At 42.9% G+C, this 125,897-nt stretch overlaps 1 protein-coding gene across 1 annotated transcript; it reads right to left on the bottom strand.

Moving 5' to 3' along the window:
- Window positions 1–15,354: 15,354 nt before the first annotated feature.
- LOC120936656 (mediator of RNA polymerase II transcription subunit 12-like protein) lies at window positions 15,355–111,476 on the bottom strand. The gene is made up of 14 exons (XM_040349163.1): window positions 111,359–111,476; window positions 110,704–110,876; window positions 110,417–110,605; window positions 109,724–109,798; window positions 109,413–109,603; window positions 102,722–102,883; window positions 98,897–99,008; window positions 77,564–77,653; window positions 45,608–45,717; window positions 43,402–43,570; window positions 40,159–40,320; window positions 33,892–34,260; window positions 21,803–21,956; window positions 15,355–15,781 (listed from the first exon to the last, which is right to left on the bottom strand). The coding sequence occupies exons 1-14, from the start codon at window positions 111,363–111,365 to the stop codon at window positions 15,549–15,551; spliced, it is 2,196 nt and encodes a 731-aa protein (XP_040205097.1). The 5' UTR covers window positions 111,366–111,476; the 3' UTR covers window positions 15,355–15,548.
- Window positions 111,477–125,897: the final 14,421 nt, after the last annotated feature.

Raw genomic sequence — 125,897 nt, 5'->3', positions numbered from 1 at the left:
GCATGTGGTTGCACTTGAGAAAACATAGAAGCCTGTTCCACTGTTTGACCCTGTACACAATATATAGAATAGAAATAAAGTACATTTCATGTAGCTAAGAAAGCAGAGGGTTTGAACTTTTAGTCACAGGGTCTTCATATGACTGGGACTATAACTACTGCCATATCACTCTCAGAGCCCAAAGACCACAAGGCAACCTAGGAATGAGTCTTATGCCCCGTACATACGACCGGTTTTCCAGACGGAAAAAAACTTGATGGTTTTCCCAACAGAATTCCTCTCAAGACTGCCTTGCATACACATGGTCACACAAAAGTCTGATGAACTTTTCTCTGCCAAGAACGCGATGACGTAAGAGACTACGATGAGCCGACAAAATGAAGTTCTATGCTTCCGAGCATGCGTCGAATTGTTTCCTGTTTTTCCTGACGACAAAAAAAGGGATTTTGTTCTCTTTTTTTCCCCGGAAGTTTTCCCGTCAGAAAAACTGTGATAGAGCATACACACAGTTGGAATTCCTGGACATAAGCTCTCATCGCAGTTTTTCCGACGTGAAAACCAGTCGTGTGTACCGTGCATAAAGCCATAGTATGTGTCAAAAACAGCCCAGTTACAACTTTTATCCTTCTGCAGTAGGAGGACTAGGTAAAAGCTGTGTGCTTGCCTATTACTTCACAAGCATAGAGGCAGATGTCTGGTGGGACCACCAAATACAGACAATGGAATATGAGTATCTTTGCTGTGCCTTTTGTAATCCCCTTATTATTATCCATTGAAGGGATGGTGGCCACAGCTGCTACTTTGCCTGATACCCCATTTTGCCTATATCTGTCTCTGATCACATCCACGCATAGGACATTGGACCATGCAGCACAGGAAAAATCAAAAAGGTTATTTTGCCTTTTGTGTAGTTGAATAATTTAACCAAAGCAAAAGTGAAATTTTACTAATAATTAGGAAATATTTAGTCAGATAACAGTAAACGCAATCAGTATGTGTTTACATTAGTTGCTAGCACAGCTGAATGTACTGTGATACGATTTCCTTAAAATGACAATGGGGGGGCATGAAGCACTGTATCAGTTATATCCCTTTCATACTAAGTCACGGGCAGCATTAGCGGTAAAGCGCTGCTATATTTAGCAGCGCTTTACCGTCGTTTTAGCGGTGCTATTCTGCCGCTAGCGGGGCACTTTTAACCCCCAATAGCGGCCGAAGAAAGGGTTAAATGCACCCATGTTGCACCGCTGTCGAAGCGCATTGCAGGTGCATTGGCAGTGGTACCCATTCATTTTAATGGGCTCCACCGCCCCAAAGATGCTGCTTGCTAGACTTTTTTTAATGTCCTGCCAGCGCAGAGCCCCAGTGTGAAAGCACTCCGGCTTTTGCATTGGTGTGGCAGGGGAGGCATTTTTAGTGCCTGAAATGGCCTCAGTGTGAAAGGGGTCTTAAAGAGATGAGACAAACCATTTAACACTATCAGGAGTACTTACAATTGTCAGCTTTCATTTATTTATGTAAAAACGTTATCCCAAAAGGAAAAAAAAAACAGTTTGCTGTAATTTCCTAAATATTAGCTGGAGTTTGACTTCAATTTGTTAGTGTATTTAAATCTGCTAGTCCATCTAGTACTCCCCACCCCCCGGACTGACAATGCAGCTGTCCAAAGGTGCCCACCGTGCTCCTTTATACAGAGTGGCGGCACGCTAAAGCCCCGTACACACAGGAAGAATGTCGACATTTGCAAGTTCAAAAAAGAAAAAGCCAAAGTGGTCCCTTTGTCAGAACATAACAGCAGGGTATGCATGAAAAAGATTTGTAGTGTGTACCCGGCTTAATACAGAAGGTGTGTTACTGGGCATATCACCAGGTGAAATCTAAGGCGAAAAAAGTCTTAAGCCTCGTACACACGACTGGTTTTCCTGCCAGGAGAGCTTTTGGTCGGGAAAACTGGCCGTGTGTATATGCTCTCTATTTTCCCGCCGGGATTCCTGGCGGTTTTAAACCCGATGGTTTTCCTATGGGGGGAGCATACACACGGCCGGGATTCCCGGCCAAAGCTCTCCTCACAGTTTTCCAGACGGGAAACCCGGCCGTATGTACACAGGGAAACTTACCGAGCAGGTTCTCGGTTTTCCCACCGGGATTCCGGGTGATGTGTACAGGGCTTAAGAAAAGAAAACGGATGCAGCCATCACATCTAATGACTGGTAAGCTGTAATATATAAAATTTTTGGTTTTAGGTTTAATACAAATTGAAATCTTAGTACTGGTCGTGTTAAATCAACTTCACTGTGTAATCAACAGTACACTTTAGGCACACCATTTGCATTTAATTTGGAAATACATTTCAAACTTTTAAATCCTCCCGGCTAATGCAATAATGTTGTTTTGATAAATGGTCCAGACGTCGCCGATCTCAAAGACACTGACACTGCCCCAAGGGGGGGGCACTGTAATGGGTTTGCTGTGGTGGCCGGACTTGTAGTAATGATTCTGGACTGGGAACGAGGGACACCTATTAGCAAAAGTATGTAGGCATAGGACACACACCCTGCCATGCCCCCTTAAAGAAGAATTATACAAACAAATGATTAGTTAAACCCACAATTTTTTTACCACTACTGTTCTTTTTTACTGGCTTTTGAAATTTACAGATGCAGCAATTTAGAAATTGGATGAAAGGTTTAGCATTGGGAAGAAAGAGGGACAGAGGGACTTTGTTCCAAATCAGAGACAGTTCCACTAAATCAGAGACAGTTCCACTAAATCAGAGACAGTTCCACTAAATCAGAGACAGTTCCACTAAATCAGAGACAGTAGGGGGCTATGGAATTAATAATGTACAAAACTGCCAAAGCTAATAAATGAATATGTTACATCAGGATAACCAACTAATACAAATACAAATGTGGAGAAGCATGAAAGAAGAACCCATGAATTTAAGCCTTTTATCCAGGTCTCCATTCTGTGCTTACATACCATGCAAATTCTCTTAAAAAAGATCCAAAGTTGACTTCTCTATACCATTATTTGTGTTCTGCTTGTTAAATGCTGTGAAGTGAGCTTTGTATATTATCAGTTATATATTTCAGCTCTATAACAGACTGTTGACATACCACTGTGTGAACACTGTCAGCTTCATGGGAACGAAAAACCTTTTGGGGGCTTCTGATCTTAAAATGGGAGGCTGCATGTTGTGCGAGGTTGCATTTTACTGAGGACACATGGTTTGGGAATGCAGACCACAACTGAGATAATACGCTGGACCTGCTGCTTCAATAAGTGGACAAATGACTGCTATGCGTATTTGTCAGCTACGTTGGTGGCTAGTATCCTTTTTACTCACCCTGGTAACACATGCTTGGCTGGACATTCTTGCTGTGAATTTCTCATGTGATCTTTTCTTAAGGACGAAAGTATATGTCCTGCACTGTTATTTCTACTAAAACACCTACTGAGTCTTAAGTAAATAATGGGAGCTGTTTCTACTTTCATACAATCTGACGCATTGTCGTTGTACAAATAAAGTTTGATGTTGAAAACCATCAGCAGAATTTGTATTTCCTGTTAAGGCCATGGCCCCATTTATGATAATATTTTAGAATGACTATTTGGGAAAGAGGATAGTGAATAATTCTATCATTTTTAGCTCACAGAAGACCATGTTGTTGACATAATGAAATGTTTTCATAGTTTCTATTGCTTGTCATGACTTCCGGAATATATGTGCTTGAAAATACCTCGAGTGATGTAGGTTCCTGAGCAATACAAACCTTGTGATTATTATTATTGTTTATCGAGCAGTAAAAGGCAGAGGGGTCAGTTCATGACACACATTCTATATGTTTGCGTAGCAGATCTCCCCTTGTCTATAACCTACAGCTATGGGTGCGAACAGTAATTAGTATGGGGTTGACAGCAGTTGAAAGGTTAGCATTGGTCCCGTAGGACATAAAATTTAACAACTTGAAGCCATTAATTATTTTTATTTCTAATGGAAATATGAAAAAAAAATCCTTTTCAGTTAATTCTAAAACATTTTAAGAGTGAGCCATTGATCTCATAGGGAGTCTGTTGTAAGTATGAATTTAATGTAATGTAAACCAAACCAAATAAACTATAAAATGGAACCTGACAAATGTTGTCTATATTTTTTCCATGTAAAATGTCCATCAAAAAAAAAAAAGTTTTAAACCTCTACAAAATCTCAGCTTCGTCCCCCTTACCCTTTCTGCTACCCAAATATAACCTTCTACCAAATACATATGCAACCTTAAAATAAATCGGACTAATATCTTTTTTTTTTTTCTTTTGCCAGAGATTTTCTTCCTTCTGCTTTTCTTTTCATTCTACCTTTATCTTTTTTTTTTCTTTGGGTTCAAATAGCAATACTTTTGTATACTCTGATTTCATAAAATCATAGACATATGCTCCTAGAAGCTTTATAACAGTGATAATCCCTCATCACTCTTTTCTGATGCATATTTTAGTTTAGTTTTTACTTTTTACTTATCTGAGACTTTATTATATCTTTATTATCCATTTTAGATTCCAGCCTCTATTGACTAAAACTATAAAATATTATCTGTGCCACTAATCCCAAAACAATAGGCTACTCATAGGCAATAAAACGTTGTTTATTATACCTTGACATGTTACTTTCTAGCACTGCTTTTGAACCTATCTTTATGATTTGTTAAACTTTAATTAACAAATTTGACAAGAGAAAGTTGTAGTAATCTAAATCCATGCTGTGTTGCTAATGACTGCACCCAGAAATTCAAACTGCCCGGTACAAATCAGATTTAACTGCTCGGTTTGAACGTGCTGACCCTATTGTGACATCAGAAATGTGCTACCCAGCCTCGCCACTTAAAATATATAATGCCATATAGTTTAGTGCCTGTGTCCCATTGCATTTCAAATAGTGATTAGATTTTTAATTAAGAAGTCACATTCGAAGACTCAAAAGCAGTAGTGCTGGGAAAATGGCCACAAAGCCTCTTTTTTGCCTGTTATTCCTCCTCACAGCCAGAAATATTGCCCCTCTTCCTAATGAGTGGTGGCTTGTGGGCCAGTGGATATGTACATTATGTCAATTAAATACTGGGACATAAAAAGATCAAATCACCCAAATATTGTTTGCATCCAAATTAAATCCTGGAAGCTTCACCTTCATCTTAACCACTTCCAGCCCTAGGCCATCATAGGACATCCTTGACTTTCAGTGGGAATATCTGAATGATGCCTGCAGCTACAGGCATTATTCAGATATCATTATTTTCTGCTGGCGATTCTGTGCACAATCGTCAGTTCTGTCGCTTGATCATTCCTACAGGCGACGGGAGTGGACATCCCACCTCCCGCCACCATCCAGTGCTTCTCTGGGCTCTCCCGTGCCATCGGGGAGCCCGGACAAAGAATCGGCCATCGCCGGATGACGACCATAGAGATTTCTATGACTGTCGGAGGCCCAGGCGCAACGTTATGACGTCACGTCTGGACCATGGATGTAAACAACGCAGCTGCTAAGCATGAGGTCGGTGAATTTTTATTTTCGATCTCACACTTTCCAGCCTGGAGGAGAGATGTGGGGTCTTATTGACCCTGCATCTCTCCATAAAGAGGACCTGTCACTATAGATTCCTATTACAAGAGAGGAGTCAACAGACATGCTTCCATCACTTCCGGTTGGTGAAGCTAGTGTCAGCAATACATGCTTTACTGTTTTTTATCAAATGTGAGTATATTTCCACATTTTTTTAAACGGAATAAAACGTTTAAATAGTATCACACTATTGGGCATCCTTCTCTCCTTTTATATGGTGGACAAATTGGAGAAATAGCAAAACATCCCGGACTGGCCATCTTCCAGGGTGCTACACAGTGGCAAATACTGTGAATGCCATACATCCCAAGCGGGGTAGAAATCTCTGGTGAGTGCAGCCACTATAGGAGCACGGATAAGTCACACATGCTGTGATCACCTTTCGAAGAGGTGTTTGAGATTAAAGAAAGTTTTTTTTACCAGCACAATATTTAAAGACTTTATTGAAACTGTTTATCTGCATTTTTTTTATTACACTAATTGTTTTTTTTTTGGGGTTTGCACATTATTGTAAGTATCTTTTTAAATTGGATCATTCTGTACATCACAATAACAGCTATTCACAAAATATAGGTGCATCAAGACACATATTTTCATAAGAAATTATCATTATTTATATTTAAAAAAAAATTATATGTTTTTTCTTATTTTCCATGTAATGCCGCGTACACACCATCACTTTATGTGATGAAAAAAAATGACGTTTTTAAAAACGTCACTTTAATTGACCGTGTGTGGGGGAAAACGTCGTTTTATGTCTTCTAAAAAACGACCAAAAAAAATTGAAGCATGCTTCAATTTTATGTGTCGTTTTTCAAAACGTCAACTTTTACTTCACAGAAATTGACCGTGTGTAGCAAAAACGTCGTTTAAAACAACGTTTTTTCACCCGCGCATGCCCAGAAGCTACTTATGAAGCAAGCTTCAATGGAAAAACGTGGTGGAACGTAACCTCGCTTTGCTAGAACATTGTGAGAAAAACGATGGTGTGTAGGCAACTTCGTCTTTGAAAACTGAAGTTTCAAAAACGTCATTTTTTACTTCACAGAAAACGTCGTTTTTTTCCATCACATAAAGTGATGGTGTGTACGGGGCATAAGAGTCTAGTAACTTTAATCACCAAATTATATGTTTTTTTCATATTCAATCTAACACGGTTGCTCTTACTAGCACTTTTGTAATTAAGTGAACAGTGCCACATCTACTCCACTCCTTTTACTCTATTATAAGGGATGTTTACATTCCTTGTAATAGGAATAATAGTGATCAAAAAAAAAAAATGTAAAAGAAAGTGTAAAAAAATTAAAAAAATAAAGTAAAAAAATATAAAAAATAAAACTTCCCTGTCCTCGGTTGCTCACGCTCAAAAGCGATCACACACATAACACACACATATGTAAACGCCTTTCAAACCACACATGTGAGGTATCGCCGCATGCGTTAGAGCGCGAGCAACAATTCTAGCACTAGACCCCCTCTGTAATCCCTGTACACACGGCCCAGATTCCTGGCAAGATTCTCTTGCCGGCTAAGTGTACAGACACACCTTTCAGAAGAACCACCATTCTTTTGAATGACACGAACGTGGTGCTGTCATCGACTACGACGAGCATGCGCTCGTCACGTTCGATGCCATCGCCGCCATCATCTTGCTTCACCCTACCTATGCCTTGGAAGCTACCGCGCATGCGTTAAAGTCATTTCGAGCATGTGCGGGTTTCCGTGAAGAGGTAAGTATACACACGCTCGGGTTTCTCGGCAGGAAAACACTGCAGAGAATCTCACGACGAGAAAATAGAGAACAGGTTCTCAATTTTTCTCGTCTAGATTCTGGGCTGTTTTCTTGACGATAAACCTCAAAGCCTCATACACACGCACGGTTTACTTGCTGGTTCTTGCCGAGAAAACCGTGCGTGAGTACGAGGCTTAGCTCTAAACTGGTAACCTGTAAAAAAAAAAAAAAAAAAAAACATTGCCTATGGAGATTTTTAAGTACGGAAGTTTGGCGCCATTCCAAGAGTGTGTGCAATTTTAAAGCGTGACATGTTGGGTATCTATTTACTTGGCGTAACATTATCTTTCACATTATACAAAAAAAATGTGCTAACTTTAGTTCATGAAACTGTTTTTTTTTTTTCAAAAAAATGATTTTGAAAAATTATTGCGCAAATACCGTGCAAGATAAAAAGTTGCAAGGACCGCCATTTTATTCCCTAAATCACATATAATGTTTGATGGTTCTGAGTAATTTTCTAGCAAAAAAATAATGATTTTTACACAAGAGAGGAGTGCCAGAATAGGCCCGGTATGGAAGTGGTTAAAACCTGGTACTGTCAAGGGAAATTGGGGGTCTGTGGTTTATACGGCATATATGCACAGTGAATGGAAATGTTATTGTTGTGTTTTATATAATAACATTATGACGCCTGCTAGGTAATCAAATCTATACACAGAGAATAAAACATACTCTCAATACAGCCTATACTGTGAACAGGAAAAACAGACTGATTTTGTCAATGAGAATATACACATACACTATGATGTCAAAAGTATTGGGACATCTGCCTTTACACGCACATAAGCGTTAATGGCATCCCAGTCTTAGTTGTAGGGTTCAATATTGAGTTGGCCCACCCTTATAACAGCTATAACAGCTTCAACTCTTCTGAGAAGGCTGTCCACAGGGTTTAGGGTTGTGCTAATGGGAATGTTGGATTATTCTGCCAAAATGCATTTGTAAGGTCAGGCACTGATGTTGGACAAGAAGGCCTGTAGTCTCATAGTTTTATGGACCTTGCTTTGTGCACTGGTGTGCAGTCATCGTGGAACAGAAAAGGGCCATCCACAAAGTTAGGAACATGAATTGTCCAAAATGTCTTGGTATGATGGAACTAAGGGGCCAAGCCCAAGCTCTGAAAAACAACCCCACACCATAAGCCCCCCTCCACCAAGTGATTTGGACCAGTGCACAAAGCAAGGTCCATAAAGTCTTCTATGAGCGAGTTTGGGGTGGAGAAACTTGACTGGCCTGTTCTTACCTCAACCCAATAGAATACTTTTGGGATGAATTAGAGTGGAGACTGCGAGCCAGGCCTTCTCATCCACATCAGGGCCTGACCTCACAAATGCGCTTCTGGAAGATTGGTCAAACATTCCCATAGACACACTCCTAAACCTTGTGGACAGCCTTCCCATAAGAGTTGAAGCTATTATAGCTGCAAAGGGAGGGCCAGCGCAATACTGAACCCTACAAGCTAAGACTGGGGTGCCATTAAACTTCATGTACGTGTAAAGGCATGTGTCCCAATACTTTTGACAATATAGTGTATATCCACGACTGGAAAACTTTTATTTTTTTTACTTTGCAACTAATTATTAGCATTCCTTCCTGTACCCTTTTCAGATATTAGGCCAACAACAACATACTGCTACACTTATAATGTAAACAAATTATTCACATATAAATAAATACAATGCATATGTACTGTATGTAATAAAATATAACCATATGTTGCCATATAGAATTCTGCCTTTTAATAAGACACTGATGGCAGACACATGTTCATTTAAAATATGAATAAACTCCTGTCCATTCCATTGAGTATAAACATCATCACTTTATTATTAAGGGAGCTTTAAACAAAAATAAATAATGAATATAAATTATTCATGATGAAATGCTTTTTTGTTTTATTTTCCTACATAATGACATAAGGTGCAAAGATATAAAGCCAAGGTTTACATTTTCAATTTATAAATTTACTCTAGAACCTTTCGTTTTTCAGCTGAAATACTTTTTATATTTTTTACAGTTCTTTACAATAATGTATCCTTCTGACTTGACCACTTTTTTGGCTGGTTTGGCAGTTACTGTTGTACACAGGATTGCCAACAATAATAAAAATAGTAGCTAAAGATCATATAAAAGAGAAGTACGGCCAAAGCTTGTTTGGCCATACTCCTCTTGTAGGTCAGAGTGTACTTACATTTGCTCTTCTGTGACTCAGCTGAGAGTGGGTTATAGCCACTTCAGGCTCTAGAAGGATCCTGACAAGATTGTCTGGATTTATCCAGATGTCTGGACGGGAGCTGGCTCAGCCTCCCAGTGTACCGCTAAGCCAGCTGCTCCCACCCCCTCTTCTGCCTAGTGCTCCAGTGAGTGCAGGAGAAGCAGATCACAAAGCGGGGACTAACAGTCACTGCTCCCAGCCTGACCAGACCAAGAACTGAGTGATCACTGGTCATGTGATCGCTCACTTCTCAGTGTTAGAACTGGCATGGGACAAGCTGCACCATCACATGGATATTAAAGAATGGAGGCGAGTATTTGTGTGTTTGCCTCAAATACTTAATATTTCGTTAAATTAGTCACTTCTGACGTAACCTGAACTCCAGGCAGATAAAAAAACACCAACTCATGCAGGTATATGTTTATTACAAAGTGTATAGTATTGGCTTCTTGTGATCAGCTGTAGAGCAGAGCTCAGACTGGGAGAAAGAGTGGCAGGACTTGAGCTAATCAGTTGTACCGCAGTGCTAATGAGCTAATAAAGATAGGAGGAGAGATCAAAATGAGTAGTAAACATTAGATGTAATCAATCTGTGGTTTCACCCTGACTGTCAAATAGTAGGCTGATGGTGAGGACAAGACCTAGCTGTAATACATAATTGCAGTAGAGCAAAATCAAGTCATTAGACACAAAAATAAAGCAGAGACACAAATCCTTTGGTAGGTAAAAAAACATACACTATATTACCAAAAGTATTGGGACACCTGCCTTTACACACACATGAACTTTAATGGCATTCCAGTCTCAATCCGTAGGGTTCAGTATTGAGTCGGCCCACCCTTTGCAGCTATAACAGCTTCAACTCTTCTGGGAAGGCTGTCCACAAGGATTCGGAGTGTCTGTATGGGACTGTTTGACCATTCTTCCAGAAGCGCATTTGTGAGTTCATGCACTGATGTGGAATGAACGCAATACTGAACCCTATGGACTAAGACTGGGATCCAATTAAAGTAGTTATAAACCCTAAGGAACCACCCCCCCCCAAAAAAAAAAAAAACTACTAGCTTATTATGAATTACTTACCTTACATTGAAGCCCCTGCAGCGGTCCTTGTATCCCCCTCTGGCGGGCGACATTTCTTCTGGAGTTACTTCCGGTTGTGATTGGCCCGGAGCCATGATAATGTTCCCCCCCCTGGAGCCACCGGTAACGGCACACTCACTGAAGTAACGGCACGTACGTGCCATTGCTTTAGTGTGCATCGGCACATGCAAATACAGGGGATATCTCCTAAACCGTGTGCCTTAATGTTTATCTGCAGTCTTCTCTTCTCCATATCCATTTAAAGTCCAGAATTTATACAGATTGTCTGAGCTTTCAGCAAGCAGGGGTGGGGAGATGAAATTACACACTGCAATGCTCAGTGAGGAGCTGATTAAAGGGAAGGGACACACAGCACACAGGAACAGAGCTGAGGCTGTCAATCACAGGCTGTGTGCTGAAGTTTCCTCCCCTGTCACCTTTTTTCTCTTGGTACTAGGAAAACGTATCAGAAGTGACCCACACTGATAGCAGAGGAACAAGGCAGCAAACAGAAACTATACTTAGTGCTCTGGATAAAGACAAGTACACACTATAGAAGGATATGTTTTGTTTATATTTCATGTCTGAGGTTAACAACCACTCTAAAGAAAAAAAGGGATAAATGTACTGGTTTCTATAGGCAACATAAAGTGTGAGGCCTGCCTACATTGAAAAGAGCCTTTCTCAAACTTTTTTTTACATGGAGGAACCCTAAAAATACTACCTCTCAATGTACATTTTTGTGAATAGTAAGTTTATATATAATAATAAATAAAAGAATAAGGCATGCATCACAGTTAGTATATTTAACACCCAACACAATTAGTTTCATTAATAAACAGTAAATTAAAATAATGATGATAATAATAGTACTAAAAACTAGAAAAGACATAGGCAGCACCTCACATTGGTGGTCATCGAAGGAACCCCTCCTTACATAGGTAGACAGTGGAGACAGGCTCTAGGGTTGCCACCTGTCTGGGATTCACCCGAACGGTTCGGGTTTGGAACCATGTGTCCAGGTTTCAAACTGCCTGAAACCCAGACACATTATTCAGACTGGACTATGGCTTCCCAGCAGGGTTGCTGCCTCAGAAAAGGAAAGTGGGGGTGGGAAATTTGATCTTCAGCAGCCTCAGATACATCTGGATGAGAGGTGCTGACTGCCAAGGGGTGAGAGAGCTCACCATTCTTCTCCCCCCTGCCTCTAAGTGAGTACACTAAGGTAAATCAAGGTTCTCAGAGCATCCCTTACATCAGAGTTCAGCTTTACACCAGAAGCCACAGTGTCCCCCCTTCCATCAGAGTTTTCAGTGTTCCCTCTTAAATCAGGGTTCCCAGAGCATCCATTATGTTAAAGTCCCCAGAGTTCTCCCTTCCATCAGAGTCTGCAGAGTCCCCCCTTAAGCCTCGTACACACGACCGAGTTTCTCGGCAAAAACCAGCAAGAAACTTGCTGGGAGATATTTTTTTGCAGAGGAAATCGGTCGTGTGTACATTTCCGTCTAGGAAACTGTCGAGAAACTCGACGAGCCAAAAAGAGAGCATGTTCTCTATTTCCTTGACAGGAATGGAGAAATTGGCTTGTCGAGTTTCGACGGCTTCACAAGGAACTCGACAAGCAAAACGATGTGTTTCGCCCGTCGAGTTTCTCGGTCATGTGTACGAGGCCTGACAGTGTATGGAACCTATTCGTGTTCAGATGTAAAAGGGGAACTATTCGTGTTCAGATGTAAAAGGGGAATTATTCATGTTCAGATGTAAAAGGGGAACTATTGGTGTTCAGATGTAAAAGGGGAACTATTCGAGTACAGATGTAAAAGGGGAACTATTGGTGTTCAGATGTAAAAGGGGAATTATTCATGTTCAGATGTAAAAGGGGAACTATTGGTGTTCAGATGTAAAAGGGGAATTATTCGTGTTCAGATGTAAAAGGGGAACTATTGGTGTTCAGATGTAAAAGGGGAACTATTGGTGTTCAGATGTAAAAGGGGAACTATTGGTGTTCAGATGTAAAAGGGGAACTATTTGTGTTCAGATGTAAAAGGGGAACTATTGGTGTTCAGATGTAAAAGGGGAACTATTCGTGTTCAGATGTAAAAGGGGAATTATTGGTGTTCAGATGTAAAAGGGGAACTATTCGTGTTCAGATGTAAAAGGGGAATTATTCATGTTCAGATGTAAAAGGGGAACTATTGGTGTTCAGATGTAAAAGGGGAACTATTGGTGTTCAGATGTAAAAGGGGAACTATTGGTGTTCAGATGTAAAAGGGGAACTATTGGTGTTCAGATGTAAAAGGGGAACTATTGGTGTTCAGATGTAAAAGGGGAACTATTGGTGTTCAGATGTAAAAGGGGAACTATTGGTGTTCAGATGTAAAAGGGGAACTATTGGTGTTCAGATGTAAAAGGGGAACTATTGGTGTTCAGGTGTAAAAGGGGAACTATTCGAGTTCAGATGTAAAAGGGGAACTATTGGTGTTCAGATGTAAAAGGGGAACTATTGGTGTTCAGATGTAAAAGGGGAACTATTGGTGTTCAGGTGTAAAAGGGGAACTATTGGTGTTCATATGTAAAAGGGGAACTATTGGTGTTCATATGTAAAAGGGGAACTATTGGTGTTCAGTTGTAAAAGGGGAACTATTCGTGTTCACATGTAAAAGGGGAACTATTCGTGTTCACATGTAAAAGGGGAACTATTCGTGTTCAGATGTAAAAGGGGAACTATTCGTGTTCAGATGTGAAAGGGGAACTATTAGTGTTCAGATGTAAAAGGGGAACTATTTGTGTTCAGATGTAAAAGGGGAACTATTAGTGTTCAGATGTAAAAGGGGAACTATTGGTGTTCAGATGTGAAAGGGGAACTATTAGTGTTCAGATGTGAAAGGGGAACTATTAGTGTTCAGATGTAAAAGGGGAACTATTCGTGTTCAGATGTAAAAGGGGAACTATTCGTGTTCAGATGTAAAAGGGGAACTATTCGAGTACAGATGTAAAAGGGGAACTATTGGTGTTCAGATGTAAAAGGGGAACTATTCGTGTTCAGATGTAAAAGGGGAACTATTTGTGTTCAGATGTAAAAGGGGAACTATTTGTGTTCAGATGTAAAAGGGGAACTATTTGTGTTCAGATGTAAAAGGGGAACTATTCGTGTTCAGATGTAATAGGGGAACTATTTGTGTTCAGATGTAATAGGGGAACTATTTGTGTTCAGATGTAAAAGGGGAACTATTCATGTTCAGATGTAAAAGGAGAACTATTCGAGCTCAGATGTAAAAGGAGAACTATTCGAGTTCAGATGTAAAAGGGAAACTCTGCGGATTCAGATGTAATGGGCAACTATGTGGACTCTGATGTAAAGGGGGACTCTTGTGATTAACTTCATATGATTAGAATTGTTATTTAAGTGCAATATATATATATAGTTTATACTATTAAAAAAAAAATTCTGTTCACTGCTAAAATGTTCGGGTTATTTCTTGAAGAAAAGGTGGCAATCCTAACAGGCTCCCTTATATTAGTGGTCAGTGGGAAAAGGACCACTTTATACCTGTGGTCCTTGTTGGCCATTGATGCTCAGAGGAAACAATAGTCTTTTCATTGTGGTTATCAGAAAGAATGCTCCCTACATTGGTGGCCCCTGTTACAGATAACTAAATAGATTATTGGTGTCTGTGGTTACTTATCCGAGAATCAGAAATTGCTAATTACCCAAAGAAATTCTAGAACCTCTAGAGAAATCCTAGGGTTCCATGGAGCCCTGGCTAAGAAAAACTGACCTAAGCTTTGTAGACATGACCGGTTTTCCCAGCAGGAAAACTGCCAGGAGAGCATTTGGCCCGGAACCCCGGCCATGTGTATGCTCCCTAGCAGTTTTCCCATCAGGAAAACAGTCGAGAATCCCAACGGGAAAACGGGAGAACCCTTCTCTTTATTTTCTCATCGAGTTTCCCGGCAGAGTGTTTCCTGACGAGAAAACTGGTCGTCTGTATGCTTACCTGTCCCAGGTAAACCCGCGCATGCTCGACACATGCTCGGTAGCATACAAGTTTAGTCTGGAATGTAGCAGGATGGCGGCGATGGCATCAAATGTGACGAGCGCCAGCTCGTCGTAGTCAATGACATCACTGCTTTCTTGCCAGTCAAAAGAATGGTGGTTCTTTTGAATGGTCGTCTGTATGCAAGAAAAGCTTGCCAGCAATCCCGTCAGGAAAACCAATGTTTTTTTCCTGACAGTATTCCTAGCCATGTGTACAGGGCCCTAGACACCAAAAATGAGGTTCAGCATTCTTTAAACAGTACCTTGTACCCTCATTCTCATAAGACATTCCTTTGCAGAGAACGTTGGAGAGAATGTCCAAAATTGATCCTTAATTTATTGTTTTTGAAACTGACAGACGGCTTTCATATAGAATATTCAGACACGTCATGGCTTCTAAACATATGAGGAATTCATTAAAAACACAGAGGTCAATGCTATTAACTGAAAGAGAAAGTAAAAGAAAGCACAGGACATATGTTAGCTGCATAGGAACTCAGCACAGATGGATGGAACCCCTTTCCGACATATGAAAGAGATTAGGAGACAACAGTATATAACTTCATAGAAGCCTTAATAGCTCATTGGTTAAAGCTCTTCACATTGACATGTTTATAAACATGATTGGCATTCTCGGCTGTGCCTGTAATTTGTCACTTACAAAGAAAGCACAAACATAAGAAGGCATGTCTCATATCATCCACATGTGGCCTGACCTCTCCATGGTAGAGGTCAGCCTGGCCACCGTACATCACTAAATGATGAATACAGCAAAGGCTAATATTATGAGACGTTGTGCTTAAACTCACACACATACCTGCTGAAGTGTCCTGGCCTGGATGTGTTGTCTGAGGAGCCTTTGCTGCTGCTGCTGTTGCTGCTGCAATAGTTTCAGCTGTAGCAGTTGTTGCTGGGAGGTGATTGCATGTAAGGAAGGGGACTGCATCACTGTGCCTGAGCGTTTCTGCAACATGTTGGACAAAGCTTGTTTTGTATTTGAAGGAACAAATGTGCCCATTGGATCCAATCTGGTGCCGCCTAAGGAAGTATATGTATTGAATATGGTGAACAAACAAAGAGGTATTTATAGATGTAAAATATTAGTGCAACAAGTAAAGGAGGAGAGTAGTATAAGGCTACATTAACACCAATTGATTGCGGTATTACACACAAAGACATAGGTAAACATTAAATTGTACCAAAATTTGCTGCCATATATGGGGCGTGGCCATATATATTCGGCTATTTCCCTTTGTTATTTAATCTTATTATTTTTTGCATCACCATTCCAGGATCCTATTATGGCTATGTGATGTCTGATATCATGTTTGCGCAAGCATGATTGTGGGTTGCACAGACACCGTCTGTTCCCACCATCCACAGCCATTGATAGTATCCTGGCTGAGCAGTATAGGACCTTGATCATGTGACGCCGGAAGTCAACACGTCACGACGTCACATGGTTTCTTTCCCCCTCCCTCCTCCACTTCAAAACTGGATTTTCACACGGCTGATCTGTCAGTGTGTTGGATGGCTGAGACGCATCACATTCTGCATGAGATTTACTTGGTTATCCTAAAGGTATGTTTGACATAAGGAGGCAGTTTTTAGGGGGCCTTTTGTTCCTCTTTGTCTCTCTTTTTTCCCCATAATCAGAGACATGTCATGTTCACCTTATGTGTGATAAATGACTAGGTGCCTGATGGGCGATCCATACTTACCTGATTTATTTATCTTTATATAAAGTTTACAAGACCACTGGATCTGGAGGAATGAGCCATTTGGTTGTTAAGCTTTCTGATTCCATTGTATAATCTTGAGAGTCTGTTGGTTGCTATAAGAATTAGGTATGTTATACTCTTATTACTTTGCTCCATTTCTTAAATGGATATGTATCCTAAAGGGATATATATTGTGATATGTATTGTCCCATATAATCTTAGGCCCAGTACACACGACCAAACATGTCTGATGAAACTGGTCTGCGGGCCAGTTTCAGCAGACATGTTCGGTCGTGTGTAGGCCCGAGCGTGCAGGATTCCAGCAAACATTTGCCCGCCGGGCCTTTTCCCAGCGGACAAATATTCCTGGACTTGTTTTAAAACAGTCCGCTGGAATCCTGCCCGCTCGGACATGTTCGGTCGTCTGTACAGACCTACCGTACATGTCCGAGCGCCCCGCCATCCCTCGCATGCGTCGAATGACTTCGACGCATGCGTGGAAGCATTTAACTGGCAGGCCCGCCGACGTTGCCGCGTCATTGTCGCGGCGACACCGCAGACACGCCCCGCGTATTGTTTACGCGCGGATTTCTGTACGATGGTTAGTACAGCCATCGTACAGAAATCCCCGGGCAGACTTGTACGGTGAAAACGGTCCGGCGGACCGGTTTCATCGTACATGTTTGCCCGTGTGTACACGGCCTTAGTTTATATGTATGTTGTTCTTTAATTAGAACTTGAAGCATCATGGCTGTGTTCGTGTTCTGGTGGTGCTTTGGATCTGTTGGGGTTGCTGGGGATCCACCTCACTTTTGTGTCCTTCTGACGCAGGAGGCGCATCTGTGCCCCTGGGGGCTCGCCAGTCTAACCATGAGTTTCCATAATGATGTGATTGTGTATGTTTTCTTGCACTGTGATTGCTATGCTTCTGCTGCCCCCTTTTTTTTGTACAGACAACTAAGGTTGAAATGTATGTGTGTATGGTTTTGTTAAACTTATTTTATTTATTTATATTGAACGGTGTGATCCCACAGGATACTAGCCCCTGACAAAGGGACGGACAGCGTCCCGAAACGCGTTGGGCTTTCTGGACCTCTTCTTGGGATTTCTCACACTATCGTATCATCCGTGATTTTAATGTTGAAATTGTGTATATTTTTGTATATTTGTTAATAAAATTACTATTTATATATTTTTTGTTGTTGCCCTTAAAGTCCCATCTTGGGGGGTTCTTCCTCTTTCGTGGTAACACACACAGTGTTGTGCATTTAAAGTGTGTTGAGTTAAGCAGCTCATTCATTTATTTTATTTTTTTATCGCCTGTAAAAACTCTGCAATGAACTAAAATAAGACTTGGCGCATATGTTTCCAACACGGCACACCACAATTGCCTAAAACCTAATACAATTATTATAGCTAATTAGTGTTCGATCTGTTACTTTGTACTAACAGGTTAATTGAGGCCTTAATAATGCAGACCGAAAAGCAGAACATACTTGGGTAAACAAAAGCATAACAATAAACAGTTCATCCCTTAGGAAATTGTATAATTGATTACATATTGAGATGAACATGTGGCGTTCTTGTCTAACCCTGAACAGTAGAAAATGTAACCTTTGTTTGACACTAGGAGAAAAAAGGAAATACACAAAAGGTGTGCACTGAAAGAACCTTTACCTTCTGTTAAAAATAGAAATGCAAGGCAAAAAATTTCAACATTTGTATATGTATACTGTATATGCAGAATCTCACAAAAAGTAGATTCATCTTCCCAATGAAGAGCTGTGCAGGGGAGCGTGTTAGCACAAGCCTGACCACTGTAGTAAAGACAGACTGCACTCCCAAGTTGAATGCAAAGTAGAAAACTGACCATGCTGGAATGGATGTGCTTCCATGTCTAGTGTGGTCAGTTTGAAATAGGAAGGCATGGAGACTGGCAGGTTTACCAGGTATTTCATACACAGGAAGCAATGCAAAGAGAAGCAAACAAGGCCAGCAGACCATTGGCATGCATTAAAAAATATATTTACTCAAGAGTTAAAGGGGTTGTAAAGGTTTGTGTTTTTTCACCTTCATGCATCCTATGCATGAAGGTGAAAAAACACCCAGCAATGACGGTACCCCCAGGCTTCCCGTTTTACTTACCTGAGCCCGTTCACCTTCTATGAGCATCCCCGGCGTCCTCTTCTCTTCTACACGGAGAATGGCTTTTGATTGGCTAAATTGGATAGATGGATAGCAGCGCAGCCATTGACTTGCGCTGCTGTCAATCACATCCAATGATGCAAGCCGCTGGCTGTATCACGGGAGCGCACCCACAAGCTAACCCCCTTGGGAGAGCGCTTCCCATGAAGGAGGTTAGCTCTTGCTGGGAGAAGCCGAGACAGCTGCCGAGGGACCCCAGAAGACGAGGATTGGGGCCACTCTGTGCAAAACGAACTGCACAGTGGAGGTAAGTATAACATGTTTGTTATTTTAAAAAAACAAAAACAAAGCCATACAACCACTTTAAGGCTATAATTGTACCACAATACAAAACTCTGGTTAGGCCACATCTCGAGTATGCTGTCCAGTTCTGGTCACCAGTCTTCAGGAAGAAAGCAATTAAGCAGATTGGAGGACCTCGGTTATGAGAAACGCCCACAAACATTAAACGTATTTCCCCTGAAGAAAAGACTCTTAGGACGAGATGTGATCACAATATACAAATATCTAAATGGTGATTCTAGCATAGGGATAAAGATATTCAAGGCAACTCAATAAGGTTGGACGAGAAGAAGTTTATACTTAAAATGTGTATGGGGTTCTTTACTGTTGGAGCATAAGGATGCAGAACTCCCTTCTATAAGTGGTGGTGTCAGCGGGGAGTATTGATAAGTTCAAAAAACATTTAGATGGGCACATTAGTGAATGCAATATACAGAGATATGGGAAATGGTAGTGACAGAAATACATACAATGCAATACTCCCAATGCACACGTTCATGCAGAAACGACTGCATCTTAGATTGGGTGCTAAAATGACCAACGGCTGGAACCGACTGCAATCATAAGGAAGTGTCACCAGCACACCAGGATCTCCAAATTTGGGTCCAAAACTTTAATCACAATCAGCCAGATTCAGGTAGCTTGGCGTATCTTTGTGCCAGCGTAGCGCATCTCATACGCGCTACGCCGACGTAACTCTGAGAGGCAAGAACAGTATTCACAAAGCACTCGCTCCCTACGTTGTGCCAGCGTAACGTAAATTGGCCGGCGTAAGCCCGTCTAATTCAAAGTAGGAAGGTAGTGGGCGTGATACATTTAAATTAACCGTGACCCCATGTAAATGAAGGGCCGAACGAACGGCGCATGCGCGCGCATGCTCAGAATCACGTCGCATATACTCCCTAAGATACGACGGCTCAATGCGTATGACTTGAACGTAACCTACGCCCAGCCCCATTCACGTACGACTTACATAAACAACGTAATATACGACGGCTGTTCCCTGGTCCATACCCTAACATGACTTACACCTGCTTTATGTGGAATAACTTTACGCCAGATGTACGCCTTACGTAAACGGCGTAGATTACAGCGACGGGCGCAAGTACGTACGTGAATCGGCGTATCTCGTTCATTTGCATATTCAACGCGTAAATCAATGGAAGCGCCCCTTGCGGCCAGCGTAAATATGCGCCCAAGATACGACATCATAGGAGACTTATGTTGGTCGGATGGAGCCAAAATTCAGGCGTATCTTATTGCAAGAATCAGGCGCATAGATACGACGGTGTAAGTGCTTTCTGAATCCGGCTAATAGTATCAAAAAGGACCCTTCACATGCCTGATGAAGGGGTCCTGCGTGGCTCCGAAACGTTGCTTGTATTTTTTGATACTATGTGATTAAAGTTTTGGACCCAATTTTGGAAATCCTGGTGTACTGGACACACTTCCTTCTCAGAAATACATACACACACAAGCTGAACTGGATGGACTTTATTCAACCTTACCTACTATGTAACTATTGGGATGATTTACTAAAGGCAAACAGAGTGTTTGCTTTGCAAGTAAAGTTGCACTCGGCAAGGGCATTTGCTACAGAGCTTAGTAAATGAGGAAAATCTCTGCTGACTCATTCAATTATGTGCAAGCAAAAAAAAAAACATTTTTTTTCCATGTATGTGATTGGGTATTCTTTGAAAGTAAAGCTTAACCTAATTTACTAAGCTCTGAAGCAAATGCCCTTGCAGAGTGTGAGTGTAGTTGCAAAGTGGACAGTCTATTTGCTTTTAGTGAATCAACCCCTATGTAAAAGGATCGTTCTTCATATAAGTACATGGTACCACAGACACTTATCAGGAATATAAAAAGTTGGGGGTAACATACACTTCAGATACAAGCAAAACATGCAGAACAAATAATACAGCAGTGTATTGACAAACACGATGATGAAAGACTAAAATGAAAAGCACATCTTTGCCACAAAAGCTCCACAAAAATGGAAAATCCCTTTTTGTTTTTGTTCTCCATGTATTAGTAGGAAGGATGGCTCCTTCTTATCCAGTCCTTGTCTTGAGCTAAAACTTTACAAGCATCACCACCTGCTGGTAGGATCTGGCATTTCACTGGTGTCACAAAAGAAAGCAATTTTGCAGCAGAAACGCAGCAAAACAAGAGCTATTTACAGAGGTATAATGAAAAGTCCTACTTTGCATAACTACAGAAGGGTTTCTAAAGGAATATACATTTCTTTTCACAATACTCCATCACTTAAAGCAGGAGTTCACCCTAAAAAAATGTTTTAACCTTAGATTGATGCTCATTTTGTCTAGGGGAATCGGCTAGTTTTTTTAAAATCGAAGCTGTACTTACCGTTTTAGAGAGCGATCTTCTCCGCCGCTTCCGGGTATGGTCTTCGGGACTGGGCGTTCCTTCTTGATTGACAGTCTTCCGACAGGCTTCCGACGGTCGCATCCATCGCGTCACGAGTAGCCGAAAGAAGCCGAACGTTGGTGCGGCTCTATACGGCGCCTGCGCACCGATGTTCGGCTACTTTCGGAAAATCGTGACGCGATAGATGCGACCGTCGGAAGCCTGTCGGAAGACTGTCAATCAAATAGGAATGCCCAGTCCCGCAGCCCATACCCAGAAGCGGCGGAAAAGATCGCTCTCTAAAACGGTAAGTACAGCTTCGATTTAAAAAAAAATACCTGATTCCCCTTGACAAAATGAGCATCAATCTAATGTTAAAAGATGTCATTTCCGGGTGAACCTCCACTTTAAGAGAACTGTACTATGAATTAGTAAATACAATTTTCAGGCGATGGCGCTGTATTATGAATACAATCCATACCTGTTGTGAGCACTTGATTCTGCAAATAGAAGTTTGGCTGTTGTTGTCCCACAATGTTGTAACTCCAGGTAGTAGTAGGGTTGTGGTTTATCATTTGAGATGATAAAGGAGAATAATTAGGCGGCACTCGATATACAGTATTCTGAGTATATTCCTACGAGAGAGAAATTATATTATTAAGAGAATCTCATGCCAACATGCAGAAAATGCAGTTACAGAAAGATCAAGTATTTTGAATATTTATCAGATTTTTTTCCTTTCCAAAACGTACTTTAAATTTACATACAATGTGCCTGAAAGAATATTGTAAAGAGACCCCCTAAATATATTATTGCTTTTGGTAATTTATATTACTATTATTGAAGTTAGAAGTAGGACAGATTTTTAAATCAAGTCTTGTTTTAGTTTTGTGTTCACCACAAAACTAGCAAATGGGTTAAAGTGATGTGATAGCAAGTGTATTGTTATCAAAGCAGTTATAAAAACTGAACATTGACAAGCGAGAAATACTATGAATAACTGTATGTACATGAGGGACGTGATTAGCCTAGTTTGGATTAGTAATGATCCATGGGTGGGTTATATCTTGATGTATACTATAAATATGTGGTACCTGGACCAATAAATTAAACAGTGTGTAGATCTGATCTCTGTTGGGTCATTATTATATATACATTGTTCCCTGAACAGAATCTTGGTGTGGCAGAATAGAGGAATTCCGGCAAATTCCGGCAAATATGGTAAGGTAATGTGGACAGTAATAAGGTGATAGCTAGGAATAGAGGTATAGGATAGAGGAGTACTCTATCAGTGTCTTTGAATTTGCTCTTTTCTTATGGGAATGTCTAATTACTGTCTCTGCTGGCCAAGCTCCTTCAACCCTGCCTTCACACGCCTGCATCTTTATGTAGCAGCCTAGGGAGAAATGTAGGGGAATACTATAATGCAGGGCTCAAAATTTCAAGTCCTAAGCTACTAGCCAGGCCTTAAGAGTTGCTCCCACCAGTCGCCCCACCCAACACCTATTCTGCCTTGCCCCAAAACACGCCCTCGTAAATTATCTCATAAAAAGATACTGTTAAATGTTTTATGTAGAATTAAGTTACAAAAAATAAATATTAACAACAACTTTATCAGTGCATCATCATCGGTGCCCATCAATGCAGCCTCATCAGTGTCCATCAATGCACCCTCATCGGTGTCCATCAATGCAGCCTCATAGGAGCCGATTCTCCTCCCAGAAATCGGCCAGGAAACTTTGGGGAAGGGAGAGGAAGAGGAAATCCAGCCAGATCACACAGAGAGGAGAATTCTGCTGTCAAAGTCCCACCTCCTGGACCAGCTCTTATGGTAGACATCACACTACTTCAGTTTCCTGGTATTGGACAAGTATGCTGTCTATCATAGGAGAGCCTGTCCAGGAGGCTGGAAATTTCTTTTAACAGCGGAGTTTCCCCTCTCTGTGTAATCCGGCCAGCTTTCCTCTTCCTCTCCTCTACCTTTCCCACAGTTTCCTGGCCGATCGATGGGAGGAGAATTGGCTCGCCAACCCCCCTCCCCTCCGATGTGGCTCCACACTCGCCCTCAGCTATTTCCACTCGCCAAATGCTGGGGCTGCTGACATGCAAGATGGTAGCTCCCAGGAGTAGTCTCTGGACTTTGGAAGTCTACAGACTTTTGCAGATAAATATCATACATTAACATAGCTCCCAACTGTCCCAGATTTTGAGGGACTGTCCCTGTTTTGGAGCAATGCCCCTCTGTCCCTCATTCCTCCTTATTTCTCTCTTATTTTGGTCAGATCTATATAGATGTCTATAAAATGCACTTTTTATCTATCAAAAACTGTTTTCCAGCCCTAAACCTTTCATCCGATCTCTAAATTGCTGCATTTGTAAATTCCAAACGGCAATATAAAGAAATAGTAGTGGTAAAAAAAAAGCACTTGTAGGTTTAACCAATCTTGTTTTTTGCACAATTTTCCTTTAAGGGGGAGTGGCAAGGGGTGTGTCCTATGCCTGCATACTTTTGCTGATAGATGTCCCTTATTTCCATCTCAAAAAGTTGGGAGGTGTGCATTAAGTATGTTAAATGTACATATACTCCTATGAGAATATGTTTAAATAGTCTGACTAACCTCTTGCCGCCTGTGTAACACATATGTGCAAAAGCACAGGCTGTAGCGCTCGTGTGCATATGCGTCGCTGGACAGCTGTTGTTTCTGTACTGAGCTGTAAAAGATACCTCTTGGTCTCCGTAATGATCATTAGGTAGCGGGACCAGATCCTGTTAATGTGACTACTGTGTAAACACGTTTCCCCTAACCTACATGTCTTATTGAGTTAACCATTAAAGCAAGTATTGTTAGAGGGTTCTACAATAGGGTTTTCCCTATTGTAGAAATAGAACTAGTAAAAACACGGTGGTGTAATCCCGTGACTAACTACTTTTTAATGCATGTTATCCCCTACGTTACCTGTAGTTTATGATGTCTGGAGAGAAACCTCTATCTGTTTCCTATTTAAACTGCTTGATTTAATTATTAGCCAAGGGAAAAACATTTGTGGGCTTTTTCATTCCTTTCTGATCTCCACTTTCACCTCTAGCCTGAGGAATAAGAGAAGTCTGTGTGGTTATATGGCGGGGAGAGACAGTGGAAGGAGATGTAATTTAATACACGTGTCAGTTTTAGATCTTACAGTATATTTGGCATCTGACTGATTCTCACCAAATGCACATGTATGAACATTACAAAAAATGTACTCAGCTATTTCACAACTGTTTTTCATTTTAATGTTCTGCAACTTCAGCACTGTTAGCATGAAGCACACAGTAAATGAACACGCCATTTATGTGTTGCTAAAACTACATCAACTAATACATTTTCAACCACGCCAAAAGAACTAAATATGAGTTATTGTAGATTTCCATGTTCATAGAGCATCCATCTGTATAACAGTGTCTAAAACAGACTGTCCTAATTGATTTTTTACAGGGCTTATTAAAGTAACAGTACAAGGAGCAAATTGCTAATTTGTTCAGTACGGCAGTAACAACCATTTAGAATACAGCTTGTACTGGTCTAAACTAAAAGGTCCTCCTAATCTCATGGGTCAGTTCTCCCAATTATAATATATTTTATGAGTAGATGCTAGTAAATGGAACCACCTATAGCCTCCTCCTCATGATGGCATTTTGCTTTTGGATGTCCTATTCTGACACTACTACAGCACTGGAGTCTTTAAGTGTATTCTCACTTTTGTAGTAAAACTTGAGAAATCGTTTAACACCGTTATTTGCGAAAGGCAAATCCACTTTGCACTACAAGTGCACTGAAAGTGCATTCACTGTAGATCTGAGGGGAAGATCTGAAATGAGGGGAAGCTCTGCTGATTTTATCATTTAATCATGTGCAAGATAAAAAAAAACAGTTTTTTATTTTCCTTGCATGCCCCCCTCAGGTCTACAGCGAATGCACTTCCAAGTGCACATTCAGTGCACTTTTAAGCGCACTTGCAGTGTGCACTTGTAGTGCAAAGTGGATTTGCGTTTCGTAAATAACCCCCTAAGTGTTTCTTATGTGTTTCATTCACACAGCATACCTCTTTAATGGTTCGAGTAATTGGCCAATACCAGGGTGGCTTTGGCCAATTATGTCTCAGGGGGTTTGGTACACGCCCCACACTATATAAGGCCACCTGCGTGGCGGCCTTGTGTAGCATGTTGCAGCAGTGGTTACAGACAGACAGAGAGAGAGAGACAGTGTCATTTAATTTGAGTTAGATAGAGCAGGCAAGCGAGTCAGTTAGCTTCAGTTACAGTGTGTAGAGGATATATGTGCATCCCGGGTGTTGTAAATATATTTATACACTGTATTCAGTTTAGCTATTCGTTCCTGTATTCTCTTCCTAATATACTGACAGACAGGCAGGTGATAGCTGCAGTATTTTCACTTAGTGTACTGTGTCCTTTGCACAGTGTGCACCTAAAGCTTACCTGAATACAATTGCTGGTGTTCTCATACAAATTAAGGCAGGGACCTGCAGTATTTTGATGTAGCGTCCTTTGTACAGTGTGCACCCAAAGCTTACTTGAATACAATTGCTGGTGTTCTCATACAAATTAAGGCAGGGACCTGCAGTATTTTGATTTAGTGTCCTTTGTACAGTGTGCACCTAAAGATTACCTGAATACAATTGCTGGTGTTCTCATGCAAATACAGGCAGGGACCTGCAGTATTTTGATTTAGTGTCCTTTGCACGGTGTGCACCTAAAGCTTACCTGAATACAATTGCTGGTGTTCTCATACAAATTAAGGCAGGGACTTGCAGTATTTTGATTTAGTGTCCTTTGTACAGTGTGCACCTAAAGCTTACATTAATACAATTGCTGGTGTTCTCATACAAATTAAGGCAAGGACCTGCAGTATTTTGATGTAGCGTCCTTTGTACAGTGTGCACCTAAAGCTTACCTGAATACAATTGCTGGTGTTCTCATACTAATACCACAGACAGGGAGCTGTAGTATTTTCAGTTAGTGTACTGTGTCCTCTGCACAGTGTGCAACTAAAGCTAACTGAAGACAATTGCTGCTGTTCTCATACTAATAATACTACAGGCAGACAGTTGATTCTGCTAGCTACAGTATAATTATATATATATATATATATATATATATATATATATATATATATATATATATATATATATATATATATATATATATATACGGTATACATTCCAGCTTTGTGCAGCTACATCTCCCTGCAGGACATTAGTATGTCTGGAAGGACAACAAGGAGAGGCAGACAGTCATGAGCCAATAAAAGAGGGCAAGCAGGCTCTGTGTCTAGAGGCAACAGTGCTGGTCGTGGACACGGTGCATCCTCATCAGCACGTGGCCGTGGGACACCCGTGTTGAGCCGCAACATGCCGAAGACTTTGTAGAGTGGATGACCAAGCCGTCCTCATCCTCCTCATTCTCTCTCACCCAGGCTCAGGGTACTTTGTCTGGCAAAGCAGCTGCTCAATGGAATCAGTCACTCCTTCCCTAGCCCCACCATGTCCTCCTGAGGAGTCCCCCGAACTGTTTGACCACAGTGTTGGGTACATGCTGCAGGAGGATGCGCAGCGTCTTGAAGGCTCCGATGATAGTACCCAGCTAGAGGAAGGCAGTAGCGTGAGCCCAGAGAGAGGGGGTGCCCAAGAAGGACAGCAATCTGGCAGTCATGTTCCATCAGCTGCAGCATACTGCCAGGTTTGCTCCAGTGATGAGGAGGGATGGGATGATGAGGTCACTGACTCTACTTGGGTGCCTCATAGGAGATAGGGAGAGGAGGAGGAGAAGGAGAAGGTGGAGGCACATCTTCAACAAGGAAGGATGCCCACCAGGGGCCAGCTTAAGGGCAGCACACCAACTGCATTACATCGCAGAGCTCCGCATGTGCAGGGCACTGCTGTCTCTCCGCGTTATTCCAAAAGTTCTTTGGTGTGGGCCTTTTTTGAGAAGGTCATTAGATTGCAACACTGCTATTTGCAACATATGTCTCAAGCGTATCTTGCATGGCCAAAACATCACCCACTTGGGCACCACATGCTTGACCAGACATATGTCGACCTGCCATGCAGTTCATTGGCAAGCATACCTAAAAGACCCACACCAAAGAAAAAAGTGGACCTCTCCTTGCTCCTTATCAGCTGGGTTCTCCAACCCCACTATACCTTCAGTCCTCTCTGAAACCTGCACTGAGAGGAATGAAGGTGTAGAATTAGGTGTGTCACAGCCAAGTACTTTTGGGCAAGATTGTCAGATTGTATCAGGCAAATTTCCCTGCTCCAGCTGCTGCAGCACCGAAAGAAGTTCCCTCCCAGCCATCCACAGCCCTGCTTGTGATTGCTAGCTTGGCTAAATTGCTAGCACTTGAACTGCTGCCTTTTCAGTTGGTAGAATCTGCCATGTGAGTTTGTGGAATGTGTGGTTCCTCAGTGGCAGGAACCACACATTCCGGCTCTCTACCGGCATGTGGAAGGCAATGTCTTGGCCTCGCTGTATTGGGCAGTCAGCGGTAAGGTGCATATTACCGCTGACTCATGGTCCAGCAGGCATGTACAGGGACGTTACCTATCTTTCATGGCACATTGGATGACTGCTGGCAGCTGGGAAGGATGCAGGACAAGGTGCAGTAGTGTTGGAGGTTGTTCTGCCAATGCTACTACTGGTGATTCTGATACACCTCTCTCCTCCATCCCCTCCTCTTTTTCTTCCTCCATGGCCTCTTTCTGTGCTTTGTCCTCGGAACCAGTGGTGCTCCGTAGGCGTTCAAGGGGCTATGCAAGTACGCAGGCAAAGAGATGCCATGCAGTGCTTGAGCTGGTGTGCTTGGGGGACAGGAGCCACACTGGGGCAGAGATTCTGTCAGCTCTGAAAGGGCAGGCTCAGAGGTGGTTGACTCCACACCAGCTTAAGCCAGGAAAGGTGGTTTGCGACAATGGCACCAACCTCCTCTGCGCCCTCCAACAGGGACAACTAACCTATGTTCATTGTTTGGCTCTCATCCTTAACTTGGTGGTGCAGTGGTTCTTGGGCAGGTACCTGGGCTTACAGGAGGTCCTGAGGCAGGCCAGGAAACTCTGTGTGCATTTCCGCCGGTCATATAATGCCAGTGCTCGGCTGGCTGACTTTCAAAAAAAATACAACCTGCCCAAGAACCACCTAATCTGTGACATGCCCACCAGGTGGAACTCTATGTTGGCCATGCTGCAGCGGCTGCACACGCAGCAGAGGGCCATTAATGATTATCTGTGCCAATATGGCACCAGGACAGGGTCAGGGGAGTTTTTTTTCCCCCCACACCAGTGGGCCATGATCAGGGATGCATGCACTGTCCTGTCACCATTTGAGGAGGCCACGAGGATGGTGAGCAGTGACAGTGCATGCATCAGTGACACTGTCCCTTTTGTCCACCTGTTGGAGCACACGCTGTGTGGAATAATTGACAGGGCACTTGAGGCAAAACAGAGGGAGGAAGGGGAGGACTTTCTTACCTCTCAAGGCCCCCTTTATCCAGACAGTGTTCCTGCTAGCCCACCTATCACACATGAAGAGGACGAGGACGAGGAGGAGGAGGTGGAGGAGAAGGATTGGGTCAGCATGGCGGTGGAGCCTAGCACTCAGCTTTAGCAGCAGTCTTCAAGGGATCAATTATAGTCCCAAGAAACACATGGACTTGTACGTGCCTGGGAGGAGGTAGCCGCGGATACTGTCGCCCTCAGTTACCCAGAGGACTCTGCACCAAATGCCTCAGCAAACCACGCTGCATGGCCTCCCTGATCCTGCAAAGCCTGCGGAAGGATCCTCGTATTCGTGCTATCAAGGAGAGGGATCATTACTGACTGGCAACCCTTCTTGATCCACGTTACAAGGGTAAGGTTGCGGACCTTATTTTGCGCAGAGGGAGCAGAGGATGAAACATCTTCAGGAAGCCTTGCAGAAAGGTCTGTGCAATGCGTTCCCAGAGACTGGGAGGTTACAAAATCCTGGTCCTGGACAACGTGTTGCTGAGGCTTCGGTCAGTCAAAGAAGGAGCGGTGGAGAATGTGGTCGTCTGACCGATGCGTTCAGACAATTTTTTAGTCCACAGCCCCAAGGTATGATCGGTTCAAGCAACCATCGCCAGCGCCTTTGCAGGAATACCTACGGGCAAGATCAGACTTGGACACCTTTCCCACCAAAAATCCTCTGGGTTACTGGGTCTTGAGGATGGATCACTGGCCAGAGCTTGCACAGTATGCAATTGAGCTACTGGCCTGTCCTGCATCCAGCGTTCTTATGGAACACACATTCAGTGCTGCTGGAGGCTTTGTAACTGATCACAGAGTGCGCCTGTCCACCGACTCGGCCAATCGACTGACCTTCATAAAAATGAATCAGTCTTGAATCACCACCAGCTACCAAGCACCTGATGCTGATGTAACCGAATATTTTTTTTTTAAATGTCAGATCCCTTCAAGACTGCCTATGCTGATGCTGAGTGACTATCCTGTTATGCTGAGTGACTATCCTCTTCCTCCTCAATGATCATGCTGATAGCTTGTAAGAACATTTTTGCTTCTGGGCACCGCCACCAGTGGCTAAGGCCCATTTGTCTGCCCCTGTTTAACAGGGGGTGTAATTACAATTTTTCATGCAATAATTTGCAGCAGGGCTCATTCCTGTGCTCCAACTAGAGTATCTGTGAGGGGTTGCAGTGTTGTGGCACCAGCATCAGTGCCCAAGGCCCAATTGTTCTGCCCCTGTTTAACAGGGGCGTGTAATTACAATTTTTGATGCAATACTTTGCAGAAGGGCTCATTCCTGCGCTCCAACTAGAGTATCTGTGAGGGGTTGCTGTGTTGTGGAACCAGTGCCTAAGGCCCAATTTTTCTGCCCCTGTTCAATAGAGGCATGTAATTACAATTCTTGATCTAATATTTCACAGCAGGGCCCATTCCTGCGCCCACCAAGAGTAACTGTGAGGGCTTACAGTGTTGTGGCAACACCACCACCACCAAAGGCCCAATTTTTCTGTCCCTGTTCAACAGGTGCATGTAATTACAATATTTGAGCTAATATTTCACAGCAGGGCCCATTCTTGCACCCACCAAGAGTAACTGTGAGGACTTAAAGTCTTGTGGCACCAGCACCACCACCAAAGGCCCAATTTTTCTACCACTGTTCAACAATGGCATGTAATTACAATTCTTAAAATAATAGTTCACAGCAGGGCGTTCCAGCGACCACCAAGTATAACTGTGAGGGCTTACAGTGTTGTGGCAACACCAACACCTAAGGCCCACATTTCTGCAGAGTATATACGGCAGGACCCTACTTTCAAACATCCAACTTACAAACGACTCCTAATTTCAAATGGAAGGAGACAACAGGAAGTGAGAGGAAATCTACCCCTAGGAAGGGAAATTCTCTCCTGTAAAAGTTAATATGGGAAAAGGGTGTCTCCTCTCCACTGATGCTTTATCACCATTCCTTGTTTCACTAAAAAACCCACATTTTCAAAAAAATATTTGTCATTGGGACAGAAAGTGAGGTGAAATCTTCTGAACAGGTGCACAGACATCAAAACAAATGTTACAGGGGTAATAACCCTTCCCTATGTTTTCCAAAAAGCTTAAAAATAGCTTTTTTTGGCTGGAGCTACACTTTAAAAATGTACCAGTTCAAAATTACAAACAGATTCTACTTAACAAATCTACAGTCTCTGTCTTGTTGCACCGCCTTTATACTGCTGTTCAGAGTATATAGGGCCTGGGGGTCCCACGCCTTTCCTTTTTTTAATTTGGGTGCGGGGTTCCCCTTAATGTTCATACAAGACCCAAAGTGGTTGTTAATGGCCTGGGGGGGGGGGGACCCATGCAATTTTTCTCAATGATTTTCATCCATATTGCCGGGACCAGACATTACATTAAAGCCGCAAGCAGTTTTAAATGACAATTTTTCCTATAGAAATGTAATTTCGTGCAGGGACAGTTCTAAACACGGGAAACACGTGCCACTTCACAGGCATACTATAGACACCCAGCAGGTATGATATTTAAAGGAATATTTCACTTTTTTTTTCACTTTAAGCATCATTAAAATCACTGCTCCCGGAAAAACTGACGTTTTTAAATCTTTTTTTGCATTGATACATGTTCCCTGGGGCAGGACCCGGGTCCCCAAACCCTTTTTAGGACAATAACTTGCATATTAGCCTTTAAAATTAGCACTTTTGATTTCAAACTTTTGAGTCCCATAGACTTTAATGGGGTTCTAAAGGGGGTGTTCGCGTCATCCATAGTTATGACAGAGTGTGCTCAAATCTGGCTTACAGCTGATAATGGAGATTTGTCAGCACAGTACTATACTATACTATAATGGTACTATAATGTAAAAACAAGTAAAAAGCTAAGCAGCACATCATATATATGTTACACCAGTCTGGCTGCAAAAGTAATGTTAAAGTGTAATTGAAGGCAAACTTTTTTGGTTTATTTTGGACAAAGCAATGAACAGTTATAACCCCTGACAGTTTTTTGTTTTTTTCTTGCCATCTGTGGGGACTTTCCTTCACTTCTTGTCCCATAGCAAAAACAGGAAGCGAGAGAAAATCCCCCCAAATCAAGGGAATCCCAGGGTTCCTCCGGGGTCTCTATTTGAAAATATCCTCTCTATTACTTTTCTGATGTCAGCCTAAAATTTTGTATTTCCTTTTACTTTCACTGATAACTGTAAACAAAGACAAAACAGAGAGGGTGCACCTCCCTAACAGGGGAACAGACAGCAATAGAAACCTGACCGGTGTTCTAACTCCTCTCCACTCTATCCAAAACTACGATTTTTTTATTAATTTTTTACTTTAGTATGAAAAGGTTACAGTGAGGAGAATAAAACCCCTTTTGTTGTAGCCGGGGTATCATAAAATCAGGGTAGCTGGAAATTCAGGCTCTGACTCAACGTAAGTGATCTTACTTGTCCATACCTGAAATTTATATTATCAATATACTAGCCCTTAAAGCTAAGCATACACAGCAGATCAGACCACTTTTGACCACTCGCACTTAGCAATCAGATAAACAATAGCATACATAGCTCACAAGTATTTCATTTATTTTTTTATTTTTTGTGAGAGCAAAAGGCATTTAAATGGACCTATCAAAGTATGCCTGTTTAAAAAATTGTTCCCCTGCATAATTTAATATAAATGTAGTATGGAGCATGCTCTGCTTACTATATAGTTTTGCTGCTTAATGCATAACTTTAACGGAAGAGAACACCTATAAAGTTACACTCATACCTCCCCCATCATCGTGATCTTTTTTGGGGGTGATGGTGGACAGGTACCTATTTCTGAAAAATACCTGCTCCCACTTCCGCTCTGCTCACCCAGGCAAACAGAGCAAAAATTTGGGCCCCTCCCACAACCTGCGGGACTATTCTAAAAGCGCACCATGTCTTGTCCATACGCACTGGGGAGCCAGCTGTGAAACACCAGAAAGTTAAAACTGGCTTCCACCATCCATGATGGCCTGAGAACAGTGCTGGATGTCTGGGCTTGTAAGTGTCTGTTTAATTTCAAAGGCAGCAGCTACAATATTTGCAGCTGCTGACTTAATTTTTTTTTTCAGAAACAAACAAAGTTCCTGAAAGTTTTGAAGAAGTAAGAAGAGATAGCCCAGGCACCGCAAACCTCACCTGGTCCAAGTGGTTAGCAGGTATAAGCAGCCTCAGCTCGATTCATCCAGGCCAGGTCCCCAACATCTTTTGTCATGCCTCCGGAGCTTAATCATGCACCTGAAGTTCTCCATGATTAAGCCCCAGTGTGGGGAAAAACATGTTGGGGATATGACCTGGATGAATCAAGCTGAGGCTGCTTTTACCTGCTAACCGCTTTGACCAGGTGATGTTTGCGGTTCCTGGGCTATCTCTTCTTCTATCTCTTCTCTTTTTTCTTTGTGTCAGTAGAAAAGCTTCAAATGGCAAAACTTTCAGGAACTTTGTTTGTTTATGAAAAAAAATAAAAGTCAGCAGCTGCAAATATTGTAGCTGCTGACTTTTAATTAAACAGATACTTACAAGCCCAGCGCTGTTCTCTCTTCCTATTTCTGCAGAGTGCTTTGGGTCCGGACAGACCTCTCCTCAGCCTGCAATCTCACTAGTCAGTGGCATGGAACTTATCGGACCTTGATAGCCTGATTGGGGACCTTTAAGTATTTATCGTGGACCAGAAAGGAAAAAAAGACCTTTGTCCATGGGAAATTTTACTGTCAAGGTGGGTTTTCTTATAATCATAATGTTAACACAGTACAGCTTGTATACTGGTCTCTGTGGCCTTACACCTGGCACAGACAGCTCAGTTACCGAGTGGAATCAAACGGAAAGCAGCTGTCTCTAGAATGGCTGCCACCCTAATGAACTTCTCTTCAAAGGACATGAAAACAGCATTTAATTAAGAAAACAGTGACAAAAATAACTCAAATAGCTGTGGTCGGCACTCTAGAACTTGCAAGAGTTCTGCAGACAATTAGATGCACACAAGGAATTAAACAGTAACATACGTCTGTTCGTGGGTTGGTCTTGGTTTTGCGCTTTCTGCTTTTGGACTTTTTCTCTTCATCAGTTACCAATTTGCCAGGATCGGATAAGTCTGTTGTTTTTTCTTCTGGGTCTGCATACACCGAAGTGCTGGGTTCATCTTCTTCATCTTCCTCTTCTGGGGGAAGTGGCAAGGGCTCCAAGTAATAACTAGGGGGTTTTGGCTTTGGATGTGTGTGGTTGAGAAGAAGGTGATGTTGTTCCTCATATTTGATTACTTTTCTATCCACACGAACAGTGCCAAACCAGGCCCATGAGAGGGGAGCTGGGTTCTTGAGACCTTCCAATAGGTCCCAAGGAGACACCTTTTGTTTAGTTGAAACCTGAAGGCCCTGCAGAACGATACAAACATGGCATGCTAAAAAATGTTTTAACAAATATGTCATAAAGTTACATATCCACTAAAATATATTGTATTTATTTTACATAGGAATATCAAAGGTACCTCAATCAGTCTTGCTATTAGGCTTTGTAAATTCTTTGCACAGCAACACTAGGAATGGGAAGGGTTGATATCTAAGCCAAATAAATGTTATTGCTTTGTATTGTACTGCCAGCTTATTACAAGGCTTTATTACTTAACCAAAGTGCTCCAGGGCTTGCCTGTGATGTCTGACAGAGGTGACTTGGTCAGAAGGCTAACTGCAAAGAATTGCTAAAACCTCTCACAGGTAAAATAGATCTGTATTTAAACCAGGATCTAGCTTAATAGCTCAGGAGATAGTGGAGTGACTGATATCATTTTAATGGTTGAGTAGATTAAAACAGAAAGATTTTTGAGAAAACTCAGGTCTGTGTTTCAGACACGATGTAGCACACCATTGTGTATTTATTCTCCAGAAGACCTGAAGTTATCTGACAGCTTGCACACATTTTACATTTTTCTACCAATAAAAGGTATTAGTTAAAGTGTATGTATAGCCAAAAGATTTTCTTTTACTTTTGTATAAAGCAGGAAAAAAATAAAACTCCTGCCATGTTATTATTTTGCTGTCTGCGTACCATTGGGGAAATTTCAATAATAAACTAACAAAGTTAGAGGAAATCTCCCAAAGTGAGGAGAATTTCCCTCTTAGACATTTGTCCCAGGATGCGAGGTTCCAACAGAATGAATATAGAATATAGAAACACCTCTTGTTTCGAGGACAACGTCACCATTTTGGATTTCCCTTAAGATTCTTTCCTGGTAGTTATGGCGAGCATTACAATGAGAGGGGTACATTTCCCCAATAGGGACACAAAAAGTAATACAAACTTGATAGATGGTCTGACTCATCCCCAGTCTACCATAAACCAAAATAGTTACATAGTTACAGTATATGTTTGGTAAGATTGACTAAAGACACTTAGCCATCCAGTTCAACATATATTTCTGTATGTGTGTACACATCACTATTGATTCCCATATCCCAGTCAATTGTTTTCACTGAGAAACTTGTCTAAACGTTTTTTTTTAAGTAAACTAGCTTTTACCTTAACTGTGGAAGGGACTTCCACATTTTTACTGTAGTGACAGTAAGGACCCCTTGTGTGATATAAGAATAAATCTCTTATAGCCCAACTTTATGTTGTGGCCACATGTCTCTGCAGAGTTCCTAGATTGAAGAGTTGATGTCCTATGCTGTGTCACCATTGATAAATGCCTTTTCTTTAAGAACAAAATGTTAAAATTCTGTAATTCCCTCATAAATTAGGTCCTCTACCCCCCTTACTAATAGTGTTGCCCTTCTCTGAAATCTTCTTGTATGGTCTACAAGGACCCCAAGATCTTTTTTTTTTCCTGATTCCCCCAAATGAGCACCTCCTAATGAGTATCTTCTGTATATATTTTTGGCGACCAATCGGATACGTTTAGAATTTTCAATACTGAATCTCATCTGCCATGTAGGCAACCACCCCTCTTCTTGTAGATGTTCTACAAGGGGTCTTTAAAAAGTTTCTGCATTTTTATATTTTCGATGGAAATTGTGAGGGTGGCAGGAGTAGTAATTGGTCATGTGAGAGTGTCATGTGACTAGTCTGTCTGGCAAGCCGGGTGACCTTGCAGTTTAGTATATGTCACTCTGTGGTGAAGATTGCTGCAAAACGTATTTAAAAAGTGCAGAAACTTTTTGAAGAACCCTTGTATATACAGTTGTGATGTTATTTCTCTACATAGCTTGGTATCATCAGCAAACACTGAGATCAATCTAATTATTCTCACTTTTATATCATTTATAGACAAAATTGGTCACAGGACTAAAACCTGGGGAACTCTGTTCACTCCCTTAGACCATACAGAAAATGTACCATTCGTCATTACTCTCTTGACCTGGAAAGGTTTTGCCTAGAGATATACTTTAACTAAACTTGTTCCTTAGAATAGAACTAAAAATAAAGCTATATGGTAGTTAGAGATCTGTTGCTACTGTAAAGTAATCTATGCCTTTAGAGAAACTAGCAGGCTGCCATTGCTAACTTCCCATTCTGCAATTAATAGGTATGTTGCCCCTTTTGTTGTTAGTATTTTGAGTCATTAACCAAGAATAAGTAGTACTTTTGACTTTGATATGCATACTTGTTCCAGGTTACTTACTCAGACATTATTGAAGCCAAAGGGTAGGCATCACAACCAGGCAACTTTTTCAGAATTAGGCCAGCAATGTCACCCCTTGATAAAGGTTTACTTTGAACAGTCTCATACCATAGTTAGCAGTTGGACATACAGTACAAACATCAGAGGGCTGCGGACTAAAGTGCATGTGTGCCCAGGCAATGGGCAATAAATAATGTGTGAATTCTTAAAAGCTGTAAAAGAGCTTTACAGTGAGCCCTTAATGGTCTCTCTAGCTGCTTGAATTATGAAGTTATTTATTCTCAATATTCCCAAAGAACACAAAAGGGTTGTAATACTAAGGGCAAATAAGCTGTTCACTTTGCAAGGGAATTTGCCCCAGAGTTTAGTGAAAGTGGTAAAGTTTTACTTTACACAGCTTTGCCTCATTTACTAAGCTCCATGGTAAATTTCCTTTCAAAGTAGACAGTTTATTTTCCTTCAGTAAATCAACCCCCAAAGACTCTAAAGTTGGGTGTCATGCTCATAGATCCTCAAAGCAAATAATTGAGCAGAGTTTCAGTCTGTCTCTAAGATTAAAAACACCTGCATGTAAGCAGGTTCTTGCAGGTATCATTGAACATACTTCTGTTGTGTTATTTGAACTGTGCAGCTAAATAGTTAATTCAGGTTGTGAAGGGGTTAATTGTGTCTAGACTCTTTCCGTGGCTTTCTGGGTCCTGCCCCCTGTTGCAAGCCACATACATACAAAGGGTGTAACAGCACTGATGAACGGAGTGAACCACAACTGCGGTTAGCAAGGAATTTCAATGTGCTTCTTTATGTGACAACTCAGTATTGGGCCCCAGGCATCACTCCTCACAAACAGGAGTTTGGGGGATCTCTACATCATCTCTCTGTCACATAAAGAAAGGCGTTGAGATACTAAGGATGGATGCATTACAACATGTGACCAGAGCTTAGCGTTTAAAATTATATAATATACTTTAGAGGACAAGATTCCAATACACCTCTATATGCAAGTGATTATCAGTACGGGACCCCAGGCATCACTCCACTCAAACAGGAGTTTGGGGGTTCTTTACATCATATCACCTTTAGCATATAGGGATGTATTAGGCCACTAAGGGAGATGCTATAAAATAGGATCAACCCCTAGCATAGAAAAGTTAGAGCGAACATGTTCAAACAATTAGGACAATGCCTATAAGGGATTTGTACTTATGTCAAGCTCGTAGTAAATAGGAGTTGTAGTGACAACTATTAATTGCGTATGAGAGGCAATACAGCTCAGGTTATTATAGTTGCATATATGAAGCAATATAGCTCAGGTTATTATAGTTGCATATCTGAGGTGAATATTGCACACAAAATAGTAGTTGCATGTGAGAGGCAATATAGCTCAGGTTATTATAGTTGCATATCTGAGGTAAGTATTGTACAAGAAATAGTAGTTGCATGTGAGAGGCAATATAGCTCAGGTTATTATAGTTGCATATTTGAGGTGAATATTGCACACGTAATTTGAGGGTAGCTGACCCTTTAAGGTACTCCGTAGCAAACAGTGCTCAGCACAGCAGTATCTCCCACATAGTATGTTCATATCCACAAGGCATATTAAGTAACAACAAATGTATTAGATGGAACACAAGCAGTAGATCTTCTTATAGGACTACAAGTGATACAATAGCTACTTATCCGTTTGTAGGCTTCTATGTAGAAGTTAGAGATTGCGTGGTGTAGGGTGTTCAGCAAAAGACCTCAAGGTTGTCCCCAGAAATGCTCTGTGGTGTTGTAGGTGCAGCAGCACCAAAGTAGTAGTTGCCTGGAGCGGTGTTGCAGCATGGGGAGCGACAGCTGCAATATCAGTAGCGTGGCCGAGCTACGGCTGACAATAATAGAACGGTGTGCAGGAGGCACACAGCTCTGCTTAAAGGATAGGGCCAGCTGTAGTGCATAAGCACCAATTTAAAAAGCAGCGCCGTTTGTGGCGGCGCACTTCTGCGTTCCACGGTGGAATACACGGTGCCCCGTGCGATGACGTCATTGTGCGGTTGTCGTAATGCGTTCCAGCGCGGAACGCATTACAGGAAGTAACAGGCGCGCGGAGCACCTGTTACAAAGGGAGGGCTCAGAGCAGCTCTCTCTCTCTCTTCAACATGGGATTTCAGAGGAAGGACTGCTGCAACATATTGCCCTGCTGGACCACATAACCCTCTCCTGGATCACTCCGCTGGGATTCCCCCTGGACTAGAAACCTACCATCACTAGACTTTTGCTGAATGGACTTTGCTTCTCTGGAAGGTATGGACCTGGGCAGCCTGCATTAGATAGTTAAGGCTGGACTCACGTACAAAGTGCTGTTGAACTGTGCTGCTGAATGCTCAGCAAAGTTTAATTAACCATTTCATGCCTGGTCTGAAGTTACTAAAGGGGGGCATGGTAGTACATCAGAAGAACAGGGCCTGCATCGTATCGGAAGAACAGGACCTGTAAAACACACTCGGGTACAAGAGTAAGGCCACCACAAAGGGTTAAATGAGCAGAAGAGTCAGAGGATGAGAATAGAACATGGGTAACCCTGGACTGGTGAGAATGAACAGCATCCAGATAGCAAGGAGCGATACTAGGCCTGGGTGACAGGTCCTCCGGTAGCAAGGGGGTCAGTATTTTGGTTCCATCCCTAGCGGTCAGTTACCCCAAAAGTAACTGGGTCTAGATCTGTGGTATGGAGATCCCATTTATCCAGCCCCATGGTGAGGGAGAGTAAGGAGGGAGTTACTTATGTGCATGCATGAGGTCTGTGCTATTGCACTGTAGGACCCCATTCTGTCACTAGGAGTGAGGTGGCAGAGTTATGCCGTACTGGTAGAGAGGACAAATACTCAGTGCTGCTCCTCCTAAATGCAATATTAATCGATCAAAGGTGTGTAGTGGCATAGGACAGAATCTTTTACAGATGGACTCTGTTCATTGCACAACTGCAGAGAGTGTACAGCTCATCTCTAAGCTGGGGTTCTGTCTTAAAGTTGTCTTTCACATAACGCGGTCCTGCCTGCATACACGAGAGGATAGATACTCCTCATGTGCAGGAGGCCATGCCCACATGCAGTGTGTTTATATTAGAGGGCTGGCAAGTTAGTGTAACAGAAAGTAATAGGAAAAGAGTTTGACTTTCTGCTTTCTGTGCGTCTGTTGTGAATTTTGAACATGTATTTCTCCACAATGCCTTTAGATACAGAAGTGAATGAGAGCTTGTATGAAAGTACTTTTACTGCATGTTTACATGCAAATACTTTAGTATGCAATGTCTGGGTACAGGTTCATTTCTAGCAGCGTGGATAACCTCAACATTTTGTACAACAGCCTATAGGTGTTAAAACAACACAGGGACGCAAGTTACTTGATTTTTCCTGGTACAGCTTGAAGTTCTTGAATACAATTGTTCTTTTCCCCTTGTTTCAATGATGACACAAATTAATATGCAGTGGGGTGTGCAGGTCTCTTTTTCTTGGTCTGATGACTGAATTTGTGGCCCTGTGCAGGATCTAACATGCCATAGGCAAGAACATCCTGTATAGCATGGTATACACACAAAAAAGTCTGTCCTGGATTTATGTAAGTTACCACAGAAAAAGACAAGTAATTATACAAAACTATTCAATATTTATTTTACCTGTTTCTTATCAATAGAGTCAAACCCTGCAATTTTGTTTCCTTTTGTGTCAATTAGAGATCCCATGGGCTCACAAGTAATAACATCACAAGTCTGTTTTGGCAATGGCAGAAGCTGGCGGACTTTATCAATACTCTCTGATCGCTTATCACCTAGTTCTTTCTAGGAAAAAAAGAAAAGCGACAAAAGAACCATGATCACAATGTTTCATTTATCAACCAAACACATACTATATCCTGGAAAGAGAACTTCCAATCATAGTTTGATAGTCAAATACCAAAACCACTTCTAATATTAAAGCCTGTTCAAACTGTTAAAAATACTGTATTTATTGGCGTAAAACACTCACCTTTTACCCTGAAAATAACGGGTAAACTGTGCCTGCGTGTTATACGCAGGGGGCTGTGGAATGTTTTTTTCCTGTATCTTCCCTCCTAAAGTTAGGGTGCATGTTATACGCTGATAAATACAGGTAACTCTTTATTAGTGGTAAGCAATAAACATAATAGCTATTGTTTATAGATATTGTTTAAAGTGAGATCATCATGGAGGATAAAACAGTGGCCATTAGGGATGAGCTTCAAGTTCGGGTTGACCTTGAGTTTGACACAAGCTATTTAATACTTGCTAAATGGGCATACTAAAATGCCTAGATTTAACCAGTTTGTCCACATGAATCTCCAACTTCTGCAGCTGGAAGTCATTAATTTAGTGGTCTTGTCACTTTCCAGACAGGGCCAACTTACCCACCCCCTTCACCAATTGCTAGGCCACTTGCACCATAACAACCAGTGGTGCTGTGAGACCCTGGTTGCCTGTATTTTAGCAAACAAAGGTGCTGTGTGAGCTGCAAGCATCATTGGTTGCTAGTAGGGCTTTTTTTCAGCTGGGACTTGGTGGAACTGATAGCTCAGGCTCTCTGTTCCCTGTTCACTACTATACATGCAGAGGTAAGCAACTGAGAAAGAAGAATGAACTCTGCATGCACTCTGTGCATAGCACACCCCTGAATTCTGCACCCTTTATGCAGCGCACCCCCAAATTCTAAATGTAGTGCAACTCTGAACTTTATGTGTATCCCTCCACCCCCCCTTTAAACTCTGCACCCTCTACTTGCTATGTACTGTACTGTTCACTCCTGGTATTTAATGACCCTTTAAGACCCTCCCAGTGAAATTTGACCACACCCACTATTTGATGCAGTTTGGAGGTCGTATGTAGGTGGGGGAAAGGAGGGTTTGGGGGATCTTGATTGAGTTCCTGCACCTATTTTATGAGAAAAAAGCACTGGTTTCTAGGATGTAAGCAGCCACACAACATCCTTGGTTTTTAGGATCCAGCCAACTATCTCGATGCCAGTCAAATTGTAAACAAGCCATTGGCATCCCTGGTGAAATAACTAAATATAGTCATGAGAGCTCCATATTCCAGATTCTAATAAATCTACCCACGCGTATTCTTGCATCCATTGGGCCTGGGATGTGGAGTTGGGGCCCTGGTTCCCATCAACATGGGGACATGTTGCCCTGCTGGTATGGGGTCCCCCAGGACAAGAAACCCTCCCCCATGTTGACATCATGTGGTCCCATATGGTTCAGGAGGGGGGTAGGGGAGACCCTATGCTCCTTTCATTTGATAAGGGTCTGGTGTGGATTTTGGGATATGGGTCTGGTATGGATTTTGAGAGTGAAAACCTTGCTTGCAGTTTATTATTTTTTGTTTTTTTTCCTGGTGTTTCCATATAAAATCCATACTAGACCCTCAATAAGAATAAGGGTCTGGTATGGATTTTGGAGGGAACCACACGCAGTTTATGCATTCTTTTTAATTCATGCCAGCCCCTCATTAAGGATAACAGTCTGTTATGGATGTTGAGGGAAATCCCCCAGTCGCTTTGTTTACAAACAGAGCAAAGCGGCTGAGAAATGTCATTTAGGCCCCTTGCAGATGGGGCGGACCCCACCAAGCAGATCCGCCTGCTCAGCAAGGGATCTGTACCCACTGAACAGGCAGATGACAGGTCTGTGTCCGCTCTGCATAGCCTGCTCTTCTCTATGGGGGTAGTCAGATGGAAACACTTCCAAATGGACAACACATTGGAACACTGCAGGAGAGAACTTTGTGGCAAAAACAGCTTTTTAATTGATCGATTGGACATCTGAGTATATGATATTTGATTGGGAGCCTCCTTATGCTGTGTTCTGATTTGAGCCCTCTGATTTACACATCTGAGGTTCCATCGTGACTTTCCAAGACTTGAGACGTCTGTGGATCCCACCCCCCCCCCCCCCCCCCGAGGTGTATTGATTCCTATAAAGCTTTGATTGACCTAGTGGGTATATGCTCATCTGGGTTTAATCATTTTGGTAAGCCTTTCTAATTTATGGTGGTGGATCTCCTATCAACTTTCTTCCTAAATATTCACCATTATAATTGGTTCATTCACCTATCAATGGGACTTTTTTTCATATTTTTTATCTTCATTTAATTTTCTTTATGGTGGTCGTTACCAGAGAGAACATTATCACTTACTTATTGGATGGTATATGGACTTTGTTTATATATGTCACTTTTCAAATAATTTTCACTATGGTATACACATATGTTGATGTTGATTATTTGTTATTCTGATTCCCGTTATAAGAATCCTTTTCACATTCAGCGCTACACTTTTCCACAAATTTATATTGCATTTTGATCTACTTTGCTGTGTTAGCTGCTTCACTCTCTTATTATAGAAGATAGCGCGGTATAGTTTTCTTTATTTTTTATATTGCCTAGATGGAAATGGGCTGTCTGTTTGTTTCCATCCGACTGTTATCTGATCTGATCCCCATCCTTCTGTTTTTAGCTGGCTGGATCGCATCGGATTCCGGAACGTGTCAGAGAACACATGTCCGCTGACATCTGCCGCTCCATAGAGAGCTATGATTGGGTCTACCTGGAAAACCCACAGTTGGACCGATCGGTCCGTCAGTGTGAAAAAGGCCTTAGAAGCAAATTTTTTCAATGTCACTTTAGGTTAGTACATCTTACAGATGCACCACTTCACTTGCATGTTAAATTCATCCTGCAAATGCCACGTAAAAGTAAGTGTCATGGCTTCCAAATGTTTGACTTATCTCACACCTGGTGTTGTGAAATATTGCTACATAAAGCAGCAAGCCTATGTTTTTCATTTCCACATATTTTATTTCCCTTCTGAAGTAGAATAAAGTGTGCATAGTTTATTTTTTTACTAACCTTTAGTTTCTTCACTAGGTTCATGTAAGCCCTTTTGTTTTCTTCTGAACTTCCTTGAGACACGTTGGAAAGATCAGAGGCAAGGGTTCCATTTATTAGGACACCCAGCATATCAAGAACAGTTGTGAATAATTCACTGCCAAGGAAAAACATGTCAAATTTCTCTGTGCTGTAGAAAAATACAAGTGTGCATTGTTCAATACCAGTACTGCCGTAAAGGAAAGCTTTAATGAGAGAAATATGGGGTTGCCATTGCTGACCTCTTTCTGAACATTATATTTGCCTTTCTTTCTCTACCTTCATTAAGATTGGATCATTGACCTGGAATATTAGCAACTAAAGACATAACTCCTGATCTGCATACTTTCTCCATGGCAGTGACTTAGAAATTATTAAAGCCTCTGGATCAGAATGACACCGAACTTATTCAAAATGATTATCTTGTTGAATTTAACTGATAACGACTAACTATACAATGACCTACTATAGAGTAATGTGAACCTTCTCAGATTTGTAATATGATGAGGGGTTAGAACCCCTATCAGGTATGTATTGGTATTTGTGCCTCTGCTAGGGAGGTTTACTCTCTCTATTTGTCATTAATACTGAAAGTGAAAATCCAAATTTCGCAACTAGAAAAGAATTAGTGTGGAATTCGTCCAATGGGGACATTTGTTCTGATAACTAAGGGCTTGTTTACAGTTGCACCAGCCTTTGCTGCCCCACAGAAAGTCAATCCATGTTCGTTTTTCAGAGGGCATTTGACAGCTGGCTAGGTGGCAATATGTCACCTCCTTACTGCCTATTTTAATCCTGTAAAGCCCACACCAAGGCTCTACAATCACATGCATTGCACAATGTTGCAGGTGATTGTAGTGTGGATTAGTTCACGTGTATGACAAAGAGTATCTTTTTTGCAGTGGCTGTGAAACAAAGCATTGTGGCACATGTAAAACCCCACTGGTTGCTGTGCTGGGTTAAGTAGGGCAGTCAGAGGGGGTTAGGGGATAAATGGTTTGCAGTAAATTCACTCAACTGCCTCTTTTTTACCACCAATTGGTCTCAAGTGTAAACTTGGCTTAATGGGGGGTTCTATTTATTCTAATTCATGTAGTGTCTATAGGACGAGAATTTTATACAGGAGACTCAATCGTTCCCTAATGTATCCAAAATGAATAAATTATTAAAAACACTGGTAAGTGTTTCCCTGTGCCTTTGGAAAATGTTCATTATGCCTTGTAGAAATAAGAAATGTACTGTAGTTGGTAAACTCTGTAAAACAAATTCCATGCACACAGTAAAGATATAGGGCCAGGTTCAGAAAACACTTACGCTGGTGTATCTACAGATACGCAGCGTAAGTGTAGAGATGCGCCGTCGTATCTATGCACCTTATTCACAATACTAGATACGCCTGAAATATGGCTTCTTCCGACCAACGTAAGTCTTAGTACGCCGTCATATCTTGGGTGCATATTTACGCTGGCCGCAAGGGGCGCTTCCATCGATTTACGAGTTGAATATGCAAATGACCTAGATACGCCGATTCAAGAACTTACTTGCGCCGGTCGTATTAAGCTACGCTGTTTACGTAAGGCTTACGTCCGGCGTAAGTTTACCCCTCAAAAAGCAGGGGTAAGTCATGTTAAGGTATGGACGTCGGAACAGCCGCCGATTTTTAAGCTGTTTACGTAAGTCTTACGTAAATGGGGCTGGGCGTAGGTTACGTTCACGTCACAGGCATTGAGCCGGGGTATGTTAGGGAGTAAATTCAACGTGATACCGAGCCTGCGCGCGCATGCGCCGTTCGTTCAGGGCTTCATTTACATGGGGTCACGATTCATTTAAATCCATCACGCCCACCTTCCACCTACTTTGAATTAGGCAGGCTTACGCCGGCCTATTTACGTTACGCCAGCGCAACGTTGTCGGCGAGTGCTTTGTGAATAGTGATCTTCCCTCTCTATGTTACGTCGGCATAGCGCATATCAGATGCGCTACGCCGCACTAAAGATACGCCGATGTATCTGAATCTGGCCCATAGTTTGCTGTCAATCGATGTGATTCTTTTACATCTTTCCAATGCTCTTTTAGAAGCTTACATCCTAAAGTCTGGCACTCCCCCTGCTGGCAACAGAATAAGAACCAGATTTCTGAAGATGACATTAGAGCTACTATATGAATAGGTATAAAAGGTAAAACTCACTTATTTGTTTGCAAGTCAACTGTGCCTGATGTGATTATCTGAAGAAGTAAAACAGCCCAGTCTGCAGTCCACTGTGTGCTTCTCTGTACTGTGTCAAACATTCCTCCAACCTTTATCAGGAAAAAGAGAAGCACAATATGAACATACTGTACAGTACAGTATGGAGAACGATTTATCCTAAATCGACCCATATTAGCCCTCTTGCACATAATACACCTGTTTGAGCATCTACTTTTTCAGATGTTTTTTTTGTATGTATTTGGGTGCGTTTACGTGCACTTTCGAGCACACTCGCACATTGCGTGAAAATGTATTCTCGTGTTCTCATTCTGCACAATATGTACCGTATTTTTCGGACGATAAGGCACACTTAAAATCCTTGAATTTTCTCAAAAATCGACAGTGTGCCTTATAATGCGGTGTGCATAATATATGGTTGTGCTTTCTGTCCTAGAACCGATTTTATGTGGTACACGACGCTCAAAAATCTGTCAACATGTTTTAGCATGGCCTTGGTAAGCTACGAAGCTGCACTGCTTGGACTGAGCATTACGGCCACCGTAGTCAGGAGGTGTGTGCATTCATTCATTCATTTTCTATACCTGCTGCCCCAAAAATGGCTCCTGTTGAGAGACATGCTTACGAAGCGGATTTCAAACTCAACGCTATCAGTCATGCAGTACAACATGGAAATAGAGCAGCTGCGAGAGAATTCAACATTAATGAATCAATGGTATGGAAGTGGATTTGTATTTTATGTGTTACAACTGAACAATGTTGAGAGTTATTGTGAAAGAGTTGAATAAAGAGTTGAATAAAGTTTGACTTATCAGGCCGAGTACTCACGACCAAACATGTTCGCTCGAAATGTCCGACGGGCTGTTTCCGGCGTACAAGGCTGTTTTTTCATTTGGCCCGCTGGCTTGTACACACCAGCGGACCATATTTCCCTGCGGACCTGAACGCGTGCACGTAATCCACGTTTGACGTCACTATAAAGGGAAAGGCCAAAGTCAATGGCGACGCCCTCTGTTCCGCTTTTGCTAGTTACGGCTTTGCTCGTGTTAGTGAAGGTTTGGTTAGAGCTGATTCGCGCTTCTCGGTCTCCAGGCTTTAGCAGGTAGTATTTTCTCGTTCAGTGCGTGTGCTTGTGGGTACGTAGTTGGCATTCGGGTACAGGCGTGCAGTTCGTTCTGCTTTGCAGTTTCGTACTGTGCGTTCGTATCTGTGTGTCGTGCGTTCTTTGCAGGTACCGCTGGATTTGATTGTGCTTTCTGTTGGAGTGTGTTCTTGACTGACCAGCCGGCCGGTTTGAAGCCATGATGGAGCAGCAGCGTCAATTTTCGCGAGTTGGTGCTTTTTATGGGATGGCTGCTGGATATGTTCATTATTCCAGTACTTTGGCCAGAAACAGGGGGCGGAGGCGTTTCTGGACCAAGAATTGGTTGCGCCAGCGTGACCAGTTCTCTCATATGCCTCTGCTTAGGGAAATCCAGGAGAATAATCCTAATGACTATAGGAATTTTCTCCGCATGACGGACCCCGTATTCAACAGTCTGCTGGATCTTCTGTCCCCCTATATCATGAGGCAGGACACTGTGATGCGCCAAGCCATCACGGCCGAGCAGAGGCGTATTGCCACGTTGCGGTACCTGGCGACTGGGAGGAGCCTGCAGGACCTCAAGTTCTCGACAGGCATCTCTCCGCAGGCGCTTGGGGTCATCATACCGGACACGTGTGCTGCCATCATCAAAGTTCTGCACGAGGAGTATATTAAGGTAAGTTTCCTCATTTTAACCTCACAATGTGTCTTTAATAATGTGGCAAACTAACTTTTTATTTTATTTCCCAGATATGCTGTGTGTTTAACTAACGTTCCCTTTTCTCACTATGCATGTTGATATCAGCTTTTACATGTTATTTTTATTTTGGCCTACCTGCATATTTGGATCTTACCCAATATTAACCTGTCCAGCATGCTATCTTCGGGCCAACCCCCACCTTGCCACTTTTTATTTTTTTTGTTTTGTTTTCTAAAAACAGTTTAAACACCCCCCACCCCCCCTTCAAAGTGTTTTTGTCCCCATCAGAGGGCTGTGGAGTCTCTTATTAATTAAGTGGGCCTATCTATTTGTGCCCCGAAATTCTCCCTTCATAATTTGAAAATGCTATTTTAAAAATGTAAAGTTGCACAAGGATGCTTGTAGGATTATGTTTGCAATGTTTATGTGCCAAAGTACTAAATCTCTTTTTTTGTTTGTCCCCACAGCTACCCTCCACACCACAGGAATGGCAGTCTGTGGCTTCCCAATTTGCCGAGCGGTGGGATTTTCCTAACTGCGGTGGAGCAATAGATGGGAAACACGTCCGCATTGTGCCCCCACCCCACTCGGGGTCCTTCTATTATAACTACAAGGGTTATCATAGTATTGTGTTGATGGCGGTGGTGTCGGCACAGTATGAGTTTCTATATGTGGACGTGGGGAAGAACGGCCGGATGTCAGATGGGGGAGTGTTCTCACGGACTGATTTCTATGATCGTCTCCAAACTGGTGGTCTGGCATTGCCACCAGATGAAGATAATGTGGAAGGACTTCCCCAGAGGACCCTCACCTCAGAGAGGAGTGTGTTTAATTTTCGGTTGGCCAGGGCTCGGAGGGTAGTCGAGAATGCCTTTGGGATACTCTCCAACCGGTTCCGCCTGTTCCTGACATCGATACATTTGGCGGAATATAAATTGAACACCATTATATTTGCCTGCTGCATTTTGCACAATTTTCTACGCAGGCACTCCCAGACGTACCTAGCCTCCATGGGCTCTGAGGCAGGACTACCCTCAGAGAACATTCCTGGCCTGGACACTGGTCGCGCTGGCTTGGCCCCCCAATCTGCTCGTGAGGTACGCGACAAATATGTTGAGTACTTCATGGGTCGGGGGGCCATTGCTATGCCAGATCATATTTCTTTCTAATTCGGCCCCCCAAAGAAAGGAATATTCTCACAACTAATAAATAATTAGACCATTGGACTTTATACAGTTGTTTGTCATTACTGCTTTTTCTCTATTTTTCTGTCTTCCAGGTTCTCTACAAAAATAGTGCACTTCTAGTGCCAAATTTACTTACTCAGATGTATTAACTAACCACATTTGCACATTATTCACTCATCTACAAACTGGGTATTCAGTCTAGAAATAAGAAGCCACTCATTTTTCTGCTTTTGATGTCACCACTAAATTTTTTTATTTTAGTCATTTTTCAACAATAAATGTGTTTTTTTTGGCTGAAAACATTTTTTGCTAATTTTTTTTAGAAAATATTGGCTTTGAATTATTTAGTTTTTTGTCTTTATTGACAGTGATTAGCAATAATACTGATCGAAACACAATGTAAGAATAATTTCACTGAAACTATACGCCAGAATTTTTTGGCTTGTCTCCTATATATCTATCTCTAGAGATAGATATATATATATATATATATACACACTTCTAAACATATTTTTTTTTTACTTTTGTTCAAAATTAAAGTTATTATTTAGTTTGGTTTTCAATAACCCAGAATAATTTATGTTTAATTTTTTTTGGTTATTTTTTTAATTTTTTTTTTAATTATTTTTTTTTGAGAAGACATTTATTTACATTTAGAAATGTTTGGGTCTTGTTTTTCTACAAAACATTTTTTTGCTTTGTATTTGTTTGTGTATAATTTTTTTAAAATATTTTTAACACAACAAAAAATTATTTTAGTTTTTAAAGAAAATTAGTTAACTTATTTCTTTAGGTGAGATTTCTTGTTCGTTTTGTGATCTGAAACTGTAAACATTTACAAACCAAAAAAGATCAACACCAAACAAAAATATAAAAAAAGAACAGCAGTCAGTCATGTGCTTTCACACTGGAACACGCCAAAATTTCTAAATGCACACATTCAGTGAAAAATCGCCAAATGTCATTGGTTAAACAGACAAATGGCCACATGTGCTATCTGACATCATGGGTGATCAATGTCTGTGTTTTGTGGGAGCAAACCCTTCTTCCTCTCAACTACTTGAGGATCGAGGAGGGGTTTGTACCCACAAAGCACAGACAATAGATAGTCTGTGATGGCAGATAGCACATATTGGCACACTGTGTGTGCATTTAGAAATTTTGGCGTATTATAAAGTACAAAAATTAAAAATGGTTTTGTGGGCGGGGGATGGGCTTTTGTGTTTCAGTCTTTGACACGGCCCATCATGTCAATGATATTTTTGTAATTCTGTTCGATGACTAGCATCCTTTGGCGCATGTTGTCCATTTCCGTGCTACACTCTGAAATGACATTTCGCACATTCTGCTCCATGATGACCATCCTTTCCCGCATATTGTCCATTTCCGTGCTGCACTCCATTACTTGCTGTACAATTATTGAAGCACTTGCACGTGAAAAATGTGCTACACCATCTTCATCCCCTAAAAACAAAAAAATTGGCATTCAAAATATGTAAATAGTTTCCGGCCTATCTGCATATGTTTGGCCCTATTAATATTGGGGTGACACTGACCTGATGGCCTGATAATTTCCACATCCCCAATTTCTTCATCTTCTATCACTCCTCCTTCTTCCACCACCTCAGCCTCATCCTCCACGACTCCTCCTTCTTCCACCACCTCCCCCTCATCATCCACGACTCCTCCATCTTCTTCCAGAACTCCTTCTTTATCCATCACTACCCCTTCAAAATCACGCAATTCTGCTTCGTCCAGTTCCGCCTCATCTTCACCGAATTCTAAATCCAGAGTTAAGTCTTCCTCCTCTCTTCCTTCCACATCCTCCTCTCTTCCTTCCACATCCTCCTCTCTTCCTTCCACATCCTCCTCTCTTCCTTCCACAGCCTCCTCCTCCTCAACATGTGGAGGTGTTTGATTTTGTGGGTGTCTGGCCCTCTCTGCCTCCTCCAATTGCTGGCGTCTTCTTTCCCCTATAAGAAATAAGATAAAACAAAAGGTATACTCATCAGCACACTGATATTGGATATCATAAATCGCACACATTGCATAGACGATACATTTATGATGATTTTTGTTTGTTTATTCTTTCAGCAATCCTCCATTTTTGGCGTAGTTCTAGGCCAAGCTCTGATCCTGCCCCTTTTTGCAAAGAAGTGACACACATGGATGTCCCCCCAAAACATTAATTCTCGTCAACCCTCCAAATAAATATCCTTTGATTTTTGAGACACAGGTGCTTTGCATTTCCAGATGTTAAAACATCAGCTTTCTTTGCATTTTGGAGAATGAATCTTGTTTGCCTGTCACATTCACTCAATTTAATTTCTGTGATTTTGCTATTCAACAATGTTTGAAAACCAAGTTTGGGGCCAGTCAGCCATGTCCAGGTGTGTTGTTCCTGGAGTAACCTCGCATTTTTGCAAAACAATGTCATATTACGCGTGTTTACTATTTCACAAAATTTGTTAAAGGTTGTTATTTTACATAAACACAATACAGTATCTACACGTGTTCAAAAGTACAAGCAGGCCAAGGAGGCAGATGTGAAAAACTACATGTCAACACATTATTGCAGACATTCCCCCCCCCCTTAAATAATATGGACTTACTTTTCCGCAGAATTTTGAGTATCTTCTTCATGTGATGTGGCTCCCTCAATTTTAAATCGGACCAATGCTTCCGGAGTTGCTCCTTGGACCTGGTGACACCAAACATTCTCCTCATTCTCCTTGCCACCTTGTCCATTATGTGTGACTTTCTACGGTTCGGTGTTTTGTAGGGCCCACATTCACCATCATAATCCTTCCTCCTCATGATGTAAACCAACTCCACCATTTCTTCAAACGCCATATTAGTGGCTTTATATCTTTTAGGCCTGGATCGGGACGGTCCTGCCTCTGTCCCTTCACTTGCGCCATGAGAGCTCCGTGCCCGCTCGTGTGACATCGCCATCTTTCCTTCCCACAGAGATTAGGGGTGTGGAAACGAGGAAATGTCCCGTCAGGGGCGGAGATTCTTGCATATGCGGAGTGTCGCGAATGCCAACAACGTATTGACGTAGGTTACGCGGAGAATATTCGCGCGATTCCAGAACCTACACAGTTAACGCCATATTTACTTTTTCAATTGATTAGGGGCATGGCAAAGGTGACGAGGGCGGCGTTTCATACATACGCGGAGTGGATAAAAGGCGCTTGACGTGATTACGTAGGTTACGTGTTAATTCATCGAGCGTAACAAACGAGGATTTTGAGAGAGGCAGGTAAGAAATTTAAACATGGGATCAGCAGCGGGCTATAAAATCTAGAGCCATGGGATGGGGGTTTGGTCTGTTGGTTGCACAGTTTTATTAAGCTATTATGTCTCTTGGATACCAGAATGTGATTTTCATACCCAAATGCTTTTGTAGACATCACAAAATAGAGAGGTCAAAAATGCTGTGACTCATTATCAATTATGTAGGGTGTATTCAGATCAGGCCAAGTATTGTTCTGTGTTGGTTGGACAGAGGTCATTAGGAAGTTTCTTTCATGTAATCAATGCTGAGGGGCAGGATATCTACACATGCAATAGTGCCTTGATGAATGCTGTCATTTGTAATAATTGTGTATGGTTCTAGATTTCTATTATTTACTGCAATGTAACCAAAGGGGCGGCATGTATAAAAAAAATGTTAGCTACAACCAACCAATGGGGCCGAGCTGGCCAGCATTTTCTAAACAAGAGACACTGTGTTTGTATTTCTATATAGGTACTACTTTTTAAACAACATATTCTATCAATGTAAATGCTGAGGCTTCTTTTAATTGTGTTTTTGGTTTCTTTTTCTTTTTGTAATCTAGAATAAAAATCAAAAAATCAACATTTAACAATGGATCTCCTGCAGACCCAATAGATTATCCAGCACTTGCTGGATAAATTTAGGGAAATGCCCATCCTGTGGGATTCAAAGCAGCCCACCTACCATAACAAGGACGTACGAGCGGCAGCACTTGAACAGCTAGCAGCATACATGAGGACATGGGTGCCAGAATGCAGTGCCAACATGGTGAAGGATAAACTTGCCAACCTCAGGGGCACATATAGGAGAGCATACAAAGCTCACCAAAAGCAGCTAAGATCTGGAGCAGCAGCAAGACCACCAAAGGAACCCAAGCTGTGGTATTACAGCCAGATGTCATTTTTGCGGGATCAACTGGAAGGCAGGCCATCTATGTCAAGTCTGAATCCCAACCTTCCCTCCACGCTACCTCCCAGCGGGACTTCCCCAGATCACAACAGCCCTGCAGAGTCGGATGAAGAGGGCCTGGCTGACAGAGAGGCAGATCTGCGCCTCTACGATGATGAGGTATAAACAATTGGTTGTGAATGTCACCGGCGCAAAAGAAAATAAATAAATAAATAAATAAATGTGAACCGTGATCTGCTGCAGTACTGTGTGCCCTTAGTGGGGGTCAATAGTGCATGAGGAAGAAAAGTGTTACTGCGCTGATCTAATTATCCAGAGGTATTAAATCTCTGGGAGTATGGACATAAGTGAAATATCAGGGCCACAATGTACCCAATCTTAAATGTGAATAACCTGGATACAAACAATATATAAAAAAATATGAGAAATATATGAGTCATACAAATGTGACACAGTGATTTCAAACTTGAATCGTATATCTAGATCAGTGTGTCAGCATACAGTCCATATGCCACAGTGCTTCTATGAGAAAAATGGCTGTTGCTGCTACTGACCAACCAAATAGTGAAAACAATACGAAAGATATTACAAAAAATATTGTGTATATATGTGTATAAAACTACAATATGCAGTATGTCAACTGCACCGTGAGTTGTCCAATAACCGGTATTGGAACAAAATAAATATCAAAAAAGTGAAATAATTATCAAACAACCATACAAATGTGCAATGTGCTGACTGCACTTAAAAATAGTCCAAATGGCAGGCAATCTTGCGCTTATACAATAGGTTCCAGCAAACACAAGGTTCAATGTTGGTAGTACTGTGTAGAGGAAAGTGCCGCTATCTCTTCCACCCGACAAAGATGTGCCACCATCACCAATGGTTAAAATCAACACTCACCAGACCCCAGATATTATTAGGCTCCAAAGTGGTGTCTTTTCTTTGTCCGTCAGTGGGTGTTGCCTCCTTTTCCCTTTTACAAGGTGTCATCAATTCCTCAAAAACAAGGGGCTCATCATGGTGTAGTATATTAAAATATGTATTTATTTAAAAAAGGTAAAAAAATAACACTTACAATATAAAGTGCCTCTGACCGGCACTGAGTGTCTTTGGCAGTGTCAACCCTTAAAAGCCGCTGACCAGCATTTAAATGGCGTCCTAAGAGGTGTGCTTGCCCCGCTGTGCTCCGCATGTATTGCTACAAGGGGTCCGGGCGCGCTGGTGTGCTGCACCCTCTATGTGCGTGTCCAAACAGCCTCTACGCGTTTCGCTAATTGCGTCGTCAGGAGAGCTGTGGACACTACTGTTTAAGCTGTATTTATACCCCTGTGGATTCCCTGAAATGCTGCAAGGTAGTCACAGGAAACAGGAAGTCTTCCGGCCACCATCTTGGCTGATGGCACAGGAAGTTCCTGTTCCACCATTTTGGTTACTGGATACCTGGCTATTTGCCAGTCCTGGCTGTTGTTACTGGGTGTCAGCAATAGAAATATGTATATACCCCTGTGGATTCCCTGAAATGCTGCAAGGTGGTCACAGGAAACAGGAAGTCTTCCGGCCACCATCTTGGCTGATGGCACAGGAAGTTCCTGTTCCCCCATTTTGGTTACTGGATACCTGGCTATTTGCCAGTCCTGGCTGTTGTTACTGGGTGTCAGCAATAAAAATATGCCCAGCAGCCAGGCGCTATGTGCGCTGCTACCTCCGTTCGTTTGTGCACCTCCCCCCCCTCCGTGTGTGCGCGCTTATCGCCCTGTGTGTTATTCCCTGTATTATCGCCGCTACCGGAAGTGCTTGTGCGGCCATCTTGCCTCCGTCACCGGAAGTGTCCGTTCCGCCAATTTTGGTTACTAGCATCCTATGTTAGTCTATGCCTGTTTTGGGTAATGGCTAATTCTCCACACAGGATGTAATGTTAGTCATTTTAGCTACTGGCAATAGTCCCTGTGTAGCAGTCACCGTCTCTGGTTGACGCTGCCAGGGACACTTTACAAAAAACAACATTTTATCACCTATATTACTTTAAGTGGTCAAAAGCTGTGTTTATTAAAAAAATGTATTTACTAAAAATTAATCAAACACCATGAGGCCATAAGCAGCAGGAAACAATACAGTTTTCATTTTTCTGCTGCTATATTTTGACTTTTCTGTATAAACACTTCTCAGTGTGTGTTATTACTGGTTTAATTTTCTTATAATTTTTTTGCAAATCTATAAAAGTTTCAAAACTGTTAAAGTCCCTGTTTGGCGCAAACTTAATGCCCTTGTCTAATACCAGTAGTTCCTCCTGGGAGAATTCAATGTTAGTTAGGTTGAAGATCCCTTCACCTAACCCACCCTTTTTCTTTTTGCTTCACCTTCTGTACCCTCTCCTTCTTGGGGGTTGTGATTCCACCCCCCTCTGAAAAACCGGCATAGGTGGTCTGAAAAACTCCCCCCAGTCCCTCCATTCCCCCTGCCATTGGGGTGGCCCATAGTTTTGGCCATAGTATCCTCTCCCTCTACCCCTTTGGCCTCCCCTCCAGGGTCTGGAGTATTGGCCATAATAAGGGGGGTAGGAGTGTTGTTGGGGTGGTGGTGGTGGAGGTGGTCCCCCTTGTTGGTTTTTATTTGGGGTGGATTTATGTGCAATATTTTTAACAGCCGGGGTGGCTGCTTTCTTTTTCACACTAGTAGTCTCAATTTTCCCCTGGGAGGTGCTTGCACCCTGCGTTTTGTTCGTTTCCATTTCGTCATTGAGGGATGTATTATTCGAATTGGGTATTATATCATTCTCTTGCCAGCTATAAATTTTTCCTGCTACATAATCTTTCTTATCTCGTTGGTATTTTTTAACCTTTTTATTTTTGATTTCATTATCTAGTTTAGTCAGGAAATCTTGCAATTTTTTAGCTCTGGTGCTGTAATCATCAGTGCTGCTATGTGGGGTCATGTTCTCTTTAAGGCCGTTAATGGTTGTTTCAATTTTCTTTAGCTTTATCTTTCTTCTGTCAATAATAATGTCCAATAGTTTGTTTTCACATCCATTAAAAAAGTTATACCAAGCTTGTGTTAGGCCCTCCTCTGTTAGCCCATCATTGGGTCCTAAATCCCACCTTAACCTACGTGGTGTTATGTGGGCTTGTTTGTATTTTTCCAAGGTTGTAATGTCCCACCACACCCTTGTTTGTTTGTCCATTAAGTTTTTTAACTGTTTGAACCCTTGTTCCAGATTGACTGTGGGGATATCATCTGTATTTTCAAATGGGTCTCCCATTTCTAACCTTCTACTGGCCAGGAATGAGAATACCTCCATTTATGCTGCCCGTGCGGTAATTTAGGAGAAAACAATTGGTTGTGATAAAATGATTGAAGAAATAAAAGTCAAATTAGAGCCATATAAAGATTCAACGGAATTCAATACATTAGCTTCCCAACTAAACAAGCATTTAGTAACTAAAGATCTAGAAACACAACAAAGGAAAATGAAAAAATACCAACGTGATATTTCGGACTATAAAATGGACCAAGTGTTCAAGTGGCAGACGAAAGTGGAAAAACCCCAGCCCCCATCCACTTACTCTACCCCAGAACGAGAGGTTAGAATTCAGGAACCACCCCAAACCACTCTTTTACCGAACCAAGGACACTATATGGGCCAACAAAGACCCCAACAAAATTCCAGAGGAAATGGTACACAGGGATACCAGACACCAAGGAATTTTAAGAAGAAACCGTTCAAGAAATTCTATAAGAAACCTTATCATAATAGAAGAAATTCAGAAAGAGATTATGGAGACAACAGAGGACAATACCAACACTATGATCAATATAGAAGACCTGAAAGAAGTCCCATACCGCTCTATAACAGATTTGAACCTATCAGACACCATCAGGAACCACAACCTTACTATTATCAAAACCATTATGACCAACCAACACAAAGACCTTTTTTAGACAGAGAGAGGAGAGACCACACTCCCAGAAGGGATTACAGAGATTTTTACCAATCCCCCAGAAGGAGACAACAGGAACCACCCAGGACCCCCAAACAACGAACACCGGAATACAGACCAAGAACACCACCCGAAAGACGAGGGGATGCAGAGCGGGAAAGAGAAGCCAAAAGAAAAAGAAAAAGCGAATAATAGGTGATGGCATCTTCAATATCAGTGGACTCCCCCTCTCTACAGATGAAATAGCAGTATTAGACAATGGTCTCAAACATGCCCCAGCGAGAAGTCTCAATAAATTTGAAACTTTTATAGGAATCCAAAAATATATCCGCAAAATAAACATCAAAAAGTATATGATGAGCAACCCCATAAATACACTAACTAAGAAACCTAATCCGGTAAATACAGTACAACACAGTAATCTACGTAATAATTCGGTATTCAACCCACAAGTACATGATAATCATTTCATCAATGTATTCAAAAAACTAGTGTTGCAGGATTTAGATACATTGGAAGTGAAAAAAGCCTCCAACCCTATCCATATAAAGAATGGTATTCAATCCTTAACAAAAAGATCTGACATCGTAATCAGACCTGCCGACAAAGGCGGTGGGGTAGTTGTACAATCGAAGACACAATACCAGATGGAAATCAATAGACAACTACAAGACAAGGATACATATACCAAATTATTAAGTAATCCGACAAATCAATATAAGAAGGAATTAGAAAAACTAATCCATTTAGGCATTAAGAAAGAAATACTAAACAAAAAAGAATCCCAATATCTGATTCCAGAAACATGCAGAATCCCCATTATATATACGGTTCCTAAAATACATAAGGACAAAATAAACCCTCCGGGAAGACCCATAGTCAATGGTATTGAATCATTGACAGCAAGAATGGGAGAATACCTTGATGGATTCATACAACCCGCAGTACAACAAACTAATGCATATTTAAAAGACACCAAGCATGTATTACAACTATTAGAGGATACTCCAGTGTTGAAAGGCAGGACGTTTATAGCCACGGCAGACGTCTCTTCACTTTATACCATAGTACAACACCATCAGGCAATCAGTGCCACGAAATGGCTCCTGAGAGAATTCACCACTTTAATATGTAAACAAAGAAAGTTCTTGATAAAATGCATAGATTTCTGCTTGAAACACAATTACTTCTGGCATGACCAGACGTATTATAGGCAGATAACAGGTATTGCGATGGGAGCCAAATTTGCTCCTAGTGTAGCCAATGCCTTTATGGCACAATGGGAGGAAGGTTCAATATATGCAGATATACCAATGGAACTAACATTATACAAAAGGTATATTGATGATATACTCATAGTGTGGAATGGTACCCAGCCAGCACTAGAAAGGTTTTTGTCTAAATTGAACCAAAATGATAAAAATATCACACTTACGTGGAACATCAGTGATACTATGGTCAACTTTCTAGATTTGGACATCTCGATTGTAGACAACACATTGGTGACAAAAACACATTTCAAAAATATTGACACTAATAGCTACCTATCCGTAAAAAGCTGCCATCATAAATCATGGCTTTTCAATATACCTAAGGGACAACTAACAAGACTAAAGAGAAACTGCACATACCAAGAAGACTATGAAAAACAAGCTTTCTTTATTGGAACCAGATTTAAGGAAAAGGGATACACAGACAATTTTATTCAAAAACAGATTGAGACGGTATCAAAAATGGATAGAAACACCCTATTACAAGGACCAAAAATGAAAAAATACAAAAATGAGGCTCCATTCATTGTTTTAGATTACAACATACAACACCGAGAAGTTGAAAAATTGATAAAGAAACACTGGCACATTCTGAGAAGTGACCGAAACCTGCAAACAATATTACCGGATAGACCAAATATAGTATATAAAAGAGCTCCGACGTTGAGAGACCTAATTGTCAAAAATGTAGTAGTACCTCCACCAATAAGTGGGTACACCTTTTTCAAAAGTAAAGGTTTTGTACCATGCAAATACTGCTATGCATGTAGACACTCTAAAAAACCACAAAAGAAAAGAGAAGACTTCATTTGCACCAAAACTGGTCAAAAATTTATTATTAATGACTTCATCACTTGCCATACAGAAGGAGTTGTCTATGTACTACAGTGTACTTGTAATTTACAGTACGTAGGCCGAACCAAAAGACCACTCATGGTTAGGATAAAAGAACATATCCAAAATATTTTTAATGGTTTTCCGAAACATACTGTCAGTAAGCACTTTGCACTTTTCCACAATAAAGACCCCACACATCTCACCTTTTGGGGTATAGAAAAATACAAAAAACCATGGAGAGGGGCACACTTGGTAAGATCCATCAGCCAGAAAGAATCTAGATGGATACATAGCTTACAGACTATGGTACCTGATGGAATGAATGTAGAATTTGATCTTAATTGTTTCTTAAGTAATTTTTAATTATACCTCAGACAGGAGGCTCATATCTTATGCATTATCTTTCTTTAATAATGCCCATAGCAGAAATACAGTAAACATTTATTGTAACTTAAAAGAAAAAATTCAAAGAACTACCCTTCCCAGCAGTCCCTGGGCCAGCGTAGCCCCTCCCAGACCGTAGTCTATATAAGGGACTGTCTGAGGTAACCTATTCCTCTTTCTTTCTGCTCATGGCAGAGCACACAAGATAAGTATTTCATGTACCTTTATTATTTACAAGATAGGTATTTCATGTACCTTTATTATTTACAGGATAGGTACTTCTTGTATCTTTATTATTTACAAGATAGGTGTTTCATGTACCTTTATTGTTTGATTGTATATATGGTCTCTGATACCGAGTGCCCCGGTGTCGGGTCATTTTGTTCAGTCTTGACTGATATGTTTGAGGTATTGTGGAACATGGGGAGTTTCCCTGGAATTCCTCCCTGATACCGAATGCCCCGGTGTCAGGTATTTTGTCGGAATTGATTGTTCTGTAGTTTTTGGAAGATGTGGAATACTGGGGGTTCTCCCTGCTATCCCCCGTTTCTGCGCTTTATTTCTGTCTGCCTGACACCGGAGCGGTGTCAGGCAGATATGTTTGAGAGGCCACGTTTGTTTGTATTCAATTCTTTGATTCTTTGCTCGGGTTTTTTCCCTTTCTTTGACGCCGGAGCACTGCGGCGTCCGTGCGGGATCCGCGCTGTTTTTCATTCGCTCCCTCGGCGGGCGCCATGCCTGGGCAACTGTCAAACCCCCCCTCCCTCCCCACGCTCCCCTTCGCGCGCTCAGGTGGGGGGCGGGGTCTCCGCCGCGGCCGCTCCTCTCCTCCTCTCCTCTCTTTCGGTGCCTCTCTCGGTATCGAGAGCGAGACGGGGGAGAACGGTTCTCATCGACCGTTCCGTACCTCACAACCTCGGGCCAATAAGAACTCCAGAGGCCGTAGTCTCGCGAGACTTCGCCTCTGGAGTTAGAATCTCGTCAGGCTCCCCTCACACCGCAGGATGTCCTTCCCAGCGGTGTCGTAGCCAGGAACCTGCTGCTGTTTCACCATGCTTTCAACCACTAGATGGCAGTACATCTTTTCAGATATATATATATAAATATATATATTTCATTCCAATGAATCAATATCTAATAAATAAATAAATAAATAAATAAATTAAATTAAATAATTTAAATAACCGAATCTACAATAAATAATTCAATATATACCCAAATTATATTTCTGGGGAATTTATTCCTTAGAACATATACCTTATTTATCCTAATAAATAAATAATCAATATGTAGATAGATCAATAAATCAATAAATTAAATAAAGAAATTATAGCATGTTTATCTCCGGGGAATTTATTCCCTACAACATACTCCTAATAAATGTATTAAATAACTATCTAAGGATTGATTGAATGAATAAATACATTTATTATTAATGATATTATTATTAATATATATTATTACTTATAATATATAACTAAATCCATTATTCAATTTTACAAATAATAAATTATAGATGGATTATACAAATTATATATTCATTATATAAATAAATTATACAAATATGTATAAAAAATTGTATTGAATTGTACAAAGATTCTACAATTTAATGAATATCATGGCATTGTTCATGCCGGTACCCCGGATAGGGTGGACACAGTCCTAGGAGGCCAAATCTCAACAGTGTTACCCAGTTGCCAAAACTGATCGGTAGACCAATCTTTACGACCATGGCGTCGGTTACCCCCGCCTGCACACCATATGCCCGGACCATCCGGCAACGGTCTACCGCCCCTGAGAAGGGCTGGGCGTTCCAAAACGCTGCCACGTTTCTGTGGCCCTTGACTCCCCGACAGGGGAAGTAAATAATATGTCCCAGGCAGTACCCTACCCGGACTGCCGACCCACTGCCCTCCCAGACTCCGACCGACCCCCGAGCCTCGGGGAGATGCACATGCAGAGGCAGCGATCCGTTAGACGGACTAAGCCAGACCCATTCGTGGACTCTTCCAGAGTTGTCCGCGGAGTCTGAGGCGGCTAACACCTTGAGTCTGAGGTTGTAGATGATGAGAATGATGATGAGTGTTAGGGCAGTGGGCACATGGCGCTCTATGACAACGCCAACCCTGTTCCCAGGGTGACACTCTATGGATTCTCGTAGAGAGCCATTATAGATCCGGGGGCGATATGCCATCCACACTCCGATGACGGGGCACCTCCGCCCGAGGTGATCCAATACATCACATAATGGACCCCGGAGATCGGTCGAAAAACTCACCGAATCATTTTCAGGGCGTAACCCCCTTCCTTTACCATTTATGGCTGTGCACACTCCCGAGGTGAACCCCATACCCTGGGGGTATCCCACCATACACGGGAAATCCCCCAAGCTGGGAATAGAGAGGTCCTTCGGATCATACAGACCAGGGCCTTGGATCTTTGGGACCTATCACCATCATCCCACACCTTAGTGAGCAGGCCACGCCGCTGAACAGCCGACTGACCTGTCCCAAATCGGGGCTGGGCCCAACGGGCGGTCGCCTCCTGGGATGCGTGGACACTACGGGTCCGACTGGACACCGCCGCTCGAATCTTAACGTGGCTTGTTCCCCAGCTGTCTCACCTAGCCGAATCAGACCCCGGTCCGACCACCGAGGGCAGGCTAGTCGGGATCACGCTGATTAAGATATTCCAAGACGGTAGGGCTCTATTCCATCCCGGATGAGCCCAAACGTCATCAAAGTCTAACGCGGTACAGTGCCGGTCTATCAGGATTATAGGACCGGAGATGGACCTAGTCCCTCTTTCCTCGGTCTTCAGACCTGAACACCGCCCTAATAGACAACGAATTGCAGGGCCTCTGGTTCACCCAAACGATAGTGGAGACGGACCCGCTCTCCCCGGGTTTCCCCAACAACATCTTCCTGGTCAGGAAAGGAGGGCGGTTATCGCCCGGTAGTAACTTGAGAAATCTCTCGTAATTACCGTATACAGTGACGACATTCTGCGACACAAAGGGTGAGGTTGATTATCTACTTGGACGACCTACTCTTAATGGCTCGTACCCCTCGCCTGGCGAACAAACACGCCTCCGGGACAGTCCCCCATAGATCACGGGGAGTCTATCCTCTCCCCATCTCAGGAGGTAGAGTTTTAGGGTTCTTGGTGGACACCAACCTAGTGCTCCTTCGGCTACCCATGACCACTTGGCCGCCATCTGCACGAGGTCAGTATCGTGCTGGGCTAACGACGGGTATCCTTACGCGGACTGGCTCGCCTGGTCGGCCTGTTTCTGGCGTTAATCCAGGCCATTTGTCCAGCTTCTTTTCACTATCGAGACCTTCAGAGTCTCAGTCCCTACGTCTTTGCCAGGGGCTTCACTGTGCAGACGTCGTCACTCTGGACACGGAAGCCATAATTGAACTACGGTGGTGGCTACGTCAGGTCGACAGACGGCACGGCAGGTCCACCTGCAACTCCACGACGGATTCATCTTGGAATAGGTTGCCAACCACCTCGGTTGGGGTACTTGATGCGGTCCCTCGTCCACAGGAGGGGCGTGGCCCACAGCGGAGTCTCTGCTGCACGTTCACACGTGGAAATCCTGACGACCGCCTTGCCATCAGGACTCTAATGCCACACACGTCCACCTACGGTGTGTTCTTGCGTATGGACACCGTATCCGCGGTCCAGTACGACCTTCGCTTGGGGGGTCCTTGACCCAAAATCCTAACGGATCTAGCAAGATCTCTGACATTTCTGCCTGGAACGCGACATCGTTCCAGCTGCGAAATGTACCCCAGGCACTTCCGCTATGGTGTTAGATTGGAATTCTCGTTACCCGCCCAATTCCATCGACTGACGACTGCACCGGTCAGTGTTCCTGGCCCTTGCTCCCTTATGGGATCCTTTCTCTCCCCAGTCTGTACGGGGATCTGCACCCTCTATTCACGACGCACGTCCTACTTCTCTTCGCATGGTAGGGTTTTCGGGGTGTCGGTCACGGACAGCGACCTTTTCTTTTATAACGGGGGTTCCACTTGCCTTGATCTAGGCCTTGGGACTAGATATACATTTCGATCATCCGGAGGACTCTGGGTTAGTTGGTGATCAACGACAAGTTAACCTCATGAAGGCGTTCGTCTGAGATGACCAACTACCTGGTGGACTCGTTTGAGTCCGGGAGGTCCTATAGCTCCCCTGCGCCTTCCGCGCTGCGAACTCGGACTACCGCTCCCTTGTAGACTTACTACCGGTGGGATAACACCTATGGTGTACCGACTTAGTAAGCGTTAAGTTTCAACGCCCATCACACCCAGGGTATCAACGCTCTTGGGAGGTGATCAGTGGTCCTGACCACGCGCCAGGACTGGGGGGACAATCTCACTCTGTCGGAGGTTATTGTCGTTTGAGCTACTGCCCCCTCGTGTCTGATTCCGTCAGACGCGTATCGGGTGTCACGACGTTGGCCATTCCAGGCGTCGGCTCCCGCCTCGGAGAGTCGGGGTTTTTCCGTCGTGCGTAGGACAGCGGCGGGACTTCATCGGTTTTTTCTACCCGTTCTTCCCCGCACATCGTACTCCGTTGTCTACGGATTTCTTAGTCCTTCACGGTCCCACTGCGATCTTCGCATCTCTTCCTACTCCTCATTCCTACGCTAAACCTCAGTTTCCGGTTTCCTCAGCTACGCTAGCCAGAGGGGTACGATCAATCATGGAAATGGCAGGGTCTTACGTAACCCCGTTGGGCGCCCACCCCTCCAGAGGAGCGGTGGCTCCTAGGTCATCACCCCGGGCGGCTCCCTATAGGATTTACGGCTAGCGGCGGACTGGTAACCACGATTGCTTTCCGCCAATTCTGCTTGGATCGGAGGAACACATATCTATAGCAATTTTGTAGTTGTTTCATTTGTTATCATCTATATATGCATTGTTATAGCTTTGAACTTGCATAAGATATGAGCCTCCTGTCTGAGGTATAATTCGAGATTTTCCTAGCTTGTGACGGAAAATATTGATTATATGAAGACAGGAGGCGAGTATCTTCCCTCCCGACCCAACCCTGTCACGAGGTTGTCTCTCTCTCGTTCTAGACTGTTGAACCACACACCCTGCAAGTCGGAGGCTGGCACGCCCCGGCAGTTCGTTTTCACTAACCCCGTCGGGATTGCTGTTCCGTTTCGACCCATGGGTTTAGTTCACCACAGATGGAGGCTCCTACTACGTTCCAGATCCGGAGTCGGGATGCCGTTGACTGAATCCGTTGGTCCATGTTCCTGAAGACGACTAACCGGTCGGCTCCGAATGGTTTTTGGTTTTCCTATAGTCCCCGTTGGGATGAAGTTGGTCCGGATGAAGTTGGTCCGTGTTGGCCTTGTCCTTTCGTTTCCTCCAGATTCAGATGTTGTGTTCCGGTCGGAAGGTTCCCGGCAGCCGCGGAGATGTCTAATTGGACTTTCGGTTCCTGTTTACACTAATTCGCATGAAGAAAGAGGAATAGGTTACCTCAGACAGTCCCTTATATAGACTACGGTCTGGGAGGGGCTACGCTGGCCCAGGGACTGCTGGGAAGGGTAGTTCTTTGAATTTTTTCTTTTAAGTTACAATAAATGTTTACTGTATTTCTGCTATGGGCATTATTAAAGAAAGATAATGCATAAGATACTCGCCTCCTGTCTTCATATAATCAATATTTTCCGTCACAAGCTAGGAAAATCTCGAATTATTATCTTATTCATTGCGATTGCAATGCTTTATTCATTTGCTATTTACTAGCATTTTATAAATATATTATATATTTTTTAAATCATTATATCATCCCTATGCATTTTATTATGTTATGTACATTTCCTGATTATGCAGTTATGAATTGTTATTATATAATTTATCACGTTGGATTCATATACTTAGAGCATATTAACTCTGATTATTTTATATCAAGATATATTGCTTTAATATTTAATATCCATTTAGCTACTCATGCTAACATTTATGCGGATTATACAGCAGATAGCTCCATCGCCATATTCGGTTAATATCAGTCCCAGATTATTCACAATGCTGTGTATCACCAGGCGTATAATTCAATCAATGGCTTTTTGATCTGGGGCTACACTAAAATGGCCGCCGGGAATACACAGCGCTCTGGACTCATAGACATGTTTAAGCTGATCCTTACCTACCGTTAAAATGGCCGCTGCCAGTAAAGAGACACTTTCTCTGACAAAATGGCGATCGAGCTATTTCCTGCTGGCTCTTATAAATGACAAGTCCAACAACCAATCCGTCACCTCTGATGAAGCCACGTGACGTGGTGTAACATGTAAGGGACGGACTGATTTTTGAAGCAATACATCAGTAAGCTGTCATCAGCTGTTTCTTAGTTTCGTTTTCTTTGATCTTTTAAAATGCACTTGTTAGCGTTTTTACCAATAAATTAGCCTTGGTTTACTACACTATGGGAAGCTACCTTTTTTATTTCCCCATGCTGAGCACCACCGCTGCCAAATAGAAATCTGGAGCCTACAAACATTGGATTATACAGGACGCCCTGAACATCCACAGCTAGTTGCAGATTCAACAACACCCCTTGTGGATATCCATTTAATCAAGGCTTGATTACTACCTTGGGAAGGTAAGCGCATTGTGAGCCCACATTATTTGAAGACCCACATGAGAAGATTTTAAACATTTGTTTATCACTATTGGAGAAGTTTATATTTATTTTTGTCTTTATGGAACTTCCTACACTTTTATGCACGTATAAAGGCTGTATTGTTAGCCTATTATTCCAGGACTGATTTAGGCTTCATATTTATGTTTGCCTGCTGACTTTTGCAGCTATTTTTGTGCACACTTTTTTTTTTTTTTTTTTTTTTTTTTTTCACTGGCCACTTGCTGGCTGAACGTTTTTATTCATTATTGATGGTTTTATATTTTTTAGCACTTTGTTTCAATTTTAGTTTATTATCAATGTTCACTGATTAACACTTTGATTACTTAGTCATATTCATTGCGCTCGTCACTTTACCTTTCACTATTTTATTGTATTTCTATTTGATATTTATACATTATTAGATTGAGCAGCATCATCACTTTTAGTTCATTACTATTATTTTACTTCACATCTTAAGCTTTACTAGGTAGGCGCAAGAGCACCCTCACTTTATCAATTGGTTGTGAATGTCACCGGCGCAAAAGAAAATAAATAAATAAATAAATAAATGTGAACCGTGATCTGCTGCAGTACTGTGTGCCCTTAGTGGGGGTCAATAGTGCATGAGGAAGAAAAGTGTTACTGCGCTGATCTAATTATCCAGAGGTATTAAATCTCTGGGAGTATGGACATAAGTGAAATATCAGGGCCACAATGTACCCAATCTTAAATGTGAATAACCTGGATACAAACAATATATAAAAAAATATGAGAAATATATGAGTCATACAAATGTGACACAGTGATTTCAAACTTGAATCGTATATCTAGATCAGTGTGTCAGCATACAGTCCATATGCCACAGTGCTTCTATGAGAAAAATGGCTGTTGCTGCTACTGACCAACCAAATAGTGAAAACAATACGAAAGATATTACAAAAAATATTGTGTATATATGTGTATAAAACTACAATATGCAGTATGTCAACTGCACCGTGAGTTGTCCAATAACCGGTATTGGAACAAAATAAATATCAAAAAAGTGAAATAATTATCAAACAACCATACAAATGTGCAATGTGCTGACTGCACTTAAAAATAGTCCAAATGGCAGGCAATCTTGCGCTTATACAATAGGTTCCAGCAAACACAAGGTTCAATGTTGGTAGTACTGTGTAGAGGAAAGTGCCGCTATCTCTTCCACCCGACAAAGATGTGCCACCATCACCAATGGTTAAAATCAACACTCACCAGACCCCAGATATTATTAGGCTCCAAAGTGGTGTCTTTTCTTTGTCCGTCAGTGGGTGTTGCCTCCTTTTCCCTTTTACAAGGTGTCATCAATTCCTCAAAAACAAGGGGCTCATCATGGTGTAGTATATTAAAATATGTATTTATTTAAAAAAGGTAAAAAAATAACACTTACAATATAAAGTGCCTCTGACCGGCACTGAGTGTCTTTGGCAGTGTCAACCGTTAAAAGCCGCTGACCAGCATTTAAATGGCGTCCTAAGAGGTGTGCTTGCCCCGCTGTGCTCCGCATGTATTGCTACAAGGGGTCCGGGCGCGCTGGTGTGCTGCACCCTCTATGTGCGTGTCCAAACAGCCTCTACGCGTTTCGCTAATTGCGTCGTCAGGAGAGCTGTGGACACTACTGTTTAAGCTGTATTTATACCCCTGTGGATGCCCTGAAATGCTGCAAGGTAGTCACAGGAAACAGGAAGTCTTCCGGCCACCATCTTGGCTGATGGCACAGGAAGTTCCTGTTCCACCATTTTGGTTACTGGATACCTGGCTATTTGCCAGTCCTGGCTGTTGTTACTGGGTGTCAGCAATAGAAATATGTATATACCCCTGTGGATTCCCTGAAATGCTGCAAGGTGGTCACAGGAAACAGGAAGTCTTCCGGCCACCATCTTGGCTGATGGCACAGGAAGTTCCTGTTCCCCCATTTTGGTTACTGGATACCTGGCTATTTGCCAGTCCTGGCTGTTGTTACTGGGTGTCAGCAATAAAAATATGCCCAGCAGCCAGGCGCTATGTGCGCTGCTACCTCTGTTCGTTTGTGCACCTCCCCCCCCTCCGTGTGTGCGCGCTTATCGCCCTGTGTGTTATTCCCTGTATTATCGCCGCTACCGGAAGTGCTTGTGCGGCCATCTTGCCTCCGTCACCGGAAGTGTCCGTTCCGCCAATTTTGGTTACTAGCATCCTATGTTAGTCTATGCCTGTTTTGGGTAATGGCTAATTCTCCACACAGGATGTAATGTTAGTCATTTTAGCTACTGGCAATAGTCCCTGTGTAGCAGTCACCGTCTCTGGTTGACGCTGCCAGGGACACTTTACAAAAAACAACATTTTATCACCTATATTACTTTAAGTGGTCAAAAGCTGTGTTTATTAAAAAAATGTATTTACTAAAAATTAATCAAACACCATGAGGCCATAAGCAGCAGGAAACAATACAGTTTTCATTTTTCTGCTGCTATATTTTGACTTTTCTGTATAAACACTTCTCAGTGTGTGTTATTACTGGTTTAATTTTCTTATAATTTTTTTGCAAATCTATAAAAGTTTCAAAACTGTTAAAGTCCCTGTTTGGCGCAAACTTAATGCCCTTGTCTAATACCAGTAGTTCCTCCTGGGAGAATTCAATGTTAGTTAGGTTGAAGATCCCTTCACCTAACCCACCCTTTTTCTTTTTGCTTCACCTTCTGTACCCTCTCCTTCTTGGGGGTTGTGATTCCACCCCCCTCTGCCGGTCTGAAAAACTGGCATAGGTGGTCTGAAAAACTCCCCCCAGTCCCTCCATTCCCCCTGCCATTGGGGTGGCCCATAGTTTTGGCCATAGTATCCTCTCCCTCTACCCCTTTGGCCTCCCCTCCAGGGTCTGGAGTATTGGCCATAATAAGGGGGGTAGGAGTGTTGTTGGGGTGGTGGTGGTGGAGGTGGTCCCCCTTGTTGGTTTTTATTTGGGGTGGATTTATGTGCAATATTTTTAACAGCCGGGGTGGCTGCTTTCTTTTTCACACTAGTAGTCTCAATTTTCCCCTGGGAGGTGCTTGCACCCTGCGTTTTGTTCGTTTCCATTTCGTCATTGAGGGATGTATTATTCGAATTGGGTATTATATCATTCTCTTGCCAGCTATAAATTTTTCCTGCTACATAATCTTTCTTATCTCGTTGGTATTTTTTAACCTTTTTATTTTTGATTTCATTATCTAGTTTAGTCAGGAAATCTTGCAATTTTTTAGCTCTGGTGCTGTAATCATCAGTGCTGCTATGTGGGGTCATGTTCTCTTTAAGGCCGTTAATGGTTGTTTCAATTTTCTTTAGCTTTATCTTTCTTCTGTCAATAATAATGTCCAATAGTTTGTTTTCACATCCATTAAAAAAGTTATACCAAGCTTGTGTTAGGCCCTCCTCTGTTAGCCCATCATTGGGTCCTAAATCCCACCTTAACCTACGTGGTGTTATGTGGGCTTGTTTGTATTTTTCCAAGGTTGTAATGTCCCACCACACCCTTGTTTGTTTGTCCATTAAGTTTTTTAACTGTTTGAACCCTTGTTCCAGATTGACTGTGGGGATATCATCTGTATTTTCAAATGGGTCTCCCATTTCTAACCTTCTACTGGCCAGGAATGAGAATACCTCCATTTATGCTGCCCGTGCGGTAATTTAGGAGAAAACAATTGGTTGTGAATGTCACCGGCGCAAAAGAAAATAAATAAATAAATAAATAAATGTGAACCGTGATCTGCTGCAGTACTGTGTGCCCTTAGTGGGGGTCAATAGTGCATGAGGAAGAAAAGTGTTACTGCGCTGATCTAATTATCCAGAGGTATTAAATCTCTGGGAGTATGGACATAAGTGAAATATCAGGGCCACAATGTACCCAATCTTAAATGTGAATAACCTGGATACAAACAATATATAAAAAAATATGAGAAATATATGAGTCATACAAATGTGACACAGTGATTTCAAACTTGAATCGTATATCTAGATCAGTGTGTCAGCATACAGTCCATATGCCACAGTGCTTCTATGAGAAAAATGGCTGTTGCTGCTACTGACCAACCAAATAGTGAAAACAATACGAAAGATATTACAAAAAATATTGTGTATATATGTGTATAAAACTACAATATGCAGTATGTCAACTGCACCGTGAGTTGTCCAATAACCGGTATTGGAACAAAATAAATATCAAAAAAGTGAAATAATTATCAAACAACCATACAAATGTGCAATGTGCTGACTGCACTTAAAAATAGTCCAAATGGCAGGCAATCTTGCGCTTATACAATAGGTTCCAGCAAACACAAGGTTCAATGTTGGTAGTACTGTGTAGAGGAAAGTGCCGCTATCTCTTCCACCCGACAAAGATGTGCCACCATCACCAATGGTTAAAATCAACACTCACCAGACCCCAGATATTATTAGGCTCCAAAGTGGTGTCTTTTCTTTGTCCGTCAGTGGGTGTTGCCTCCTTTTCCCTTTTACAAGGTGTCATCAATTCCTCAAAAACAAGGGGCTCATCATGGTGTAGTATATTAAAATATGTATTTATTTAAAAAAGGTAAAAAAATAACACTTACAATATAAAGTGCCTCTGACCGGCACTGAGTGTCTTTGGCAGTGTCAACCGTTAAAAGCCGCTGACCAGCATTTAAATGGCGTCCTAAGAGGTGTGCTTGCCCCGCTGTGCTCCGCATGTATTGCTACAAGGGGTCCGGGCGCGCTGGTGTGCTGCACCCTCTATGTGCGTGTCCAAACAGCCTCTAAGCGTTTCGCTAATTGCGTCGTCAGGAGAGCTGTGGACACTACTGTTTAAGCTGTATTTATACCCCTGTGGATTCCCTGAAATGCTGCAAGGTGGTCACAGGAAACAGGAAGTCTTCCGGCCACCATCTTGGCTGATGGCACAGGAAGTTCCTGTTCCCCCATTTTGGTTACTGGATACCTGGCTATTTGCCAGTCCTGGCTGTTGTTACTGGGTGTCAGCAATAAAAATATGCCCAGCAGCCAGGCGCTATTAGGATTTAGGACCCAATGATGGGCTAACAGAGGAGGGCCTAACACAAGCTTGGTATAACTTTTTTAATGGATGTGAAAACAAACTATTGGACATTATTATTGACAGAAGAAAGATAAAGCTAAAGAAAATTGAAACAACCATTAACGGCCTTAAAGAGAACATGACCCCACATAGCAGCACTGATGATTACAGCACCAGAGCTAAAAAATTGCAAGATTTCCTGACTAAACTAGATAATGAAATCAAAAATAAAAAGGTTAAAAAATACCAACGAGATAAGAAAGATTATGTAGCAGGAAAAATTTATAGCTGGCAAGAGAATGATATAATACCCAATTCGAATAATACATCCCTCAATGACGAAATGGAAACGGACAAAACGCAGGGTGCAAGCACCTCCCAGGGGAAAATTGAGACTACTAGTGTGAAAAAGAAAGCAGCCACCCCGGCTGTTAAAAATATTGCACATAAATCCACCCCAAATAAAAACCAACAAGGGGGACCACCTCCACCACCACCACCCCAACAACACTCCTACCCCCCTTATTATGGCCAATACTCCAGACCCTGGAGGGGAGGCCAAAGGGGTAGAGGGAGAGGATACTATGGCCAAAACTATGGGCCACCCCAATGGCAGGGGGAATGGAGGGACTGGGGGGAGTTTTTCAGACCACCTATGCCGGTTTTTCAGACCGGCAGAGGGGGGTGGAATCACAACCCCCAAGAAGGAGAGGGTACAGAAGGTGAAGCAAAAAGAAAAAGGGTGGGTTAGGTGAAGGGATCTTCAACCTAACTAACATTGAATTCTCCCAGGAGGAACTACTGGTATTAGACAAGGGCATTAAGTTTGCGCCAAACAGGGACTTTAACAGTTTTGAAACTTTTATAGATTTGCAAAAAAATTATAAGAAAATTAAACCAGTAATAACACACACTGAGAAGTGTTTATACAGAAAAGTCAAAATATAGCAGCAGAAAAATGAAAACTGTATTGTTTCCTGCTGCTTATGGCCTCATGGTGTTTGATTAATTTTTAGTAAATACATTTTTTTAATAAACACAGCTTTTGACCACTTAAAGTAATATAGGTGATAAAATGTTGTTTTTTGTAAAGTGTCCCTGGCAGCGTCAACCAGAGACGGTGACTGCTACACAGGGACTATTGCCAGTAGCTAAAATGACTAACATTACATCCTGTGTGGAGAATTAGCCATTACCCAAAACAGGCATAGACTAACATAGGATGCTAGTAACCAAAATTGGCGGAACGGACACTTCCGGTGACGGAGGCAAGATGGCCGCACAAGCACTTCCGGTAGCGGCGATAATACAGGGAATAACACACAGGGCGATAAGCGCGCACACACGGAGGGGGGGGGAGGTGCACAAACGAACGGAGGTAGCAGCGCACATAGCGCCTGGCTGCTGGGCATATTTTTATTGCTGACACCCAGTAACAACAGCCAGGACTGGCAAATAGCCAGGTATCCAGTAACCAAAATGGGGGAACAGGAACTTCCTGTGCCATCAGCCAAGATGGTGGCCGGAAGACTTCCTGTTTCCTGTGACCACCTTGCAGCATTTCAGGGAATCCACAGGGGTATATACATATTTCTATTGCTGACACCCAGTAACAACAGCCAGGACTGGCAAATAGCCAGGTATCCAGTAACCAAAATGGTGGAACAGGAACTTCCTGTGCCATCAGCCAAGATGGTGGCCGGAAGACTTCCTGTTTCCTGTGACTACCTTGCAGCATTTCAGGGAATCCACAGGGGTATAAATACAGCTTAAACAGTAGTGTCCACAGCTCTCCTGACGACGCAATTAGCGAAACGCGTAGAGGCTGTTTGGACACGCACATAGAGGGTGCAGCACACCAGCGCGCCCGGACCCCTTGTAGCAATACATGCGGAGCACAGCGGGGCAAGCACACCTCTTAGGACGCCATTTAAATGCTGGTCAGCGGCTTTTAACGGTTGACACTGCCAAAGACACTCAGTGCCGGTCAGAGGCACTTTATATTGTAAGTGTTATTTTTTTACCTTTTTTAAATAAATACATATTTTAATATACTACACCATGATGAGCCCCTTGTTTTTGAGGAATTGATGACACCTTGTAAAAGGGAAAAGGAGGCAACACCCACTGACGGACAAAGAAAAGACACCACTTTGGAGCCTAATAATATCTGGGGTCTGGTGAGTGTTGATTTTAACCATTGGTGATGGTGGCACATCTTTGTCGGGTGGAAGAGATAGCGGCACTTTCCTCTACACAGTACTACCAACATTGAACCTTGTGTTTGCTGGAACCTATTGTATAAGCGCAAGATTGCCTGCCATTTGGACTATTTTTAAGTACAGTCAGCACATTGCACATTTGTATGGTTGTTTGATAATTATTTCACTTTTTTGATATTTATTTTGTTCCAATACCGGTTATTGGACAACTCACGGTGCAGTTGACATACTGCATATTGTAGTTTTATACACATATATACACAATATTTTTTGTAATATCTTTCGTATTGTTTTCACTATTTGGTTGGTCAGTAGCAGCAACAGCCATTTTTCTCATAGAAGCACTGTGGCATATGGACTGTATGCTGACACACTGATCTAGATATACGATTCAAGTTTGAAATCACTGTGTCACATTTGTATGACTCATATATTTCTCATATTTTTTTAGATGATGAGGTATAGTAGTTTCATAACTATTTAGGGAATAATATTAATTATTGTTTGATTCTTGACTTGATATTGGTTCATAAAATACAAGCTGGGAAGCAAAAATCAAAAGTCGTGGGCAAACAAATAGGTGTCAGGGATGACAACTGCAGGGGTCAGAGGGTGAGTCTGTTTTCAAGTTTAAATTCACGGCAAAAAATAAGATTCAAGCATGAAAATGTGAGTGATTATATTTAAAAATATATTACAACATGTCCCTTTTTTTTACACAGGAAGAAGAGACCAGCCAGGAGGTGGCAGATCCTCTCCTCACTGACAGCCAGGCCGAAGGGGTCAGTGGCAGCCAGGAGGAGGCCGGGCCCAGTGGCGTTCAGCAGCTCCCCAGGACAACCACCACCAGCCAGGCTCCTCCCCTTTATATTAGGCCACCAGGCCGTAAGAAGAAATTGGGGGCAGTGGAGGAAGCCAGCCTCCAAATGATTAAGGAGGCGAGTGCCATCATGAGGGCCCCCCTCAACCCCACTGAGGCCTACAGTGCCTCCCTGGCACACGATCTAAATCAAGGCACGGAGGAGCAGAGGCTACTGGCAAAGGGTGTGATCAACGAGGCCCTTTGGTGGATGCAGAGGGAGCTGCTGACCCCAGACACTGGGCTATGTGACCCGGCCCGGCTTGCTCAACAACATACTCCTGCTGCCACATCATCCCCACCTGCAAGGGCCCAGGGAAGACCCGCTGTAAGGCAGCCTGGAAGGAAGGTTGCAAGGAAGAGGAGACGTTGATGCCCTGCCTTCCATTTGATCCCCCACAAATGGCATCTTGTTTGGACTACCACAGCTTGGGTTCCTTTGGTTATGTGCTGCTGCTTCAGATTTTAGTTTGTGTGCCTCCTGAGGTTGGCTAGTTTAGCCTTCACCATGTTTGACAATGCAAGTTTGCATGTATTTTGCTAGCTGTTCAAGTGCTGCCATTCTGTTTTTGTTCCTTTTTATCATTTGCTAAAATAAAAGCCTTTTTGTTGATTTTAAAAACGTGCCTATTGTTTGTAATACTGTGGGTATTATTTTAGGCATCAAACATTACAAACAAATAAAATGTTTAATCTAAAATATTCACTAACTCATGTGGGGGGGGGGGGATTTGGTGTGCCAACATGGTAGACAATTTAAACAACCTTCAAAATAATCCAGTTAAATATACAAACAAAAGCAAAATCCAAACAATTTCCTATTAAAAAATTCTAAATGGTGACATAACTATAAACACATAAATAAAGTGGGAAAGATAAACATTAAAAGCAAAAAATTATACATGTGGAGGACCACTAAAAATATGATACGTCGGGCCAATAAAAGATTGCTAAAATCTTACTACATCCCAGGCAACAAATGTCACTTTTCAGTATGGAACAACTCAGTTGAAATAACATGAGCTAAATAACTGATTATTTATAGCAAGAGAAGAATGAATAAAACGACGGCATCAAGCGCTGTTTATTGTGTGGTTTGCTTCAGTGTTCTATTGCTAGAATTAATCTTTCTATTGACGAATGTGCCATATCCCAAACAAACGTGAGTTTTACCTGAACGAGCGCTCCCATGGCCTCATTTAGTCTGAGCATGCGCGGGGTTTTTGTACGTTGGTTTTGTGTACTCACCACCAAACATGTCCGTTCGGACAGGATTTGAGCGGACGGTTTTAAAACAAGTTTGCAAATAAATGTCTGCTGAAAAACGGCCCGGCGGGCAAATGTACGGTCAAATTCTGTACGCTCGTAACTACACACGACCAAACATGTCTGCTGAAACTGGTCCGCGGGCCAGTTTCAGCAGACATGTTTGGTCGTGAGTACGGGGCCTCAGAGTTTTGTTTCATTTAATACGCCTTATAACCCGGTGCACTTTATGTATGAAAATAAACTCGTTAGCAGTCGATCAATGATATTGCGCCTTATAACCCGGGGCGCCTTATGGTCCGAAAAATACGGTAAATGGACATTTGCGTACATAAGGCGTAAATTACTGACTAAAAAATCAGATTTTTCTATTTATTTATTTTTTTACTGAAGAATGCACTGTGCATGTGTGTGTGCATGTGTGCATAGGCACTTTTCAATTAATGGCCTATATTTTAGCTCAGTAAAAAAAAAAAAAGCTGTACTGAGCTTTTTCAAGCTGCAGTGTGCAGGAGGCCTAATCCCATCATGCTGCAATAATATGACTGCTAGTTATAATAATACTCTTCATAAAGAATAGAATAAACATTATGTAATAGGCACTAAATGGTAAAAACAGTTAAAATATCACAAACTTCCTCCAGCAGAAGGTAAAAGACAGCAGGCATTTTGAGAACTCTGGAACTAAAGTTAAACACCTGACCAAATACAATTTCATTACGTTTTGAACACAGTTTTGAAAACTGTCAGGTTTTTACTGCTGTTTGTGGCACCCATTGGGGAGATTTCCCTTCATGCCTCCTTGAAGACCGCTCAGCCAGTAAGGAAAGTCTCCCCAACAGGAACACAGCAATAAACATCCATATCTATGGGACTGAACCTCTCACATGTCCCATTGCCTTGGTCATACTGGGTAGTGTGCAACTTCTAAATGCCTAGTGTGTGGCACCATTCTTGAAATAACTCATTTTCAAAATCAGGGCCCTTGGCATGACTGTATCCTGTAGACAGTCATAATGAAGGCAGAAGTGCTTCAGCACCATCTGGGCAACAGTTTTGCAGTCTGGTCACGGGTTGGTACTGTCACCACAGACTTTGTCAAGTGACTAACCATAACCACCCCTCCTCTCAAGTACTTAGTAGTCTTCTGGGACATGTCACATGTCCCATAAGACTGCAAGAACATTCACAAAAGCAGGGCAGCTCAAGCATGCACAGTGGGAAGCCGGCTGTGAAGCCGAAAGCAGCATAGCCGGCTGTCCACAGTTAGGATACTAGCGTAGGGAACCCGAAGGCTAGTGAAGAACTAGCCCCGGTGAAGACGGAGCTGAATCGAAGGACATGTACTGTAATGCCCTGTACACACTATCGGTTCATCCGATGAAACCGGACCGATGGATTTTTTCATCAGATATCCGATGAAGCTGACTTTCATCAGTCTTGCCTACACACCATCAGTTAAAAAAAACGTTTGTGTCAGAACGCGGTGACGTAAAACACTACGTCGTGCTGAGAAAAATGAAGTTCAATGCTTCCGAGCATTGGTCGACTTGATTCTGAGCATGCGTGGATTTTTAACCGATGGACTTGCCGACAGGTTCTACGTTTTTTCACCGATGGGAAAAAAACGATGGGGCCCACACACGATCGGTTCGTCCAATGAAAACGGTCCATCAAACCGTTTTCATCAGATGAACCGATCGTGTGTACGCGGCATCAGTGTCCTTTTATTACAAATCAGCAACTACAGAATTTGTAGCTGCAGACTTTTATTTATTTTTCCCCAGAGTGAACAACCACTTTAAGAACTATCTTCAGCATAAAGAAGAACATAGAAGTCCAGGAAGTGGTGGTTTGGCCTCCACATAGCCCTGATCTCAACATCATGGAGTCTGTCTGGAATTACATGAGGATGAGGATTTGAGGCAGCCTACATCCAGAGAAAATCTGTGGTTAGTTCTCCAAGATGTTTGGAACAACCTACCCACCGATTTCCTTCAAAAACTGTGTGCACAAGCACTGCATGTACTAGGAGAATTTGAAGCCAAAGAGTAGTAACCAAATATTGACCTGATTTAGATTTTTCTGCTTTTTTTTGCTCACTTTGCATTTTGTAAATTGATAATATACATTTTTGAAAACACTCAATTGACAGCATTTCTCCACACCTGCCTAAAACATTTGCACAGCCACTGTGTATGTGTGTGTGTGTGTGTGTAGAGATATATATATATATATATATATATATATATATATATATATTGTATTACTGAGATAAAAGTTACCAAATTCAGACGTAATTGAAGAGCCTCATGCATCATCTGGCGAGCTTTCACATCATCTTGGTATTTCTCCTCTCTCCAGTTACTCAGGATCTGCAGGGAGTACAGGGCATATCGACATGCAATTAAAATGCATGTGAACTAGAACTATCGCTGTAGATAAACAATTCTTAATTACACACAGTTAATCTATTGAACGCTTCCCCACTCCCAAAACTTAAATTGATTGCAGTGGTGATATACAAATAAATGTTTTGCTGAAAGTAAAAAACAATACTTACCTTTGACGTCACTGTGTCTCATCACTGCCTCCTAGGATAGCTGGGCACCTGAAATCCCATGAGAATACGTCCCAGCAATAGGATGGAGCACAATCCCATAGAGTGTTTCGCTTTTGTTAAAGGGGTTGTAAAGGTAATTTTTTTCCCCCTAAATAGCTTCCTTTACCTTAGTGCAGTCCTCTTTTACTTACCTCATCCTTCCATTTTTCTTTTAAATGTCCTTATTTCTTCTGAGAAATGCTCACTTCCTGTTCTTCTGTCTGTAACTACGCACAGTAATGCAAGGCTTTCTCCCTGGTGTGGAGAAAGCCTCTTGACGGGGAGGGGGTTAGCCGTGGTACACTACACGGGCCACATCACTACTCTCCTTAGAGCACCCAAAGGTGTCCCAGGTCTTTTACAATCCTATATTGTATGTATACTATAGAAAAAATTGCCTTGCACCGCTATAATGTTTGTGATTGGCTTGCAGAAAAGGTGGCAACCATATCTGCTGTTTACTTTTGATTTCTAAATACTACATATCCCATGGTATCTTGCTGCCTGTAAGCTGTGATTGCTGTACTGACTCCGCCTCTTGAAACTCCTCTTCTCAGCTCCTCGGTAGTTAGGAAGAGGCAGAATCTGTGAATTCTGTGGCACAGCTGTGTTTATCAACAGGGAATAGTGAATACATGTCACAGAATTCCAGGAAGTAAATGTGTGGGGATCTTCACAAAGTAAGTTTACAAACTTCAAGATCATTCAGATTAACCGCTTCAGATCTGCGCTATAGCCAAATGACGTCTACATTGCGAACCTACTTTGCCCGGAAGCCGTCAATAGACGTCCTCCTGTGCTTGAGCGGCCTGCGCGCAGGGCGTGCGGCTCGCTCTGTGACCGGTGAGTCTCTGAGACTCGTTGAATCACAGATCGGTGTAAGGGTCGATTTTTTTTTTATTACATTTGACAATAGATGTGCTTAAAAAGATAGTTCCATCTTATTGACATCCATATTTAGGGTGCAACTTGAAACATGGTCACGATCTACAGCTCCCCACCCCTAACTGAAAAGAATCAGGGTGTTTTCTCTGTAGGCTCCTGTTATTTTTTTCAATTCAGTGTGGCTGTGAGTGGCTTCACCTGCATATCCACATCATTCATTTACAAGAATAAGTGAATGAAAAAAACAATGACGGCAGAGGGCTTCCTAGATCTCAATGCAACACAGCTGCAGTGATGTCACCTCACTTATAGGCCATTGATACTTCCTCTAGTCCTGTAACCGAAGGTCCGAATCTTAATATGAACCTGTGACTGGACCTGAGACTGTAGCAGCCCAGGCACTGACCCTTGATCCACTGACCATGGTTACAATCGTTTTCAGACACCAATGCAAAAAAAAAAAATTCATTTTTTTTTTCCAATCAAGAATCATTTATTATTTTTTTTTTGAATTAACCTTTAAAGCACAGTATAAAGCAGATGTTGTAAACTGAGGTATATAAATAAATATTATTAAATCCTAATAATTTTCTCAGCTTTTCTTATGCTAGCTATCCATATGTAAAGTTAAGCTGAACTACCAGTAATTACACTTTTGATATCTAATACTTGATACTGGTACCTAATAAAACAATGGTCATATTTTGTCAGTATGGCAAAGTGTGTAAAAGAGCATATTAGGCATCCATTGGACATCTGTAATTGTAAAAGGTTCAGAACCCCAGGTATAGAGTATTTTCATTTGTGTCTTTATTTGCAGGGTTTATAATAAATAACATGACTTTCAGAATTGAAATGCTTCCTCGTCTTTATATTTGCTATTGTATTAAATGTAGAGAACTGAAGATTAGCCACTAGAGGGAGCACGTAATGCAATTATTCTGACTCTTTCTTAAAGTTGAACTCCAGGCAAATATAGAAGACAAATAATGCCGCTCTGTTATAACTCATTATATTTATTTTTAAATGTATCTGGTGTAATTATAAGAATTTGTCTTGGCATTCTTATCACTTTGTTGCTGTGTTTTCACTGTCCATTCTCCAGGCTGAGAGGACACCTCTGAATTCTTTCTGCAGTCTGCAATTGGAGCAGGGAAAAGGGTTTCATATTCCTAGCTGTGTTGTCTGGCAGTGCATATTTTAGGGATGGATGAGCAAAAGTATAAATCATTTAACAAATAAACATTTCTCTTAAATGTAAGTTATTCATAAATATATTTACATGTATTTGACTGTTTGTCTAGAGTTGAGGTAGAGGTAACATGTTACCACATCAAGCAGTAGTGCAACATTCATGCTTTGCGGCAGTGCCGATCCTGACCTCCCTGGGGCCCTAAGCAAAATGACACGTCTCATTAAAGTTGAGAAGTGGGGGCACTGCCAACAGTGACATGTCACATTAAATATTAAAGTTGAGAAGCAGGGGGAGGGGGTGTTCTGCTATCGGAACTGACATCTTACATTAAAGTGAGAAGACGGGGGTGCTGACTTCTTCCTCTTCTCCTATGCAGCCAGCGAGTTTAGAAGTGGGGTGAGGGGCCAAAAATGACTTCTCACCAGGCGGGGCCTCTAGTAATTTGGGGGGCCCCCTGCAGCTTTGCGGGGCCCTAAGCGGCTTGCATAGTGAGCCTATAGGGTGGATCGGCCCTGCTTTGCGGGAAACCACAATGCACAATAACTTGTTTTGCAGGAAAATTTAGAATGGCCACCCTAATGAGCGTGCTGCAATGCACCAAAGCACACAAAAATGCATGCATTGTGAGGCAATGCCCTGTAATCCCATGACTTAGGCCGCGTACACACGGTCAGTCAAAACTGATGGAAACTATCTGAAGGACCCTTTCATCGGTCCAAACCGACCGTGTGTGGGCCCCATCGGTCAGTTATCCTTCGGTCCAAAAATTTAGAACTTGCTTTAAAATTCAACCGATGGACGCCTAACCGATAGGTCAAAACCGATGGTTAGTACGCAAAAGCATTGGTTTAAAACCCGCGCATGCTCAGAATCAAGTCAACGCATGCTTGGAAGCATTGAACTTCATTTTTCTCTGCACCTCGTTGTGTTTTACGTAACCGCGTTGAACTCGATCGGTTTTTTAACTGATGGTGTGGCACATCAGACCATCAGTCAGCTTCATCGGTTAACCGATCGGTTAACCAATGAGAGCGGTCCTTTGGAGCGTTCTCATCGGATGGACTGATCGTGTGTACAGGGCTTAAGTCTTTTATGACGAAACATGTCGGGACGTGGCTGTGCGGCAACCATCTGAAGTGAACGTGTGATGTATCAAGGCCGATCAAGGAAGCAGAGATCCAGGAAGGAACAGAGGGGAGGTGGTGAGTGATCAGTTGACACCTTGGGTCTGCTGTGACCAATATACTCGGTTTTCGGTTAATCTCTGAACGAGTGTTTGCCATGCAGTGTATTGCTCTATTTTTTGAGATTCATGTGAGTGCTATATTTGAAGATTTACGTGTGGTATTAAACTGATTTTACGGTATCACGCTATTTTGAGCACTTCTTTTATTTACATGCGGAGCTTTCTGGCAGTGAATTGGTTGGAACTGGGATTATCTGCTATACCTACCAGTGAGGTCTTTTTGTACACGTTTACACGCCGAACACGAGAGTGTGAGGCCGCGTACACACGGTCGATCCATCCGTTGAGAATGGTCCGACAGGCCGTTTTCATCGGTTCACTGCTGAAGCGGCCTGATGGTCTGCTGTGCGTACACACCATCAGTTCAAAATCCGATCGAGTCAGAACGCGGTGACGTAAAACACACGACGTGCTGAAAAAAACGAAGTTCAATGCTTCCAAGCATGCGTCGACTTGATTCTGAGTAGGGATGAGCCGAACATACCCGGGTTCGGTTCGCATCAGAACGTTCGAACAGACCGCGGGTTCGCGCGAACATTTAGAACCCCATTGAAGTCTATGGGACTCGAACGTTCGAATTCAAAAACGATCATTTTAAAGACCAATATTCAATTTAATGTTGGTAAACGTCTTTCAGAACCCGGGTCTTGCCCCAGGGAACATGTATCAATCGAAAAAAATATTTTAAAAACGGACGTTTTTGCGGAGCAGCGATTTTAATGATGTTTAAAGTGAAAAAAAAAAAATGAAAAATTCCTTCAAATATCACACCTGCTGTGTGTCTCTAGTAGTGGCACATGTTTAGAAATGTCCCTGCACAACATTAAATTATTATAAGAACAAAGTAATTTAATACTGGTTGCGCACGTGCTGTGTGGGAACAATATCTCGATTATTTTAGGGGTGGTGGGGGGGTGGCATTATCTTTTTGGGAAAGCAAAATTGTAGAAAAAAGGGCACCCCTCAAACATACTGTAATTGTAGCGCAACAAAGAGCCACGTGCAAAGTATTGCATCAAAAATTGTTATTAGGCGCCCTTGTTACACAGGGGCATAAAAATGTGTCCGTAGGCGCAACATAACACTGCAACCCCTCCCAATATCTGTAATTGGAGCGCAACAAGGAGCCACGTGCAAAGTATTGAATCAAAAATTGTTATTAGGCGCCCTTGTTACACAGGGGCATAAAAATGTGTCCGTAGGCGCAACATAACACTGCAACCCCTCCCAATATCTGTAATTGGAGCGCAACAAGGAGCCACGTGCAAAGTATTGCATCAAAAATTGTTATTAGGTGCCCCTGTTACACAGGGGCATAAAAATGTGTCCATAGGCGCAACATAACACTGCAACCCCTCCCAATATCTGTAATTGGAGCGCAACAAGGAGCCACGTGCAAAGTATTGCATCAAAAATTGTTATTAGGTGCCCCTGTTACACAGGGGCATAAAAATGTGTCCATAGGCGCAACATAACACTGCAACCCCTCCCAATATCTGTAATTGGAGCGCAACAAGGAGCCACGTGCAAAGTATTGCATCAAAAATTGTTATTAGGTGCCCCTGTTACACAGGGGCATAAAAATGTGTCCATAGGCGCAACATAACACTGCAACCCCTCCCAATATCTGTAATTGGAGCGCAACAAGGAGCCACGTGCAAAGTATTGCATCAAAAATTGTTATTAGGTGCCCCTGTTACACAGGGGCATAAAAATGTGTCCGTAGGCGCAACATAACACTGCAACCCCTCCCAATATCTGTAATTGGAGCGCAACAAGGAGCCACGCGCAAAGTATTGCATCAAAAATTGTTATTAGGTGCCCCTGTTACACAGGGGCATAAAAATGTGTCCGTAGGCGCAACATAACACTGCAACCCCTCCCAATATCTGTAATTGGAGCGCAACAAGGAGCCACGTGCAAAGTATTGCATCAAAAATTGTTATTAGGCGCCCTTGTTACACAGGGGCATAAAAATGTGTCCGTAGGCGCAACATAACACTGCAACCCCTCCCAATATCTGTAATTGGAGCGCAACAAGGAGCCACGTGCAAAGTATTGCATCAAAAATTGTTATTAGGTGCCCCTGTTACACAGGGGCATAAAAATGTGTCCATAGGCGCAACATAACACTGCAACCCCTCCCAATATCTGTAATTGGAGCGCAACAAGGAGCCACGTGCAAAGTATTGCATCAAAAATTGTTATTAGGTGCCCCTGTTACACAGGGGCATAAAAATGTGTCCGTAGGCGCAACATAACACTGCAACCCCTCCCAATATCTGTAATTGGAGCGCAACAAGGAGCCACGTGCAAAGTATTGCATCAAAAATTGTTATTAGGCGCCCCTGTTACACAGGGGCACAAAAATTGTGCCTTAGGCCACGTGCAAAGTATTGCATCAAAAATTGTTATTAGACGCCCCTGTTACACAGGGGCACAAAAATTAGGCCTTAGGCCACGTGCAAAGTATTGCATCAAAAATTGTTATTAGACGCCCCTGTTACACAGGGGCACAAAAATTAGGCCTTAGGCCACGTGCAAAGTATTGCATCAAAAATTGTTATTAGACGCCCCTGTTACACAGGGGCACAAAAATTAGGCCTTAGGCCACGTGCAAAGTATTGCATCAAAAATTGTTATTAGACGCCCCTGTTACACAGGGGCACAAAAATTAGGCCTTAGGCCACGTGCAAAGTATTGCATCAAAAATTGTTATTAGACGCCCCTGTTACACAGGGGCACAGAAATTAGGCCTTAGGCCACGTGCAAAGTATTGCATCAAAAATTGTTATTAGACGCCCCTGTTACACAGGGGCACAAAAATTAGGCCTTAGGCCACGTGCAAAGTATTGCATCAAAAATTGTTATTAGACGCCCCTGTTACACAGGGGCACAAAAATTAGGCCTTAGGCCACGTGCAAAGTATTGCATCAAAAATTGTTATTAGACGCCCCTGTTACACAGGGGCACAAAAATTAGGCCTTAGGCCACGTGCAAAGTATTGCATCAAAAATTGTTATTAGACGCCCCTGTTACACAGGGGCACAAAAATTAGGCCTTAGGCCACGTGCAAAGTATTGCATCAAAAATTGTTATTAGACGCCCCTGTTACACAGGGGCACAAAAATTAGGCCTTAGGCACTGGTGGCGGAGCACAGAAAAACAAAATTTCTTACTAGCTAACAGCATGAAAAGTGAGGAGGAGAAGGATATTCCATCAGCAGCACAACAGGACAGTCACTCAGCATCAGCAGTCTCAAAGGGATCTGATATTTCAACACAAAATTCTTATTCAGTAACATCAGCATCAGGTGCTTGGTAGCCGGTGTTGATCCAAGCCTGATTAATTTTGATGAAGGTCAGTCGATCAACAGAGTCGGTGGAGAGGCGTACCCTGTGATCGGTCACAAAGCCTCCAGCAGCACTGAATGTACGTTCTGAAAGAACACTGGATGCAGGGCAAGCCAGTAGCTCAATTGCGTACTGTGCAAGCTCTGGCCAGTGATCCATCCTCAAGACCCAGTAAGCCAGAGGATTTTCCGTGGGGAAGGTGTCCAAGTCGGATCTTGCCGCTAGGTATTCCCGGACCATGTAAACCAGACGCTGGCGATGGTTGCTGGAACCGGTCAGACCTTGGGGCTGCGGACTAAAAAATTGTCTGAACGCATCGGTCAGACGGCCACCTTCTCCACCGCTCCTTCTCTGACTCACCGAAGCCTCAGCAAGACGTTGTCCAGGGCCAGGTTTTGGTAATCCCCCCGGTTCTGGGAACGCATTGCACAGACCCTTCTGCAAGGCCTCCCGCAGTAGTTTCATCTTCTGCTCCCTCTGCGATGGCAACATAAGATCCGTTACCTTACTCTTGTAACGTGGATCAAAGAGAGTTGCCAGCCAGTAATGATCCCTCTCCTTGATAGCACGTACACGAGGATCCTTACGCAGGCTTTGCAGAATCAGGGAGGCCATGCAGCGTAGGTTTGCAGAGGCATTCGGGGCACAGTCCTCTGGGTCACTGAGGACGACAGGATCCTCAGCCACCTCATCCCAGCCACGTAAAAGTCCACGTGTTCCTTGGGACTGTAAATGATCCCTTGAAGACTGCTGCTGTTGATGCTGAGTGCTAGGCTCCACCTCCATGCTGCTGATACAATCCTCCTCCTCCTCCTCTTCCTCATCCTCCTCCTCCTCTTCCTGTGTTCCAGGTGGGCAAGCAGGAACAGTGTCTGGATAAAGGGGGCCTTGAGAGGTAAGGAAGTCCTCCTCTTCCTCCCTCTGTTCTGCCTCAAGGGCCCTGTCCATTATTCCACGTAGGGTGTGCTCCAACATGTGAATAAGCGGGACAGTCTCACTGATGCATGCACTGTCACTGCTCACCATCCTCGTGGCCTCCTCAAATGGTGACAGGACAGTGCATGCATCCCTGATCAAGGCCCACTGGCGTGGTGAAAAAAACCCAAGCTCCCCTGAGCCAGTTCTGCTGCCATATTGGCACAGGTACTCATTGATGGCCCTCTGCTGCGTGTGCAGCCGCTGCAGCATGGCCAACGTAGAGTTCCATCTGGTGGGCATGTCACAGATTAGGCGGTTCTTGGGCAGGTTGTATTCCCTCTGGAGGTCTGTCAGCCGAGCAGTGGCATTATATGACCTCCGGAAATGCACACAGACTTTCCTGGCCTGCCTCAGGACATCCTGTAAGCCAGGGTACCTGCCCAAGAACCGCTGCACCACCAAATTGAGAACATGCGCAAAACAGGGCACATGGGTGATTTTTCCACGTCGCAGGGCAGAGAGGAGGTTGGTGCCATTATCGCTGACCACCATTCCAGGCTTCAGCTGGCGTGGCGTCAACCACCTCTGAGCCTGCCCCTGCAGAGCTGAAAGAACCTCTTCCCCAGTGTGGCTCCTGTCTCCCAAGCACACCAGCTCTAGGACCGCATGGCATCTCTTGGCCTGCATTCCTGCGTAGCCCGTCGTACGCCTACGGAGCACGGCTGGTTCTGAGCCAACATCACCACAGGAAGAGGCCACAGAGGAAGAAGAAGAGGAGGGGGTGGAGGAGAGAGGTGTGTCACAAGCAGTTGTAGTGTTTTGGAGGCGTGGTGGTGGAACAACCTCCAAAACTACTGTGCCTTGACCTGCGTCCTTCCCAGCTGCCAGCAGAGTCACCCAATGGGCCGTAAAAGACAGGTAACGTCCCTGTCCATGCCTGCTGGACCATGAGTCAGCGGTAAGATGCACCTTACCACTGACCGCCCTGTCCAGCGAGGTATGGACATTGCCTTCCACATGCCGGTAGAGAGCCGGAATCGCCTTCCGTGAAAAAAAGTGGCGTTTGGGTACTTGCCACTGAGGTACTGCACATTCCACAAACTCACGGAAGGGGGCAGAATCTACCAACTGAAAAGGTAGCAGTTGAAGTGCTAGCAATTTTGCTAAGCTAGCATTCAACCGCTGGGCATGTGGATGGCTGGGAGCGTACTTCTTTCGGCACTGCAGCAGCTGGGGCAGGGAAATTTGTCTGGTAATATCAGTAGATTGGCCGGATGTACTACCACTACTACGTTGTGACACACCTATTTCTACACCTTCGGTGCAGGCTGCAGAGAGGACTAGGGGTCTAGTGGGGTTTGAGGTCACAGAAGGGCAAGGGGAGGACCGCTTTGGTCTTTGGTGTGGGTCTTTCTGGTATGCCTGCCAACGAGCTGCATGGCAGGTCGACATATGTCTGGACAAGCATGTGGTTCCCAAGCGGGTGATGTTTTGGCCACGCGAGATACGCTTGAGACATATGTTGCAAACAGCAAAGGTAGCATCTGATGGACAGGTTTCAAAAAAGGCCCACACCAAAGAACTTTTGCTGTACCGTTGAGACACAGCAGCGCCACGTAATGCAGTTGGTGTACTGCCCTTAAGCTGACCCCTGGAGGGCTTCCTGCCTCTTTGAAGATGTGCCTGTGCCTCGTCCTCTTCCTCCTCCTCCTCTCTCCTACCAGGCACCCAGGTAGAGTCAATGACCTCATCATCCCCTCCCTCCTCATCATCACTGGCGACAACCTGGCAGTATGCTCCAGCTGGGGGAACATCACTCCCAGATTGTTGTCCCTCTCGGCCACCCCCTCTCCCTGGGCTCACATCAATGCCTTCCTCTATCAGTGTTCCGTCATCGGAGTCTTCAAAACGCTGTGCATCTTCAGCTAGCATGTACCCAACACTGTGTTGAAACAGTTCGGGGGACTCCTCAGGAGGACACGGTGGGACTAGGGAAGGATTGTGTGATCCCATTGTGCAGAGGGTAGAGGACGCCTTGGCAGCTGCTTTGCCAGACAAACTATAATCAGTCTGTGTGAGAGAGGATGAGGAGGATGAGGACGGCTTGGTCATCCACTCAACTAATTTCTCAGCATGTTGAGGCTCAACACGGCCAGCTCCCGAAAAGAAGGACGAGCGGCCACGGCCACGTGCTGAAGAGGATGCACCACATCCATCACCAGCGTTACCTCTAGATGCAGAGCCTGCTTGCCCTCGTGACTCTCTGCCTCTCTTTGTCCTTCCAGCCATAGTTATGCGTTCAGGTGTTATGTAACAAAATAGTCGCTGTCACACCAACTGCGTTCAGATGGTATTAAACAGCAACCACACAGTAAGAGCGACTTGGCTCAAGTGTAAAGTAACAAAATAGTCGCTGTCACACCGACTGCGTTCAGATGGTATTAAACAGCAATCACACAGTAAGAGCGACTTGGTTCAAGTGTAAAGTAACAAAATAGTCGCTGTCACACCAACTGCTTTCAGATGGTATTAAACAGCAACCACACAGTAAGAGCGACTTGGCTCAAGTGTGAAGTAACAAAATAGTCGCTGTCACACCGACTGCGTTCAGATGGTATTAAACAGCAACCACACAGTAAGAGCGACTTGGCTCAAGTGTAAAGTAACAAAATAGTCGCTGTCACACCAACTGCGTTCAGATGGTATTAAACAGCAACCACACAGTAAGAGCGACTTGGCTCAAGTGTGAAGTAACAAAATAGTCGCTGTCACACCGACTGCGTTCAGATGGTATTAAACAGCAACCACACAGTAAGAGCGACTTGGCTCAAGTGTAAAGTAACAAAATAGTCGCTGTCACACCAACTGCGTTCAGATGGTATTAAACAGCAACCACACAGTAAGAGCGACTTGGCTCAAGTGTAAAGTAACAAAGTAGTCGCTGTCACACCGACTGCGTTCAGATGGTATTAAACAGCAATCACACAGTAAGAGCGACTTGGTTCAAGTGTAAAGTAACAAAATAGTCGCTGTCACACCAACTGCTTTCAGATGGTATTAAACAGCAACCACACAGTAAGAGCGACTTGGCTCAAGTGTAAAGTAACAAAATAGCCGCAGTGACACCAACTGCCTTTAGTTGCTATTAAACAGCATGCACGCAGTAATAGCGACTGCGGTCAAATGCGATTTAACAGCACGCACGCAGTGACACCAACTGCCTTTAGTTGCTATTAAACAGCACGCACGCAGTAATAGCGACTGCGGTCAAATGCGATTTAACAGCACGCACGCAGTGACACCAACTGCCTTTAGTTGCTATTAAACAGCACGCACGCAGTAATAGCGACTGCGGTCAAATGCGATTTAACAGCACGCACGCAGTGACACCAATTGCCTTTAGTTGCTATTAAACAGCACGCACGCAGTAATAGCGACTGCGGTCAAATGCGATTTAACAGCACGCACGCAGTGACACCAACTGCCTTTAGTTGCTATTAAACAGAACGCACGCAGTAATAGCGACTGCGGTCAAATGCGATTTAACAGCACGCACGCAGTGACACCAACTGCCTTTAGTTGCTATTAAACAGCACGCACGCAGTAATAGCGACTGCGGTCAAATGCGATTTAACAGCACGCACGCAGTGACACCAACTGCCTTTAGTTGCTATTAAACAGAACGCACGCAGTAATAGCGACTGCGGTCAAATGCGATTTAACAGCACGCACGCAGTGACACCAACTGCCTTTAGTTGCTATTAAACAGCACGCACGCAGTAATAGCGACTGCGGTCAAATGCGATTTAACAGCACGCACGCAGTGACACCAACTGCCTTTAGTTGCTATTAAACAGAACGCACGCAGTAATAGCGACTGCGGTCAAATGCGATTTAACAGCACGCACGCAGTCACACCAACTGCCTTTAGTTGCTATTAAACAGCACGCACGCAGTAATAGCGACTGCGGTCAAATGCGATTTAACAGCACGCACGCAGTGACACCAACTGCCTTTAGTTGCTATTAAACAGCACGCACGCAGTAATAGCGACTGCGGTCAAATGCGATTTAACAGCACGCACGCAGTGACACCAACTGCCTTTAGTTGCTATTAAACAGAACGCACGCAGTAATAGCGACTGCGGTCAAATGCGATTTAACAGCACGCACGCAGTGACACCAACTGCCTTTAGTTGCTATTAAACAGCACGCACGCAGTAATAGCGACTGCGGTCAAATGCGATTTAACAGCACGCACGCAGTGACACCAACTGCCTTTAGTTGCTATTAAACAGCACGCACGCAGTAATAGCGACTGCGGTCAAATGCGATTTAACAGCACGCACGCAGTGACACCAACTGCCTTTAGTTGCTATTAAACAGCACGCACGCAGTAATAGCGACTGCGGTCAAATGCGATTTAACAGCACGCACGCAGTGACACCAACTGCCTTTAGTTGCTATTAAACAGCACGCACGCAGTAATAGCGACTGCGGTCAAATGCGATTTAACAGCACGCACGCAGTGACACCAATTGCCTTTAGTTGCTATTAAACAGAACGCACGCAGTAATAGCGACTGCGGTCAAATGCGATTTAACAGCACGCACGCAGTGACACCAACTGTCTTTAATTGCTATTAAACAGCACGCACGCAGTAATAGCGACTGCGGTCAAATGCGATTTAACAGCACGCACGCAGTGACACCAACTGCCTTTAGTTGCTATTAAACAGCACGCACGCAGTAATAGCGACTGCGGTCAAATGCGATTTAACAGCACGCACGCAGTGACACCAACTGCCTTTAGTTGCTATTAAACAGCACGCACGCAGTAATAGCGACTGCGGTCAAATGCGATTTAACAGCACGCACGCAGTGACACCAACTGCCTTTAGTTGCTATTAAACAGAACGCACGCAGTAATAGCGACTGCGGTCAAATGCGATTTAACAGCACGCACGCAGTGACACCAACTGCCTTTAGTTGCTATTAAACAGCACACACGCAGTAATAGCGACTGCGGTCAAATGCGATTTAACAGCACGCACGCAGTGACACCAACTGCCTTTAGTTGCTATTAAACAGCACGCACGCAGTAATAGCGACTGCGGTCAAATGCGATTTAACAGCACGCACGCAGTGACACCAACTGCCTTTAGTTGCTATTAAACAGCACGCACGCAGTAATAGCGACTGCGGTCAAATGCGATTTAACAGCACGCACGCAGTGACACCAACTGCCTTTAGTTGCTATTAAACAGAACGCACGCAGTAATAGCGACTGCGGTCAAATGCGATTTAACAGCACGCACGCAGTGACACCAACTGCCTTTAGTTGCTATTAAACAGCACGCACGCAGTAATAGCGACTGCGGTCAAATGCGATTTAACAGCACGCACGCAGTGACACCAACTGCCTTTAGTTGCTATTAAACAGCACGCACGCAGTAATAGCGACTGCGGTCAAATGCGATTTAACAGCACGCACGCAGTGACACCAACTGCCTTTAGTTGCTATTAAACAGCACGCACGCAGTAATAGCGACTGCGGTCAAATGCGATTTAACAGCACGCACGCAGTGACACCAACTGCCTTTAGTTGCTATTAAACAGCACGCACGCAGTAATAGCGACTGCGGTCAAATGCGATTTAACAGCACGCACGCAGTGACACCAACTGCCTTTAGTTGCTATTAAACAGCACGCACGCAGTAATAGCGACTGCGTTTCTGTGCAATTCAATAGCCCAGTTGCATTAACAGCGACTGCGCTTCTGTGCAAATAAATTGCACACGTGCAGTAACAGGTAATGCGTCTGTGTGTGCAATTAACTAGCACACGTTAAATAACACAGAATAATTATATTTAAAGTAAATCCCTAATGCAGGCAATACAACACGTTAGAGCGCTGCATGTAGAACAATCTCCTGCCTGATAGATAAACTAGCTGAGCTGTACAGTTTATAAATATATTGACAACGCCTAAGGATGTGAATATATTCTCTACAAACTGTACTTTTAACTATACTGACTACACTTCCTACTCTATCTATCTTTCTATCTATCTATCTATCTATCTAGTTAAGACACTGTGTCTCTATCTCTCTATCTCTCTCTGTCTGACTGACTGATCTTCTCTAGAACCGCCAACACACTACACTAGGCAGCCGTGCAGGCTGCCTTTTATAGTGGGGGGCGTGTACTAATCCCCCTGAGCCATAATTGGCCAAAGCCACCCTGGCTTTGGCCAATTATGGCTCTTCGTTTTTTGAGCGCTGTGATTGGCCAAGCATGCGGGACATACAGCATGCTTGGCCAATCATCAGCGCTCAACGCCCCAGTGAATTATGGGACGTTTTGCGTCACTCGAATTTGGCGCGAACGACCCGTTTTGTTCGAGTTTCGACGAACGATCGAACGACCGATGTTCGAGTCGAACATACGTTCGAATCGAACGCGGAGCTCATCCCTAATTCTGAGCATGCGCGGGTTTTGAACCGATGCTTTTGTGTACTAACCATCGGTTTGGACCGATGGTCGGCCGTCCATTGGTTCGATTTTAAAGCAAGTTCTCAAATTTTTGTCCGAAGAAAAACAGACCAATGGGCCGTACACACGGACGATTTGGACCAATGAAACTGAACCTCGGTCCGTTTTCATCGGTTTGGTCCGATGGTGTGTACGTGGCCTAAGGCAATTTGAGTTAGTGAGTTTTGCATCTGAAGGGAGAGGATTCTCTGACACCGGGTGTGGTGGAAGATTGGAAGCTATTATCATTATTTTTTCACAAACCTACTTGATGTGTTACAGTACCTGTTGCCGAGAATGTGTTTCCAGCACGACAGCATTGCGCTGATTCTCGGCGACAGGGTGCCGACATCTCGCACTCGCTGGAATAGACAAAGCACATTCCAGCGAGCGCGTCATAGAAGCGACGGGGATCCGACTTGGATTCCCGCCAATTCTAGCTGCAGCGTTTGGTATGAATCCTGAGGGGGAACTCCCAACGCCAAATTTCAAATAAAAAAACGGCATGGGTTCCCCCCAGGGGTATACCAGGCCCTTAGGTTGTAGGGAGACCCCCCCTACGCCGAAAAACCGGCGTAGGGGTCCCCCCACAATCCATACCAGACCCGTATCCAAAGCACGCTGCCCGGCCGGTCAGGTATAGAGTGGGGACGCCGCTAGTAATTGAGCTAACCCGAAGATAGTGGCGGCCAGCCCTGAAGAAGAAGGCACCGGAGAGCGAGCGGGAGAAGAACCGGGGAGCGCCGAGATGACAGCGGAGAAGATGGGAGAAGACCCCCGGAGAGCGGAGAAGACCCCCGGAGAGCGGAGAAGTTCCCCGGAGAGCGGAAGAAGAAGGCCACCCCTGGTAAAAGAGCTAAAGAAGAGAGGGGAGCCCCCCCGGAGCTGACTAATAAATTACTTTAAAAACAAAGTGTTGTGTGTTTATTTTCTTTTACACTTTGCCTCCAGGTGAACGATGTACCCCATATTCATTCACCTAGGGTGGGGGGCCGGTATCTGGGGCCCCCTTATTAAAGGGGGCTTCCAGATTCCGATAAGCCCCCCGCCCGCAGACCCCGACAACCAACGGCCAGGGTTGTCGGGAAGAGGCCCTGTCCTTATCAACGTGGGGACAGGGTGCTCTGGGGTGGGGGGGCCGAAGTGCGCCCCCCTGCCCCAGTGCACCCAACCCCCCCATGTTGAGGGCATGCGGCCTGGTACGGCTCAGGAGGGGGGGGGGGGGCGCTCGCTCGTCCCCACTCTTTTCCTGACCGGCCAGGCAGCGTGCTTTGGATACGGGTCTGGTATGGATTGTGGAGGGACCCCCACACCGGTTTTTCGGTGTAGGGGGGTCTCCTTACAACCCATACCAGACTTAAGGGCCTGGTATGCCCCTGGGGGAGGAAACCCATGCCGGTTTTTTATTTGAAATTTGGTGTGGAAGTTCCCCCTCAGGATTCATACCAAACGCCGCAGCTATAATTGGCGGGAATCTAAGTCGGATCCCCGTCGCTTCTATGACAGCTTTGTCTCTATCGCAGGAAGCCAGCTCGGCGCTGGCTCCCGCGATGGGACTCGTAGGTGATCAATCTCGCTGAGAAAGGGAGCGAGATTGACACAATATCGCGGTCACCTACTGTATATGGACTTATATTTAATTAATATTTAAAGAAATTTATATATTCTCTTTGAAATTTGTGCACATATTCACTTTTGTCACTTGGTGATGTTTATGGACATTGGCCCAGATTCAGGTAGATTTGCCCATTAGTTGCACATGTGAAGAGCAGCTGATTTGCTCTGCGCTGGGGCAAATTGGAAAGATTGCCACCTGATTCAGGATTCCTTTTGTCTGCTAATTTGCTCCTTTGTAAGGCAAAAATCAGGGCGTAAGGCAGCGCAAGTGAAAGTGGGTGTGCCCTATGCAAATGATCTTTTTTCCACTCAGCAGTGGTTTGCGCCTATTTTCAGGGCAAATTTTGCCCACCTGCTTGCACTGAGCAAATAAATAGGGGCAGACCTGCGCAGGTCCTGTGCAAAATTACATCCTGCTTGTTCCCCCCCCCCCCCCCCCCCCGAGCAAGGTAATTTTGCCCTTTTTTCTGAGATGGCACCTCCTGATAAGAAAAAAAAAAGAAAAGCAAATTTTGTCTCCGCTGAGATGGATATACTGCTTGCGGCACTGACGCGCCATACTGCCGTTCTTTTTGGTTCAGAGCGGAAGAATACCACCGTAGCCCAAAGGAGGGCAATATATGAGGCTATTACATTGGACATAAATGCCCTGGGCATTGAGGAGAGGTCCTGGGAGGACATCCAAAAAAAATTTACTGACATGCGTCGTCGAGTCAGGGACAAAATTGTCCTAATCAGAAAGCATAGCAGGGGCACGGGAGGAGGACCAGCCTGCTCTTTACGATTAAATCCAGAGGAGGAGGTTATCGCACAGAGTTTAGCGCTGGAGCAGGTGGAGGGACTCCCAGGCTATGACTCCACTGTTGGGGACTTGGGGACTGGTAAGTTTTTTTTCTCATATTTGCTGTGTATCATGGGAGGGGGTAGAAGGGAACATATGAGGGGGTAGAAGGGAAGATGTAAAAAGTTTTTATTTCTCATATTTGCTGTGTATCATGGGAGGGGGTAGAAGGGAACATGTGATAAGTGAGTTGCTCCAGCAACATATATTTTTTGTGTCATCCACAGATGTTGATGATGAGGCTGGGCCATCGTCGGCTGTAGGGCGACCCACGCCATCCCCAGAACATCATGGGGTTCAGTCAGGCCCCCTGCAGATACTGGACATGTTGGTGGAGGAGGATATCGCCCATAGTCCATCTAGGGAGGAGGAAGTGGTGGAGGAGTCCATTATCCTCAACCTGGATGAATCTGTGTACCTCTAGGAGGATCCCACCATCCCTGACCTCCCCACCACCCCCCTCCAGGGCAAACCCCTCCAGTGTCCCCCCCTCCAGTGTCCCTCCATCCAGTGTGGCCCACTCCCCTTCTTCTCCCTCAGTTCGTGCCCCAGCCTCTCCTCCAAGGAAGGCTCTATGTAAAATGAGGGGTGTACCCTCCAGCCTCCGTGAAGGTCTGCAGGAGGAGCAGGCCCGGCAGACCCGCCATATAGGGGATATGGGGGGAGACTTGAGGCGGGTGGCGGACAGCCTGGCATCCTCCTCCTTCTCTCTGCAGCAGGCCCTCACCCTGCATGCTGACCGGGGGATACGAGATACTGAGAGCTTGGAGGAAGTCAGTGCCAACTGTGGAGCCATGGTCACCTGCATGGTCGAGCAGCAGGGCGCCATCGCTTTGCTAACAGCGGAGGTGAGCAGGTTGGCAGGTGCGGTGGAGGCCAACACTGCTGCTGTGCGGGAGGAGGGGAGATTAACCCGGCGGCAGCAGAGGACCAATACCACCCGGCAGTTGCGGATGTTGGCCCAAACCAACAGCGTGCTCACCTGCCTGGCCAACGCCATGGAGGGCATGCAGGCACCACCTGCCAGGAGTGATGAAGTAGGGGTTGATGCTCCTCCCCCCCTCCATCCCCACCCCATGCTCGATCCCCACCACAGGCTCCATCCTCAGCCCAGGCTCCATCCCCACCACAGGCTCAACCACGCAGATTGAGGAGCCAGAGCCGGGGCACCCTTGGCACAAGGATGTCCAAAAAAAAAAGATTATTTTCCTTTTATTTTTTGTATTTTTTACCTATCCCTTGCTGCTCATATAATGAGCTTTTTCTATTTATTTTGATTATGCTTATATTTTTTTTGGGGGGGGATATTTTTTTTTTGCTCAGATTAGGAGATTTTCTATATTTAGTTTATGCTCAAAGTTTTTTTTTTGTTTTGTTTGTAGTCCCTACACACGGTGAGGAGTGCTGTAGTTGCTCTCCAGCTGACCTGTGGCCATCTGTTGCTAACTTGCCCCTGCTTTTATAAAGTGCAAATTTGCCCCGGCCAAACAGCTTGCGCGCTTTGGGCGCAAAATGCGCCTCGCACGCGCAAGTTTATGAATCAGTGGCAGTTCCTCATTTGCATATTTGCTGAGGGAAAACCATGAGAGCGCAAGTTGCTCCCTGAGCAAAATTGCCCCTTAATTGCGCCGGGGCAGAGAAGCTGCCTCCGTGCAAAAATGCCACATTTCAGGCTTAGCTTGCTTTCTGGGTCACCCACAAATTTGCCTGGGCGCAAATCCGCACTTGCTCCCGCGCAAGTCGTACCTGAATCTGGGCCATTAGCATTATTTTTGAATACCTGTGAAAACGGATATTTCATTTTACATTGTTTACAGCGCTGCTTATATTTTATTACACAAATTTTGGGGGTTTTAGAATATGTTTTTCACAGTTTGATTTTTTTCAAAGTAGCTGCTTCACTCTTTTGCCAATTTGATTAACATTATATGTTCATAAGCGCAGTGGTGGGAACACAGAAAGGGCAGATTCATCTTTGTTACCATTATTTACAATGCCCTGTATTATACATGAACCATAGCACAAGTGGAGATAACATACTAGCTACATAGGAAATGCACTATTTTGAATTATTTGTCAACTCAGACTTCCAATATTAAAAAAAAAGCTAATAAAGCACACCTATGGAAGCACAACAGGAAGCAGAACCTTTGTATGTAATAAGCAAATAGGCTCACCCCATATAAACACATATAATCACATAAAATACATAGAAACAAATAACATGTATTGATAAGATTGTTTACATCAAACTTATTTTTAGGTTGTGAAAATGCTGTATATATTAGTAGCCACAAATTTGTGCATGAATGATGTAAAGAGGTAATGTAAAATAGTATCCAGTGTATATATGATGTAGACATAGTTAACCGCTTCCCGACCGCTGCACGCCGATGTACATCAGCAGAATGGCACGAGTGTGCAAAACCCATACGTCCCTTCGCAATCCCGGGCTAGCGGGCGCGTGCCCACGGACTGGATGTCCACAGGTGGCCCACGATCACAACAAGGAGAGGCCTATGTAAACAAGGTATTTTCCTGTTCTAAAATAGGTATACAAGGGGTGCAATCAGCGCAAAAAAATATATAAATCAAAATTATCACACTATTAAGTGTAAGAAAAAACCTCTTATGATTATTTTGAGATTAATCAAAATAAATAATAAATAATAAATAAATTATGTTGAATATCAGAAAGAAAATACGACCATCAGGTCGTATTATTAGGAATGCTGGCTGAACACTAAAAACGGACATCCACAAAATCCCAAAGTAATACAAAAAATAGAAAGCAGTGCAGCGCAAACCAAATATAAACAATTGGTGTATATATGTGAAAAAATAATAATAATTAATAAAGTCCAAAAGAAGGAAAAATATATCTAGTGATCCAATTCCTGGTACTCTTCACCACGTGACTTAAAGCACACCATAAATTAAAACGTGATCCCTCCACCGATTAAGTTGGGTACTCTCACCTCAGCATAAGACCACTGCGTTACCAGATGGTCAAATAAGCTTATGTTTATCATCCAAGAAAAACCAGCAAGCAGCACAGTGATGGTATATCTTCCAATGGAACAGCCAAAAGAACACCAGGGGGCACAATGAAATTCCAGATCCTCAGTTTGACAGCCACAATAATGGACCGGAAACATGCAGGGAGAAAGGAACACTTTCTAAGAGCCTCCGCTGGGTAAAATAACTTTTATTTCAAAAGGCAATAGTAACAGGCTACTCACATTTAGCCGATTTAAAACACACATGGGAGAGAAATCACAGGCATCATATCATCATTCGAATGCGTGGGATGAGAACGAGCGACGTATAAAGAACTCCTGACCCCCGGACGCGTTGCGTTAATCACTTCCACTTCCTTCCTAAATTTTGTTTGGGTTCAACCTCACACATGCAATTGTCAGTTAAATCAGCGCAGCGACGAATCGCAAAAAATGCTCTGGTCATTAAGAGGGTAAAACATTCCGGGGGCCGAAGTGGTTAAGCAGAGAATATTGGTGGGATAAACATGCTTTTAAAATGTTGCTAGGACTAGGATTTACTAATAAACTCATAAATTGCTGGATTTCAAAAGTGCAAACTGATTGAATTTTGACACTTTCCAATATCTTTAATTGGCAGGTATATTTTTCTAGAATTTCCTGTGTTTTATTTTGAAACAAAAAACCCTAGAGACTAGAGGACTTTAGAGGTACCACATACATGTAAAAAAAGTGAATCTTTTATTTTATAAATATTAAAAAACATATTAGACATATAAAGAGTCAAAAGTACTACATGTCAACATCACAAGTGCATGGGTTTGTATTGTATGTCATCACTTATCATCCCCACCAAAACTTGGGAAATTGATTTCTTCTGTGACTTTGATGCCTTTTTAACGGGTGCATGCCGGCTTCATCAGGAAGGTAACGACATTCAAGCTCTGTACTTTACATGTAAAACATTAATAAACATAGTCATGGCCACTACCACCAACTGCAACTCTTTGGGAGAAATCAACCATTTCCTCTAATTGCCCACTCAAAATCCTAAAGGGACCGGGCTTGTGTTAGGACTGAAATTGTGCTATCTTAGTCCTTCTGGATGTCCATGTTCAGGCATAATTGGGGGGTGGAGAAGGTTTAGGTTTCCTTCAGAGTGTCTGCTGCTGTAATGTTGACATGTAGTAATTTTGTCTCTTTATATGTCTGATATGTTTTTTAATATTTGTAAAATAAAAGAATGATTTTTACATATATGTGGTAAAGTTCTATATTCTCTATTTTTTTGTACACAATTTTATAAGGGTGTGGTACCAGACAGGAATGTCTATGTTTTGGGAGATCTCCTATTGGGACTCCTCCCATCCATCATTTATCTTGTTTTATTTGTAAAGTAATTTTTCTGCATTGATCCAGGACACTGTACCTGATTCAGCTGATTTTGCAGTGACGTGAGGAGGCCTTCTCGCTGCTCATCCTGTCCCTTTAAACAGGTGAGTACCAGTGATAGGAATGGGTGCTGACTCAGCAGGGACATGCTTTAAAAAGATCAATGAAAAATGTTATAACATTTCACTATACTGTACATTTGTAACATAGCAAACTTCCAACACAGGGAATAATAAGAGTATAATACATATGAATGTCTAACATTAGATCACACACCTGAAAGTTCCAGATACTACTGGGACTTTGAATGTCACACTACATTATTTTCTCCATATACTATGAAAATCTATTTATTGACTATAAAAGATTTTATGAATATCTTTATCGATTGATGGCCCTAGTTAAAGTTGGGGGTGTCAACAGTCTAAATTTAGACTGAACCTGGACAGTAGCCAGTCAGAGCTTTGATTGCTATAGCTTTCTGTGTTTGTTGGATTGTCCTAAGCCTAGAGCATTGCTTGCTTTTGCCTGGTGTTGGGGAGTGTTCTCCAGCAGATTATGCAAGAAGGTAAAAATTTTTGGGTTATGAATATTTAATTCACCCTGGTCTTTTGCCAGTGATGTGGGCTGAAAAAGGAGATAAATATTTGAGAAACCCTTCCAGAAAGGTATTTCCCTCCCAGCCTGAAGAGGGTGTAAATCCGGGGACACAGTCTGGAGAAGAGGTCCACTTTACAAAGCCTTTTTACCTCTCAGGCCTGCTGCCTGGGGAAGGCTCATCCATTAAAGAATTAATTTGCAGGGAGTGGGAAATGGGACTATGCTAATGTCTGGAAGATAGTAACAAAAGGGGAACCACCTTGCTCAGTCCATTGCTGGTTTCAGCTTAAAGGCACATATTGAAGAATTGCCGGTCTCTGCTTAAAGGCACACCCTTGGCCCATGGGTGGAGTTGAAGGTATTTCTATTTGAGTGGAGTGATTGCTGTCACTGTTGGGTATCCTGTAAACACTATCCCCTTTTTCCTTGGACGTTGAAAATCCACCCAAACTTTGCTTGAATGACTTATAGTATTGGCTGTTATTTAGTCGCCATTGGTAGACCATCTAATCCAGATCACCAATAGAAAAGCTAGAAGGACCTGTAAAACCAGCAGCTCCTTTGGAGATGAACTCCGCAGATGGGGGATTATTTGGGACTACCTTGGCTGTTTTTGTTAGATGAGTTGTGAATTATTTCTTTTTTTACTGCAGTAACCCGTTAGCAACTGCCTATTGGATGGGAAAATTGTGTGTCACTGAGACCCAAAAGGATGTCAGAAATGTGCTGCTGAAGAAGAAGCTACAGCCAGTGTCTGGCCCTTTAATCCGTTCTTAGAGTCCCTGGCACTTTAGGCCCTGCCCCCTCCCTTGCCCAATTCATCCTGGCAAAGAGAGACTCTGAGAATTAACCATCTAATGTGAATGATAAGACAGAGCTTGGGGAGACAGGGAGAAAGATGAGGAGAACTATGTGGAAGAGGGGGCTCCTATCATTACTGATCTGACACCGGCCCCAGAATTCTGATACCTTGTCAGTAGGGATGAGCTTCGAGTTCGAGCCGAACTCATGTTCGACTCGAAGATTGCCTGTTCGCCTGTTTGTTTAGGGGTGCTAATATGCAAGTTATTGTCCTAAAAAGTGTTTGGCGACCTGGGTCCTGTCCCAGGGGACATTTATCAATGCAAAAAAAAGTTTTAAAAACGGCCGTTTTTTCGGGAGCAGTGAATTTAATAATGCTAAAAGTGAGAATTCATTCATAAAAAAATAAATAAAAATAGCGTGGGGGTACCCCCAAATTCCATTACCAGGCCCTTCATAGGGTCTGGTTTACTATGCTTCAGTTTGTGAATGAACACAGTGAGTGTATTCACTGTGTTCATTTAGAAAAAAAGGAGCCGGGAAATTACATATTGACTAGCCCTTTCCCCCAGTCTCCACCCTGAAATAGAGCAGAGAAGAGAAGGGAAGTCAGCACACCGCGGAGAGGGGAGGGTGGCAACACGGGGGGAAGCCTGGGCAGTAGGAGAAGTCGGCAACCCACAGAGTGATTAGGGTGTGCCCTATGTACATTCCAGAGAACCTTTTAAATGAGCTTGAGTTACACAGAGAAAAGAGTTATGAGGATGCTATTTGGAACTACTTGGGTGTGCCTAAGCCCTACAGGTCTAAAAGACTGTTACCCACCCATGGAGATACATTTAGAGCTGTTTAGAGCTTGTGGTTGGCCCAAGCTGCCAGATCCACTTTCCATTTCCAGACTGCAAAATACTTATTTTCTTGTTGGTGAAACTCTTTTTGTGCTGCTGGATTATGTTCCTTGTGCCAATAGTGCCCCATGTTATGCTAGGATTGCTGGCTTCCCTGTTCCTGGACTACCAGTGATGTGAACATTACCTTGTGTTTGCATGGTGAGAAGCCTTGGTCACCTTTGTGATCAGGTGAAATTGTATATGGTTAATGATTTTTATGCTTTGTTAGGGTGCATCTAGTTGTAGTTATGCAGGGTATGTTCTCTAAGAAAAAATTGTTGTGGTCAAACATTACATGTGCACATCTCAAAAAAATCACAGTTATTGTGTAATAGGAATTTGTGTTATGAGCAATCTACTTATAACCCCTGTCAGAATAGGACTGAAAATAAAACTGACTGGTGTTGTAAACCATTTCCTTCTCAAACCAAAACTACAAAAAAAGAAGGCACTAAAACTATAAATACACTTAGGGTAAAAGTATGAGTGTTTTCATACAACATTTATACAACTTTCATCCAGGAGTCACACATTTTTTCAACTGAATCAAATTAGAAAATGTATCTTTGTGAAATTTGTGTTAATTTTGTGTGAAATAATTCATAAATAGACTTCTTTAACCTGCCTGGCGGTCTTCCCGAGTCTGACTCGGGGTTAGATTTTCCTGCTGCGAGCGGAAACCCCGAGTCAGACTCGGGATCGCCTCGCTAGATCCACAGGCACAAGTTACTTACCTTGTCCCTGGATCCAGCGATGCCACCGCGCTGTGTGAGCGAGTGGGACCTCGCTCGATTCACACAGTGCCTCCGTGTGACGCCGATCTCCGTTCCCTGCGACGTTACGACGCACGGGGACGGAGAACGGCGCCAAATTCAAAAAAGTAAACAAACACATTACATACAGTATACTGTAATCTTATAGATTACAGTACTGTATGTAAAAAAAACACACACCCCTTGTCCCTAGTGGTCTGTCCTGTGTCATGCATGTCATTTTATATAATAAAAACCTTTTTTTCTCCCTGCAAACTGTAGATTGTCCATAGCAACCAAAAGTGTCCCTTTATGTCAAAAATAGTTTTAGATCAGCTAAAAAACAGCGATAATAAATTATAATCACTTGCAGAATTGTGCGATAGCGATTTGTGGGGAAATTCGTCATAAAAAAAAAAAAATAATGACAGCAACAATTCTGCAACTGAGCAAATTTCAGTGATTTTGATTTGATTACATTATTGAATAATTTTTATTATAATTATATTATTATTTGTTATAATTATTTATAATTATTTATTATATTATAATTTATAATTTTGTTTTTAAAAAAATGTCATACCCGGGATGCCTATTAGAATCTTGTTTGGTCAGATTTAAGTGAGTTATTTCTAAAAATTACAGACCTACAATATAAAACGCCAAATTTCCTTGCAAATAATAGTACCGCTTTTAGCATGTTTTTTCTGACAGAATCATACCGCCAGGGAGGTTAATGGTGCTTTATAATAGGTTCATACCAACTGTCTTGTCACTGGACTGTGAGCACATCTAACGGAAAGAAAAATAATATATTACCTTTTTTGCTTTTGCCTGTCCCGTTCTTTTTTGGAGGATGAGCCCAAATGTTGTCCTTTCTCAAGTTCTTCTCCAGCTGCCTTTAATACTCTGCCTTGAACCGAAGTGGGCAATTTAGCAATCAGAGGTGCCACAAGCCAGACACCTCTCCGTTCAGATGCGCTAAAACCAGCACACAAAAATCATGCTTGTTTACATGTAGACAACTAACCATAGTTAAAGCAGAGCAACCGTTAACCACTTTTCTTCTGGGTCAATGAATTTTTTACACATATGTTAAATCCGAACTCTGGGCATATAAACTGATTTAAATACAGTATATTCCTCAATAGCCACAAATTACATAAATCCACTTTGTGTATACTAAATGCCTTTGCAGATCTAGATATTACATTGTAAAAGTAGCAGTGACATCATCACTGTGCTGTACATAGCTTGTGCAGACAGCAGAGCTGTGGGAGGAACCCAGCAGGTCCACCCACTACAGGCTGCCTTTAGAAAACTAGATGAGGACAGATATAAGACCAGTCACCCAGCACAAGGAGAAAGAGCAGCAGTGATTGGTCTTCATTACAGGAAGCTCCTGCATAGAGCCAAAGTTTCACACTGGATCACTGCGAAGATCTGGACAAATACACAAAGCACACCAAGATTTAAGTAAGACATATCTCTTGTAGTTAGACAATATTTGCTTATTATGGAGTTCCGTTTTCAAATTAACATTTTTCACTAGAAAAAACACACAAAACACACAAACATAACATAATACCAATGTTATGGTAAAATAAAGTAAAGTAAATAGATACCAAAACAGTCAGAGATTGTCATAATTGTGCGTACTCATAAAATGGCAAAATTTAGATTTGACCATGGATCATGGCCCTAAAAACATTGGCCTCTGACATTTGCGACTATACCTTACATGTGTGGTGAAATCACTTTTTAAATACACATGCAGGTCCAATGCCATGTCAGCATTCACGTGCATGTGCAGAAAGATTTGGAGTATATAGAAATGTTTTAATTGCTTTTCTTATTTGTTGCCCAGCTGTTCACAGAATTGTGGGCACAGAAACAGGGAACCAACAGCTTCTCTTTATGGGCCAATCAAGCCCCCAATGTCTCCACATCCCTCCATTGCAACTGATAAACCCTGGGAACAGCAGCACACAATTTGAACCCCTTCTCCAACATGGGCCAGCCATCAGTCTAGTAAACATACTTTAGGCAACCTGCCTACACTTACTACTGTAAAAATGATTGGGTGGCTGAAGAGCCACCTGGATCATTTTTACTGAACAGCCAATCACAGCTGAAAAAAGTTATACCAAGCTCCACCACTTTAAATCAAGTGCAGGACATTTTATAAATGGCCTATGGACAGCAAGTGGTTAAGATAGGTCATACAGTTGATTACCATTCCCAAATTACATTGTAAGTAAAAAAGCCATCATCATTAAAACATAATTACACGTTTGGGAACATGTTATATGTTCCACCTACTTTTAGAGTGGAACATGTAACATGTTCCCAATGCTGCAGTCGCTGCCTAACCCCCACCCCCCCTCCTAGCCAACATTTGTTGTCGTTAATTCAGCCAATAATTGTCTAATGGAGCATACACATGGTCGAATTATGGCCATAAAATTGGATTGTGTGTACGAGGCTTACGTGTCCACTACCTTCAAACTCACCAGAAATAATGGCTGCCGTGACAGAAGCATGTGCGCTTTTAAACATTAGACACGTGTGGTTTGTTTAGTTCCAAATTAATATTCGCACAAATTTTCAGTTATTTGGAGATTCTGATATTTTCTAATAAAGTTTAAAGGCCCGTACACACAATCCAAATTTCTGGCCATAATTGTCTGATGGACGTGTTGCGTCGGATAATCCAACAGTGTGTATGTTCCATCAGACAATTGTTGGCAGAATTAACGACAACAAATGTTGGCTGTATAGGGTGAGTGGGAAAGGGACTAAGGGCCAGATTCACAAACGAGATACGACGGCGTATCTACTGATACGCCGTCGTATCTCTGTTTCTAACTATGCGACTGATTCATAGAATCAGTTACGCATAGCTAGCCCTAAGATCCGACAGGTGTAATTGAATTACACTGTCGGATCTTAAGGATGCAATTCTAGGCCGGCTGCTAGGTGGCGAGGCCATTGCGGCCGGCGTAGAATATGCAAATGAAGACTTACGGCGATCCCCGAACGTCCCGAACGTCCCGTCGATCTAAATCTACGTAGTTTCCGTCGAGTTACGCCGCGTAAAACTAGGGCTGAGCCCTAGTTCTCTTAAGCCATGGTAAGTATGGCCGTCGTTCCCGCGTCGAAATTTAAACATCAACGTCGTTTGCGTAAGACGTCCGTGAATGGTGCTGGACGTCATTTACATTAACGTCTAAGCAAATGACGTCGGTGCGACGTCAGTTAGCGCAATGCACGTCGGGTAATTTACCCGACGTAGCATGCGCAGTACGTCCTGCGCGGGAGCGCGCCTAATTTAAATGGGACTCGCCCCATTCGATTGGGCCCGCCTTGCGCCAGACGGATTTAAGTTACACCGCTGCAAATTTCCAGGTAAGTGTTTTGTGGATCGGGCACTAACTTGTGTAATTTGCGGCGGTGTAACTTAAATCAGAAAAGTTACGTTGCGCCCGCTGGTTGTGAATCTGGCCCTAAGTGAATAACTAGTATTAAGAAATAGTGATCAGTAAATCAAATGTAAAACATGTAAGACATATGTTAAAACAAATGAAACATATGTAACGCTCAAACAAATATAAAGCCAAAATAAATAAACCTTAAAAAGATAAAGTGCTGAGTGCAATTTGTGCAAAAAACATGCATAACGAAAAAAGTCCTCAAATAGAATGTTGTATTCAAAAATCTTCAATATTGCAACAATGTAGAAACTTCAGTATTCATGTGCAAACAGCAACAACATAAAGTGCCAATGCTGGTGTCAAGTTGCCAACGTGGATATCAAATAGGAAAGTGCTCCTTTTCCAGAGGCACCGGAGGTGACGCGTGTGAGCATGCTGCTCGTTTTATGCTGATTTTTATGCACTTTATTGTGAGTACTCTGATTTGTGTTTTTTATCAATAAATATTTTAATTGGCGTATGTATCTCCCTTTGTGAGGATCGCTGCTGAGATATCAGATGGGGCCCCGCAGGGAGACTCTGTTTAGAGTCCTAGGTTAAACAGTATCAAGAGACGCCTCACCAGGAAACAGCTGGAGTGTGTGCCGCTTGTACCTAGAAAGATCTTTATATGCTGTTACCTAACAGCAGTAAGGTAAGGGGACATCCTCACTAATCACAAGGGGAAAAGGAGCACTTTCCTATTTGATATCCACGTTGGCATCTTGACACCAGCACTGGCACTTTATGTTGTTGCTGTTTGCACATGAATACTGCAGTTTATACATTGTTGCAATATTGAAGATTTTTGAATATAACATTCTATTTGAGGACTTTTTTCGTTATGCATGTTTTTTGCATAATTGCACTCAGCACTTTATCTTTTTGAGAGCAGGTTCACACTGGGGCGACTTGCGATCCGACTTCATGTCGCCTCAAGTCGTCCCAAGTCGCGCTGTAGAGAAAAACAATGGAAGTGAATGGGAGCGGTGTTAATACACACGACTCAAGGCGATCCGACTTCAGAAAAGCTTCCTGTACTACTTCAATCCGACTTGTAGGCGATTTGTACCCATTGATTTCAATGGAAGTCGCCTCAGAAGTCGGATCACTGTCTTAACTGAAGCGACTTTCCAGGAAGATAACATACATTTCTCAGGCAAACCCCTCCCTCCCCCTCCCTCTCCCAGAGCCGATTGTTGTTTTATTGGCCACTGGAAAGTCTCCTGTCCTGGAGACGACTTCAAGTTGTGTTGTAAATCTCCCCAGATCGCCCTGTGGTTCATATTCAAGTCGTGTCGGAGTCGCCTCTGAAAGTCGCGCTGGAAGTCGTGTCGCCCTAGTGTGAACCGACTCTAAGGTTCATTTATTTTGGCGTTATATTTGTTTGAGTGTTACATATGTTTCATTTGTTTTAACATATGTCTTCATGTTTTACTTTTGATTGACTGATCACTATTTCTTAATACTAGTTATATTAAATTAGTCCCTTTCCCACTCACCCTATACAGCGCAGCATTACCTCCCTTTTTTGACTATTTTTGGTTTGATACACTTTCAGTGCTGCAGCCGTATTCCCCTCCCCACACCTTGGTAGCACGGGCATACTCCATTTATCCAACAAATGTTGGCTGTTCATGCTCACCAACTGTCTGACAATAAATCTATTACGTTGTGTTATCCGATGGTGTGTACACAAATCCGTCCAACTAAAATCCAAAGTACAAACACGCATTCTCAGAACCAATGTTAAACATTAAAACAACATTAGCAGAAGTTGCCCAAAGGGTGGTGCTAAAGAGCAGAAAAAACACATATTTAGGTTTTGTTGGCTGAAAATGTTGTGCCGTCTGTATGCAAAACAAGTTCACGGCCAACGCCCTTCGGACCAAAATCCACAGAAAAGTCAGCTGGAAGTCCGATCGTGTGTATGAGGCTTAACACTGTGATTTAATTGTCACTATATAATTTCTGGGGCTACACTTGATACATAAGCTCATTTAAAGCGGGGGTTCCGCGGGAATAAGTTTTTTTTTTTTCAGATGATTCTCCCGCTGTTACCTTTGCAAATCGTGTACTCACCTGTCCTAGTATTGCAGCCACCAGCATTGTCTTTTACCCGCAAAAGATATTTTAAAAAATTCATAGATGGAGGTTTCCATCTTGACTGTGGGCAATCTGAAGCCCACCAGGATTTCCTTCCGGGATACGGTGAATGCTGACGGCCCAGCATTCACCGCTCTATCACGCGCATGTGCAGTGTTGACGGCGAGCGTCGCCGTCAACACTACACAGTTGCCATCACAACGGCCGGCGTACTGAGAAGGTCACGCCCCGTTGTGATTACACTACAGCGCGTCTCCTGGGAGTCTCGACACATCACTCCCAGGAGACATCGCGCTCAGCCGGGGAATTGTAAAGGCACGCCCACTCCCGCGGGGAAAGGATCCCTGAAACAACACAAAATGCTGCCGAATCAAGGTAAGCAATCAGATCAGTGGCGGTTCGTCCATAGAGGGCGCTGGAGCGCCGCCCCCTCTGGCTCTCACCGCCACTGAGTGAAATAACATAGATTCAGCATCCGCTGTTATTCAGATGGTCGGCGCTCAATGTCCGGCCATCTGAATAACGCCAGCTGGTTGGCTGTACGGAAATGTCTATCAAAGCCAACGGCTCTGATAGGCTTTCCCAATACAGCCCTCGGGTCCCGGAAGCTTATTCTCGGAGCGCACAGACTGTACGCCCCTTGAATAAGATGACAGGCGTCTCAGCCAATCACGTTGGCCGGTTCTGGCTACCTGTAACCTGATTGGCTGAGACGCCTGTCAGTCATCGAGGGCGGGAGAAGACATCGTGGGACGTGGATGCCTGACTCCAGTAAAGGTAAGTGCCGGGCGGGGGGGGAGAACGCAATTTACAGGGCACAGTGGGGACAATTGGCACAGCGGCGACCATTAAAGGGCACAGTGGCTGCGTTTAATGGCATGGCACAGTGGTGACAATGGATGGCACAGTGGCTGCGTTTAATGGCATGGCACAGTGGTGACAATGTATGGCACAGTGGTGACAATGGATGGCACAGTGGCTGTGTTTAATGGCATGGCACAGTGGTGACAATGGATGGCACAGTGACTGTGTTTAATGGCATGGCACAGTGGTGACAATGTATGGCACAGTGGTGACAATGGATGGCACAGTGGCTGTGTTTAATGGCATGGCACAGTGGTGACAATGTATGGCACAGTGGCTGCGTTTAATGGCATGGCACAGTGGTGACAATGTATGGCACAGTGGCTGTGTTTAATGGCATGGCACAGTGGTGACAATGTATGGCACAGTGGTGACAATGTATGGCACAGTGGTGACAATGTATGGCACAGTGGCTGCGTTTAATGGCATGGCACAGTGGTGACAATGGATGGCACAGTGACTGCGTTTAATGGCATGGCACAGTGGTGCGAATTGATGGCACAGTGGTGCGAATTGATGGCACAGTAACTGCATTTGATGGCATGGCACAGTGACTGCGTTTAATGGCATGGCACAGTGGTGCGAATTGATGGCACAGTGGTGCGAATTGATGGCACAGTGACTGCATTTGATGGCATGACACAGTGACTGCGTTTAATGGCATGGCACAGTGGTGCGAATTGATGGCACAGTGGCTGCATTTGATGGCATGTAACCATGGCTGCGTTTGGGCACAGTGAGACTGCAATTTTTTTTGTCCTTTGCGCCCCCCCAAAAATTTTGAGCACCAGCCGCCACTGAATCAGATAAAAAAATTAAAAAAACGATGGATTATACATACAGGATGGCTAGTGGTATGAATAAGACAAAGTTGACATTTAGTGTGAACCTCCGCTTTAAGGTCCGCTATACTGCCTTTAGTGCTATCTGCCTCTTACTTGTATTGTTTAAGCACAACGCATATTTTGTCACTTATTTATAAATAAATTGTGATAATTCTTCCTGAACATTTGTACTTTTCCTGCACCCTAAATAGATAAAAGGTAGTTGCAATTAGACTGAGTTACCTGAGGATGGCAGATTTCATGTTGTGCCTTGTGTTGTTAGTCTCAGCATGTCCTGCACAGTTCGCACTAAAGAGACCATTGCCCGGATTATTCAAAGTGCTGTTTAGCTCAGCAGATTGTTGGAACACTTCTATTGTTGCTTTTGCAATATTATCCAAAAGTGTATTCATCTCATTCACTGAATTAGATGCCTGTAAAAACAGAAGAGATGAATGGTTTAATAATACTGCTTTCTTCATATTCTAGCTAGTAAAACGTCATGATCCCTATTACATACAATGTTATGTGGAGTCTAGAGATAAAGTACTAACAGGTTCCTTCATGCATTGCTTGATCATCAGCTGGATCTCCAACCATGACTGCCTGAGTGTCCACTGCTCAAGATTCTAGGTAAAGAGAAATAAAAATAGGCTGTTAGCATTACATAAACCTTGGTTCTGATGGGTAAAAATGGTTAAAGTGAACATCAACTTTTTGGACTCCTCCCCCTCCGGTGCCACATTTGGCACATTTCATGGGGGAGGAGGGAGTAGATTCCTGTGTAATACAGTTATTTGCTCCCACTTTCTGGCATAGATCACTGCGGTCATCGCGGTGACCTACGCCACTTCCGGCGCCTACTTTGACCTCCCCCGCTGTCTTCTGGGAGACAAACTGGTCCCAGAAGACAGCAGGGACCAGTGAGTATGAGGAGCTCGACTCGCGCATACCCAGTAGGGAACCAGGAAGTGAAGCCGCACGGTTTCACTTCCTGTTTCCCTTACCGAGGGTGGCGGCAGCAGCAGCCGAGAGCCGACAGATCGTCTTCAGCTGCCAACACGCCCTGGACAGGTAAGTGTCCATATATTAAAAGTCAGCAGCTGCAGTATTTGTAGCTGCTGGCTTTTAATTTTTTTTTTTTTTTTTGGCGGACCTCCACTTTAAAAAACTGATAAATCCATAGAAGCACACCATGCGTTCATAAAACCACAACTTTTGGCCTAACCATTATCCAACTTTCCTACCTGTAGGATTCTCTTGATGTGAAGCTGCTGAATGTTGTCTCCTTCTAGTGTCTCTCTTATCTCATGAGGATAACATATTAATTGTAGTAGTTTGCTTGCTTGCTTATTAGAAAGAACAGGATCTAAAATGAGATCTTTATCTGTGCACAGCCTCTCTGGTTCCTTCAAGCAGTGATCTCCAACCCACTCCTAAGCTCCAATAGAGAAAAAAAATCAGTGCCGTAAAAATACAGGTCTAAATTGCTTACAGTCAAGTTCTAACTAAATCCATCAGAAAACATCTTTACCTGTTGGCAAATTGTCCTTAGAACATATTTTGCATATTCGCTTAAACTTGCGGTCTCGGTTGTGAATGGTTTTCCAACGGATTGCATGGATGTTTCTGTATTTACAATCCCGTCACTTTCTGGGACTTTATTGTGCTTAGAAGAGTTAATATTAATGCCAAGTGCAGCATCTCCTAGAAAAAAAAGCGTTAAGGCTTGCTATTAACTAGATCACCACTAAGTGGAGGTGTAGACATGGACAAAGGAGGCAAAAAAACATAAAACTGCATATTGGGTGATATAAGGCCAATGAACAAATGATCTCTGTTGCTACAAACACATTTTCAAAGTCAAAAGGTCAGACTTTCAGCGCCAGCAGCATTCTTTAATCACAGTGGAGAATATATTCAAAATGTCTACATGTCTTTGCCACAAAATACTTGATGATTGCCAAAAATGCTCTTATTTATTTCTATAAAAGGCAATTGAAAAACTGACTCAATGAGCTCAGCAGTACTAGATATCTATCATCAAAAAAGCATCAATTTCAGTGTAGATCTCTGAATGGTTTGTATCTGTATCATCTCCACTTTTCTTAAGTTCATCTCTACATTTTTTTTATGTAAAGATAGGATAGAGCACATACATACTAAAAGCAGAAAACCGCCAAACACACCTAGCATGAGAATTGCTTTGAGGACAGCAAACACGGCTCCCACTTCAATGCTGTTATGAGCAGCTGCCAAAAGATGTCTGTCACAGGAGGAAAATACAACAGGTGCTAGCTTTCCTATGGGATAAAAAAAATGACATGGTTTTATTAAATATTATAATGTGTAATTAACATTTCATTTTACAAAAGAACCTTTAATTAAACCGTAATTTATCATTTACACATACAATAAATCAGTCCCCACACACATGCAAAACTCTGCCCCTGCCTACATACAAACACACACTAAAGAGTATACATTAGCTTTGAATTAATATAGTGTTACCTGCAAATCGACACCTAAATCAATGGCTGCCACATCAATAGCCAAAAACAGTCTTCACTTCTAGTGGTGAACCTAAATAACCTAAATATTCCTTAACGTGATTGTAAAGGCTATTTTTTTTCCTTATGAAAATAATAAACATGTTATACTTACCTGCTCTGTTGCAGTGGATTTGCGATTTGCGCAGAGCAGCCCGGATCCTCCTCTTCTCCGGTCCCTCTTTGGTGCTCTTGGTCCCTCCCTCCTCTTTAGTGCCTCCGCAGTAAGCAGCTTGCCATGGGGGCACCCGAGCTGAGTCACAGCTCCCTGTGTCTATTCAGACACGGAACCCCGACCCGGCCCAGCCCCCTCTCTCCCCTGATTGGCTAGCTGACATTGATTGACAGCAGTGGAAGCCAATGGTGCCACTGCTGTGTCAATCAGGAAGGAGAATCTCGGACGGCCCGTGGACATCGCTGGACAGAAAAGGACCTCAGGTAAGTGTTAGGGGGGCTGCTGCACACAGAAGGCTTTTTATCTTAATACATTGAATGAATTAAGATAGAAAACCTTCTGCCTTTACAACCACTTTAAAGTGGTTGTAAACACTCTGTTTGAAGTTACACCTACAGGTAAGCCTAGATTAAGGCTTATCTGTAGGTGTTTGCAATATCTCCTAAACCTACACGGTTTAGGAGATATTTGCCAAAAGGAATATACCATTGTATGTGCGCCGTAGACAACAGCGCAGTTGCACTGAGAATGCCGGTTTTCTCAATGGTTAATGCCGGCTTTGACGGCTCCCGCGCGTATGTCATCGCCGCTCCAGCCAATCAGAGCACCAGAGCGGTGATACCCAGAAGTGACCTTCCGGAGAGATGTCTGTGGCCATAGGGGGAGACAAGGACATCTTCGGGGCTTTGATCTAAGGTAAGTAATTCATAATGAGCTAGTATGCTAGTCATACTAACTCATTATGCCTTTGTCTTGCAGGTTTTTATTTGTATTTTTTTTTTTCATTTCTGGGTTTATAACTGCTTTAAGGCTAAGTTCACGCTGGCATTAAAAGCAGACATTTGAGGGGGTGTTAAAAACACCCATCAATCGCCTATTCAAATGATACAATGGACAGCACACAGTGCATTAGCGTCCCTTCATTTCCAAACTGAAGCCTCATGTCTAGTCAGTAGGCGCCTGAAGCCTTTCAATGCCTCTCATTCCAGTCTATGGTAACGCAAATGCTCTGGCAGGCGTTTGCAGGGCTGTTACGGGCGCTAAAAGAAGTTACTGCTCATTTAAAATTAGGCATTTGTGGAGCGGCTTTAGCGCACCTTAATGCTCATCAAATTCTTCAAAACTGCGCATAGGGCTTGGGGAGCATTTTTAACTTGTCATTAAAAGCTTGTATACTTGCAGTCTAATGCCCATACTAAAACTCATTTTTTTTCTTTTATTTTTCTTTTTTCTTTTATAACAAGGTCACATGAGATTATCATTCAATCAAATACAACCATACATTACATTAGTCTAAACATAATATCTCTTCAGAAGGTAAACAAACACAAGTCCAAAAACATAGTTATAGCCACTTAATTTTCCACCCTACTCTTAAATACCTTCATTATCAATTTGCCCTACTTTGTCTGCTCCTCTAGATCAAAGTGTATGTACTTCAAACGTCTCCTCCCATCTGTTTCCCCGTTATCAGTATGCCCTTATATATCTAACCCCTTAGGTGGGGATCTCCCAAACTACACAGCACCATCACAAACCAAGCAACAAAAACATAAACAAACAAACAAACACAAAAAAAAAAAAAAAAAAAAGGGACCCAAATTCCTCTCTCTCTCCTTCCCCCCCCACCCGACTCATATATCCTCTCCCGCGTCCAGTCTTCCCCATCTTCGACTAACTTCTAATCAGTTGGGCTCCCTCGCCTCTCGTCCCTCTTCTGATAGTCTCCTCCCCTCTTCTGTATATATAAACTTATTCCAACTTGCCCATGTTTCTACGTACTGTTCCCTTCTGTTCCTAGACGAAAGCATCAAGTCCTCCATAGCTCCAGTTTCCCTGACCCTATTAAGCCATCTCGCTACGGAGGGAGGTCTGCTATCTCTCCACTGGAGACTTATTCCCATTTTTGCTGTATTTATCAGATGTCGGAGAACCGACTTTTGATACTCCCCTACTGGAATCTGTGAGCTATGGAGGAGGAAGAAGGCTGGGTCATCTGGAATCTGAAATTCCGTAAATTTTTGTCCTATTCTACGCACCTCCTTCCAGTAATCCTTCACCTTTACGCAGTCCCAAAATATATGTCGCAGGGTCCCCTGCTCCAGCCCACATCTCCAGCAGTTCTCTGAATTCTCATTGGAAAGTTTATGCAACTTTACTGGAGTGTAGTACCACTGCGACAGTAATTTGTAATTGCATTCCTGGATACGTGTTGATACAGATGAATATAATGCCAGAAATACTATTTGTTTCCGTTGGGCCTGTGAGAAGGTTATCTCCAGATCTCTTTCCCATTTAATGATTCCTGGAAGGACAAAATCCTCCCGGGGAGCATTCAATATTTTATACATTTTAGATCCCACTCGCTGTATTGGTTCTTCCTCATCACAATATTTTTCGAATTTTGTCAGTGGCCGCTGGAAATTAGAAGGATGTCCCAAAGTACTTAGGAAATGTCTAGTTTGGAGCGCCTGCCAAAAACTTAACTCATACTCTCCCCCTACCCTCATCAGGTCGACCATTGATGGCCACCTATCTGTTTTCAAAAAATGTGATACCTGGACTTTACCCCTCCCTTTCAAGTTGTTATATATTGCTCCGGACATCCCCGGTATAAATCCTGGATTCCCCAGTACCGGGCATAGGGGTGAGTATGTAGATGAAAATTTAGAGTTTTTGCATATTTTAGCAGCGACGGACAAGGTCGCTCCTATTAAGGGGTGTTGCTTCAACTTACTTGGTAGTAATTTATAGCACCAGGGTGCCCTACCTAGTGCCACTGGGGAGATCTGCTGTTCTACCTCAACCCACCTTTTATATTGTCTATTTCTACACCAATCTACCAACCTCGTCAGGTGGGCTGCTTGATAATATTTAGCTATATCCGGGATTGCCATCCCTCCCCAGCTCTTTGGAAGTTTCAACACCTCTTTTTTTATCCTTGGCCTTTTCCCGTTCCAAACAAAACTCATTAAAGTCGTGTCTATTTGCCGGAGAAAGGTCAAGGGTATTTTAATCGGTAGGGTCTGAAACAAATACGTTATTTTAGGCAGTATACTCATTTTCACTATATTGTTTCTGCCAAACCATGAGTGTATTCCCATCTTCCATTTCTCCATAAGCTTTCTGACAGAGTTAAGGAGGGGTGGAAAGTTTATTTTAAACGTTTCTTTTATGTTTGCCGGAATTAGGGTACCTAAAAATTTTAGCGCCGTCTTCCATTTAAATCTGAAGTTTTGTTGTATTGTAATCCGTATCTGTGATGGTACTGCTACAGTTAATGCTTCAGATTTAGTCTGATTTACTTTTAAATTAGATAGTTCTCCAAATCTTACAATTTCTTGAACCAAAATAGGTAGAGAAACATGTGGTTTTGAAATGGCAAACAGCAGGTCGTCCGCAAACGCTATTACCTTATGACTCCCCTCCCCTATCTGAATGCACTGAATATCTGGATTTTGCCGGATTCTGTTTAAAAGGGGTTCCAAGGACAGGACAAAGAGCAATGGTGACAGGGGGCATCCCTGCCGTGTTCCATTTGAAGTTGTAAATATTTTAGAGTATATCCCATTTACCCTCACCGCGGCACGTGGGTCAGTATACACGCTTCTAATCCATCCCAACATATTTTCTCCTAGGCCCACGTGACGCAGCACCGAGAACAGGAACCTCCAACTAACTCTATCAAAAGCCTTCTCGGCATCAGTATTTAGGAACACGGCAGGGATGCCCCCCTCAGATGCCCCCTGGATCAGATTCAGAGCCCTTATCGTACCATCTCTTGCCTCTCTCGTAGGGATAAATCCTACCTGATCCCTATCTATCAAATCCGGAAGCCACACCTGCAACCTACTGGCTAATATCTTTGTGAACAATTTCAGGTCAGAGTTTAACAACGAGATTGGTCTATAACTGCCGCACTCCGCCGGGTCCTTCCCCTCCTTAGGGATCACTGTAATATGAGCTAGTAAGGCCTCCTGCGGGAATGCGGCAGAATGGCCCATCTCGTTGAAAACTTTTGTCATTTGCTCACTCAGATATGGTAAAAACTCCTTGTAGTATCTAATCGTATAACCATCAGGTCCCGGGGCTTTCCCTTCTTTCATAGTTTTTAGTGTTGACTCTAGTTCCTCTATTGAGATGGGGATATCTAGGCTGGACTAAAACTCATTAACACGATTCTAATGCCCATATTAATGCTATAGGTTTTGTTAAGCATTAGAAAATTAGTCAAGTGTGAACAAGCCTTTACTCAAATGTTCACCAGATACCTGATGGACCCTAACTCAGATGAAACTGCTATGAACAAAACAACAATTTAAAAATCTTTATATTACAAATATATATTTAATACATGATGCATTTTTGTATGGAATTCTGGATCTTCTAAAGAGAGCGCACAGCAGTTTGGTGATTATATCTCTTGGAAGGGGGAGCTTTTTGGACCCATTCAGCTATGAGCGTAACTTAAAGCAATGTTTCTCAACTCCAGTCCTCAAGTACTACCAACAGGTCACGTTTTCAGGATTTACCTCAGATGAAACAGCTGTGGTAATTACTAAGACAGTGAAACTGATCAAATCACCTGTGCAAAAAAATGGAAAGCCTGAAAACATGACCTGCTTCTGCTTCAACACACACATTAAAGCGCCTACCTCTTCAACATGCTTTTATGATGTGTTTTTATTGCTTCGTTGGTGCTTTGATGAAGCTTTGGTGGCATTTCGATTAAGCTTTGGTGGTGCTTCGGTGAACCTTTAGTGATTCTTTGTTGATGCTCTTTTGAAGCTTTGTTGAAGCTTGGCAGATGCCGTGTGTGTGTGTGTGTGTGTGTGTGTTTGTGTGTGTGTGTGCGTATCTCTTACCTGCAATTTCTCCAAAACAAAGCAAAGCTGAATTAAAGCCTCTTTAAAGCTTCAGGTGCTTCAAGCGAGCTTCAAGGGAGCTTTGCCATACACTTCTATGGAGGCTTTGAAGACCCTTTGATTCACACTACATGGAGTATAATTTTTGAAGCAAAGCTGAAGCAAATCAGGTGTAAACAGGACTGTAAGCTAACCATTTTATTTAGTGACAGGAGCTTTGACTGGCATTCGGAGAGCTTTAACAAAGCCTGTCTGAAGCCTTGTTTTGAAGCAAGCGTAAACTAGTCCTTATGGGTTAGACTGCAGGGGGAAAGTTCAAAACGAATCTTAGAAAGTATTTTTTTTTTTTACTGAAAGTTTAATTGATGCTTGGAATAAACTTCCAGCAGAAGTAATATGTCATTCAACAGTAAGTGGATTCCAACATTCCTGGGACAAACATAGATCTATACTCACAAAAAAGTAAAAAATTAATTATATATATATATATATATAGAGATCTATCTATCTATCTATCTATCTATCTATCTATCTATCTATCTATCTATCTATCTATCTATCTATCATTCTATCTATATTGTAAGATGGGGGTTGTTAGCTCTCGTGGTAGATACATTTTTCCAGTGATTCAAGCCAGTCAGGAACTATATTTAAGGGCATGGTAGCCCATTTTTTATAAAAGGAAACAAAATAAAAGTCCAAACAAAGGTTTCCCACGCAGGGGGTTCTTCTCCATCAAATACACAGAACAGAACAGAAAATGCTAGCCCACATGGCTCTCTGTAGCAGTACTTCTGCACTTTATCCTGGTCAGCCAGACCAGCGGACTCTTCAATGTAGACAGCTTCCCTTTAGCGTCTACATCTCTGCCTCTTGCAGTCACCAACATTCTGGCTGTCTCTTGCAGTCACCAACATTCTGGCTGTCTCTTGCAGTCACCAACATTCTGGCTGTCTCTTGCAGTCACCAACATTCTGGCTGTCTCCTACGGCCTCTCTGACTTCTGGAGACCTGTTTCTTAGTGTGGAACTGTCTCCAACTGGGAGCCATGAGGTCTTCCCACACTCTCATTATAAAGGGCTGTGCTCACCTGAGCACACACCCTGCTGATCATCCACAAAATCTGGATACAGGGTTGGAGATCCCGTCCCACCCCAGACACTGTGGAATCTCCAAACTACAGAGCCCCATGTCAAAATACCAAAACCTGGAGAAAGCTGCAAAAGCAGTCTTCTCCAGTCCACATCTACGCTCTGTAGTCTTGCACCTCGCAAATGTGCATACCCTGTGTCCAGCAAACTGTGTCTAGCTCCTACTGTCACATATGTATCAATATATATATATATATATATATATATATATATATATATATATATATATATATATACACTGTATATATAAATGTAAAAAGACTCAGTGGACCACTTGCTATTTTTTCTGCTGCCACTCTTCTATGTTTCTGTGTAGGTGGTAAGTTCTGTAGTAATGCTTTAACTGACTTGTGCATGCACAAGTGTTATGCCATTCAAGACCAGCCAATTAGGACCTCCTGGGATGTTAAACTAGAAAAAGACTGAATGAAAGATAGCGGCTGTGGTGATAAAGTGACGATCGTGAGATCACGTACGTGACAAAACTGGGCAAGGGCGCTTTGAGAGGTAGCTGTACCATTATGTTAAAAGCCCACCCAACACAATGTGGACTGTTAGTTACTGTTTTACTCAGCTAATGGTTTCAAAACTTTTTGAGTGACTAATCTTAGCAGTTCTGCCACCACCCGTACTTTATTTGCTGTATGATTGTACCGGTAAATGACTGAAAACTGCCAGGCAATTGGCATTTTTTGAAGGAAGCCAGCAATGGCAGAGATTCAGTATGCGTTTCCTTTAATGTAAGCACGGGTTCATTATATTGGATTATACCTCACTTCATTTTTCAGGCTTGCAGGGTCTCTGTACAATTTATAGTTGTTTAAAAAATAAAAATAAATTATCAGTGTAACTAATAAGTGTACATAATCATTTATTTCTACATCTACCGGGCCCTTTTCAACCTTGTTCCAAAGCCATAATTATTGGCTTAGAAAAAGGTGTCTCCTGATCACTCATCTGTCATTTTAACAGCCTCTTTCAATAGATAACACCTACAGTACTGCATCAGTTAAAATGCATTTGACATGCTAAATATCACTTAACATAATTGAATTCCATTTTTACTGTGCTTGTCATAAAATCTAGACAAGACTTTATGGATGACAGTAAAATATTTAAAACACTACATTAAAAGTACATGTACAACTACATTTAAACTGTCTAACAAATGAGCCTGTATTTGGTGGGACTTTACTTTGCAAGTCTTTTTTTATTTTATTGATTATGTTATTTTAAAAGCACAGTAAAATTATGTATTTTTGTTTTTATTTTCCATTGAGTGACACAGGAATTCTGAAACAGTCTACTGTACGTTCACACACAGGAGGTAGGGACACTGGCAAATTAAGAAAATGTCCCTTAGGTAACCTCACCTCTGTCATGCCTTATTTTTTACTAGAATGCTGAAAAAAGTCCAACTATACTTTAGATAGCCTTTTATTTTTAAATATTTCCTTTTTTATTGACTGCAATCACAATTCTTGATACATCTCTAAACTTTTTTCCTTAAGTGACTTCATCCAAAATTTCCAAAATTGAGCTAGTCTTTACAAAGCAGAAAGCTAGATTAGCAAGTCATCAGAAACAGCTTTGGAAGCTGTAGGCTGAAAAATTGTGGGGCTAGCCTGGAATGTGACTTTGGCACACTTGGCTGTGCAATGGGATGCTTTCCAGACCATTATTTACTGTGTGAGTTAGTCAAAGAGCACTTTCAAGGTCCAGAGCCATGACACAGTCTCTGGTGTGACCCAATTTCTGAAGACTCACTTAGTGAGTAAGGCAAGTCAGGCTGCAGCTCCAGGAGCTACCTTACAGTTGGTGCTGTTGGAGGCCTTTTCAAATTTCCCAAGACAGCTGATTTCATTGCAGTGAGGGTTAACGCTGAGGAAAGTTAATGGAACCAAGCATTTATGTAATTTGCTTGCTAGAATTTTACATGTGTGCACTTTGCCCTCGTTTTCCCGCCATTAAGCATAGAGAATCATCTCCCGTGTGCTGGTCCTGCTCCTGAAGTTCCATGTGGATCATCCAGCCCCTATTCTTGTTCCACTGCCAGCCTACAGTGACTTGGCTATCTTCAGCTGCCTGCAGTCATCATCAGCTGTTCGAGATTGTGAGTATACCTTGCCTCACTTTGGGCCTAGTTATTTTCAGCTGTCTACAGTAATGCAAAATGTCCTCTCAAAGAGGCATAGAGGACAGTCCCACTGCTAAGGGTGACTTCAGCCCACACTCTCCTGCTGGCTCTCAGGGTGTTAGCATTGAGCAATGAGCATGCTGATACGAGAGAGCAGAGAGACAGAGAGATGAGAGCTCCTCAGTGTGCTACGTCTCCTTTGACTGTCCAGTCAGAGGCTGGGGGAGGGACAAGACCTGCAACTGCCTTTTTCTAAAGAGCAGCTAACCTGCATTTTTTGTGCAGGTTTGCTGTACTTTCTCATAGACGTCTATGAGGTCCTGCCATTTTGCACCAGAACTTCTGCATGCCACATCTCTGGTGTACTTTCTGAAACTGCACCAAAACCGTGGGACATCATAGAAGTTTATGGGAAAGCGCAGGTACCTTGCACAAATCCACAGGTTAGCTGCCTTAGGTGTTACAATTGCAGCAGGAAATAAATTAGGTCCCCGTGTGGCAGATCTGAGTAGATCTCAATTACAAATCCTTTGGCAGATAAAACAGCTCCCATATATGCAATGTATCTGTGTATGTATCCGTTTTCCTGAAATATTTTTAATGACAGAAGTATTAATACCCAGATTCGATTTGCCCGTGGTTAAGTGAATCTTGTTCGAAATTCACCGAATCCGAACCTAAAGGCCAGTCCCATTAAATTTTATGGTGGAGGGACAAATCTTCTTGGTAAATTCTAGCCATTTTAAGGCTAATAGACAACTTACGGTCAAAGAAGGCATTTCTGTTGGGGGCAGGCAACATCTTTTTTTTAAATATTGTACAGATGAGAAAGGGTCTGAGGGCAACATTGAAAATACATAAATATAGAAGTCCTCAGCGGATGCCCTAAAGCTGTACATGGTATTATGGAACAGTATGGTTTTCATGGACAAGCTCAATAAAATGGCCAAAATCAATAAAAAAAGCCTTCATATTTGGCTGTGGATTTTTTTTTTCTTTAAAATCATCTCGGCCTACACATAGCAGCAGCACTTCAATGTGCTTAATCTCTGATTGGAAAAAGGGCTTTTTTCTAGGTAGCTTTGATACTTGCTTTTTTCATAAAGATAGAGTTGGCCAGTGGCTTGCTGTACTTGTCTTTGTTCTCACTGATGCAAAACTGTACTGCCGCTGGTCACTTTCTGTCAAGCTCTCATTAGGAATTAAGAGAACGCAGATGATACAGAAGTGTAAACTTAGGACAACAGGAGGACATTTTTATCAGATAGAATTGACCGAAATGTAGTAAAGAAAAAGAGTACCGGCAGGTGTTTTACTACAAGAATTAAGATACTGCAGAGGATACAGTAGTGTAAAACTGGGCAGCAGTAGAACAGAAGGACCATTTTAATCAGGGATAATAGGCCTAACTGGTGTATGCCTATTTATTTTTTATTTTTAGGGATAGTGGATAAGGATGGCCTTTCAGAGAGCATCGCACATGTAAACAAATCCTTATGGTGACACTGTGTCTGCTGTGACAGTAGTTAGGGACAATTAAAAAAAAATTGTACTCTGGTAAGGTAATCAGGGCATTTTTTTTTCTTTTTTTTTACACTGTGATTGCTTGTTACACTGTAACAGCACTCATTTTTACTGTCAATAATAGATTTCATTCATAACTCTTGTTTTACTCTTGTTTACTATTGTGATGTTGTGATTGGCCACAGCTATCACACAGTACAGGGCCCTGTCATTGGCATTGTACACCATGTGATTACTGTGACCAAGCACAGCATCACAATAATAAATAATGAGTCATGAATGGCTGCCATTCATGACCGTTATTACCCAGGGAGCATGTCATCAGTGTGATTGGTCACAGTGATCACACGGCCCCTGGGACAATCACAACATCCTGGTATAGATCACTCAGTTTATCTGGGCATGCGACTGGGAGGATATCATAAGATGTCCACCTGGGATAGGAGAACACCCACCCATCCATCATTTTACTATAAGCCAGGTGGGAAGTGTTTAACCTACCCTAATCTCTCTGTGCAGTTTGCCAACTTTACCTACAGTATGCTTTCACTACAACAGCTTTACTGATGCTATGGCTGCTCTGTACCCTACCTATTAAAGTGAGGTTGCTGGCTAATGCAAAATCCCCTTATGGGTACCTCTAAGACTTCTGGTTGTATTTCAATAGGGCAGGCAGTGCATTATGGTTTAAAAATATTCTCCAGGGCAAATCTGCACAAAAATTCACCAGGACCTTGAACCAGAGTATTCATCTCAAACCTCATGTTTAGACAGAAGACATCCAATTTCCTGTTTATTCATGAAAAAATGTATCAAATACAGTAAGGACTCTCATATGGTACATTTTTAATACTTTTTTCCATTAGGCTGTAAGCATCGATTACATTTAATGTAGCATGATAAGCTGGTTTGTTCCAATTCAGTAAGCACAAAGTTCATTGATGAGGTAGAAAGCGATAGGAAATTACATTAACTAATCAGATCTCAGTTTACTTTTGTTAAATTGGCAAAATACGAATGATGTCTTATTGAAAAATCCTGCAAAATACGCTACTAGATTTTACAGATGTTAACTATAGCTGATATGAATAAAAATGGATTCAATTAACTTACTGTAAAATCATGTGGAAACTTACTATTTGTTGTCCCCAGTGGGCTAAACTGAGGTGTTCTCAATAGATGGAGCAGAAGGCGGCATGTCATTCTAGCTCCAGGCTCAGCATCAGGATCACCACAAGCTGTGAAGAAAGGTATTGATCTCTTAATCAACCATGATTGCTAATTAACTGATAATCATGTAAGCTATGCATGACCATTCACTGTGATTACAGATACAGTAGCTTGGAGCCCGGGTCCGGGTCCCAGGATAAGTGCATTACCGTGCACTTCACAGTTCAGCGCTGTGATCAGTACTGAAGCGGTAACTGTATGTTTTTCCATGCTTACACCGTGGTGGTTTATACTTATCTCTGGATCACTTTCACTACCTCACCAGCCCCATTGATCGGGACCACTGGTCCTGGGACCCCCCATCACCTTTGATACCCATTTACCTGCAGGGTAACCAGGTGTCCCTGAGATTTCTATCCTTGGCCTCCGTGTGAGTCACCAACTCTGTGGTCGCATTGGACCTCTCTGGGCTTCTGGGAGTCTGTGCCCCTAGATTGTCTCCTGACGAAGCGATATTCATCGCAAAACTAGTAGAGACTCGAGATTTTCCATCTCGTTGCTCCAACTCTTCACCCGGACCTCCCTCCCCTTCTTTTAGGGATTGCACGTCTGGTGATCTGTTTGCTGTCACGTCTGGGCATTGTTTTAATATTGTCTATGTGTGATTTTAACTCTTGCCTTGTATACCATGTCAATAAATGTTGTTAAACTTTTCTATATGATAGCTCTGGTTTGAGTTTATCCACTTTACTAAGTACCGCTATAGTCCTCCCTGCCCACCCTTTTTTTTGTTGGTGTTCCAGGGTCCATAGGGGCTCCCTGAACCCTTCGACTATTCTATGAATATTAGGATGATGGTACATTCCCAATTTATGTGTATTTTCAAATGCTAGAGGTAAAATCTATTTACAACCATGATTGCTAATTAACTAATAATCATGTAAGCTATGCATGACCATTCACTGTGATTACAGATACAGTAGCTTCAAACATAAAAATACACTGTAAAATTGAAAATAAGCCTTTTCCAATTTGAATAAAGGCTGCTGTTCTCGGTCTTAATGATATAAAACAATAATTGGTTGCAATTATATACAGAACACAAAGATCTTTGGTGGTCTTGTTAACATTAGCTGATTTTAATGTGCCATTTGCAGTAACTGTTAACTCTCATTTGAGAGGAAGGAAAGGTAGGTTCATTGCAATGGCAAAATCCATGGCTGAAAAGTGAGGCTTGAGAAGGACATCCATTTTTCTAATCATATTGTGCATACACAGTGAGTTAGCCTAAAGTTATACACACATATCACTGTAACTGAATCAATAACAGACCCATAGCATTAAAAGGGTTGTAAAGGTTTGTTTTTTATTTTCTAAATAGGTTCCTTTAAGCTAGTGCATTGTTGGTTCACTTACCTTTTCCTTCGATTTCCCTTCTAAATGTTTTTCTTCTTTGTCTGAATTTCTCACTTCCTGTTTCTCCTCAGTAAACTTGCCACCATCATCCGAGCGGTGTTTAGTCAGCCAGAGCAGCTTAATGAACAGCTTACTGAGGAGGAACAGGAAGTGAGAAATTCAGACAAAGAAAACAAAGAAAAAAAACATTTAGAAGGGAAATCGAAGGAAAAAGGTAAGTGAACCAGCAATGCACTAGCTTAAAGGAACCAATTTAGAAAATAAAAAACAAACCTTTACAACCCCTTTAGGTGTCCACACACTTTACTTGATGGTTGCCAAGTCTAGCCGTTTCCAGCAACAATCTGATGTTTGTGGTTGTCCGCCCAGCTAAGTAGCTGCCCCCTGGCACAGCAAACTAGAATATGTTCCAAAAAGTCAACATTTAGCTCCTGCGTCCCACACTGTCCCTCTACAAACCGGTTACTTACTGTATATCAGGGATCCTCAAACTATGGCCCTCCAGCTGTTGCAGAACTACACATCCCATGAGGCATTGCAAAACTCTGACATTCACAGACATGACTGGGCATGATGGGAATTGTAGTTCCTGAACAACTGGAGGGCCGTAGTTTGAAGACCCATGCTGTATATAATAGGATGCCCTACAGATCGTGTGTCCTAAGGGTGACTGGTTCATCCCTGCATTACCCTTTGAAGTCTATGTAAAGCTAGAACTGCAACACATTTATTTGGTAAAATAAAATCTGGTATATTTTATTTCCCCCCTCTAACTTAAAAGTGTCACAGTATTATGAAATGTAAAGTATATGCTGTATTTCATAATTAGGAGAAATATCCCAAAGTGCACAGAGATGATGTCTACCCATGTAATAAGTGTGCAATGTTCCTTAATCCACCAATATAGACCTTTATCGACAAGCCATCATGCTAGTCCACTGACAAGAAGATTGGTGGCTTATTGTTTAATAGGCAGGGATGCAGGCAAATAAACTGGATATTTAACCAATCACTTTACTATCATGCCCTGCCATGCTAAAACCAGCCCACTTGCCCTCCAGCGTTGGAAGAATGCTTTGAGAGTTCCCCCAGAAAACAAGGGTCCCCTTCATAAATCACAGATGACCAATGCTAATTGGCCACTGGACCATGTCTAGGAAAAAGTGCCATCAAGGGGGGAGGGTTATGTATCACCAATGTATTCCCCCATGGGACGGTCCCCTCCTTGGTGAGCTGGTTCTAAGTGTCCCTCAGACCCTTGCAAGTTCTCCAGTGCATGAGGAAAATTGGAAAATAATGCTTAGTTCTTCTTTTAAATAATATGTATTGTTCAAGGTCCAGTAATGTTAAAAGATGTCTCAGAAACTCTGATCCAAAGTCAGCCAGTGAGAAGAAGTGGGAGAGGGAGGTGAACTATTGCAGCGAATCAGGTGTCCCACATGGAAATGTGCTGACAAGGAACATGCTGATAAGAAGAGAGGGTTGGCTTTACACATGTTTCTGCACCTTCACTGTCTAATAATTGGTTGGGGGGGTCAAGCTGTTTTGATTAACAGGCAGGTAAGACAGCTCCCATATATGCAGTTAGCTGTTTGCTGTTCAAATCTCTAACATAAATAAGCAGCAGTTACTGTAACCCTCAAGCTGCATTCACACATATGCATTTCCTAAACGCGAAACAAAAATGTGCATTTTGCCATGCGTTTTGGAAACATGCTGCAAACGCACTGCATTGGCCAAG

The sequence above is a fragment of the Rana temporaria genome, chromosome 4 (assembly GCF_905171775.1).
Source record: "Rana temporaria chromosome 4, aRanTem1.1, whole genome shotgun sequence".
NCBI classification, from domain to species: Eukaryota; Metazoa; Chordata; class Amphibia; order Anura; family Ranidae; genus Rana; species Rana temporaria.
This window is presented reverse-complemented; position numbering and strand designations above follow the sequence as displayed.

Excerpts from the sequence above, each read along its gene's own strand:
- LOC120936656 (XM_040349163.1), bottom strand. Across the intron at positions 43,571-45,607 it reads GTTGACTTGCAAACAAATAA|CACAGAGAAATTTGACATGT; the intron begins GTGAGTTTTACC and ends ATTTTTCTACAG. Across the intron at positions 40,321-43,401 it reads ACCTAGTGAAGAAACTAAAG|AAAGAACTAGGTGATAAGCG; the intron begins GTTAGTAAAAAA and ends TTTTTTTCCTAG.